This window comes from Ovis canadensis, chromosome 25, assembly GCF_042477335.2.
Source record: "Ovis canadensis isolate MfBH-ARS-UI-01 breed Bighorn chromosome 25, ARS-UI_OviCan_v2, whole genome shotgun sequence".
NCBI lineage: Eukaryota > Metazoa > Chordata > Mammalia > Artiodactyla > Bovidae > Ovis > Ovis canadensis.
The window spans coordinates 52,764,755-52,907,920 of record NC_091269.1 but is presented as its reverse complement, the minus strand read 5'-3'; the positions used below and the strand labels follow the sequence as shown (position 1 = coordinate 52,907,920).

Below are 143,166 nucleotides of genomic sequence, written 5' to 3'. Positions count from 1 at the left end.
CAGCAGAGCCACTGTCTCCTTTCGGCCCAGCGGGACCAGCTGGTCCAGGCCTCCCTGCTCGTCCTGCAGGTCCTGGTGAACCTGTGGCAGCAGAAGAGATGGACATAAAGCTGATCCCGGCCCAGGAGGAGCCACCTGCCTGCAGGGTCAGGGCCCTGGCATTCCTTCAGGGTTCTTAGGGTGTAGACACTCCCCCTCCAGGTGACTGGTCCAGTGGCAATCTAGGAAATGAGTGTTCACATCTCCATTTTATAAGGGAAGAAATAGACTTGCTGAATTGGAAGCAGATCCAAACAAGATTCAGATGGCTTTGCATACAATGCACCTGCCCCTGCCCCAAGGCCACCGTATTTATGGCAGGTAAGTCTGTCAGCTTTACCCTTGACCATGGACTCTCTACCGTCCCCCTTCCCAGAACCAAAGTTTATGTCAGAAATGACACCTGACACTTACCACCAGAGAAATAGAAATCAAAAGCACAAAGAGCTATCACTTCACACCTGTCAGAATGGCTGTTGTCAGACAGCAAATAGGAAGTGCTGGAGAAGTAGAGAAAAGGAAAACTGTGCAGTAGGGATGCAAACTGGAACAGCCACTATGGAGACAGTATGGAGGTTTCTCAGACAGTTAAAACTAGAGCTACCGTATAATTCATCAATTCCACTTCTGAGCATTCTACTAAAGAAAATGAAATGAAAACACTAACCTGGAAAGATAACACTAACCTGAAGCCCCAAATTGGGCTTCCCTGGCGGCTTAGATGGTAAAGCATCTGCCTGCAATGCAGGAGACCTGGGTTCAATCTTAGGGTTGGAAAGATCCCCTGGAGAAGGCAATGGCACCCCACTCCAGTACTCTTGCCTGGAAAATCCCATGGATGGAAGAGCCTGGTAGGCTACAGTCCGTGGGGTTTCAGAAAGTCGGACATGACTGAGCAGCTTCACTGTCACCACCAAGTTAATTGCAGCATCATTCATGGTAGCCCAGACATGGATGCAGCCTAGAGCCCAAGTATCTGTGGAAGGATGAACAGGTGTAGAAAGTGCAGGGTGCACATACAATGGAACATTATTCAGGCATAAAAGGGAACGAAATCCTGCTATTTACAGCAACATTGGTGAACCTTGAAGGCACTATGTTTGGTGGAATAAGTCACAGAGAAGGGCACTACTATAGGATCTCACTTATATGTGAAATCAAAGAAAACAAATGAACAAAAATGACATACTCACAGATACAGAGAACAGATTTGTGTTTGCTAGAGGTGGGGTTGAGAAGTGGGCAGAATGGATAGAAATCTTCAAAAGGTACAAGGGTCCAGTTAAAAAACAATTGAGTCCCAGGAATACAATGTACAGTGAAGTTACTATAGTTAGTAATCCTGGGTTGCATGCTTGAACATTGCTGAGCAAGCAGATCTTAAAAGTTCTCATCACACACAAATCGTAACTATATGTGTTGATGATTTATTGTGACAATCATTTCACAATATATGCAAATATGAATTCATTATGATGTACTGCTGCTACTGCTAAGTCGCTTCAGTCATGTCCGACTCTGTGCGACCTCATAGACGGCAGCCCACCAGGCTCCCCGATCCCTGGGATTCTCCAGGCAAGAACACTGGAGTGGGTTGCCATTTCCCTCTCCAATGCATGAAAGTGAAAAGTGAAAGTGAAGTCGCTCAGTCATGTCCGACTCCTAGAGACCCCATGGACTGCAGCCTACCAGGCTCCTCCGCCCATGGGATTTGCCAGGCAAGAGTACTGGAGTGGGGTGCCATTGCCTTCTCCATCTGAATCTAATATATTATAGATCAATTCTATTTTAATATAAAGAAGAGAAAAAACCAACATGCTTTTAAAATTATGGAAGATAAAAATAAAAAAATAAAATAAAATTATGGAAGATAGATGAAATTATTGTGCATTATTTAAGTGATAAAAGTAAGTTATAAATACTCTGTTTAATATGATTCGGTTTCTTCAACATGTCCACATCTGTGTCAGGAGTGTGCACATGTAACACACATTGAAAAAGCCACAAGAAGAGCACACACACGTGTTAACAGTTGTTCTTTCTAAGGGGCACAATTCAGGCAATTTTAATTTTCTTCTTTTTGTATTTAGTGACCACATACTAATTTGCTTTGGAAAAATGACCAAACATTTTAAAAAATCACATTACCTTAAGAATCGCCAGTATATGTCTGACGCAGGATGCAGCATGCTTGGGGCTGGTGCATGGGGATGACCCAGAAAGATGTTATGGGGAGGGAGGTGGGAGGGGGGTTCATGTTTGGGAATGCATGTAATAATTAAATATTTTAAAATTTAAAAAAAAAAAAAAAAAAAAAAAAAAAAAAAAAAAAAGAAGGCTGCCTAAGTCTGAAATTATAAGAGATTTGCATTCAAAGACTAAAGGGAGAAATGCCTGTTGATTCAAGAATTATACACTCAATTCTGTGAGTTTGGTTATACTTTTTTTCATTGAGATGAAATTCACATAATATAAAAATAACCTTTTTTTTTTTTTTACTGTGATGTGTAGCTTACAGGATCTAAGTACCCCAATCAGGGATTGAACCTGAGGCCTGACAGTGAGAACACCGAATCTTAACCACTGGACCTCCAGGAATTACCTGTAATTAATCATTTAAAGTATACAATTCAGTGGCATTTAGATTATTGACATAATTGTACAACTACTGCTACTCTTTAGTTCAAGACTATTTCATTAATCCCAAAGTAAACCTCATACCCATTTATCATTCCATCCCTGCTTCCTCCCAGGCCCTGGCTACCTCTAGGCAGCTGCCTGTCTCTGTTACCTATTCTGGATATTTTATATAAATACATACAATGTATGACCCTTTGTGTCTGCCTTTTTAAACTAGGAGTGACATTCTTGAGGCTCATCCAATTTGCAAAACATCTCAGTACTTCATTCCTCTCTATGGCTGAGAAATGTTCTATAGTATGAATGCAATACATTTTCTTTATTCATTCACCATGGATAAATCTTGATAGACACTTGGGTTGTTTCCATCTTTTGACTGTTGTGAGCAAAGCATTCACGTGCAAAAAGACAACAAAAGAAATCTGTCAGTTACTACTAACTTGTTCAATCACTTATTTGTTCATTTCCTCATTTCATCTCTCTGTGCACTGAGAATCTCTCTGTGGAACATGGCTTTCTGCCTAGCACTGAGCAGGAAGTAAATGTCAGCACCAGGTCTTGGTCTGCAAGGAAGTTGTCACTGAGTTTTAAACTGTGAGGTACAGGTAATAAGTGAAGAAAACAGCTTATGAGATGTCCCTCATCCCATCCCAGCACCCCCAACCCTTGGACACACATGTACTCATAAGAAACAGGACTTCATTGCTGAAGAGGATTCAGAGACCTGGAGAGGAGAGATGACATTTCAGATCTGGAAACCATTCCCCCAGGGTAAGAAGGGCCAGGCTTGCCTGGGCCAAGACTGTGCAGGTGGTGGGAGACTGGGGTATTTGATGGGTGGTGAGTGCCTCTGTGCTGGACATTGTGTCTTGCTCTTAGTTCCAATTCTCACTAGGCAATCAATGGGAGCGGGAGGATGGATCCCACATCCCAGACCCTCTGGTGCACTGTACTCTGGCAGAGACACCTGGCCCCTGCCTGAGCCCCTCCAGGGCTTCTCCCTGGCTGGGGAGGGCAGCAGGAACCTTGGAAGCAAGTCACTCCTTAGAAGGGAGCATGAGAGGTTGCCCATCCTTTGCACAACCATGGAGGCCGTGAGAGCAGGGAGGGAGAAGAAGGGATACTTTTCATTTCAGGGCCTCTCAGGAAGCTAGAGAGAGCTGGCACCCTGAATATCACCCCTCCTCTGAGATCACTTCTAGAGGCCTTCTCTAGCCCCAGCCCATTCATGTTGGGAGCTAATTTCTTTCTGAAAGACAGACAGATACTTGCCTCTTACCCTACAAAACCTGGGGACGTTATGTATTCTTTTCAGCTTTAATGCTGTTCATTTCTTTCCTCTCCAATCAAAACACAAACTCCAGAAAGATAAAAGACCTCATTGATCCCCCATAGCCCTGGCCTAGGGCCATGGTGGTCCCCTCGTCCTTGTCACTGGTTCATCAAATTCTCACTTCTTGCCAGTAAAAACCAGGTCTTGTCCTGTGAGGCAGCGTTTCAGAAAATGCCCTTAATAATCAATACATTTGGAAACCTCAGGAGAACTCAGCTGGTTGGGACAGCAGAAGGATAAAACTTTATCTGGAAGACCCACCAAAAAATGAAGCCTTGGCTCAATTCTTTGTCACTGTGTGGTCGATATTATTCTCATCTACAGATGATTAAACTGAAACTTACAACACTGTCATCAGTTTAAAAATATTTAACATTCTCCAGAGGCAACATTTAATACGAATGAAGAATAGTTAACTTTTGGGGTGTGTGTACTCAGTCGCATCTGACTGTTTGTGCGTTGTAACCTGACAGATTGTGGCCTGTGGATTGTAGCTGTCCATGATATTCTCCAGGCAATAACAGAGTGAGTTGCCATTTTCTATCCAGGGGATTGTCCCAACTGTGGGATCAAACCCATATCTCCTAAGTCTCCTACATGAGTGTACTAAGTCACTTCAGACGTGTGCAACCCAGTGGCCCAAAGCCTGCCAGGTTCCTCTGTCTGTGGGATTCTCCAAGCAAGAATACAGGAGAGGGTTGCTATGCCCTCCTCCAGGGGACCTTTCTGACCCAGGGATCGAACCTGCATCTCTTACATCTCCTTCACTGGCAGTCAGGATTTTTTTACCACTAGCACCACTTGGTAAGCCCAATGAGTTCTGGAGCAGGGGACTCCAAATACTAGTCATTCGCTCATTGTTTGTACATTCTTGGGGTGGTTGGGGTCAGAAAATCCTAGGGAAGGAATCAGCACAGGTGGTTATGGAGCTGGGGACTTGGGCAAGCCAGTCTTTGCCAATCAGTAAAGCCATGTTTTAGGTGGACTGAAGATCTGGGGGAAACCTCCCCTCTTGGGAAGACCATCTTCAAGGTTTCCACAAAAGATTCAGAGTTTGGGGGTTGGTTACAATTCCAGTGCCCACCCCTTCCCACCAGGACAAGTCCATGGTCCCAGCTCTACCTGGATCCCCCTTCTCTCCCCGGGGGCCTTCTCTCCCATCTTTTCCATCACGACCAGGCAAGCCATTCTCCAGAGGGCTACACACAACCAGGGTACAGCCGTTGGCCAGTGTTTTCTGGGAATGGATCGTCATTTCTGCTCCCAGGGATCTCCAGGGCTGTGTGAGCAGGAGCAGCACGGAGAGAGGGAGGAGAAGCATGTCCTAGGCAGAGGAACAGAGAGGGGCTGCTCTTGGTCTAAGGACAAGGATTAGGGCTGGCCCAGCTCCTGGAGGGCAGGAAAAGCCCTTCCCCAATCTCCTCTCCCATCCTTTGGGGCCAAGAGTAGTAGGGCTCCGAAAGCAGTTTAGGGAAAGTTAGGATAAGGTCTGGCCAGGGAGGACATGAGCGGACCAGCCGGGCCTCTGACCTGGTCTGCCAGCACATGAATCTACTCTCAGACACTCTGTGTCATCCCTCTTTGGGCTTGTCATCCCTGCCAGGGGCACTGTGACCAGGATGTAGAATTTCTCACTGAGGCCGTTGTCACCCCAGGAGGGACTCACTGAGGGCCCTCGGGTGGGACCCTTCCCTCTCTGGACCTCTTATCCCTTTTTATACCAGTAAGTCCATTGCTTTACCTCTTACAATGCTGGCTTGTTTCCTCTCACTTGCTGCTCTGGACACGCTAGGCCTGAGTCTGCAGTGCGATCTGAAAAAAAAGCCAGAGTGCTAATGCTTGGTAAGGTCTGTCCCGAGCACAGAATGGGGCATGACTGCTTATTTTCCAGGATTTGTCATTCCTGGGCTCCACCAGGAAAGTTCCTGGCACACCTCGAGTCCTGCCCAGACCTCCTGAGAGGACTTGGGACAGGGGCCTCTTGGTAGAGAGGACGTGTAAGATGAGCGCCATCATGGGGAAGCTGGCTTCAGAGGAGGATAGCCCATGTCCAATAGAGCTTCTGGTTACCATCAGAAGGGGACTCAGGAGCTAAGTGAGATCAGGGTGCAGGACGTGGGTCACTGCCAGCATTGGGCTTCTTCCCTCTCTCAGAGAGAAAGTGTAATGTTTAGAGCATGGAAAAGAATCGTGGGAGTTGCAGAGACCTGGAAGAAAGCCCAAGGGACCTGTGCAAAGGACCGAGGGTTGCCAAGCAGGCTGAGGTAGTGGGAGGGAAGGGGTTTCCTGGCCAGAGAAGTGCCTCCTTTCAAGAGGATGATGAATTGCATTTGCCCTGGGAACTTCCAGACAATGGCATCAGAGATCTGGTTGTATGTCACATCCAACTCTCCCCCTCTCCCTGTCCTAGAAACATCTCCCAACAAACAGAGGGAGCAGAGTGAAGAGCACCCCTTATTGCCTCATTTGCTCCCACCACCAGCACTGAACCACCTAGAGTGGAAGATCTACACACACCCTGCCTTCTTCAACCACCCACATAGGCAGGGAGATACTCACTGGATATCGGAAAACAAAGACGCAAGGACAGAGATACTCACAATTGCTTCCTGTAAGGGTCCAGAATGTCCAGGCAAGTTAAGAGGTCCTGGGTAAGCACTGGCTTTTTATATCTGCCTTGTAACTTGACCCTCAGCCCCAGTTTCCTGAGAATTCACTTCAGGAAGTAGGGTGATTTCCTTATTATTGACTCACTCAATTTCATCCCCACCTGAACCCAGGTGTCCACCTGGCTTCTGGACATCTGCCACTAATGTTGATAGGACTACACACACCTTAGAGTTCAAAGAGCACCCTCAGCCCAGGACCTCACCGGGGCCTCACTGCAGCCCTGTGAGTAAAGTGGCAGCACCAGTGTCCGTGTTTCACGGATGTCCAGGAATCCAAGGTTCAGAGAAGACCAGCAAGCTGCACAATGACCCAGAGCTCTTGCGAAAGCAGCCTGCCTCTGCCGAGTCCAAGATACAGCACCTGCTGCGCCCACTTCTCTTCCACCTTCATCTCAACATTACTGCTCAGACGCTAGGAAAGAGCTGGGAGATGCTTGGCCAACCTGAGCAAAGTGGGGCAGGTGAAGGGCTGCTGAGGCAACAGCCTGTGGGAGACAGCGTCTGGGGGAGCTGCCATCTGGCAGGGGTCACTCTTTTGCTTTCTGCTGTAGATGTAGGACAACACTCCACTTGCCTCAAGATGGCTTTCCATGCTCTCTGTTCATCCCCTGCCCAGCCCTCCTTCACTCACATGACTATCCAATTCTCTTAATTACAGGGTTTAACGGTAATCGCCTACATACTTGCTGCCCCAGACACTGGTTTCCCTGGTACCTGATAAACAAACTGATGTCAACTCTCTGTTAGACTGGGGGGTTCCTCCCTCAAGCAGTGAAGATTGCCTCCATGTCCTTCCTGCTCTCTGCTGAACATGGTATGCTGTTGCGCTAGGATCCTTCTTTTCACGACACATAAGATTCCTTATCTAATAAGCCATGGACGTCTTTGTCCCTGTCTCCCAGCTCTTGCTTCGGTCTCAAGGCTGGGCATCAACAAGCATGCATACCTGCAGGGTGAAGCCCAACAATTGGTGAGTCAGCCAGAAAGTTACAGAAAACCGCATGAGTGCCGAGATGTTGGAGAATGAGGACAGGGAAGGGAAAGTTGTGGGGATAATCCCAGGGTGTCATTCCCCTAGCACGTGGGTTCCTGGGAGAGATGTCTTTCTCTTCCATTAAACTGATGACATCCTATTAACCTCAGTTTATTTCCAGTTTAAAAGTAGCAGCCTGGGCTTGTGCTTCACCTGACTGCCTGGGAGGGCTTGTGATACTGGAAAAACACAAGAGCCTTTCTGGTTTTATTGTTTTCTACAAAGTACAAACGTACTGCTGACTCACCACCCCTAAACAATTACAGGCTTTAGGGACACTAACTGGGGCAGGCTTGTCAATTGGCCATGGTCGGTTACCCTGAAGGGTTTGGTTGGGACCTGTGGCAATGGTGAAATAAAGAGAGTACCCTCTGGGCTTCTGGTCCCAGGTGTAGGAGGGGGCAGAGTAGGGATATGGTGTCAAGGAACAAAGCTCTATGCAGCTTACATGCTTTACTGGAAGCTGTTACAGTGGGCCTACTCAAGTTGCTGAGCAATGCAGAAAAACACCACTTAGTGGCCATGAGATTCAGGAATGGGCTGATTAAAATGCCGTAACCTGGCATTTCCGCCTGTCCTACAGCCCTACTGCTGCCGGGCTAATAGAAGGATGAGTGGATTGAGTAAGCAACAACTGATACAGGAAACCCAATGTCTCAACCTGTCAACCAAGAGGCTAGCTTAAGTCACAGAGCTTGTCGTTAAATATTCCAGGAGCAGTCACCAATGGGTGTACCTACATCGTGTTAACCCAGAGCAAACTATTCAACATCATTGGAGTTCAACTGTTGACCACCCAAGTATCATTGCCAGCTAATGATCAGGAGAATAACTAACTTTTGCCCTTGCCACAGGTTTTACCTCCAAGGGAACATATTGTAAGTGGCCCTGGGACTGAAACTGGTATGGATGTCCCAGGTGTTTTGGGTTTGCAGCCCTGTGGGGATTAGGAATAAGGGACTTAAAGATTTCATCTGGGCCCACATAAAATAACTAAGAGATTAATCTCGGGCCCCTACTAGAGAAAGGCACCATTATATTAACCTGGTGTTCTGTTATGCCCCGTCCAGTGTTTGTTGACATTGGCTGAAGTGGACTGAGGTTGGACAGAGTAATGGTACTGCAGCCAGGACAAAAAACGTAGTCAAGGGTGTTATTATGTTGGAATGCTGTGACTGCTTGTACTTTGCTTAATGGTCATGATCTTCCCTGCATTGAGTCTGTTAGACATCTTACATTTCATGTCTAGTCTGAGCGGTAAGGAATCTATTTGCAGACAGGGCAACAATGGTGACCTCACTCCAGAATGAATCTGATGGTGGGTCTACAGTGATGCTGTTGTTGCCCTCAGGAATTCCATGAAAAATTGACCTGATAAATGCCTGTCCCCAAAGACTGCCTGCTCTTTGCACTCTCAATATTCACAGCTGTGGTTGTCTGTATTGCATTTGTGGTATCTGACTGCAGTGCATCTTTATATACCTGAAGCTGGGAATACTGTGGAAGAGGGGTGGACCTAGATAGTAAGGGTCATAGGTCATACAGGTTATGTAGGGATGAAGTGTATGGTCAGCCCATTTGAGATGGCTGTTCTCTTGCTTTTTCTACACCTCCTTGCTCGACCAGTCCCTGCTCCACTCACAGGACTACTCAATCCTATTTTATGCATTGCTTAGTTAGTAACCACCTACATGCTGGCTGCTGCCCTAGCTGCTGGTTTCCCTGGTAACAGATAAGCTCTACTCACATCAATTCCCCCTGTAAACGGTAGGGGGACACTTTGACACTTCTCCCCAGTGCCAAAAATTGCTGCCATTTCCTAGCTGCTATAAACATTGGCACATCACTCTAGGATAATGTGTTCTGAACATGTAAGATGCCCTGTCCAATAACCATTGATGTCTTTGATGCTGTCTCTCCCTCTTGCTTCAGTCTTAAGGCAGGGCATCTGCAAGGCACGAAGGCCTGTGAGGTCCAGCCCAACAGCAGTGGGCAGGTTGGTTTGGTTTTGGTCTCTGGGAACTGTCAGGGGAGGTCTGGCAGTGGTGCCTTCCACCAGAGCATTTACAGACCCAGCATTCTGTCCTGGGTGCTGAGCTCTTTGCTTCTGAAACCATAACCAGGGCAGGAAAAAGGAGACATGGCCATCAGAAGTAAGATTCCAGCTCTGTTTCCCCCCTGACCCATCAGGCAGAGGGCAACGTCTTTGAGGTCAAATCTTGGGGGTTCGATTTATACCTTTCATCTGATCATTGTATACTAGGTGCAAATTCAGAGCAACTGTCCACACCTGGCTAGGAGTGGCTTCTCCATTGGTTGGCTGGAATGGAGGGCTCTTCATGCACTATTGGCTTTATTGTCCTTTCATTTCCTTAAAGTTGACGTCTTAGTAGTTGCCATTTGTTGATTCTTAGGTCAAATAGTGATCTGCCTTCCATGCACTTCCCAGAGTGCTCAAGTCCTCAGGTATACAGGCATTCCTTAAAACATTTACCCCTCTGCTAAGAGCTGGGACCCAAATGAAAAATCAGCTTCTATGGCTCAGATGCCTTTCTTGGTTTAGGCATGGATTGAAATTCATGCCTTCAGTGCATGTGCCCACTTATATGACTATAAGCTCATCTCTTACGGACAGATGTTCAGACATAAGCAGCCACCAAGTCCAGATGAAAAGCACCTGAGTTAGACTCAACACTCTTCCTGCAGGCTATATCAGGAGAAACACTTTTCTGGTGAGACTGAATTTCCTTTCCCTCCATGCAGAGCAGAAGGGTCTTGCAAGCCAGCTGAAGCAGGATCATAGGTTTCTGGATACAAAATGACTCTCATTTGTATCCAAAGAGACTAACTGCTAAGTCTGCTAAGTCGCTTCAGTCGTGTCTGACTCTGCAACCCCATAGATGGCAGCCCTGGAGAATCCCTGGGATTCTCCAGGCAAGAAAACAGGAGTGGGTTGCCATTTCCTTCTCCAATGAATAAAAGAGAAAAGTGAAAGTGAAGTTGCTCAGTAATGTCTGACTCTTAGTGACTCCATGGACTAGCCTATCAGGCTCCTCCATCCATGGGATTTTCCAGGCACGACTACTGGAGTGGGTTGCCATTGCCTTCTCCAAAAGAGACTAAGATATATCCCCAAATCACTATCTTCCTACCTTTTGGAGAAGAGTTCTCATCTAGGTATAATTGTGACTCAATCCCCACCAAGGATAAGGTCAAACACCTGAGATGATTAGGTTATCCCAAGGGGTAGGAGAGGGTGGATTTGGGGCCCTAGGGCCCTCAAGCACAAGATCCTGGTTACCTCTGTTTCATAATCACTTACTTCAGAACTTACGAGAGAGGTGGTTCGGCATAGGTGTATCTTGGAGATAAGGAATAAAGGAATAAATCACATGCCCACCCAGCCCAATCCCTAATTATTTTACGGACTTTCCTTCTTGACCATCCATTCAAACGAGCCTGTACCATTCAACCACTTAAGGCCACATGTATTCCCAAGGGATGATAATTAACTACTAGGATGTGAGTAAATGCTGTCTCGTACATCCCAAAGGGAAGCAGGAGAATCATGTCTTCTTGAGAGTTTAAGAAGGGGTTGGTATAAAGGTACAAAGAACCCCCAACAACTGGTGGCCCAGTGGTTAGGATTCCTAGGTTTCACAGTTGTGGCCTGGGTTCAATTCCTGGTCAGGGAACTGAGATCCCATAAGCAACATGGTAAAGCCAAAAGAAGAAAAACAAGTTTTCTCCCCAGTGTACCCTCAGTTTGAAGTCCCTGTAACCCATGGCTTATTGGTTTCTTTCTTTTGTTTTTGGCCATGGAGCAAGGTATGGGGGATCCTAGATCCTGACCAGCAATGGAACTCATATCTCCTGCATTGCAAGCAGGAAGTCTTAACCACTGGACCACCAGGGAAGCTCCCCCAAAGCTTATTGGGTACTATCTGTTCAGTTCAGTTGTCACTCAGTTGTGTCTGACTCTTCGAGACCCCTTGGACTGCAGCACTCCAGGCTGCCCTGTCCCTCACCAACTCCCAGAGTCTACTCAACCTCATGCCCATTGATTTTGTGATGCCATCCAACCATCTCATCTCTGTCATTCCCTTCTCAACCAGCCTTCAGTCTTTCCCAACATCAGGGTCTTTTCTAATGAGTCAGTTCTTCACATCAGGTGGCCTAAGTATTAGAGTTTCAGCTTCAGCATCAGTCCTTCCAAAGAACACCCAGGACTGATCTCCTTTAGGATGGACTGGTTGGATCTCCTTGCAGTCCAAGGGACTCTCAAGAATCTTCTCCAACACCACAGTTCAAAAGCATCAATTCTTCAGCGCTCAGATTTCTTTATAGTCCAAATCTTGCATCCATCATGACTACTGGAAAAACCACAGCTTTGACTAGATGGACATTTGTTGGCAAAGCTATGTCTCTGCTTTTTAATATGCTGTCTAGGTGGATAATAACTTTTCTTCCAAGCAGCAAGCATCTTTTAATTTCATAGCTGCAGTCACCATCTGCAGTGGTTTTGGAGCCCATAAATATAAAGTCATCTATTTGCCATGAAGTGATGGGGCCACATCTTAGTTTTCTGAATGTTGAGTTTTAAGCCAACTTTTTCACTCTCTTCTTTCACTTTCATCAAGAGGCTTTTAAGTTCTTTGCTTTCAGCCATAAGGGTGGTGTCATCTGCATACCTGAGGTTATTGATATTTCTCCTGGCAGTCTTGATCCAGCTTGTGCTTCTTCCAGCCTAGTGTTTCTCATGAGGTACTCTGCATATAATTTAAGTAAGCAGGGTAACAATATACAGCCTTGACAAAATCCCTTCCCAATCTGGAACCAGTCTGTTTTTCCATGTCCAGTTCTAACTGTTGTTTCTTGACTTACATACCGATTTCTCAGGAGGCAGGTCAGGTGGTCTGGGATTCCCATCTCTTTTAGAATTGGGTACTATAACATTTGTTAAAAACCTGATCTCTAATATGTTGCTTTACTTTATTTGTTAGTAGTCTGAATATGGCTTCCTCTAGATTAACTATTTTCTTTCTAGCTGTCTCTTTGATCACTAGATACATTATTTTTTCCCTTTTTTATATGAAGCATTCCATTCAAAATTATTCTTCTAGTCTGTAAGCTGTCCTGTGTCAAAGCCACCTGAAACAATAGTGCAGAAAAGGAATCCTGGTCTGAAACTGGCAATTTGGATATTACTTTATCCAGAGTCCACATAGTATATACTGTTCATTATTCTCTAGTGTTGACTATAATCATCAAGGACAACACCCATAATCAAATTGACCCTGTTGCTTACATTCTCTGCAATGTCCTCATGTGACTTCATTTTCTACTCTGAGATGAATATACAGTACACGTCCTTTTCCCATCAGTGAATGCACCAAATCAAGTTTCCCTCCATTGGTAGAAGATATAAACATATTTATTTTTATTTAATCTTTCACATTGTATTAACATGCAAAAATTGTTTAGCAAAATATTTGATATAAAATATTGATTCAAAATTGCTAGCCCAGATTATCTCTTCACCTTGATCCTCAGAGATAATGAAAGAGAAATTGAAGCATACTTGGATTCTAGTTTCTGGAATGCAAAAATTTCTTTTTTTGTTTTCTAAACTGAAATATACTTGACATATAGTATCCTGTATATTTCAAATGTACAACATATTAGTTTGACATATTTATATATTGTAATATGATTGCCATTGTAGTGATAATTAGCACCTCTGTCCTAAAACAGTTCTAATTTCTTTTTAGTGGATGGAATATTAGGTTCTAGTCTCTCAGTTTCATTACAATAGGATATTGTCTATACTCACTAGGTATTTGATCTCTAGGACACATTTACTACCTGTTGCAAGTTTTTACACTTAAAAACCATATTCTAACCCTTCTCCCTGTCATCCCCTAGTAACCATTTACTCTGTTTTTTGAGTTTGTTCTTGTCTAGTTTCCATGTATAAGTGATATCTTAGAGTATTTGTCTTTCTAGGTCTGACTTATTTCAGGTAGCCTAATGTCCTCAAGATCCATCCATGTTATTGCAAATGGCAGGATATACTTCTTTTGCATGGCTGAATAACATTCCGTTGAGCATATGTGTATACCTCATCTTTTTATTGATTCATTTGTTGATGGGTTCCTAGTTTGTTTCTATATCTGAGCTATCAAGAAAAATGCGGTTAAACAAATGAGATTGCATATATCTCTTTGAAAATCTGTTTTTATTTCCTTTCGGTGTATACCCAGAAATGGGATTGCTAGATCATAGGGTAGATCTCTTTATTTATTTATGTTTAGGATCCTCCATATTGATTTCCATAGTAGCTGAACCAACTTGCATTCTCACAAATAGTGTACACAACAAGTTAACTTTTCTTTTGATCCTTGCCAAAACCTATCATACCTTGTCTTCTTGGTGATAGCCATTCTTAAAAGTATGAGGTGATAGCTTATTGTGGTTTTGATCTATATTTCTCTGGTTAAGTATCTTGAACATCTTTTCATATATCTGTATCCATTTCTGTGTTTCCTTTGGGAAAATGTCTGTTTCTTCCTTTTGCCTATTTTAAAATCAGATTATTAATGACTTGTATGAGTTCTTCATATGTTTTGTAACTGCTATTCATGGTTTGCAAATTTTCTCCCAATTTATAGTCTGTCTTTTCATTTAACTGTTTCCTTTGCTGTGCAGAAACTTTTGAATTTGGTGGAGAAGGAAATGGCAACCCACTCCAGTACTCTTGCCTGGAAAATCCCATGGACGGAGGAGCTTGGTGCAGGCTACTGTCCATGGGGTCGTAAAGAGTCGGACACGACTGAGCGACTTCACTTCATAGTCACCTCAGTTGTTGGGGTTTTTTTTTTTTTTTTGCCTTTGTTGTTTGTGCTTTTAGTGTCATATCTAAAATATGATTACCAAGACTTGATGTTGAGGATCTGCTACCCTATGCTTTCTTCCAGAAGTTTTATGGTATCAGGTCTAATGTCTATGATTGATGTCAGTTAATGCATTGTGTGTGTGTTATAAGATAGTGGTCCAAGTTCATTGTCCTGCTTGTGCTGATCCAGTTTTCTCAACACCACTTGTTGAATAGACCATCCTTTTCCCACTGGGTGGTCTTGGCTTCCTTGTCAAGTATTTTGACCATATTTTGACAATTTCTTTCTAGGCTCTCTATTCTGCTCTATTGGTCTGTGTCTATTTTTATTCTAGAACTATACCATTTTTATTTCTATGGCTTTGGGTAGTGTATTTTGTATTGAGGAGGTGTGATACCTCCAACTTGTTTCTTCTTTATCAGTCTTCTTTATCAGGATTGCTTTGGCTATTCAAGATCCTTTGTGGTTCCATACAAATATTGGGATTTTTCTTTATATCTGTGAAGAATTTCATTAGAATTTTGATAGGGATAGAATTGAATCTATAGATGATGACCTATGTCTATAAATGTCTTATCTATCTCTAACTGTATGACCATTTTAACAATACTAATTCTTTCAATCCATGAACATCATAATCTTTCCTTTTGTTTGTGCTTTTGATTTCTTTCAACAAAGTTGTAAACTTTTCATTGTACAGCTATTTCACTTAAGGGGTTAAATTTTTGTCTAGGCATTTTATTGTTTTAAACTATTCAACATAGTTCTGGAAGTTTTGGCCACAGCAATCAGAGCAGAAAAAGAAATAAAAGGAATCCAAAGTGGAAAAGAAGAAGGAAAACTCTCACTGTTTGCAGATGACATGATCCTCTACATAGAAAACCCTAAAGACCCCACCAGAAAATTACTAGAGCTAATCAATGAATATAGTAAAGTTGTAGGATATAAAATCAACACACAGAAATCCCTTGCATTACTATACACTAATAATGAGAAAGTAGAAAAAGAAATTAAGGAAACAATTCCATTCACCATTGCAACGAAAAGAATAAAATACTTAGGAATATATCTACCTAAAGAAACTAAAGACCTATATATAGAAAACTATAAAACGCTGGTGAAAGGAATAAAATAGGACAATAATGGATGGAGAAATATACCATGTTCATGGATCAGAGAATCAATACAGTGAAAATGAGTATACTACCCAAAGCAATCTACAGATTCAATGCAATCCCTATCAAGCTACCAGCGGTAATTTTCACAGAGCTAGAACAAATAATTTCACAATTTGTATGGAAATACAAGAAACCTCGAATAGCCAAAGCAATCTTGAGAAAGAAGAATGGAAATGGAGGAATCAACTTGCCTGACTTCAGGCTCTAGTACAAAGCCACAGTCATCAAGACAGTATGGTACTGGCACAAAGACAGATATATAGATCAATGAAACAAAATAGAAAGCCCAGAGATAAATCCACACACCTATGGACACCTTATCTTTGACAAAGGAGGCAAAAACATACAATGGAGAAAAGACAACCTCTTTAACAAGTGGTGCTGGGAAAACTGGTCAACCACTTGTAAAAGAATGAAACTAGAACACTTTCTAACACCATACATAAGAATAAACTCAAAATGGATTAAAGATCTAAACATAATATCAGAAACTATAAAACTCCTAGAGGAGAAGATAGGCAAAACACTCTCCAACATAAATCACAGCAGGATCCTCTATGACCCACCTCCCAGAATACTGGAAATAAAAGCAAAAATAAACAAATAGGATCTAATTAAAATTAAAAGCTTCTGCACAACAAAGGAAACTATAAGCAAGGTGAAAAGACAGCCATAGGAATGGGAGAAAATAATAGCAAATGAAGCAACTGACAAACAACTAATCTCAAAAATATACAAGCAACTCCTGCAGCTCAATTCCAGAAAAATAAACGACCCAATCAAAAACTGGGCCAAAGAACTAAATAGACATTTCTCCAAAGAAGACATACAGATGGCTAACAAACACATGAAAAGATACTCAACATCACTCATTATCAGAGAAATACAAATCAAAACCACCATGAGGTACCATTTCATGCCAGTCAGAATGGCTGCTATCCAAAAGTCTACAAGCAATAAATGCTGGAGAGGGTGTGGAGAAAAGGGAACCCTCTTACACTGTTGGTGGGAATGCAAACTAGTACAGACACTATGGAGAACAGTGTGGAGATTCCTTAAAAAACTGGCAATAGAACTGACTTATGCCCCAGCAATCCCACTGCTGGTCATACACACTGAGGAAACCAGAATCGAAAGAGACACGTGTACCCCAATGTTCATCACAGCACTGTTTATAATAGCCAGGACATGAAAGCAACCTAGATGTCCATCAGCAGATGAATGGATAAGAAAGCTGTGGTACCTATATACAATGGAGTATTACTCAGCCATTAAAAAGAATACATTTGAATCAGTTCTAATGTGGTGGATGAAACTGGAGCCGATTATACAGAGTGAAGCCAGAAAGAAAACACCAATACAGTGTACTAACACATATATATGGAAGAAAGATGGTAACAATAACCCTGTATGCGAGACAGCAAAAGAGACACAGATGTATAGAACAGTCTTTTGGACTCTGTGGGAGAGGGAGAGGGTGGGATGATTTGGGAGAATGGCATTGAAACATGTATAATATCATGTAAGAAATGAATCGCCAGTCTAGGTTCGATGCAGGATACAGGATGCTCAGGGCTGGTGCACTGGGATGACCCAGAGAGATGGTACAGGTAGGGAGGTGGGAGAGGGTTTCAGGATGGGGAACACGTGTACACCCGTGCTGGATTCATGCTGATGTATGTCAAAACCAATACAGTATTGTAAAGTAAAATAAAAATAAATAAATAAATAAAAATTTAAAAAATAAAATGGGTTAATTTTCTTTATTTTTTCAGATATTTCATTATCTTAGAAATGCTTATTTCGGTATCTTGATGGTGTTGGGAAGAGGGGTGGGGCTTGGGGGTCCTATTCAGAAAAGGCCAGAGAGGGCAGTCCCTCTGATTCCTGGGATCAAAGGAAAGAGTGGCTGGTTTCCTGTCTGGAGGAGGGGTATTCACCACCCTCTCCCATGAGCTTGTGTTTCATTCAGGCCTCATTCCAATTTCTGCACTACAGATGTCGTTTTAAATTTTTCTTTGCAGTACATTGTCAGTATAATCAGCTAAGTATACAGAAGCATTGATCTAAAAATTTACAAGCGAAAAGTGTAAGTTTTGGGGTCAGATGGCCTTTTTCATGACTGAGTTGCAGCACCAGTCCTCCTGATCTTGGAGGGAGAGCAGTGAGCGCTCTTGAAGGGATATCTTAGTTCCCTGCCCATGGATGGAACCTGGGTACCCAAGATGAAACCCCAGGAATCCTAGCCAACACACCACCAGGGACTAAAGGCTAGAAGCAAAGTGACTCTGGCTCTTTCCCCCATTTGAAAGCAAGAATGTTTCAAGGAGGCAAAAACTGTAAATAGGTAAAAAGTTTACTATTAGAGACACAGCACAATGTATGGCAGAGCACACAGAGAAACAGGTTGTTTATTTAAGACAGAAGCAAGGCAGAAGTACGCCCCCAGAAAGAAAGGGTATGAGCATCCTCTCTAATGAGGAGGAGTGTGGTAAGCCAGAGCTAAGCAGAGACACACACCCGTGGTGGAGTGTGGGAGTCCCGGATGAGGGGGAGAGCAGTAAAGATGTGACATAAATTAACTTATACGGGACGGTCCTTCAGGGTCTTTGCTTACCTTTGGATAATTATCCTGTTAATTTCTTCACAACTGACTGGTCCATGGACCCTCCCCCAGGTGCGTGTGAAACTGTTTTCTAAGATACATCCCTTCTCAGGGGCTTATGGGTGCATGTCCACACTTATTATGGGGTGGGGCCCCTCTCTTTTCCACCCCCAAGAAGCCTTCATGAGCATGTGTAGACAGGGAAGTCTTTGTTGAACTCAGGAGTGGGCACCTTATCTCTTTGCTTTAGCAGAGCTCAGCTTTTGCCGCTAGCTTTGTTCTTGGATATCTAGGTGAGAATAAAGCTTGAATTTTACTCGACTTGACAAACACCATGGGTCTGGTCCAGAGGCACATTATCTCCTACCTTACTAAGTGCAGATTCCCTTCCTCTCTGTGTCTTGGTTTCCAGACACAGAGAAGGTTTTGACTAGGTTATCCCTGAGGCAGAGTGAAGATGAACATCCCTTGTACTTCAAGGCAGGAAGAGGTTGGGGGAAGAATCTGAACATGGTTGGACAGCCACTCTGCCTGAAATGTCAGAAGGGATTAGAATTGTGCACGGTACATTCTCTGATGAGCCATCCACAGTCACATTGTCGTGGGAAGAAAGAGATCCTGGGCGGTCAAGGTCAAGGGTGAGGAGAGACTACTGGGTGTAAGGCCACTCAATCTGGCCAGAGAAGCTGGTGCTTCCTTCCACTGTGACCTCCAAGGTTGCCTTGGTGAGAGGAGTCTTGGGTTTGGAAAGAGGTCCAAACAGGGCTCTACCTGGAGGAGGCATCAATAGAAGGAATTTGAAACCATGGGAGAGAATGAGCCCAAGCCTAGAGTGAATGCAAGGAGAGAAAGGAGCCAGAACTGAGGCACCTGCTCCCCTCTGTGGATGTCCAGGAGAGGAAAGGGAAGGAGGAGGCAGTGACCAGTGGGGTCATATGCGGCCGATGGTTGGTGGATATGGAGGGCTAGACATCTATTTTGGTGAGTCAGGGGCACTGAAGTTTTCAACAGGGGAGACTTGGAGACCTCCTTTTAGCCCCTGCCCCTGGAAAAGTAGGCTGTCCCCTCTCTTTTCTGTGTCAAGACTTCCAATGTGAAGACAGTTCAGAACTTTATTCTGAGGAAGGAGTTCCATAAGTGGCCTGCCTTGTGGCCTCATTCCGTGGCTCAGTAGGGAAGCTGTGAGCAGCAGAGGGTCACCTTTTTACATCCCATTCATCTGGGTGATAGGTGTGCATATGTGTGCCTGTGTGTTCATGTATGTAGATGGTGTGGCCTAAGTGGTGTTTAAGTACACAGGTGTGGCCAGCGCATATGCCCAAGTTCTCCTTTGTTTGTATCAGTCTCCATATGAGGGAGTAAATAGGTGTGCAGATATGCTTGTGCAAGGAGGAAGACATGAACTGCTGGAAATGCTCATCCCACTACTTCAGTACTTAGTTGGCTTGAGTCCATAGGAGCCAACCCTATGTCTCACCAGATCAGGCCTCTATACACTCTGCACCTTCTCTTTTTTCAATCCCTGAGGTTTGATGAATAATGTGGATTCAAAGCTGACTTCAGAGAAAGCAGAGAAGGAGAAGGTGCAGTTGGTGGAGAGTCCCAGGGCACAGAGCACTCAGGTGTGTGCTCCAGGAGGACTCAGCCTGATTAGGATCCAGGCTTAGGGAAGAATCTCTGCTTTAAATACCTAAGCAGATGCAGGGAGAGTGCAGAACTGGCCAGACACTGGAGGCAGCCTGCCCCTGCCAGACTCAGAACATCTTTAGGGTGAGATTCTCGGTGGCCACACACCAAGGTCAGGTCCCCAGCAGCCTTGAACCAACAGGCAGCATCCCACCGCCTCTCTCAGGGTCAGTCCTGGATTCTCTGCTGCTCTGGGCTGTGCAGCTGCTTCTCTGTGCACTTGTACACCTGGCCTCACAGAGGGAAGAAATGCATCATGGGTTGGGTGACCCCTTGTCTGTCATAGGAATCTGCCCAGAGTAGGCTGGAGTGAAGTTCTGCTGAACTGGTGACATGGACCGCATCCTCCTCCTTGTCTAGTGCATCTACTTGAGCTCCTGGAGCACGTGGGGGCCGCTCTGTCCCAGCCCTGTCCTTAGCCCCGCTCCTGCCCCAGGTCTAGGTCTAGTCCCAGTCATGGTCCCAGCAAGTCCAATTTAGACCCAAGCCCAGAGAACTCCAAGCCCAGCCCAGCCTCAGTCTGAGGTCCGCCTTTGGTGGCAGCTCAGGGTCGGGTCCAGGAGCTCACCTTTCCTGTACTGAGACACTGTATTCGGGAGGCGTTGTACTACTCCCTCTAAGTTTGTCATCCGCTGCCTCAGAGTAGCAACTTCTGCAGGAGAGAGAGGCCAAGTAAACACAGATCCAGCCTGGGGTCACTCAGAGCCCAGGGCTCAGGGAAGGGTGACGCATCCTGGGGATGGGATAAGGACATGGGAGGCATGAGATGAGGTGCTGAACTGAAGAGGGCCTGCTGGCCCCTCTGCACCCACTAGAGCCCTCAGAACTTTCTTACCTGGGACTGAAGTCTCCCCCTTTGCTCCTTTTTCTCCAGGAGTACCTCTGTCTCCCTTCAGTCCTGGGGGGCCCCTGGCTCCTGAAGGCCCCTGTGGACCGATGGCCCCAGCAGGTCCTGGGATCAGAGAAGTAGAAATGGATGAGTGCTGAACATACATTTCAGCATTTTCATACCCACTCCCCACCCTCAAACATGGACTTCCTATCCCCCAGCCATACACCCTCCACCTTTACAAATATCCCTCAGTGCCTGGATCCTCTGCTTGCATCCTCTCTGCACACTGACTGTCCCTTAACCCAACAACCAGCCTTCCCTGAATACACAGTCCCTGCTGCTCATAGCACCCTCTCCCTGGAGACAGACATTTCCCAGAGCCCAACACTGGCTCTCTCCCTGGAATGCCAGCTCTGACCTTGAGGGTGGTGGGGTGGGCACAGGAGAACATGAGCCCAGCCCCACGTCCATTGCTCACCTGCTGCCCCAGCACTTCCAGGGGCTCCGGGCTCACCAGGGGCACCTCTCTCTTCTTTGAGGCCTGTGGGGCCTGGGGAGCCCTGCATGCCTGGGGCACCCACTCCTCCTGAAGAAGGAACACATTAGAGAAACATGGCTGAGAGTGTGCTCAGCAGGTACCATTTCCTCAGCAGTGCAGCTTGTCACCAACAGGTCCAGGTGAGAGCATGACCCGGGAGACTGTTCCTGACCACTTGGTCTCCTCTAGGATATCCAGTCAGTGTGGGAATGTTGGGGGAGAGGCCCAGGCCAGGCCTACCAGGCAGGGAGGTCCCAGGCTTTCCAGGCAGTGTGCACATACCCTGGTCCCCACCAGGGCGGCCAACATCACCCCTCCCTTCTCCCTCCCTCACCCGCCACATATCACCCTCCTACCTTTGGGCCCAGGTTCTCCTTTGGGGCCTGGTGTGCCTGGAGGTCCCATGCTCCCCTGCCTCCCTGAGGGGCCCTCTCTTCCAGCTGGACCAGGCATACCTGGAGGCCCTGGGAAAAAAGACCAGCCTGGTTAGTGGCACTGAATCTCCTTGGGAGTGGGAGTGCATAAAAGATGAGGCTACAAGATCTTTAGCCTCCTCCTAAAGATGTTGCCCCCCGAGAAGCTCCAGTCTTCCCTGAAATAACCCAGTGCAAATTGAAGGCAGGAGGAGAAGGTGATGACAGAGAAGGGGATGGTTTGATGGCATCACCACCTCAAGGGACATGAGTTTGAGCAAACTCCAGGAAATAATGTAGAACAGGGAATCCTGGCATGCTGCAGTCCATGGGGTTACAAAGAGTCAGACGGGGACCTAGTGACTGAAATACAAAACAAGTGTGCTTCAGTGCCTTATCTCTTGGCCGTTTCCATTCATTTATTCTACAAGTATTCACTGAGATTCTACTACATACAAGGTGCTGTCCTAAATGCTGGGATTACTAGTGAAAAAAAAAACTGATAAAACAAAACCCCTTCCTCATGGAGCTTAAACTCAACTATGTAGAAATACTTAACCAAAAGGAAAAAGTTTAACACATGATAATCAGATCAGAATAAGTGCTACAGAGGTAAATTAAAGCATAGAGAATTGGTGGAGGTGTCTTCTAAATAGGATGGCCAGAGAGGGAGTCTATGAGTGAAGCTGTGAAGGGGGTGAGGAGTGAGCCATGGGGATGTGCATGCTCAGAGCAAGGACAGGGCCCTGGGGAGGCAGGGGGATGTGCGTGCTCAGGGACCAACAAGGAGCCAGTATGGTCAGAGTCCAGGGAGTGTGGGAGGGGGGAAGGAAATGAGCTCAGAGAGATCAGCAGAGCTGGGTGGTGGGGATGCTGTGGCCTGTGAGGTTTTACTCCCAGGGGAGAATTGCCGCCCTGGACGGACTCTCACTGAATCCCTCTGGGCAGGAATCTCAGAGGCACTGAGGAAAGAAGGAATTGTCCCTGGAAATACAGCCCCCCAAGCAGGGTCCAGGTGTTACTGGCCCTGCACGACATGTCTGGAGCATCACCAAGTGACCCAGCACCCCCCTCTACCTCTGCTCAAGGGTCTCTCCTCTCAGGCTCATCTTGTCCTTTACATCAGGTTCTTGGGAACATGTGTGTCAGAATTTGTGGGGGAGGTTGTCCCCAGTGCAGACTCTGGCCCCACCCAGCCCTGCTGGTCAGGATCTGAGGATGCTCGGATCTCCAGGAAATTCCCAACCCGTCACCATTGAAGGAACCGGTGCCTGGATCTGGGGAGCCAGTGTGGAGCCTGGTCTTGGCCCGACTGTGCACTGTTCTCTCTCCAAGCACCAACCCAAGGCCAGGCTTGGAAAGCACAAGAAAGAGAAGTCTGGGGTACATCATGCAGCTGAGGGCCACTGTAGGGAAAGTCCCTACCCCTCCCCTGCCCTGGGATTCAATTCAGGACCCTCTGGGAGGTAGAGAATGCTAGTACCTTGAATCAGTTCAGTTCGTTCAGTTGCTCAGTCATTTCCGACACTTTGCAACCCCGTGAATCGCAGCACGCCAGGCCTCCCTGTCCATCACCAACTCCCAGAGTTCACTCAAACTCGCGTCCATCGAGTCAGTGATGCCATCCAGCCATCTCATCCTCTGTCGTCCCCTTCTCTTCCTGCCCCCAGTCCCTCCCAGCATCAAAGTTTTTTCCAATGAGTCAACTCCTCGCATGGGGTGGCCAAAGTACTGGAGTTTCAGCTTCAGCATCATTCCCTCCAAAGAAATCCCAGGGCTGATCTCCTTCATAATGGACTGGTTGGATCTCCTTGCAGTCCAAGGGACTCTCAAGAGTCTTCTCCAACACCACAGTTCAAAAGCATCAATTCTTGGGCACTCAGCTTTCTTCACAGTCCAACTCTCACATCCATACATGACCACTGGAAAAACCATAGCCTTGACTAGACGGATCTTAGTCAGCAAAGTAATGTCTCTGCTTTTGAATATACTATCTAGGTTGGTCATAACTTTTCCTCCAAGGAGTAAGTGGCTTTTAATTTCATGGCTGCAATCACATCTGCAGTGATTTTGGAGACCCCCAAAATAAAGTCTGACACTGTTTCCACTGCTTCCCCATGTATTTCCATGAAGTGATGGGACCAGATGACATGATCTTCGTTTTCTGAATGTTGAGCTTTAAGCCAAATTTCTCTCTCCACTTCCACTTTCATCAAGACGCTTTTAGTTCCTCTTCACTTTCTGCCATAAGGGTGGTGTCATCTGCATATCTGAGGTTCTTGATATTTCTCCCGGCAATCTTGATTCCAGCTTGTGCTTCTTCCAGCCCAGCGTTTCTCATGATGTACTCTGCATAGAAGTTAAATAAGCAGGGTGACAATATACAGCCTTGACGTACTCCTTTTCCTATTGGGAACCAGTCTGTTGTTCCATGTCCAGTTCTAACTGTTGCTTCCTTACCTGCATATAGGTTTCTCAAGAGGCAGGTCAGGTGGTCTGGTATTCCAATCTCTTCCAGAATTTCCCACAGTTTATTGTAATCCTTGAATACCACCCAACTATTGAATATACTTCTAGGCAGCCTTATTAAGGTCCAGTTCTTTCATGCTGGAAGCTACTTTCTGTCTGTAAAGGACAGTCAGATACTTACAAAGACTGGGGTGTGTAGGAACCAGCAAGAAGGATCCTGCAAATGTTACTCATTTCCTTCTTCCCCAACCAAAATACAAACTAGAGAAAGTTCAAAGATCTCAATTGATTCCTCCCACAGCCCTGGTTCAGTGCCATGGTGATGCCCTTGTCCTGTTGCTGGTTCATTGAACTCTCACTTCTTGCCAGTAACACCCAGATCTTCTCCTGTGGGGCAGTGTTTCTCAGACACTTCCCTTAATAAGCAGTATCTTGGGAAACCTCAGGAGAATCCACCTGATTGCTGATTGCCGATTACAGCAAGAGGATGCAACATTATCCTAAAGCCTCACCAAAGAGGAAAAAAAGGGTGGTCGGGGGCGGGGGGGGGGGGAAGCTTGGCTCAACTATTTGTCACTGTGTGGTCATATTATTCCCATCCAAAGATGAGCAAATTAAGGCTCAGAAACACTGAGTGACTTTTCCCTAGGGGACTCTGTTGTTGAAACAGAGCTAGTAGACAAGCACAGCTGTGCCTGAAAAAGAAACTCATGTCCTTTTCAACTTCCATGTTGGGTTTCACTTAGTATCTTTGTGTCACACTTGTCTTCCCTATCAAATGAGATTCATGCGTCACTTGTTAGACTTTTGGTGGGATTAAATAAACTACTCAAGAGAACTCCTAAGCACAGGGCTGGACAAAGAAATATAAGCTTCCTTTCTTTCCCTCTGTAATGTATTGAGGGAAAATCCTTTCATTCAGGCTTGAGTTTGGGGCCACACTGCCTCATCCTTTCTCACTCATCATGGAGTAGAACTCAATTAAATATTAAAAATCTTTAACTTGGAGAGGAACCATTTAATTCAAATGGACAGTAGTTAAGTTCTAGAGCAGATGACTCCAAATACCAGTCATTTATTCTTTGTGCATTTTGGGTTGGTGGGAGTCAGAAGATTCTAGGGGAGGAATCAGGACAGCTGGTGATGAAGCTGGAGGCTCAGGGCAGTCAGTCTTAGCGAACCAGTAAAGCTGTGTTTTAGGTGGGCTCAAAATCTGGGTGAAACCCACCCATTTAGGAAGAAGATCATCTATAAGGCTTCCCCAGCAGAAGACCCAGTTTCTGGCTTGGTTACAATCCCAGTGCCCACCCCTTCCCACCAGGACAGGCCCATGGTCCCAGCTCTACCTTGATCCCCCTTCTCCCCCCGGGGGCCTTCTCTCCCATCTCGTCCGTCATGACCACGAAGGCTATCCGCTGGTGGGGCACACACAACCAGGGTGCAGGGATCGGTGAGTGTTTTCTCAGAATAGACATCCATTTCTTCGCCCAAGGAACTCTGGGACTGTGTGAGCAGGAGCAACATGGAGAGAGGGAGGAGAAGCATGTCCTAGGCAGAGGAACAGAGAGGGGGCTGCTCTTGGTCCAAGGACGAGGATTAGGGCTGGCCCAGCTCCTGGAGGGCAGGAGAAGCCCTTCCCCAATCTCCTCTCCCATCCTCTGGGGCCCAGAGCAGTGGGCTCTGAAAGCAGTTTAGGGAAAGCTAGGATAAGGTCTGGCCAGGGAGGACAGGAGCGGACCAGCCGGGCCTCCGTCCTGCTCTGCCAGCACATGGATCTATTCTCAGATGCTCTGTGTCATCCCTCTTTGGGCTTGTCATCCCTGCCAGGGGCACTGTGACCAGGATGTAGAATTCCTCACTGAGGCCATTGTCACCCCAGGAGGGACTCACTGAGGGCCCTCGGGTGGGACCCTTCCCTCTCTGGACCTGCTTATTCTTTTCTGTATCAGTAAGGTGGCTGACTTAGCTGTGACAATACAGACTCATTTCCTCTCACTTGCTGTTCTGGAGAGACTAGTATTGGAGGTCTGCAGTGCTGTCTGAAGAAACCCAGAGTCCTAAACTGGGTGAAATCTGTCCTGAGCACAGGATGGGTGCATGACTGTGTGTTTACCAGGGTTTGTCATTCCTGAGCTCCACGAGAAAAGTCCCTGGCATACCTAGAGTCTGTCCAGACTTCCAAGAGGAAGTGGGCCAGCGGCCTCATGGAGGAAGGGACATGTGAAACGCACAGTTAGGGGAAGGCTGGCTTCAGGGGAGGAAAGAGCAGATGTCCAATAGAGCTTCCAGTTACCATCAGAAAGGGACTGAGGAGCTAAGTGAGATCAGGGGTGGGTACAGGACATGGGTCAGTCCCACTGTTGGGCTTCTTTCTTCTCTGAGGCAGAAACTGTAAAGCTTTGACCATGGAAAGGGCTCAAGGGCATTGGAAAGACTTGAATGAAAGCCTGAGTGACCTGTGCAAACAAAGGACAGAGGGTCGCTGGAAGGCTGAGGTAGTGGGAGGGAAGGGGGTTTCTGGCCAGAGAAGGGCCTCCTTCCAAGAGGACGATGAATTGCATTTTCCACGGGGACAATGGCATCAGAGATCTGGTTGGATGTCACATCCAACTCTCCCCTTCTCCCAGCCCAGGAAACACATCTGTCACCAAACAAAAGGAACACAGTGCTGAGCATCCATTATTACCTTGTGCCCCTCCTCCAACACTCACCCTCCTAGACTGGAACAGCTATATAGACCCTGCCTTCCTCAGCACCAGTAGGATAAAGCACCCATTCAGGCAGGAAGATACTCACTGGACCCAGGAAAGCAAATTGAGAGGCTAGGACAGAAACACAGTTGCTTCCTCTAGGGTTTCAGAACCTCCACACAAATTGATGTTCCTCAACCACTATTGACTATTTATACCTGCGCAGTAACCTGAGGTTCCAGTGCCAGTTTCCAGAGAAAAGAACAAATTATGGCTTGTTGACTCAGTCAATTTCGCCCCCACCTGGGTTCTGGACACATTGCTGTTCATGGCACTAAACACACACGAGAGTTCAAAGAGCACCCTCAGCCCAGGATCGCATCGGTTCCTCACTGCAGCTGAGAGTTTGGTGGCAGCGTCCGTGTCTGTGTTTCGCGGATGTCCAGGAATCCAAGCTCCAGGGAAGACCAGCAAGCTGCACAATGACCCAGAGCTCTTGCAAAAGCAGCCTGCCTCTGCAGAGACCAAGAAACAGCACCCGCTCTGCCCATTTCTCTTCCTTCTCATCTCAACGTTACTGCTCAGACACTAGGAAAGAGCTGGGAGCTGCCTGGCAGATCTGAGCAGGAGTGGGGCAGGTAGAGGGGCTGCTGAGGCAACAGCCTGTAGGGGGCAGTGTCTGGGGGAGCTGCCACCCAACAGGGGCCACTCTTTTGCTTTCTGCTGTAACTAGGACAGCCCTCCACTTGCCTTTTATAGGATTGTTGTTGTTCAGTGGTTAAGTTGTGTCTGACTCTTTGTGACCCCATGGACTTCAGCATGCCAGGTGTCCCTCAGTTCAGTTCAGTTGCTCAAATTGTGTCCAACTCTTGGACCCCGTGGACTGCAGCAAGCCAGGCTTCCTTGTCCATCACCAATTCCCAGAGCTTACTCAAACTCATTTTCATTGAGTCGGTGATGCATTCAACCATCTCATCCTCTGTCGTCCCATTTTCCTCCCACCTTCAATCTTTTCCAGCATCAGGGTCTTTTCAAATGAGTTAGTTTTTCCCATCAGGTGGCCAAAGTATTGGAGCCATCCTCCCTTAACTTGACTGCCCTAATCTCTCCACTGTTTTAGCTGGTGTTGCTCCATTATGTGGCCCTAGTGGCCAGTTTGGATCCCCAAGCTGCTGATACACTGTTGTAACCATCAGAGGGAAACTCCCATTCCCAGTGACTGTGGGCTAGTGGTTAGCGTCTCTGCTTGTCTGTAGTTCCCTGTGACATTTCTTCCATCAACCCTTCCCTTAGGTCTCCACATCAGCAACCCGAGGTCTCCAGCCTCCCTTTTGGCCACCTCATTGGATGTGCTGACCTGCTCCTGGGCTTTGATGCTCCTTGTATGTTATGGAATCTATGATGTCAGCTTTCCTCAAAGGTAGAGAAAGGTCTTCTCTTTTCTATATTGCAGATTTTGGAAGCAAGATCCTGTAGCTCAGGACCTGGGCCCCTAAAGCTTGAGCTCTTCTCTATTCTATAAATAACACCCAGCCCCCTCTATTCTAGGATGTTCACACACCACCAAGAGATCTAATCAGCATGGAGGTTTAACTGAACCTTTGCTCTCCTCTCCCCACAAAGCCTAATTGTCAAATCTTATCCTGGTGACTAGACAAACTCTCCTTATATATGGTGGATTTCATTTCAGCAGTCCTGTACTTCATCTCCAGAGAAGGCAATGGCAACCCACTCCAGTGCTCTTGCCTGGAAAATCCCATGGATGGAGAAGCTTGGTAGGCTGCAGTCCATGGGGTTGCTAGGAGTCGGACATGACTGAAGTAACTTAGCAGCAGCAGCAGCAGCATACTTCATCTCTTCCTGCAAGTTGGCTTCTATTAACTCCTGCCTCTTAGACTGTCAAATACATCCTTCATGCCCTTGGACCCCATTATAGCACAGAATATGGTGTTTCCTTTGTGTGACTTCACATTCCAAGGGAGGCCAGTTCTATTTATGATCAAACCCAGACACTGCTGTGTCAGTGATACCCTTTGCTTTTCTCAATCCCACTGACACAGGTGAGAAGAATCAGATTTTAAATGGTGATCACAATGGCTTTCACATAGAGGATCCCTGGACCACCCTCTCTTCCCAGACAGAATCCTGAATGACTGCACAGTTTCTCTAGGGGCTGATCACTGGTGCCGTACTGCAGTCCTAGCAACATCCGCTGTCCCTGGTGGACTTCATTAGCTGCACTTTCCTGAGAGCTAAGCTGTGTAGCCTCCGGTATTTTTCCAGATGCTTGTGCACATTACTGGTGAAGCTCCCAGGTCAGTGGGCCCATGCAGGGTCAGGCCACTCAAGATGGCTTCCTCTTGTTCTCTGTTCATCCCCCTGCTAGACCAGTCCCTGCTTCACTCGCATGACCATCCAATCCTTTTAATTACAGGGCTTAATAGTAACTGCCTCCATGCTTGCTGCCCCGGCTGCTGGTTTTCCGGGTAACTGATGAGCCAACCTGATGTCAATACCCCTATAAATGGTAGGCTCCTCCCTCAAAGAGTGGAGATTGCCTCAGCGTGCTTCCTGCTGCCTGCTGAGCATGGCATGTTGTTGCTCGAGGACCCTTCCTCTTGGATGTTTGTCCGATGAGCTGTGGACTTCTTCCCCGCTGTCTCTCAGCTCTTTCTTCAGTCTCAAGGCTGGACACCTACAAGTGTGCAGGCCTGTGTGTTGCAGCCCAACAATTGGTGAGTCAGCCAGGAGACTGCTGAAACCCCCTATAAGGGCCAAAATTTTGATGAATACGGATGGGACAGGAAAAATTATGGGGTTAATCTGGGGTGGCCGTCCACTAGCATGTGGGTTCCTGTGGAATCTGACTACTGTAAGAGATATGTTCCTCTTCCATTATACTGATGACATCCTGCTAACCTCAGTCTCTTTCCCGTTTAAAAGTAGCAGCCTGGTGCTTTGGGTTTGACCTGACTGCATGGGGAGGGCTTGTGATACAGGCAAAACACAAGAGTCTGATTTTATTGCTTTTTACAAAGTACAAACATACCTCTGACCCACCACCTCTAAAAATTGACAGACACATGCTCTAGGGACATAAACTTAGGGACAGGATTGGGAATTGGATGGGGCCAGTCACCCTGAACCATTCATTTGGAACCTGTGGAAATGGTGAAATAATAAGAGTAGCTTTGGGCTACACACACACACACACAACACCCCCCACTTAAGCAGCCATGAAGTTCAGAAATGGACTGATAAATATGTCATACCCTGGAGATTTCACCTGCCCTACAGCCATACTACTGCCAGGCTAATTGAAGGATGAGTGGTCTACTTAAAAAACAACTTATACAGGAAACCCACTGTCTCAACCTGTGAACCAGCAGCCTAACTTCAGTCCCACAAACTTGTAACTAAATATTTCAGGAGCAATCACTCCAGGGCCTACGTCATGTTAACCAAAGGCAACAAGTCATCACCATCTGAGTTGAATGATTAACCACCCAAGGTCATTGCCAGCTAATGGTCAGGAAAAAAACTCACTTTTGTCCTTGCCACAGGATCTACCCTGCAGGGAACATATTGTAAATGGCCCTGGGACTGGTAGGGAAGTCCCCCATGTTTTAGGTTTGCAGCCCCGTGGGGGTTAGTATTAGTACCAGAAGGGGACTTACAGATTTCAGCTGGCCCCACCTAAGATAATGAAGCCAGGCCTCTTAATGGAGAAAGGCACCATTATATTAACACTGTGGTCTGTCACACCCTCTCCACTATTTGATACCGGCTATGGGAAATAGATGGGGAAGCAGTGGAAACAGTGTCAGATTTCTTGCGGGGGGAGGGGGGGAGGCTCCAAAATCACTGCAGATGGTGACTGCAGCCATGAAATTAAAAGACGCTTACTCCTTGGAAGAAAAGTTATGACCAACCTAGATAGCATATTCAAAAGCACAGACATTACTTTGCCAACAAAGTCCGTCTAGTCAAGGTTATGGTTTTCCCAGTGGTCATGTATGGATGTGAGAATTGGACTGTGAAGAAAGCTGAGCACCGAAGAATTGATGCTTTTGAACTGTGGTGTTGCAGAAGACTCTTGAGAGTCCCTTGGACTGCAAGGAGATCCAACCACTCCATTCTAAAGGAGATCATCCCTGGGATTTCTTTGGAGGGAATGATGCTGAGGCTGAAACTCCAATATTTTGGCCACCTCATGCAGAGTTGACTCATTGGAAAAGATTCTGATGCTGGGAGGGATTGGGGGCAGGAGGAAAAGGAGATGACAGAGGATTTGATGGCTGGATGGCATCACCGACTCAATGGATGTGAGATTGAGTGAACCTCGGGAGTTGGTGATGGACAAGGAGACCTGGCGTGCTGAGATTCATGGGGTCGCAAAGAGTCGGACACAACTGAGTGGCTGAACTGAACTGATGCGGACTGAGGTTGCATAATGGTACTGCAGCCCAAGACCAAAACTGTAGACAGGGGTGGGATTATGTCAGAATGGTGCTGCTGCTTGGATTTTCTTAATGGTCATGATTTTCCCTGCAGTGAGCCTGTTAAACATCTTATATTTCACCTCTAGTCCAAGCAGAGGGAATCTGTTTGCAGACAGGGCAACAACAGTAGCCTCACTACTGAATGAGTCTGATTGTTGGGTCCACAGCGAGATGCCTTTGTTGTCTTCCTCTGGAATTCCATGAAAAATTGACCCAATTAGTGCCTGACTCCAAAGTTAGCCCATCTTTTGGACTCTCAGCACTAGCTGCTGTGGTGTGTATTGTATCTATGGGATCTGTTTGCAGTGCACCTTGATATACCTGACCCCAGGGATATTAAGGAAGGAAGGGGTCCAGATATTGTGGGGGTCGGGCAGGTTACGTAGGGGATTAGCAGGCCATTCAAGATAGCTTTTCCCTTGTTCTCTCTACATCCCCTGCTCGACCAGTCCCTGCTTCACATGACTATCCAATCCTCTTAACTATAGGGCTTAACTAGAAACTGCCTACATGCTTGCTCCTACCTTAGCTTCTGGTTTCCGTGGTAACTGATAAGCCAACCTGATGTCAATTCCCCCTGTAGATGGCAGCCTCTCTTCCTCCAGTGTCACAGATTGCTGGCCTCTCCTGCCTGCCATCCATGGTGGCATGTTGCTCCAGGACCCTCCACTTCAGACATGCGGGATCCCCTGTCGAATGATCACTGATATCTTTTTCACTCTGTCTTCAGTCTCAAGGTAGGTCATCTACAAGGCTCGCAGGCCTGTGAGGTACACACAACAGCAGTGAACACGGGGCTTGAGTCCCAGGGAAGAGGCAGGGAGGGAGCACTGGGGCCTTCTGCCAGGGCATTCACAGACTACTTCTGCTCTGTTCTGTGTGCTGAGTTCTTTGATTCTAAAGCCATGTCTAGGGCAGAAAAAAACGGTGACACGGACATCAGAAGAAGTAAGAATCCAGTTCGGTTTCCCACCAATCTGTCAGGAAGAGGGCAATATCTCTTGGGCCTAATCTTGGGGTTGTATTTATACCCTTCATCTCGTCCTTGCAAACTAGGTGTAAATTCAGGGCAAGCGTCTAACCTGGCTAGCTGTGGCTCCTCCATTGGTTGGTTAAAATGGTGGACTTCTCATACACTATTACCTCTCTTTCGCTTCTGTTTCCTGAAAGTTGATGTCTTAATATCTCCCATTTTTTGAGTCCTAGGGTAAATAGTGATCTGCCTCTCAGAGGCCCATTTGAATGGATGGTCAAGAAAGAAAGTCCATGAAACGATGAAGGATTATCCTTGGTCTGTGTGTGCGTGGCAGGGGGAGCTGAAGCGGGTGGGGGGGTGGGGGAGGTGGATTATCCTTGTTTCCACCCCAATTGCCTCTGGTTGAAAAAGGTTATCTAAGTTATGAAGATAGTGGTTTGTGGTATATCAGAGTCTAAGGCCTTAGGTATATAGGTGTCCCTTAAAGCCTTTCCCCTATCTGCTAAGAGCTGTGATCCAAATGAAAAGCCACCTTCTGTGGCTCAGATGCCTCCATGATACAGACATGGATTGAAATTCATGCCTTCAGTGCCTGTGCCAACTTGATGTGACTACAAGTGGACATATGTTCAGACACAGGCTCCCACTAAGTCCAGATTAAAAACACCTGAGACTTTAATCAACACACTTCTTACAAGGCTGTACCAGGAGAGGCACTCTCCTGATGAGGCTGAATCTCCTTTCCTTCCATAAGGAACAGAAAAACACAAGGTCTGGCAAGCCAGTTGAAGGAGGATCATAAGTTCTTGGATACAAATGAATCTTTCAGAGACTCTGATATACCGCAAGCCACTATCTTCATAACTTAGATAACATTTTTCAACCAGAGGCAATTGTGTTTCCACCCCAACCAAGGATAAAGGGACTGACCCTAGATGATGAGGTTATCCTGAGGGGTAGAGGAGGGTGGATTTGGGGGCAGGGTCTGTATGGGCTCCCAGGGTTCTCTGGCCCAAGATTCTGATAAACAAATATTACCTTTGTTTCCATATTTACTTCAACTTACCAAACAGGCACTCCTCAGCACAGGTGTACCTTCCAGATAATGGATAAAGTAATAAAGAATGTGCCCAACAATCCTTCATTGTTTCATGGACTTTCTTTCTTGACCATCCATTCAAATGCGCCTGGAACCACTCAGCCACCTATGGCCACATGTGTTCCCAAGGAATGCACTTTAACTCCTAGGATTTGAGTTAATGCTGTCTTGGGCACCCAAAAGGTATCAAGATAAATATGGCTTCCTGGGAGTTCCCTGGTAGCCTTGTGCTTAGGATTCGCAGCTTTCACTTCTGTGACCCAGGTGCAGTTGCTGGTCAGGGAACTGAAATCCCATAAGCTACATGGTGTGGCCAAAACAAAAACCAGAAAAAGAAAAAAGTCTTCTTCCCCACGTGCTCTCAGATTGGAGTCCCTGTAACCCATACCTTATTGGTTTTGCTTGCTTTTGGTTGCAGCATGGGAGACCCTAGTTCCCGGACTAGGTATGGAACCCATGCCTCCCACATTGGAAGCACAGAGTTTTAACCCCTGGACCTCCAGGGAATTCCCCCATAGCCTTTGGGAACTCTAACATTTGCAAAAATCTTACCTCTAAGTTGCTTTACTTTATTTGTTGGTAGTCCAAATATGGCTTCTCCTAGAATAGTTTTCTTTCTAGCTCTCTTTGATGGCTAGATACATTAAGTTTTCTTTCCTTTTTATGTGGACTATTCCATTCAAAATTATTCTACAAGTCTGGTCTTTAACTGTCCTGTGTCAAACCCATCTGAAACATTACCAAAAACAGATCCTGCTCTGAAAACTGGGAAAATGGATTTGATTTTAATCTGGAGATCTCATGCTATTAATTGATTATTCCGTAGTACTGATTCAGTGATCAAGGACAATGTACCATCAAGTTGACCCTGTTGCTTGCATTCTCGACAGTGTTCACATGTGACTTCATTTTCTACTATGAGGTGAATAAGCAGGACAGTTTCCTTCCCCATCAGTGAATGGACCAAACCAAGTTGTCCTCCATTGGTAGAAGATACAGAAAAATTCATATGTAATCCTTCATATTCTATGATATAACATGCAAAAATTTCTTAGCAAAATACTTTATATACACTATTGATTCATCATGCGAGCCCAGGTTGTCTCTACCTTGACCCTGAGAGATAATGAAAGAGAAATTCAAGCATACCTGGATTCTAGTTCCTGGAATGCCAATTTCTTTTTTGATTGAAATACACTTGACACACAGCACTGTATAAATTCAAAGTGTTGTTGTCCAGTCTCTCAGTCATGTCCGACTCTTTGTGACCCCATGGACTGCAGCATGCCAGGCTTCCCTGTCCTTCACCATCTCCCGGAGCCTGCACAAACTCATGTCTATTGTATCAGAGACGCCATCCAACCATCTCATCCTCTGCTGTCCCCATCTCCCACCAAACCTAAAGTGTACAACATATTAATTTGATGCATGTGTATATTGTAATATGATTTCCATTGTTGTGATAATTAGCACCTCTATCATAAAACTTAATTTCTTTTTGGTGAATGAAATATTACATTCTAGTATCTTAAAATACATAGAATATTGTTGTCTGTATTCACTATGTGATGTATTTGATCTCTGGGACATATTTATTACTTATTGCAAGTTTGTACACGACAAAATATGTTCTAACTCCTCCCACCCCCCGCTGATTCCCCTAGAAACCGTATACTCTGTTTTTATGAATTTGGCTGTTTTTCATTTCCGAGTGTAAGTGATATCTTAAGTATTTGTCTTTCTCTGCCCGACTTATGTCACTTAGTCTAATGTCCTCAAGATCCATCCATGTTGTTGCAAATGTCAGGATATACTTCTTTCTTATGGCTGAATAATATTCCATTGTGCAAATGTCTATATCTCATGTTCTTTATCCATTTATTTGTTGATGGGCACCTAGTTATTTTTATATCTGAGCTATTAAGAATAATGCTATAAAAAACATAGGAGTGCATATTATCCCTTTAAAAACCTGTTTTCATTTCCTTAGGTAGATCTGTTTAATTTTTTGAGGAATCTCTGTGCTGTTTTCCATAGTAGCTGAACCGACTTGCATTCCCACGGAGAGTGTACACAACAAGTTCACTTTTCTTTTCCTTCTTGTCAAAACTTGCCATCCCTTGTCCTCCTGGTGATAGGCATTCTGAAAGGTGTGAGGTGATAGTTTATTGTGGTTTTGAGGCATATTTCTCTGATTAGTTACCTTGAGCATCTTTTCATGTACCTGTTAACCATTTATGTGTTTTCTTTGGGAAAATGTTTGTTTCATCCCTTTGCCTATTTTAAAATCAGATTGCTGTTGAGTTCTATGAGTTCTTCACATGTTTTGGATATTAACCACTGTACTTGGTTTGCAAAAATTTTCTCCCGTTGCTTGTCATTTCAGTTAATTGTTTCTTTTGCTGTGCAGAGGCTTCTAAATTTGATGTGGTCACATTGGTTTTTTGTTTTTGTTGTGTGTGCCTTTGGTGTCATATCTAAAAACTCATTACCAAGACCAATGTTGAAGAACTTCCCCCCTGTTTTCTTCCTGGAGTATTATGGTATCATGTCCTATATCTATGATTGATCTCGAGTTAATATTTGTGACTGTTTTCTGATAGTGGTCCAGTTTGATTGTTCTGCAGCTTGATCCACTGACTGAAGAGACTGTCCTTTCCCCACTAGGTGTTCCTGGCTCTCTTCTCAAATATTTTAAAAATATTTATATGGTTCATTCTGGATTCTTTGTTCTGTTCTACGGGTCTGTGTGTTTATTTTTATTCTAGAACCATATTATTACTCTTGATTGTGGTATATTTTTAAATCAGGAGGTGTGAATCTCCAACTTTGTTCTTCCTCAGAATTACTTTGGCTAGTCAGGGTCTTTTGTGATCCTACAAATTTGGGACTTTTGTTTCTATTTCTAAGAAGAATTCCATTAGAATTTGAAAGGGATGGAATTGAAACTCTAAGTGTTGACCTATATCTATAAATCTATTTTCTATATTTAAATCTATGACCATTTTAACAATATTAATTCTTTCAATCCATAAACATTGAATGTCTTTGCTTTTGTTTTTGCCTCTGACTTCTTTCAACAAAACTGTGTACTTTTCATTGAACAGATATTTCACTTAAGTGATTAAAATTTTTCTAGGCATTTTGTTGTTTAAAGCTATTGAAATGTGCTAGTTTATTTCTTTTCCAGATATTTCATTTTTGTTATATACTAATACTGATTTCTGTATGTTGATTTTTTTTTTTCAGTTTTACTGACTTTGTTTCCAACAGTTTTGGTTTGTCTTTGGGATTTTCTGTATGTAAAGTTATATGCAAGGGATGACAATTTACTTCTTTTTTATTTAGATGCATTTCATTTCTTTGTGTTGCCTAAATATTCTGGCTGGGACTTCCAGTGCTATGTTGAATAAGAGTGATAAGAGAGTATCTTTCTGGCTCAGCTGGTAAAGAATCTGCCTGCAATTCAGGAGACCTGGGTTTGATTCCTGGGTTGGGAAGATCCCCTGGAGAAGGGAAAGGCTACCCAATCCAGTATTCTGGCCCGGAGAATTCCACGGACTGATTAGTCCATGGGGTCACAAAGAGTCAGACACGACTGAGAGACTTTCACTTTCACTTTCCTTGTCTTGACAATGATCTTGGAGAAAAATCTTTTAATTTTTTCACCATTGTGTAGAGTGTTAGCTGTGAGTTTGTCATAGATGGCCTTTATCATGTTGAACTGCATTTCTTCTATACACAATAGGTTGAGGATTTTTATCATGAAATGATGTATTGTGGCAAATAGTTGTCCTGCATCTATTGAGGTGATCACATAATTTTTATCTTTCATTCTATTAAAGTGATGTGTCACAGTTATTAAGTTGTATATGTTGAACCATCCCTGCATCCCAGGGATAAATCCCGATTGGTCATTTTATAAAATCCTTTTAATGTGTTCTTGAATTTGGTTTACTAATATTCTTTGCATCTATATTCATCAGGGATATTGGTCTATATAGTTTTCTTTCCTTATACTGTCCTTATTCGGCTTTGGTATAAATGTAATTCAGGCCTTGCAGAATACATTTGGAAGTACTCCCTTCACTTCAATTGTCTGCAAGAGTTTTAGAAGAAGAATTGGGATTAATTCTTTAAATTATTGGGAGAAGTTGCTAATAAAGCAATCTGGCCATGAATTTTCTGTATTGAAAGTGAAAGTCACTCAGTCGTGTCCGACTCTTTGTGACCCCTGTGGACTACAGTCCATGGAATTCTCCAAGCTAGAATACTTGCATGGGTAGCCTTTCCCTTCTCCAGTGAACCTTCCCAACCCAAGGATCAAACTCAAGTCTCTGGCTTTGCAGGCAAATTCTTTACCAGCTGAGCCAAAATTATTGTATCAAGTTTTTTGCTTGTTTTTGGTCTATTTAAATTTTCTATTCCTGATTCAGTCTTGGTAGGTCATGTGTTTCTAGGGGCTTACTCATTTCTTCTAGGTTATCTAATTCATTGGCATATAATTGTTCATATGCTCTTGTGATCCTAAGTATTTCTATAGTATCAATTGTAATACCTTCTCTTTCATTTATAATTTTAGTCATTTGCTCCTTTAGCTAAAGTCTTGTCAATTATTTAAAATGTTTCAGAAAAACAAGTTCTTTGTTTAATTAACCCTTTCTACTGTTTTTCTGGTTGCTATTTCATTTGCTTCTGCTCAGATCCTATTTCCCACCATCTGTTAACATTGTGTTTAATTTGTTCTCCTTTTTCTAGTTTCATGAAGTATAGATTTAGGTTGTTTATTTGTTATTAGCCATGTCTGACTCTTTGCGACCTTATGGGCTGCTGCACACCAGGCTTCCCTATCCTTCAATATCTCCTGGAGCTTGCTCAAACTCATGTCCATTGAGTTGATGATGCCATCCAACCATCTCATCCCCTTCTCTTCCTGCCTTCAGTCCTTCCCAGCATCAAGGTCGTTTCCAATGAGTTGGCTCTTAGAATCAGATGGCCAAAGTATTGGAGCTTCACATCAGTCCTTCCAATGAATATTCAGAGTTGATTTCCTTTAGGATTGACTGATTGGATGTCCTTGCAGTTCAAGGGACTCTCAAGAGTCTTCTCTAGCACCACAGTTCAAAAGCATGAATTCTTCAGCAATCAGCCTTCTTTATGGTCCAACTCTCACAACCAAATAAGACTATTAGAAAAACCATAGTGCCGGGAGCCAGCGTGAGGAATTCCACCCGTGACAAGGTCATGTGGCAAGAGCTCTGATGGCAAGGCTAATCAGACCTCAGGTTTTCCCCCTGGAATTTCCTGAGCATCCACCCTCCAAAAAATAAGAATCTGCCTGCTTTTCCACTCTTCTGATATTCTCTGGGAAAAAGTCAATTCAGGGTTTTAGCCTTCTGCATTTGAAAGGGATGTTTCAGTTAAACCCCCTCTGGTAGCTCTCTAGCTTGCCTAACAGGTTCCCCAGACTTCTTACAGCCTGTGGCACAAAGCTTGAAAGCATCTTAAAGATACAGAGCCTTTTCTAAAGAGTTAAAAATCATATTGGTGACGGGTTTTCACTGTTGACTCAAGGATTGCTGCCAGACCTCCATATTCTTTATCTTTTACGCACCTGGAAGGATGTTACTCAATGTAAGCAGGATGTAGAAAAAGATACATAGTAGTTTTGATGTTAGCAACACTAGAATTTTGAGTTAATTGCTTCTCTTTTGCTGTAAATCACTGTACTCCCTCTACTTGTTATAAGTTGTTATATCTTTGCTGTATAAGAATGTAACTTTATTTAGTGCTTTATGAGAGTGGCACCAGACCTTGGGAAGATCAACACAAATAAGTCTTCTGGTTGACAAACCCTTATCAGAAAAAAGGCTGTAAAATGTTAATTGGCCCTTTTGGATGGAAGATGATGTAAATTACCTAAGACTTGTGTATACAATTAGGTATGCAGAGAGAAAAGCCTGGTTTTAATAAGAGTCTGGACTGCTAACGCTGCATTACTTTGTGTTACCCATTGATCTCCATGTTTTATCAAAAGTATAAAAGGCCTTCTGAACAATAGAGGATGGAGCCAGTCACTGGACTGGATTCCCCCATGTCTCTCTCTCTTCTTCTTTACTTTAACTTCAGGCTGAATTTCCATCTGGGGCATGGAGGCTCGCCAAGTCTACTTACTTGCCCTGGCTGTTAAGACCCGCGCAAAAGGGAGCCTAAGGTGAGTCAACCTTAGATATTCAAGCGAGCGCCAGTGGCCCAACGTAGATGGTGCAAATTCCTTGTCTGGAATTTTATTGGTCTTCCGCGTAATCCAAGCTATTCAGCCCTCTTTCTCCACTTAATTTTCCTACTACACTATTGTTTCTTAATCTAATCTTATATCAATCAATAAATAAGTTTTTCTCACGCCAACGCCGTTCACCCTTCGAATTCCCTGGATCAACCGGGGCTGGACCCCAGCACCATAGCTTTGACTCTACAAACCTTTGCTTGCAAAGTTAAGTCTCTGATTTTTAATATACTGTCGAGGTTTGTCACTGCTTTTCTTCCAAGTAGCAAGAGTCTTTTAATTTCCACAGTGATTTTGGAGCCAAAGAAAATACAGTCTCTCACTGTTTCCATGTTACGTGCCATGAAGCCATGGGACTGGATGCCATGATCTTCATTTTTTGAATGTTGAGTTTTAAGCCAGCTTTTTCACTCTCCTCTTTCACTTTCATCAAGAGAATATGTAGTTCCTCTTTGCTTTCTCCCATAAGGGTGGTGTTATCTGCATTTCTGAGGTTATTGACACTTCTCCCAGCAATCTTGATTCTAGGCTGAGCTTCATCCAGCCTGGCATTTCACATGATGTACTCTGTGTGTAAGTTAAATAAGCAGGGTGACAATACACAGTCTTGACATACTCCTTTCCCAATTTGGAAGCAGTCTATTGTTCCATATCCAGTTCTGTTGCTCCTTGACCTCCATACAAGTTTCTCAGGAGGCAGGTAAGGTAGGCTGGTATACCTTTCTCTTTAAGAGCTTTCCACAGTTTGTTGTGATCCACAGTCAAAGGCTTTGGCATGGTCAATAAAGCAGAAGTAGATGTTTTCCTGGAACTCTTGTTTTTTCGATGATCCAGTGGATGTTGGCAATTTGATCTCTGGTTCCTCTGCCTTTTCTAAACCTAGCTTGAACATCTGGAAGTTTTTGGTTCATGTCCTGTTGAAGCCTTGCTTGAAAGATTTTGAGCATCGCCTTGCTAGTATGTGAAATTAGTGTGATTATGCAGTAGTTTGAACTATCTTTGGTGTTGCCCTTCTTTGAGATTGGAATGAAAACTGACCTTTTCCAGTCCTGTGGCCACTACTGAGTTTTCCAAATTTGCTGGCATATTGAGTGCGTCACTTTCACAGCATCATCTTTTAGGATTTGAAATAGCTCAGCTGGAATTCCATCACCTCCATTAGTCTTGTTCATTGTGATGTTTCCTAAGGCCCATTTGACTTCACACTCTGAGTCTCTGGCTCTAGATGAGTGATCACATCATTGTGGTTATCCGGGTCATTAAGACCTTTTTTATACAGTTCTCCTGTGTATTCTTGCCACCTCTTCTTAATATCTTCTGCTTCTGTTAGGTCCATACCATTTCTGTCGTTTATCATGCCCATCTTTGCGTGAAATGTTCCCTTAGTATCTCTAAATTTCTTGAAGAGATATCTAGTCTTTCCCATTCTATAGTTTTTCTCTATTTCTTTGCATTGTTTATTTAAGAAGGTTTTCTTATGTCTCCTTGCTATTCTTTGGAACTCTGCATTCAGATGGATATATCTTTCCTTTCCTCCTTTGCCTTTTGCTTCTCTTCTTTACTCAGATATTTGTAAGGCCTCCTCAGACAACCACTTTGCCTTTTGCATTTCTTTTTCTTGGGGATAGTTTTGATCACCAGCTCCTGTACAGTGTTACAAATCTCTGTCCATAATTCTGTTTATTTGAGTTTTCTAATTTCTTATTACTTGCAGTTATCTCTAAATCTTTCCTTTCAGAACTAATTTCACAACATCCCCTAGGATTCAATATGTGTATTTCCGTTTTCATTTAGTGATCATTTTTTACTTTTTTGGTTCCTTCTTTGGCCCAGTGATTGTTTAGAAAGGTGGTGTTTAGTTTCCACATATCTGTAGATTTTCCAGCTTTCCTCTTGTTGATTTCTAGTTTCAAAGCATTGTGATCAGAAAAGATAGCTGGTATGTTTTAGATCTTCTTAAATTTGCTAGGATTTGAGTTCTGTCATATGATCTACCTAAAAAAATGTTCCATGTACTATTGAAAAGACTATGAATTTTGCTATTGTTGGATGGAATGTTTTATATATATCTGTTACATGCACTTAGTCTAAAGTACGTTTCAACTCCAACATTTTTTTGTTAATTTTCTGTCTGGATTATCTATCCATTGCTAACAGTAGAGTACAGATGTTCCCTACTACAGTGGTTTGTTGTTATTTTTGTTCTTGCCACAGTATGCAACTTGTGGGACCTTGGTTCCCTGATCAGGGATCAAACCCATCCTCCCTGCAATGGAAGCACAGAGTCCGAACCACTGGACATCCAGGGAATTTCCTCCCTTGTTATATAGTGTTCTGTTTCTCCTGTTTTTATCCAGCCAGTCAATCTGTGTCTTTTGGTTGATGAATTGAGTCCATTTATCCTCAGAGTCCATTTATATTTATAACACCAACTCAATGGACATGAGTTTGACCAAGCTCCAGGAGTTGGTGATGGACAAGGAAGCCTGATGTGCCACAGTCCATGGGGTCACAAAGAGTCAGACATGACTGAGTGACTGGGTTGACTGATATTTAGAGTGATTTTTATATGTAAGTACTAGCTACTTCCATCTTATTGTTTGTCTTCTGGTTTTTCATATGCCTTAGTATCCCCTCTGTTTCTGCCTACATTTATACAGTGGTGGTTTCCCCTTGTTGTATGCTCATTTTTTGTGCTTCACGAATATATCCTAAATTTTTGCTTTTGGTTACCAGGAAAACTAAAAGTTTTAGTCGCTCAGTTGTGTGTGACTCTTTGCAATCCCAAGGGGTTATATAAATATAAAACAGCTCCTAGATAAAACAGTACATTTTATGCTGATAGCCTTTTATCATTAATTGCTTATGAAGTCACCATCCTTATACTCTTTTTTATTTATATATTTCATGTCAAAATTTGTTACTCTTTATGTTCTGTATTTGTTAACAAATTATAGTGACTATCAGTTCAGTTCAGTCGCTCAGTCATGTCCAACTCTTTACAACCCCATGAATTGCAGCACGCCAGGCCCCCCTGTCCATCACCAACACCTGGAGTTCACTCAAAATCACGTCCATCAAGTCAGTGATGCCATCCAGCCATCTCATCCTCTGTCGTCCCCTTCTCCTTCTGCCCCCAATCCCTCCCAGCATCAGAATCTTTTCCAATGAGTCAACTCTTCACATGAGGTGGCCAAAGTATTGGAGTTTCAGCTTCAGTATCATTTCTTCCAATGAACACCCAGGACTGATCTCCTTTAGGATGGACTGGCTGGATCTCCTTGCAGTCCAAGGGACTCTCAAGAGTCTTCTCCAACACCACAGTTCAAAAGTATCAATTCTTCAGCGCTCAGCTTTCTTCATGTCCAACTCTCACATCCATACATGTCTACTGGAAAAACCATAGCCTTGACTAGATGGACTTTTATTGGCAAAGTAATGTCTCTGCTTTTTAATATGCTATCTAGGTCTGTCATAGCCTTTCTTCCGAGGAGTAAGCGTCTTTTAATTTCATGGCTGCAATCACCATCTGCCGTGAATTTGGAGCCCCCAAAAATAAACTCTGACACTGTTTCCACTGTTTCCCCATCTATTTCCATGAAATGATGGGACCAGATGCCATGATCTTAGTTTTCTGAATGTTGAGCTTTAAACCAACTTTTTCACTCTCCTCTTTCACTTTCATCAAGAGACTTTTTAGTTCTCTTACTTTCTGCCGTAAGGATGGTGTCATCTGCATATATGAGGTTCTTGATATTTCTCCCAGCAATCTTGATTCCAGCTTGTGCTTCTTCCGGCCCAGCGTTTCTCATGATGTACACTGCACATAAGTTAAATAAGCAGGGTGACAATATACAGCCTTGACATACTCCTTTTCCTATTTGGAACCAGTCTGTTGTTCCATGTCCAGTTCTAATTGTTGCTTCCTGACCTGCATATAGGTTTCTCAAGAGGCAGGTCATGTGGTCTGGTATTTCCATCTCTCTCAGAATTTTCCACAGTTTACTGTGATCCACACAGTCAAAGGCTTTGGCATAGTCAATAAAGCAGAAATAGATGTTTTTCTGGAACTCTCTTGCTTTTTCCATGATCCAGCGGATGTTGGCAATTTGATCTCTGGTTCCTCTGCCTTTTCTAAAACCAGCTTGAACATCTGGAAGTTCACAGTTCACATATTGCTGAAGCCTGGCTTGGGAATTTTGAACATTACTTTACTAGCATGTGAAATGAGTGCAATTGTGTGGTAGTTTGAGCATTCTTTGGCATTGCCTTTCTTTGGGATTGGAATGAAAACTGACCTTTTCCAGTCCTGTGGCCACTGCTGAGTTTTCCAAATTAGCTGACATATTGAGTGCAGCACTTTCACAGCATCATCTTTCAGGATTTGAAACAGCTCCACTGGAATTCCATCACCTCCACTAGCTTTGTTCATAGTGATGCTTTCTAAGGCCCACTTGACTTCACATTCCAGGATGTCTGGCTCTAGATGATTGACCACACCATCATGATTATCTGTGTCCTGAAGTTCTTTTTTGTACAGTTCTCCTGTGTATTCTTGCCCCCTCTTCTTAATATCTTCTGCTTCTGTTAGGTCCATACCATTTCTGTGCTTTATCAAGCCCATCTTTGCATGAAATGTTCCCTTGGTATCTCTAATTTTCTTGAAGAGATCGCTAGTCTTTCCCATTCTGTTGTTTTCCTCTATTTCTTTGCTTTCACTATTGTGATTATGTGACTATTATTCAGTTAATATCATTTTATCATAATTGGTCAACAGAAAATAATATAATTCTATACCACCAAAACTATCATTTAATAGAAAAACCTGTAACCACTTTTTAAAATCTAGATACATATTAGAATTATCTTGGAATATTTTGAAAAAGAAAAAAAATAATACTACTGTCCTTTTTAGAAATATGTCCTGTTTTGTTGTATGGTCTGTAGTCTGTTTTCATAAATTTTCTATGTAGGCTAGACAAAACAAATGTATAACTTGCCATTTTGTGGTTCAGTGTTTTTTCAGTTCAGTCAGTTCAGTCACCTAGTCATGTCCAACTCTTTGCAACCCCATGAATCGCAGCATGTCAGGTCTCCCTGTCCATCACCAACTCCTGGAGTTCACCCAAACTCATGTGCATCGAGTCGGCGATGCCATCCAGCCATCTCATCCTCTGTTGTCCCCTTCTTCTTCTGCCCTCAATCTTTCCTAGCATCAGGGTCTTTTCCAATGAGCCAACTCTTCACATCAGGTGGCCAAAGTATTGGAGTTTCAGCCTCAGCATCAGTTGTTCCAATGAACATCCAGGACTGATCTCCTTTTGGATAGACTGGTTGGATCTCCTTGCAGTCCAAGGGATTCTCAAAGAGTCTTCTCCAACACCACAGTTCAAAAGCATCAATTCTTCGGCGCTCAGCCTTCTTCACAGTCCAACTCTCACATCCATACATGACCACTGGAAAAACCATAGCCTTGACTAGACGGACTTTCGTTGGCAAAGTAATCTCTCTGCTTTTTAATGTGCTATCTAGGTTGTTCATAACTTTTCTTCCAAGGAGTAAGCGTCTTTTAATTTCATGGCTGCGATCACCATCTGCAGTGATTTTGGAGCCCAAAAAAATGAAGTCTGACAGTGTTCCCAATGTTTCCCCATCTATGTGCTATGTGATTTTTAGGCACATATAAATTATATCCTCAATACATATAGAGCAAAAAACTCATAGATCAAGTGAAATTGTGTAAAATCCTGAAAAAAAAAAAAAAAAGAATACTGGAATGGGTAGCCATTTCCTTCCCCAAGGGCTCCTCCCAACCCAGGGATTGAACCTGTGTCTCCTGCATTGCAGGCAGATTCTTTACCATCTCAGCCACCAGAGAACTTTGCCCATAGTGTAAACCTGGTCTTGTTGACACAAGATTTGTCTGATCTCTAGGCATCCTGGAATCACATCTGTCTTCAGACCTAAAGAAGGCACATCTCATAAGTCTAATACATCTTCTAAGGAAATCAATATTTAGATGGTTATTTTGATGGGCAATACAACCCAGTTATCTTCTAATAATTTTAATACTCCTTGTTTTAGGTGTGATGTTGGCATTATATAAGAAACAAAATTTAAATCTTCATAATCTGTATACTCATAACTTCAATATTTGGTGTCCCACAGTCTTGACAGTAAGAGAAGGATTATTGATTTTGTCTATAATGTACAGAATTTGTAATGATGGTAGGGCAATTAGAATAATGGCTGGGAGAATTGTTCAGATGGTCTCCACTTCTTGCACATCTATTGTACTTGTATGTGTAAGCTTGGTTGTTAGTACTGGTGAGATAATAATGGCACTAAAGAGCTAATTCAAAAGACAGTTATTAATGTATGATCATGAAGATGTACGAATTCTATAATAGGTAATGTTACATCTTGAAAGCTTAGTTGGAGGGGATATGCCATGGAGATTTACAGGATTTTCACCTATAATTTAACTTTGACAAAGTTATGTAAAATTTTACCAATATCTTATTTATTGATTAATATATAATGGCTACGATGTTTGCTTGAAACCAGTAAATGAGGATTGGATTCCTTCCTCTCTTAGCTATCTTAATTTAACATTAAGTGGGCTCTTCTTCAAATGTGTGATATAGTGGAGACATCTGTTTAGTCACTTTAGATTTGTAGTAGTTAGATCTACTGTTAGGACGTCTCATTTTGATGCAAGTGCTTCTCAAATAATGAAAATTATTAATATAACTGCTGTTAATGAAATGAATGAATCTATTGATTAAATAGTATTTCACATCGCTTCTGCATCTGGGTTGTCAGAATATTGCCATGGTGTTCCAGATAAACACAAGAAGTGTTGTGGGAAGAAACATATTTATATCTACAATTATAATTATGAAATGAATTTTTGCTCTTGTAGAGTTGAGAATATAGCCTGAGAATAATGGAAACAAGTACACAAAGCTTCCTATAATGGCAAACATGGCTCCTACTGAAAGTATGTAGTGGAAATGTGCAACTACATAATATGTATCATGAAGGACAGTGTCTAATGATGAATTAGTCAGGACAATTCCTCTTAATCCTCCTACTTGTAAAAAGGAAGATGAAGAAGCTAGGCTCATATTAGGATGAGATTATTTGATACTACCTGCATGAAGTATTGCTAATCAGCTAAAAATTTTACCCCTGTTGGAATAGCAATAATTATAGTGGTTAATGTATTTGCATGTTTCAATATCTATGCCTACTGTAAACATGTGGTTTCCATTGTTTCCCCATTTATTTGCCATGAAATGATGGGACAGGATGCCATATCTTAGTTTTCTGAATGTTGAGTTTTAAGCCAACTTTTCAACTCTCCTCTTTCATTTTCATCAAGAGGCTCTTTAGTTCTTCGCTTTCTTCCATAAGGGTGATGTGAGCTGCATATCTGAGGTTATTGATATTTCTCCCAGCAATCTTGATTCCAGCTTGTGCTTCATCCAGCCTGGCATTTTGCATGATGTACTCTGCATATAAGTTAAATAAGCTTGTTCCTTGGAAGAAGCTATGACCAACCTAGACAGCATATAAAAAGCAGAGACATTACTGACAAAGGTCCATCTAGTCAAAGTTAGGATTTTTCCAGTGGTCACGTATGGATGTGAGAGTTGGACTATAAAGAAAGCTGAGAGCCAAAGAATTGATGCTTTTGAACTGAGGTGTTGGAGAAGACTCTTGAGAGTCTCCTGGACTGCAAGGAGATCCAACCAGTCAATCCTAAGGGAAATCAGTCCTGAATATTCATTGGAAGGACTGATGTTGAAGCTGAAATTCCAATACTTTGGCCACCTGATGCGAAGAACTGACTCTTTGGTAAAGACTTTGATGCTGGGAAAGATTGAGGGCAGGAGGAGAAGGGGATAACAGAGGATGAGATGGTTGGATGGCATCACTGATGCAATAGACATGAGTTTGAGTTCAGTTCAGCTCAGTTCAGTCACTCAGTCGTGTCCAACTCTTTGCAACCCCATGGACTGCAGCAAGCCAGGCGTCCCTGTCCATCCCCAACTCCCAGAGTTTACTCAAACTCATGTCCATTGAGTTGGTGATGCCATCCAACCATCTCATCCTCTGTCATCCCCTTTTCCTCCTGCCCTCAATCTCTCCCAGCATCAGAGTCTTTTCAAATGAGTCAGTTCTTCATATCAGGTGGCCAAAGTATTAGAGTTTCAGCTTCAACATCAGTCCTTCTAATGAACATTCAGGACTGATTCCTTTAGGAACTCATTTCCTTTAGGATGAATTTGAGTAGGCTCCAGGAATTGATGATGGACAGGGAAGCCTGGCATGCTGCAGTCCATGGGGTTGCAAAGAGTCAGACATGACTGAGCAACTGAACTGAAACATGTGGTGGGCTCATACAATGAAATCTAAAAATCTAACTGATATTATAGTTCATATTATACATATATACAAAAAAGGCTGTCTTTCCCCTAAATAATAGGTTACAATGCATGAAATTTCAAATTCAATTACAATTAAAATATGGACTTACGAATGTCTGACAAATCAAAACAGATATTGGTAGAGGATCGGATCTCCTCCTCCTGCGGGACAAAAAAAAAGGTTGTATTTAGGTTTCAGTCTGTTAACAGCATAGTAATGCCAGCTGCTAGTACAGGTAATGATAATAGTAATAGCACAACTGTAATTAAAACTAATCATACAAATAATGGTATTTGGTATTGGGATATAGCAGGTGGTTTTATATTAATAACTGTGATACTAAAGTTAATAGTACCTAAACACACCTGCAACGTGTAGAGAAAAAAATAATAAGACCTACTGATGCTCCAGCATGGGCCAAGTTTCTGGCTAGACATGAAGAGACAGTTCAACCTGTATCGTCACTGGCCTCAACTGTTGATAGTGCTAGTAGTAATAAGAAAGAGGGTGGAAGTAATCAGAAGCTTATTTATATGGGGAAAGGCTATGTCAGGGGCTCCAATCATCAGAGGAACTAAACAGTTCCCAAAGCCACCAATTGTAATGGGCATGACTAGAAAGAAAATTATCACAAATGTGTGAGCAGTTACAACTATGTTATAGATTTGGTTATCTCCAAGTAGTGTTCCAGGTCAATCTAATTCAGCATGAAACAGGAGACTTAGGGCTGTACCTACTATTTCAGCTCAGAACAACTGATATAAAGTATTGGCACTTTATATATTTATGATTAGTTGAGAATAATCAGCTATTTATGGACATAGGTAGAATGGCTGAGTAAACATTAGACTCTAAATGCAAAAACAGGAATCCGAACACCCTTTTTACAAAGTCTTGTGGTGAATTTTACATATTGAAAATTCAAAGAAGCATCTTCAATTCTGTCAAGACTTCTCCAACCTTTCTTTCCCACCCCCTGGTAACGAAAGAAGCAGATTGAAACCAGCTGACTAGGGCATTTAGCTGTTAACTAAAAATTTGTGAAAAGTGTATCTCGCCAATCTACTGAGGATTTAATTAGATTAACTGTTTGCTTTGCATTCAATTGATGTAGGATATAGTTTTGCAAACCTCATTGAACAGGAATTAAGTAAATTTTACTTGCTTAGGGTTTTGAAGACTCTTGGTCTGTCTAACCTAAATTCCTATTCCAGTACTGAGAGGACTGGTATAAAGGGTAAGAGTTTTGTAGATATTACAATTATTTTTGGCAGAAAAATTATTTGTTTTGTGGAATCAAATTATCATTTAATGTTATTTATGGAGGGAAATATGGTTAGTGCTGTGGAGTATGTGAGTTGTATATAGAAATATAGATTAAGTACTGCTGTGATAGCTATTTGGAGAAGGCAATGGCACCCCCACTTCAGTACGCTTGCCTGGAAAATCGCATGGATGGAGGAGCCTGGTGGGCTGCAGTCCATGGGGTCGCTAGGAGTCGGACCCGACTGAGCGACTTTCCTTTCACTTTTCACTTTCATGCATTGGAGGAGGAAATGGCAACCCACTCCAGTGTTCTTGCCTGGAGAATCCCAGGGATGGCGGAGCATGGTGGGCTTCCGTGTGTGGGGTCGCACAGAGTCAGACACGACTAGAGACTTAGCAGCAGCAGCAGTGATAGCTATTAGTGTGGATAGAATAATATTGTTATTTTTGTTATTTCTTGAATTATTATTCATTTGGATATGAACTCTGCTAGTGGTGAGAGACCCCCTATTGCTAATAAAGAGATGAGGATGAGGTTTGTAATGATGAGTATTTTGTTTCATGTAAGTGATAGTGATAGTGTAGTGGTGGTTGAATTATAAATAGATGTTATGACTTTAGTGAGTCATAAATTATGAATTTTAAGATTGTTATAGTTGGGTTTTATAGTAACTGTTATTCATTCCTTGTGAGCAATTGATAAATAGGCTATAATTTTTTATAGCTGTCTTTGGTTTAACCCCCCTCAGCTTCTGACTAAGATACATAATATGGATACAGTTAGTATAAGATTTTGGAGAAGGAAATGGCAACTCATTCCAGTATTCTTGCCTGGAAAATCACATGGACAGAGGAGCCTGGTGGGCAATACCCAATGGGGTCACAAAGAGTCGGACATGACTGAGCAACTAACACATACACACAGTATTAGATTTAGGTTAAGTGATAGTAGAGGTTTAATATAGTATGGATGTAAGTGCAAATTTTTGTCATGTTAATAAAATTAGGCCTGTTTTTAATGTGACTTTGGGTACTCAGAAATGGAATGGGGATAGTCCTAGTTTCATTACTAGGGCTATTGTTACTATTTTTGATGCTGTCAGGTTAAATATTTTTATAATAGTTCATTGGCCAGAGAATAATAACGACAGCTATTATAAGTAGTATTGATGTGGTAGTTTGCGTTAGAAAATATTTAGTAGATGCTTCTATGGCTCTGGATTGAAATTTTTTATTATAATAGGAATAATGACTAACATATTTATTTCAAAGCCAATTCAGACTTATAGTGAGAGCTGATCAGTACAATTATGGTTCCTGAAATGATGGTTGACAGGATAATAATAAAGTTGATGGGATCTATTAGTACAAGAAAGATACAAACCAACATTTTCAAGGTATGGGTGCAATAGCTTATTTAGCTGACCTTACTATGTAGAATGTGGTGTATTGTAATAGCATGAAGAATTTTGGCTTTTTAAGCGTGGGTTCAATAATTCTAGATGTAAAGAGGATTTAAACCTCTGCTATTTACTCTATCAAAGTAACTCTTTTATGAGATATATTTCTTTTGTGGGGGAATATTTGATATTATAATAGGTAATGAAACATATCATATGCATTAAACTAGTGTTAGCAATAGGAGGCTTTTCCAGAGTATATGTATTAATCAATTATATCAGAATCTGGGATGCATGCCTATGTGCGTGCATGCTTTGTTGCTCAGTCGTGTCTGACTATTTGTGACCCCCATGAACCATAGCCTGCCAGGCTCCTCTGTCCATTCTCCAGGCAAGAACACTGTAGTGAGTAGCCATTTCCATCCCCAGGGGATCTTCCTGGCCCAGGGATTGAACCCAGGTCTCAGGCATATTCTTTACCACCTGAGCCACCAGGGAAGCCCTCAGTTCAGTTCAGTCCAGTTCAGTCGTTCAGTCATGTCCGACTCTTTGCGACCCCATGAATTGCAGCACGCCAGGCCTCCCTGTCCATCACCAACTCCCGGAGTTCACTCAGACTCATGTCCATCGAGTCGGTGATGCCATCCAGCCATCTCATCCTCTGTCATCCCCTTCTCCTCCTGCCCCCAATCCCTCCCAGCATCAGAGGCTTTTCCAATGAGTCAACTCTTCGCATGAGGTGGCCAAAGTACTGGAGCTTCAGCTTTAGCATCATTCCTTCTAAAGACATCCCAGGGCTAATCTCCTTCAGAATGGACTAGTTGGATCTCCTTGCAGTCCAAGGGACTTTCAAGAGTCTTCTCCAACACCACAGTTCAAAAGCATCAGTTCTTCAGCGCTCAGCCTTCTTCACAGTCCAACTCTCACATCCATACATGACCACAGGAAAGACCATAGCCTTAGGAGGCTCAAATTCATAGGAAGGAGATTACTAGTAATAGTGTTTTAATAATAAAGTTGATTGTGTATAGCTCTGGTGTATGTGGGTTATAGAATGCTCCTAGGAATAAAGTGTTGTGAAAGTATTTATTATAATAATGTTGACACCTTCTGCTATGAAAAATAGGGAAAATGGAACTGCTCCATATTCTGCATTGAAGCCTGATAAAAGTTTGGATTCTCCTTCTGTTAAATCAAAAGGGGCTCTATTGTTTTCTGCTAGGGTGGAAATAAATCACATTATGCCTAGGAGTCAAGATGGGAAGAGTAATCATAATTGTTCCTGAAATGAGGATCAACAGAGTGAAAGATCTATTTATTAAGAGAACTGATAGAATAATTGCTAGTGTTACTTCATATGAAACTGTGTGTGCTACTGCTCATAGAGCTCCAGTCAGTGCTTATTTTGAATTGAAAGCCCATCCAGTTCATAGGAGCAAGTATATGGCTAGATTTAATAAAGTGAAAGTCGCTCAGTCATGTCCGACTCTTTGCAACCACATGGCTGATATAGTCCATGGAATTCTCCAGGCCAGATTACTGGAGTAGGTAGATGTTACCTTCTCCAGGGGATCTTCCCAACCCAGGTCTCCTGCACTGCAGGTGGATTCTTTACCAACTGAGCCATCAGGGAAGCCCAGACTTGATATGGCTAATATAAATAAACTCCTAGATTTACATTAATGAGGAAGTTGGGTATGGGTAGGGAAATTCACATAGTTAGGAATAAGGTTAGGGCTAGCATTGGTGTGATGATAAGTAGGGAGATGGAGGATGTAGCCAGTTGCAGTAGTTTTTTTTTTTTTAATGAATAATTTGACTGCAACAGCAATGGGTTGTAATAGGCCACATGGTCCTATGACATTTGGCCCTTTTCAGACTGTATATAACCTAAAATTTTTTGTTCAACTATTGTCGAGAACGCTATGGCTTGAAGAATAGGGATAATAAGTATTAGAACGTTAATTATGAACATTGTGTTAGGCAGAGGATTTGAACCTCTGTTTATAAAGGATTAAGTTCTAGACAGTTACCAGGTTCTGCCATCTTAACTAAACCCTGATCTTGGGTAGAACTTTGCACTTGTTAATTAAAGTACAAATTAATATCAGTGGTCATGTATGGATATGAGAGTTGGACTGTGAATAAAGCTGAGCACTGAAGAATTGATGCTTTTGAACTGTGGTGTCGGAGAAGACTCTTTTTAAAAATAATATAAATTTATTTATTTTAACTGGAAGTTAATTACTTTAGAATATTGTATTGGTTTTGCCATACATCAACATGAATCCACAACAGGTATACACGTGTTCCCCATCCTGAACACCCCTCCCTCCTCAATCGCCATACCATCCCTCTGGGTCATCCCAGTGCACCAGCCCCGAACATCCAGTATCATGCATCAAACCTGGACTGGCAATTTATTTCATATATGATATTATACATGTTTCAATGCCATTCTCCCAAATCATCCCACCCTCACCCTCTCCCACAGAGTCCAAAAGACTGTTCTATACATCTGTGACTCTTTCGCTATCTCGCATACAGGGTTACTGTTACCATCTTTCTAAATTCCATATATATGCGTTAGTATACTGAGTTGATATTTTTCTTTCTGGCTTACTTCACTCTGTATAATCGATTCCAGTTTCATCCACCTCATTAGAACTGATTCAAATGTATTCTTTTTAATGGCCGAGTAATACTCCATTGTGTATATGTACCACTGCTTTCTTGTCCATTCATCTGCTGATGGACATCTAGGTTGCTTCTATGTCCTGGCTATTATAAACAGTGCTGCAATGAACACTGGGGTACACGTGTCTCTTTCAATTCTGGTTTCCTCAGTGTGTATGCCCAGCAGTGGGATTGCTGGGTCATAAGGCTGTTCTATTTCCAGCTTTTTAAGGAATCTCCAGACTGTTCTCCATAGTGGCTGTACTAGTTTGCATTCCCACCAACAGTGTAAGAGGGTTCCCTTTTCTCGAAACACCCTCTCCAGCATTTATTGCTTGTAGACTTTTGGATCACAGCCATTCTGACTGGCATGAAATGGTACCTCATTGTGGTTTTGATTTGCATTTCGCTGATAATGAGTGATGTTGAGCATCTTTTCATGTGTTTGTTAGCCATCTGTATGTCTTCTTTGGAGAAATGTCTATTTAGTTCTTTGGCCCAGTTTTTGATTGGGTCGTTTATTTTTCTGGAATTGAGCTGCAGGAGTTGCTTGTATATTTTTGAGATTAGTTGTTTGTCAGTTGCTTCATTTGCTATTATTTTCTCCTATTCCGAAGGCTGCTTCCACCTGGCTTATAGTTTCCTTTGTTGTGCAGAAGCTTTTAAGTTTAATTAGGTCCCATTTGTTTATTTTTGCTTTTATTTCCAATATTCTGGGAGATGGGTCATAGAGGATCCTGCTGCAATTTATGTCAGAGAGTGTTTTGCCTATGTTCTCCTCTAGGAGTTTTATAGTTTCTGGTTTTATGTTTAGATCTTTAATCCATTTTGAGTTTATTTTTATGTATGGTGTTAGAAATCATTCTAGTTTCATTCTTTTACAAGTGGTTGACCAGTTTTCCCAGCACCACTTGTTAAAGAGATTGTCTTTAATCCATTGTATATTCTTGCCTCCTTTGTCAAAGATAAGTTGTCCATAGGTGCATGGATTTATCTCTGGGCTTTCTATTTTGTTCCATTGATCTCTCAAATGCACACGGAACCTTCTCCAGGATAGATCACATCCTGGGCCATAAATCTAGCATTGTTAAATTCAAAAAAATTGAAATCATTCCAAGCATCTTTTCTGACCACAATGCAGTAAGATTAGATCTCAATTACAGGAGAAAAACTATTAAAAATTCCAACATATGGAGGCTGAACAACACGCTTCTGAATAACCAACAAATCACAGAAGAAATCAAACAAGAAATCAAAATATGCATAGAAACAAATGAAAATGAAAACACAACAACCCAAAACCTGTCAGTTCAGTTCAGTTCAGTCGCTCAGTCATGTCCGACTCTTTGCAACCCCATGAATCACAGCATGCCAGGCCTCCTTGTTCATCACCATCTCCCGGAATTCACTCAGACTGTGGGACACTGTAAAAGCAGTGCTAAGGGGAAAGTTCATAGCAATACAGGCATACCTCAAGAAACAAGAAAAAAGTCAAATAAATAACCGAACTCTACACCTAAAGAAACTAGAAAAGGAAGAAATGAAGAACCCCAGGCTTAGTAGAAGGAAAGGAATCTTAAAAATTAGGGCAGAAATAAATGCAAAAGAAACAAAAGGGACCATAGCAAAAATCAACAAAGCCAAAAGCTGGTTCTTTGAAAGGATAAATAAAATTGACAAACCATTAGCCAGACTCATCAAGAAACAAAGGGAGAAAAATCAATAAAATTAGAAATGAAAATGGAGAGATCACAACAGACAACACAGAAATACAAAGGATCATAAGAGACTACTATCAGCAATTATATGCCAATAAAATGGACAAAGTGGAAGAAATGGACAAATTCTTAGAAAAGTACAACCTTCCAAAACTGAACCAGGAAGAAATAGAAAATCTTAAGAAACCCATCACAAGCACAGAAATTGAAACTGTAATCAGAAATCTTCCAGCAAACAAAAGCCCAGGTCCGGATGGCTTCACAGCTGAATTCTACCAAAACTTTAGAGAGGAGCTAACACCTATTCTACTCAAACTCTTCCAGAAACTTGCAGAGGAAGGTAAACTTCCAAACTCATTCTATGAGGCCACCATCACCCTAATACCAAAACATGACAAAGATGCCACAAAAAAAGAAAACTACAGGCCAATATCACTGAGGAACATAGATACAAAAATCCTTAACAAAATTCTAGCAATCAGAATCCAACAACACATTAAAAAAAGATCATACACCATGACCAAGTGGGCTTTATCCCAGGAATGCAAGGATTCTTCAATATCCACAAATCAATCAATGTAATTCAGCACATTAACAAATTAAAAAATAAAAGCCATATGATTATCTCAATAGCTGCAGAAAAAGCCTTTGACAAAATTCAACATCCATTTATGATAAAAGCCCTCCAGAAAGCAGGAATAGAAGGAACATACCTCAACATAATAAAAGCTATATATGACAAACTCACAGCAAACATTATCCTCAATGGTGAAAAATTGAAAGCATTTCCCCTAAAGTCAGGAACAAGACAGGGTGCCCACTTTCACTGCTACTATTCAACATAGTTCTGGAAGTTTTGGCCACAGCTATCAGAGCAGAAAAAGAAATAAAAGGATGTTTATTATAGGTTATGTATACAACTTAGGAGCAGGGTGTCTACCTAGACCCTCGGGGGATAAATTGTAAGTGCTATTTCACTGCATTCCTGATTGTACCATAATTATTGTGGATTTATTAAACGTTGCCTTGAGTCTTAAATAAATAAATAAAAGGAATCCAAATTGAAAAAGAAGAAATAAAACTCTCATTGTTTGCAGATGACATGATCCTCTACATAGAAAACCCTAAATACTCCACCAGAAGATTACTGGAGCTAATCAATGAATATAGTAAGTTGCAGGATATAAAATCAACACACAGAAATCCCTTGCATTCCTATACACTAATAATGAGAAAGTAGAAAAAGAAATTAAGGAAACAATTCCATTCACCATTGCAATGAAAAGAATAAAATACTCAGGAATCTATCTACCTAAATAAACTAAAGACCTATACATAGAAAATTATAAAACACTGGTGAAAGAAATCAAAGAGGACACTAATAGATGGAGAAATATACCATGTTCATGGATCGGAAGAATCAATATAGTGAAAATGAGTATACTACCCAAAGCAATCTACAGATTCAATGCAATTCCTAACAGTGTCTTTAATAAATAGTTTGATATTGAGTTAATTATCAGTATTTTAGGCTTCCCTGGTGGCTCAGATGGTAAAGAAATCTACCTTCAGTGCAGGAAACCTGGGTTCAACCCCTGGTTCTGGAAGATCCCCTGGGAGAAGAGAATGGCAATCCACTCCAGTATTCTTGCCTAGGAAATCCCATGGACAGAGGAGCCTGGCAGGCTATAGTCCACGGGTCACAAAGAGTTGGACACAACTTTCATTTTCATTAGTGTACTGTTAGTTACTGATGTAAACTTGTGCAAGGAGAAATATTTCTTGTAACTCATATTAACATTATTGCTTCTGTTATTTAATAGATTAGGTTGGGAAGATCCCCTGGAGAAGGAAACAGCAACCCACTCCAGTATCCTTGCTTGGAAAATCTCATGGATGAGGAACCTGGCGGACTGCACTCCATGGGGTCGTAAAGAGCCGGGCACAACTGAGCGACTAACACACACATACCGTCCAGTAATAAATCTAGGAGTTGATTTAATTATTGGTATTAAGGAAGGATTATTGTTGAGATTGAATGCTTTCTTAATTGATGGCTGCTTTTAAGCCAAGCATGGTGCTATTTATAGTTACTCTCTAGTCAATGTTGTGCTCATTTCTAAAAAGCTGCACCATCTTGCTGCTGCTGCTAAGTCACTTCAGTTGTGTCCGACTCTGTGTGACCCCATAGATGGCAGCCCACCAGCCTCCCCCATCCCTGGGATTCTCCCAGCAAGGACACTAGAGTGGGTTGCCATTTCCTTCTCCAGTGCATGAAAGTGACAAGTGAAAGTGAAGCTGCTTAGTTGTGCCAACTCTTAGCGACCCTATGGACTGCAGCCCACCAGGCTCCTCCATCCATGGGGTTTTCCAGGCAAGAGTACTGGAGTGGGTTGCCATTGCCTTCTCCTGTAGCATCTTAGGCTAACATTTAAAAATACAAAGATACTATGGACAGAGGAGCCTGGCAGGCTACAATTCATGGGGTCACAAAAGAGTTGGACACAACTAAGTGACTGAACACACACTATAAAGGGGTTTCTGGTATTTTTAAAGTTGAATTTAAATTCATTTTCTGGACAACCTGCTGTCACCAGGCTCATTAGGCTTGTCACCTCCACTTATAAATCTCATTTTGCTACATAGATGAGTTTGTTGTAAAACTGTTCATAAGTACCTCATTTGGATTTTGTACCTCATTTTATTTAACTAAAGTTCGCTTTGTTAAAGTTTTGCTAGTAAAATCATTATGTAAAAGGTACAAGGAGTAATCTTTGTTTTTTGTTACTTTTAATGCTTTTTTTCATTGTTACCTTGTGGTACTTTCTCTATAGCACCAAAGATATTTAAATTTTCTATCTCCTATGCTTTGAATATTTGAGTGAATATTTAATTTACTTATACTAGTACCATGAGGAAAGGAGTGGGCTAGATTTTGTTCAAGAAATTCTCCCTGGTGTAAAGATGATATCTCCCAGATATAAGGTAGGTGCTTTATTTAACCTATCTTTTAATTTATCCAAGCACATTTTCCAGTATGCTCCCCTTGTTACAACTTGTCTCCTCTAGTATGATTAGTATTTGCTAATAGATTGTAGATAATTTATTATATTATTTGAGAGAGACAGGCAGTGTGCATTTCATGGTTTTATTCAATTGAGCATGCTATTCTTAATTTACTACTAAATCCTCCTTTGGTCCTTAGGTTTCATGAATCTTTTGTGTATGGAAATATGTTCTTTTTAAAATAAAATGTAACATCTTGTTAACACATGTACCAAAATATTAACATACGTGGGCTTCTCTGATGGTAGAAATATATTCTTGAAATAGAAAACGTAGCCCATTTCTTTCTATCTTATAGGTTACACCTTGACCTAACTTTTTTTTTTTTAATGCACAGCCTTCAATTGCAGCGGCTTCTCTTTCTGTGGAGCACAGGCTCTAGACTGCGAGGCTTCAGTAGTTGCAGCACATGGGCTCGGTAGTTCCAGCTCACCATTTCTAGAGCAAGGGCTCAGTAGTTGTGGAGCACAGGCTTAGTTGCTCCACGGCATGTGGAATCTTCCAGGATGAGGGATCAAAGCAGTGTCCCCTGCATCAGCAAGTGCATTCTTATTCACTGTACCACCAAAGAAGTCTGACCTAGTGTTTTTATGTATAATAATTATACGTACTTTTCTCCTTTTTGGGGTTTACTGAAGACTGAATTAGCAAGGGCTGGTGAGGTTTATCAGGGTTTATCAATTGTAAATAGGCTCCTCTAGAGTGGTGTGAAGCACTGCCAAATCCTTTGAATTTTAAGCTGCTGCTGGTAGTACTCAGGCAACTAATCTTGTTCTAGTAATTATTTGGGTTTAGGGCTAATCCCAGTTTGAGTCTTAACTGTTGTGTAATCAGGGATACTAAAGTCACTTTCATGGTTGATTTTTAATTACGGCTTTTTATGGCTTGAAATTTAACTTTATTTTATATTCTTTAGCATGCTTTATACCATGTTTCTATTCATTTGGGTTAGTCATATCATATGGTGGCTGGCACAAAATTTACCAACCCTAATTAGATAACTTAGTCAAACTTCTCTCTGGGGTTAATTTTATCACTGTTGTTTCCCGTAGGGGTGTGGCAAAGCAAGGCATTATGAGCTACTATTTTTAGTGTGCTTGATGCCTGCTCCTTTTCATCGTAATGATTTAGAGAACATTCTCACCAGGGCACAGATGCTTGCATGTGTAATATTATTAAAAACTAATAGAAAGGCTGGGATCAAACATGTATGTTTATGGAGTTAATATACTCACATAGGCATTTTCAGTGCCTTGATTTAGGTTTTTAAGCTACATTAAGTTTATATGTGGAAATAATATTTGTATAGGAGATCCAACCAGTCCATCCTAAAGGAAATCAGTCCTGGGTGTTCATTGGAAGGACTGATGTTGGAGCTGAAACTCCAATATTTTGGCCACTTGATGTGAACAGCTGACTCATTTGAAAAGACCCTGGTGCTGGAAAAGATTGAGGGCAGGAGGAGAAGGGGACAACAGGATGAGATGGTTGGATGGCATCACCGACTCAATGGACCTGAGTTTGGGTAAACTCTGGGAGTTGGTGATGGACAGGGAGGCCTGGCGTGCTGTGATTCATGGGGTCACAAAGAGTCGGACACCATTGAGCGACTGAACTGATCTGATTAAACTTATTTATATTATATTTATTGTTAAAATTTTGATAAAATGATTGGTAAATCTGGGGAGATGTTTGTCTATGTAAATGGAGAATATCTAAGTAGTTTATTGGTGTAAGTAAGTAAGTAAGTAAAGTCACTTAGTCACTCAGTTGTGACCCCATGGACTGCAACCCACCAGGCTCCTCAGTCCATGGGATTCTCCAGGCAAGAATACTGGAGTGGGTTGCCATTTCCTTCTCCAGGGGATCTTCCCGACCCAGGGATGGAACCCGGGTCTCCCGTATTGGAGGCAGACGCTTTAACCTCTAAGCCACCAGGGAAGCAGTTAGAATTTATTTTCTAGGTCTGCTTGAAGCAGGGAAAAGTAGTAAATTTAGTTACTTGTTCAATATATGTACTTATAATTTCTCTATGTCCTGTAACCGTTGATTGAATAACATTTTATGATTAATGTCGGTAAACAATATTCAATTAAAGTCCAGCTACAATTTATTTGAATTAAATTTAATTAAATTTGAATTAATTGACTGGATTAATTAATTAAATTTAATTGAATTAAATTGAAGGGAAAAGGAGAAGAAGGTGGCAGAGGATAAGATGGTTAGATAGAATCACCAACTCAATGGACATGAATCTGCGCAAACTCCAGGAGACAGTGAAGGACAAGGAAGCCTGCTGTGCTGCAGTCCATGGGGTCACAAAGAGTCAGACACAATTTAGTGACTGAACAACAACTGTTTATGTGACTGTGTTAGACCTCCGTCACCATGGCTGAGTCCAAGCATCCCTTCAAAATTAAAAAATACCAAATGCATGAAATCAGTTACGTGTAAGCATGGGCTGATTAGTCATTAGTTCATCTAGATGTCTTACTTAAGAGGAAATAGTGGGTGGTTTTAGATGAGAAGGCCCTGAAGTAAGAACCAGATGCCTGAAAGTTCATCCAATAGAAACCCCCACAACCTGTGGGCCTGGAATGAGAAGAAGCACATTTGCCAAGAGAGTTGATGGTTTCATCCAGCCTGCTGATGATATTTATGATTTTTGGATATCATATGCATGTTGACTAGAATTGATTTCACTTAATGAACTATGTACAATCAATAATATTTATGTACTCTGCAATATTATTTAATGTACATGCTTATTTGCATGGGGTGGATAATGTACAAATATACATATTATGCATGCTATGATATATATGTACACATTAGTGCAGAGGTATAAATATCCATGAAGTACATAGGGATTTATGACAAATTGAGTTATTTTAATTTCTAACATAGTACTTAAAAATCTTATAAATGCCCCATAACAAAAATTTCAGGGAATAGTTTAAGTAGAATTTCAGCCTTGGGTGCTGATGGTGGAGCTGGAGCTTCTTCCTAGAGCTTTAGGGAGATGAATTGTTCTCCTTTTCTGGTTTACAAGACAGGGTAATGAGTATACTACAAACACTCTCCATTTTAGGAGACTATTTTCAACAATGCTAGTTATTGGAATAGAATTAATAAGAAATATAAAATAGATGTTCAGTTCAGTCACTCAGTCGTGTCCGACTCTTTGCGACCCCGTGAATCGCAGCATGCCAGGCCTCCCTGTAAATCACCATCTCCCGGAATTCACTCAGACTCACATCCTTCAAGTCCGTGATGCCATCCAGCCATCTCATCCTCTGTCGTCCCCTTCTTCTCCTGCCCCCAATCCCTCCCAGCATCAGAGGCTTTTCCAATGAGTCAACTCTTCACATGAGGTGGCCAAAGTACTGGAGTTTCAGCTTTAGCATCATTCCTTCCAAAGAAATCCCAGGGTTGATCTCTTTCAGAATGGACTGGTTGGATCTCCTTGCAGTCCAAGGGACTCTCAAGACTCTTCTCCAACACCACAGTTCAAAAGCATCAATTTTGGGGCGCTCAGCCTTCTTCACAGTCCAACTCTCACATCCATACATGACCACGGGAAAAACCATGGCTTTGACTAGATGGACCTTAGTCAGCAAAGTAATGTCTCTGCTTTTGAATATACTATCTAGGTTGGTCATAACTTTTCCTCCAAGGAGAAAGCGTCTTTTAATTTCATGGCTGCAGTCACCATCTGCAGTGATTTTGGAGCCCAAAAAAATAAAGTCTGACTCTGTTTCCACTGTTTCCCCATCTATTTCCATGAAGTGATGGGGCCGGATGCCACGATCTTCGTTTTCTGAGTGTTGAGCTTTAAGCCAACTTTTTGGCTCTCCTCCTTCACTTTCATCAAGAGGCTTTTTAGCTCCTCTTCATTTTCTGCCATAAGGGTAGTGTCATCTGCATATCTGAGGTTATTGATAATTTCTCCTGGCAATCTTGATTCAAGCTTGTGCTACTTCCAGCCCAGCGTTTCTCATGATGTACTCTGCATATAAGTTAAATAAGCAGGGTGACAATACACAGCCTTGATGTACTCCTCTTCCTATTTGGAACCAGTCTGTTGTTCCATGTCCAGTTCTAACTGTTGCTTCCTGACCTGCATACAGATTTCTCAAGAGGCAGTTCAGGTGGTCTGGTATTCCCATCTCTTTAAGAATTCTCCACAGTTTATTGTGATCCACACAGTCAAAGGTTTTGGCATGGTCAATAAAGCAGAAATAGATGTTTTTTCTGGAACTCTCTTGCTTTTTCTATGATCCAGCTGATGTTGGCAATTTGATCTCTGGTTCCTCTGCCTTTTCTAAAACCAGCTTGAACATCAGGAAGCTCACGGTTCACATATTGCTGAAGCCTGGCTTGGAGAATTTTGAGCATTACTTTATTAGCATGTGAGATGAGTGCAATTGTGCGGTAGTTTGAGCATTCTTTTGTATTGCCTTTCTTTGGAATTGGAATGAAAACTGACCTTTTCCAGTCCTGTAGCCACTGCTGAGTTTTCCAAATTAGCTGACATATTGAGTGCAGCACTTTCACAGCATCATCTTTCAGGATTTGAAACAGCTCCACTGGAATTCCATCACCTCCACTAGCTTTGTTTGTAGTGATGCTTTCTAAGGCCCATTTCACTTCACATTCCAAGATGTCTGGCTCTAGATTAGTGATCACATCATCATGATTATCTGGGTCATGAAGATCTTTTTTGTACAGTTCTTCTGTATATTCTTGCCACCTCTTCTTAACATCTTCTGCTTTTGTTAGGTCCATACCATTTCTGTCCTTTATCGAGCCCATCTTTGCATGAAATATTCCCTTGGTATCTCTAATATTCTTGAAGAGATCTCTAGTCTTTCCCATTCTGTTGTTTTCCTCTATTTCTTTGCATTGATCACTGAAGAAGGCTTTTTTATCTCTTCTTGCTATTCTCTGGAACTCTGCATTCAGATGCTTATATCTTTCCTTTTCTCCTTTGCTTTTCAATTCTCTTCTTTTCACAGCTATTTGTAAGGCCGCCCCAGACAGCCATTTTGCTTTTTTTGCATTTCTTTTCCATGGGGATGGTCTTGATCCCTGTCTCCTGTACAATGTCACGAACCTCATTCCATAGTTCATCAGGCACTCTATCAGATCGAGGCCCTTAAATCTATTTCTCACTTCCACTGTATAATCATAAGGGATATGATTTAGGTCATACCTGAACGGTCTAGCGGTTTTCCCTATTTTCTTCAATTTAAGTCTGAATTTGGTAATAAGGAGTTCATGATCTGAGCCACAGTCAGCTCCTGGTCTTGTTTTTGTTGACTGTATAGAGCTTCTCCATCTTTGGCTGTAAAGAATATAATCACTTTGATTTCGGTGTTGACCATCTGCTGATGTCCATGTGTAGAGTCTTCTCTTGTGTTGTTGGAAGAGGGTGTTTTCTATGACCAGTGCATTTTCTTGGCAAAACTCTATTAGTCTTTGCCCTGCTTCATTCCGCATTCCAAGGCCAAATTTGCCTGTTACTCCAGGTGTTTCCTGACTTCCTACTTGTTCAATAAAAATGAAGAGATCTTCTACATATTGTCTTCCAATTAACACTAACACAAATGTTAGCGTGAATAGATCTACCCAGAATAAACATTGGCTAGAGGTCAGAATGCAGATGACACCACCCTTAAATGGCAGAAAGTGAAGAGGAACTAAAAAGCCTCTTGCTGAAAGTGAAAGAGAGTGAAAAACTTGGCTTAAAGCTCAACATTTAGAAAACAAAGATCATGGCACCTGGTCCCATCACTTCATGGGAAATAGATGGGGAAACAGTGGAAACAGTGTCAGACTTCATTTTTTGGGCTCCCAAATCACTGCAGATGGTGATTGCAGCCATGAAATTAAAAGATGCTTACTCCTTGGAAGAAAAGTTATGACCAACCTAGATAGCATGTTGAAAAGCAGAAAGGTTACTTTGCCAACAAAGGTCCGTCTAGTCAAGGCTATGGTTTTTCCCATGGTCATGTATAGATGTGAGAGGTGGACTATGAAGAAAGCTGAGCACCGAAGGGATGCTTTTGAACTGTGGTGTTGGAGAAGAGTCTTGAGAGTCCCTTGGACTGCAAGGAGATCCAACCAGTCCATTCTGAAGGAGATCAGCCCTGGGATTTCTTTGGAAGGAATGATGCTAAAGCTGAAACTCCAGTACTTTGGCCACCTCATGTGAAGAGTTGACTCATTGAAAAAACCTCTGATGCTGGGAGGGATTGGGGGCAGGAGAAGAAGGGGACGACAGAGGATGAGATGGCTGGATGGCATCACTGACTCGATGGTTGTGAGTCTGAGTGAACTCTGGAGTTGGTGATGTACAGGGAGGCCTGGCATGCTGCGATTCACAGGGTCTCAAAGAGTCAGACACGACTGAGTGACTGAACTGAAACTGGAGAGGTCCGAATGTGAGTCACTGTGTTGTTGGATGTGTGAAGGAATGGTATTATTAATAGTACTAGGACTAGGATCAAAACAACTAAGGCTAGTACCCCTCCTATTTTATTGGGGATTGTACTATTGTACATGCAAATAAGTACCATTCTGGTTCAGTGTGAGGTGGTGTACTGAGAGGGTTTGCTGGGTGTAATTGTCAGGATCTCCTAATAAATCAGATGAAAATAGGACTAATATTATTAATGCTAGAACTGGTAATAAGGTACTTAAGATGTCTTTAATTATATACTAGTTGAAATGGAATTTTGTCTATATCAGATGAGATTCTTATGGGAATATTAGATTCTGTTTCATCAAGGAATAGTAAGTGGACAGCAGTTAGTGTTGTGATGATAAACGCAAGAATAAAGTGGAAAGCAAAGAATCATGAAAGAGTTGCTTTGTCTACCAAAAAACCACTTCAGATCCATTCAACAAGGTTTGTACCAAAGTATGACATTGCTGAGAGAAGATTGGTAATGACTGTTGCTCCTCAAAATGATATTTGTCCTCAGGGTAATACATAACCTATAAATGCTGTAGATGTAACTATGAATAATAGAATAACTCTGGTGTTTCATGTTTCTAGAAAAACATAGGATCTGTAACATAGTCTGCGTCCTACATAGATAAATAGACAAAGGATATAAAAGCTCTGTTTGCATGCATATAGCAAATAATTCATCCATAATTTACATCTTGGCAGATACGTGTATCTGATGAGAAGGCAGTTATTGTACCTAATGTGTAGTGCATTGCCAGGGACAAGCCTGTTAAGATTTGTAAAACTGAACAAATACCCAGTAAGGAGCCAAAATTTCATCCTAATGAAATGTTTGTGGGGCCTGGGAGATCAATGAATGTATTGTTAATAATTTTTATTAAGAGGTGTGATTTTCAGATGTTGGCCATTAGTGTTCTTGTAGCTGAATAACAACAATGATTTTTCATGCCATTAGATTTCATGTAAGAATAATGATAACATAAATTATATTTAGGTACTATTTTTATTGGGCTTCCCTGATAGCTCAGTTGGTAAAGAGTAAGTGAAGTCGCTCAGTCGTGTCCGACGCTTTGTGACCCCATGGACTGTAGCCTACCAGGATTCTCCATCCATGGGATTTTCCAGGCAAGAGTGTAGAGTGGGTTGCCATTTCCTTCTCCAGGGGGTCTTTCCGACCCAGGGATGGAACCTGGGTCTCCCACAGGTTGTAGGCAGACACTTTACCAACTGGGCTTCCCTTGTGGCTCAGATGGTAAAGAATTTACCTGCAATGCAGGAGATCCCAGTTCAATTCCTGAGTTGGGAAGATCTCCTGGACAAGGGACAGGCTACCCACTCCAGTATTTTGGCCTGGAGAGTATTTATGATTCGTTTTGTGGGTTTTTCTTTAAAAGTTTCACCTATTCATGGTGGACTTGGGTTGATTGTAGGTGGTGGTGTTGGCTGTGGAATTGTGTCAAATTTTGGTGGATCATTTTTAGGTTTAATCATGTTTTTTATTTATTTAGGGGGGATATCAGTGGTTTTGGTTATCTGATAGCTCTGGCTACTGAGCAGTTTCCTGAAGTTTGGATTTCCAATAAGACTGTATTAGGAGCCTTTCTTTCAGGTTTTAATAATAGAGTTTTTTTCAATGGTATTCTATGTTTTAAAAGGTGAGGAGGTGGTGATTGTGTTTAAGTTGAATGGTTTGGGAGTTTGGGTAATTTATGGTATCAGTGATTCTATTTTTTCTAGTGAAGAGACTATGGGGATCGCAGCACTATATACTTATGGTACTTGATTAGTAATTGCTACTGGTTGATCATTGCTTATTGGTGTTATGGTTACTATGGAGATTACTCATGGTAATTAAATAGAATTATGCTTAGGATCTGCTGGATCATCAAAAAAGCAAGAGAGCTCCAGAAACACATCTATTTCTGCTTTATTGACCATGCCAAAACCTTTGACTGTGTGGATCACAATAAACTGTGGAAAATTCTTCAAGAGATGGGAATACCAGACCACCTGACCTGCATCTTGAGAAACCTATATGCAGGTCAGGAAGCAACAATTAGAACTGGACATGGAACAACAGACTGGTTCCAAATAGGAAAAGGAGTACGTCAAGGCTGTATATTGTCACCCTGCTTATTTAACTTCTATGCAGAGTACATCATGAGAAACGCTAGGCTGGAAGAAGCACAAGCTTGAATCAAGACTGCCGGGAGAAATATCAATAACCTCAGATATGCAGATGACACCACCCTTATGGCAGAACGTGAAGAGGAACTAAAAAGCCTCTTGATGAAAGTGAAAGAGGAGGGTGAAAAAGTTGGCTTAAAGCTCAACACTCAGAAAACAAAGATCTTGGCATCTGGTCCCATCACTTCATGGCAAATAGATGGGGAAACAGTGGAAGCAGTGGCTGACTTTATTTGAGGGGCTCGAAAATCACTGCAGATGGTGATTGCAGCCATGAAATTAAAAGACGCTTACTCCTTGCAAGAAAAGTTATGACCAACCTAGATAGTATATTCAAAAGCAGAGACATTACTTTGCCAACAAAGGTCCGTCTAGTCAAGGCTATAGTTTTTCCAGTAGATATGTATGGATGTGAGAGTTGGACTGTGAAGAAAGCTGAGCGCTGAAGAATTGATGCGTTTGAACTGTGGTGTTGGAGAAGACTCTTGAGAGTCTCTTGGACTGCAAGGAGCTCCAACCAGTCCCTCTTAAAGGACATCAGCCCTGGGTGTTCATTGGAAGGACTGATGCTAAAGCTGAAACTCTGATACTTTGGCCAACTCATGCAAAGAGTTGACTCATTGGAAAAGACCCTGATGCTCGGAGGGATTGTGGGGAGGAGGCGAAGGGGACCACAGAGGATGAGATGGCTGGATGGCATCACTGACTCGATGGACATGAGTTTGAGTGAACTCTGGGAGTTGGTGATAGACAGGGAAGCCTGGCTTGCTGTGATTCATGGGGTCACAAAGAGTCGGACACGACTGAGCGACTGAACTGAACTGATGCTTAGGAAGAGAGTAATGAGGAATGAGAGGAAATATAATTCGATTAAACCTTTTTGGTCTGATACTAATGTAGAGGTTTTTATTTGAATGAGAGTAGTTTTTGACAGAATGTTTTCTAGTCAAGTTAAGTCTAAGAGGGAAGATAATGATATTTGGCTTTCGAATAGATTTCAGTAGGGTGATGAACACTGTATGATAATGGGGAAATACCCTAAGTGACTGCAAACTTTGAATGTATTTGAAGAGTAATTAAACTTTAAATTTTCTGTGGTAGCATTAATTTTGAACGCCAGAGTAAAACCTAGAACAGTTATGGCAAGGGCAGTTAGTTTTAAGTATTAATAATAATGTACAGTTATTTGGGGGGATTGCTGGTGGGGGAATACTATTGGAAATAATAATCCAGCAAAGATGTTTCCAATTAACAGATATTTATGGAACTGACTAAAAGAGGGTTATTTTCATTAAAGTTAAGGTGGAAAAGTCAGGTTGTTCCAGTAGTGCAAAGATGATGATATAAATGCTACAGATAGCTGTGAGGGATATGGCAATTAGAGTTATTAGAGGAACTTAGGCTTTGGCATAGGATGTGTTAGCATGTTCAACAATTAGATCTTAAGAGTAAAATCCAGTAAAGAAAGGCATTCCTGTTAGTGCTGAGCTGCCAATATAAGGGCTGTGGTAGTAAAGGATATTGCTTTAAATAGGTCTCCTGTTTATCAAATCTCTTGCTTAAAGTTTAGGGTATGAACAATAGACTCAGAGTATATAAATAATATGGCTTTAAATAAGGTTAAGTGTGAAGAAATGCTAGGTAGGGTTGTTTAATGCCATTTGTTACTGTTATAAGTTGGATTGAAGTGGAAAAAGCAACTATTTTTTTAATGTCATTTTTGGTAAGAGTGTATATTGCCGTAAACAATGTAGTAATGGCTCCTAAATACAGTGTTAGTGTTTTGATAAGTTTATTACTTTCTGCCAAGTGATAAAAGAAGATGAGCAAAAAAATACCTGCTACCACTACTGTGCTTGAGTGGAGTGGGGCTGAGACATGGGCAGGGTCTTCTAATGCTGAGGAAGGTCATGGGTGCAGGCCAAACTGGGAGGATTTTCCAGTGACAGCCAGTACGAGTGCTATTAGGGGTAGGTTCGAGGGATTTAGGTCAAATATCAAGACTTCTTGTACATCTCATGCATTAAATTAAACAGAAATCATGCTATTGCTACAAGTCAAGTATCTCCAATGCGGTTGTAAATAGAATTGCTTATAGAGCAGCTGTATTTGCATCTTCTTGTCTGTACCATTCAATAAGCAGGAAAGATATAATCTTTCGACTTGCTCTCACCCAATGAAAAGTTGGAAAGGGTTATTAGTAGTAACAAGAATCAGTCCTGTGATAAGAAAGAGGAGTAAATATTTGAAAAAGCAATTGATATTATTAGGATCTGAGTGTATGTATCATACTGAGAACCCTATAATGGATCTTGTGACAATGCTACTGGTACAAATATTACTAAAAATGGTCTATATTGAAGCTGAGTGATAATTTGAGGGTTTGGATGGTGATTCAGTGTCAGTGTGAGATAATTATTTTTTGGCCTACATGGATAAATATTATTATTGGGATTAAACTGATAACAAAAGCATGTGAGATAGTGGTTTTTACATATGTTGGGAACTTTTCACTCTTATGATGTTGATACCCATTATTATAATTGGTATTTTAATATAAATAGTGAACTATTGTGAAAGAGGAAAATAAGTTTATTTTTATTTGGAGTTGCACCAACTTTTTGGTTCCTACGACCAATGGATAACTGCTATCCTTAAAAGTTTGAAAAAACTATGTTGTTTAGGCATGGAGGCATGAGTCAGCAGTTCTCATATGCTTTTTCAGTAAATAAGAAGGCTAAGTCTTTTGTTACTAGATTCACAGTCTACTGTTTTTCTTAAACTACATTTACAGTACAATGACTTAGGGATTTAGTAACAGAGGTAGAAAAGGTAAAATATGAAGTATTATGAGGGCATTTTCTCATGTAAAAAGTGGCAAGATATTAACATGATGTGTGTGTGTGCCTTGTTGCGTTATGAATAGTATACGTAGAGAATATAGGGCTTTCCTTGTGGCTCAGTCAGTAAAGAAGCCACCTGCAATGTGGGACACCTGTGTTCTATCCCTGGGTTGGGAAGATCCCCTGGAGGAGGGCATGGCAACCCACTCCAGTATTCTTGCCTGGGGAATCCCCATGGACAGAGGAAAAGGTTGGGTTGCAGTCCATGGGGTCACAAAGAGTCAGACATGACTAAGTGCTAAGCCCAGCACAGAGAATATACAGCAATGATTGGGCTTTTCTGGTGACTCATTGGGAAAGAATCTGCCTGCCACTGCTGGGGACGCAGGTTCAATCCTTGGGTCAGGAAGATCTCCTGGAGAAAGATATGGCAACCCACTCCAGCATTTTTCCCTAGAAGTCCCATGGTCAGAGGAGCCTGGTGGGCTACAGTTCACCGACTAAAAAGGTGGGCATGACTTAGCTACTAAACAACAACAACAAGGCAGTGGTTACTATATTAATCCCTATTAGGATAATTGCAATAATTGATCATGAGAAGGATGATATGACTACAAATAGGTCAGTCAGACGGATGGTTGGGGGTAGAGCTAAATTCTTCAAACTTGCTAGTAACTATCAGGTTGCCGTTAGTGGGAGGAAGGCTTGTAGGCCTCAGGCTAAGATTATTGTTTGGCTATGAATTCACTCATAATTTGAATTTGCTAAACAGAAGGCTATGAGCAATTATTAGAGTGGAGGCTCCTATATAACCTCAAGGTGTTTGAATAAGAATAACTATGTGGCTATGTGACTGATACAGGAATATGTGATAAATAATTTTAGGTCTGTTTGACATACAAATTGAACTGGTTATAATTATACCTCATAGGGATAATATGAGAAAAGGATATGCTATAAAATCTACTAGGGGAATTAGTAGTATTGTAATTCGTAATATGCCGTAACTTTCTGGCTGCAAATGTTATGGAACCTGCAATGGGGGCCTCTACATGTGCTCTGGGTAATCAAAGATGCAGGCTGTCCAGTGGCATTTTTACCATAAAGGCTACTATGCATGCTAGTCATATGAAAACATTAGATCAGGAATCAGATATTGCTTGGATTCAACACTGAAGTATTAAGAAATTTAGAGAGCCTGTAATATTTTGAATATAAACTAGTGCTACTAAAAGTGGGAGAGATCCTACTAGGGTATAGAATAAAAATTAAAGAGCTGCGTTAAGGTGTTCTGTTTGATTACTTCATCAGGTGATGATGATGAGACGTGTTAGGACTAGTGCTGCTTCAAACAGTATATAGAATAAGATTAATTCTAGACAGAGGATGAGAAGGTTGGAAGGTATCATTGACTCAATGGATGTTGAGTTTGAGCAAACTCTGGGAGATAGTGAAGGACAGGGAAGCCTGGTGTGCTGCAGTTCATGGGGTTGCAAAGAGTTGGACACAACTCAGCAACTGAACAACAACAAAAATAGCAGTAAATGTTATGATTAGGAATATTTGTAATATAATTAGCAAGGTAACATCTAGCTTTTTTCAGGTTGATTTTTTGGGTAGGTGACATTGCCTAGTTATTAGTATTAGGGGCAAGAGTCATGCCGTTAAAATTAGTAATGGTGTTAAATATTAATGAGAAGTTAAGGCCATCATCATTCAACTGGCTGAGGAGCAGTAGACTTGTGAGGCTCACTAATAGGCTGTAGGTGGTAGTGTTGATTCCGATTGTTATTTTTGGATCAAGTTAGGGATATTAATATCATTGTGGGAAGTATTTTTAGCACTGGAGCAAGCTGAGATTTTATATGTAATCAGTACCATACATGCATATGTGCCACACCGCTTCAGTCGTGTCCAACTCTGCAACCCTATGGACTGCAGCCCGCCAGGCTCCTCTCTCCATGGGATTCTCTAGGCAAGAATACTGCAGTGGGTTGCTATGCCCTCCTCCAGGGGATCTGCCTGACCCAGGGATCAAACTGGTGGCTCCTTCGGCTCCTGCACTGAGGGTAGATTCTTTCCCACTGAGACACCAGGGGAGTCCCATACATATCTAATACTATTACTATAGGGATAATCTGAGTGCATCCTCACAGCCTGCAAATACTAATGGGGCAATTGATAGTATATTGGTTAGGTAAAATGTTTTTAAGATTATCAGGCTTGCTATAATGAATATTGATAACACCGTGCCCTCTAAGCATAATAGTGATGATATCATATGAGACTGACACATTCATAGTCCTATAAGAGATACTGTAAATGCTATGATTATGTTTATACTAGAAACACTTTGTAATTATGAATTTAATCATACTCTAATGAGTCAAAATAATTTATTTCACTTTAAATTACCATATTCCGGTTCATTCCAGTCCTTTTGGAATTCATTCATAAGCTAGGTTTATTGCTAATAAAAGGATTAGAAATAAGGCTACAGTGAGCATAGTTTTTAGACAGTTTGTGTGGGATGCTCCGGGGAGGGGTAAGAGGAGTGCAGTTTCTAAGTCAAAGAGGAATGTAATGGCTACCAGAAAAACTATACAGAAAAAGGAAGACATGTTGATTCTATAGGATCAAAACCACGTTCATAAGGACTTGGGTTTTTTTTGTATAAATATTTAGTTCGGGGACCAAAGCAATAATTATAAGCAATGAGGTTAATATTTGTTAATAATGTTATTATTAGATTTACTATGCTTTTTCAGGTTGCACCAAAACGAATTGATTGGAAGTCAATTGTACTATTTAATAATAAAAAAATATGAATCTCATCAATAAATAGATACATAAAAGAATAGTCATATTACATCAGCAAAGTGCCAGTTTCAGATAGCAGCTTTGAACTCGAAGTGGTGATTAAATGTAAAGTAATACTTTAACTGACTTATGAAGCACATAATAAGGAAACAGATCCAATGATTACATGAAGTCTGTGAAATCCTGTGACTCTAAAGAAATTGAGCCATATATCCCATCTGAATTGTAAAGGATGCTTCATAATATTCTGAGGCCTGTAAGAGAGTGATCTATACCCCTAAAGAAACTGAAGTATTTCATTCCACTCTCCCGTGGACTATAAAATTTCTGCTGAGAAATCCATTGATACCCTAGTAGAGGATCCCTTGCAGGGACTGGTCTAGCAGGGGGATGAACAGAGAACAAGAGGAAGCCATCTTGAGTGGTCTGACCCTGCATGGGCCCACTGACCTGGGAGCTTCACCAGTAATATGCACAAGCATCTGGAAAAGTACCGGAGGCTACACAGCTTAGCTCTCAGGAAAGTGCAGCTAATGATGTCCACCAGGGACAGCGGATGTTGCTAGGACTGTAGTATGGCACCAGTGATCAGCCCCTAGAGAAACTGTGCAGTCATTCAGGATTCTGTCTGGGAAGAGAGGGTGGTCCAGTGATCCTCTTTGTGAAAGCCATTGTGATCACCATTTAAAATCTGACCATTTTAAATCTGACCATTTAAATCCTTCTCACCTATGTCGGTGGGATTGTGAAAAGCAAAGGGTATCACTGACACAGGAGTGTCTAGGTTTGATCATAAATAGAACTGGTCTCCCTTGGAATGTGAAGTCACACAAAGGAAACATCATATTCTGTGCTACACTGGGGTCCAAGGGCATGAAGGATGTATTTGACAGTCTAGGAAGCAGGAGTTAATAGAAGCCAACTTGCAGGAAGAGATGAAGTATGCTGCTGCTAAGTCACTTCACTCGTGTCCGACTCTGTGCGACCCTAGAGACAGCAGCCCTCCAGGCTCCCCCACCCCTGGGATTCTCCAGGCAAGAACACTGGAGTGGGTTGCCATTTCCTTCTCCAGTGCAAGAAAGTGAAAAGTGACAGTGAAGTCGCTCAGTCATGTCCGACTCCTAGCAACCCCATGGACTGCAGCCCACCAGGCTCCTCCATCCATGGGATTTTCCAGGCAAGAGTACTGGAGTGGGTTGCCATTGCCTTCTCCTGAGATGAAGTATAGGACTCCTGAAATGAAAGCCACCATATATAAGGAGAGTTTGTCTAGTCACCAGGATAAGACTTGACAATTAGGCTTTGTGGGGAGAAGAGAGCAGGGTACAGTTCAACCTCCATGCTGATTAGATCTCTCGGTGGTATTTGAACATCCTAGAATAGAGGGGGCTGGTGTTATTTATAGAATAGAGAAGAGCTCAAGCTTTAGGGGCCCAGGTCCTGAGCTACAGGATCTTGCTTCAAAAAATTGCAATATAGAAAAGAGAAGACCTTTCCTTACCTTTGAGGAAAGCTGACATCATAGGTTCCATAACATACAAGTAACATCAAAGCCCAGGAGCAGGTCAGCACATCCAATGAGGTGGCCAAAGGGAGGCTGGAGACCTCGGGTTGCTGATGTGGAGACCTAAGGGAAGGGGTGATGGAAGAAATAAGTCACAGGGAACTACAAGCAGGCAGAGATGCTAACAACTAGCCCACAGTCCCTGGGAATGAGAGTTTCCCTCTGATGGTTACAACAGTGTATCAGCAGCTTGGGGATCCAAACTGGCCACTACGGCCACATAATGGAGCAACACCAGCTAAAACAGTGGAGAGATTAGGGCAGTCAAGTTAAGGGAGGATGGCTCCAATACTCTGGCCACCTGATGCAAAGAACTAACTCATTTGAAAAGACCCTGATGCTGGAAAAGATTGAAGGTGGGAGGAAAATGGGACGACAGAGGATGAGATGGTTGAATGCATCACCGACTCAATGAAAATGAGTTTGAGTAAGCTCTGGGAATTGGTGATGGACAAGGAAGCCTGGCTTGCTGCAGTCCATGGGGTCTAAGAGTTGGACATAACTTGAGCAACTGAACTGAACTGAGGGACACCTGGCATGCTGAAGTCCATGGGGTCACAAAGAGTCAGACACAACTTAACCACTGAACAACAACAATCCCATAAAAGGCAAGTGGAGGGCTGTCCTAGATACAGCAGAAAGCAAAAGAGTGACCCCTGATGGGTGGCAGCTCCCCCAGACACTGCCCCCTACAGGCTGTTGCCTCAGCAGCCCCTCTACCTGCCCCACTCCTGCTCAGATCTGCCAGGCAGCTCCCAGCTCTTTCCTAGTGTCTGAGCAGTAATGTCGAGTGAGAAGGAAGAGAAACGGGCACAGCGGGTGCTGTTTCTTGGTCTCTGCAGAGGCAGGCTGCTTTTGCAAGAGCTCCAGGTTATTGTGCAGCTTGCTGGTCTTCCCTGGAGCTTGGATTCCTGGACACCCGCGAAACACAGACACGGACGCTGCCACCAAACTCTCAGCTGCAGTGAGGAACCGATGCGATCCTGGGCTGAGGGTGCTCTTTGAACTCTCGTGTGTGTTTAGTGCCATGAACAGCAATGTGTCCAGAACCCAGGTGGGGGCGAAATTGACTGAGTCAACAAGCCAAAATTTGTTCTTCTTTTTTCTGGAAACTGGCACTGGAACCTCAGGTTACTGCGCAGGTATAAATAGTCAATAGTGGCTGAGGAACTTCACTTTGTGTGGAGGTTCTGAAACCCTAGAGGAAGCAACTGTGTTTCTGTCCTAGCCTCTCAATTTGCTTTCCTGGGTCCAGTGAGTATCTTCCTGCCTGAATGGGTGCTTTATCCTACTGGTGCTGAGGAAGGCAGGGTCTATATAGCTGTTCCAGTCTAGGAGGGTGAGTGTTGGAGGAGGGGCACAAGGTAATAATGGATGCTCAGCACTGTGTTCCTTTTGTTTGGTGGCAGATGTGTTTCCTGGGCTGGGAGAAGGGGAGAGTTGGATGTGACATCCAACCGGATCGCTGATGCCATTGTCCCCGTGGAAAATGCAATTCATCGTCCTCTTGGAAGGAGGCCCTTCTCTGGCCAGAAAGCCCCTTCCCTCCCACTACCTCAGCCTGCTTGGCAATGCTCGGTCCTTTGCACAGGTCCCTTGGGCTTTCTTCCAGGTCTCTGCAACTCCCACGATTCTTTTCCATGCTCTAAACATTACACTTTCTCTCTGAGAGAGGAAAGAAGCCCAACACTGGCAGTGACCCACGTCCTGCACCCTGATCTCACTTAGCCCCTGAATCCCCTTCTGATGGTAACCAGAAGCTCTACTGGACATGGGCTTTCCTCCTCTGAAGCCAGCTTCCCCATGATGGCGCCCATCTTACACGTCCTCTCTACCAAGAGGCCCCTGTCCCAAGTCCTCTCAGGAGGCCTGGGCAGGACTCTAGGTGTGCCAGGAACTTTCCTGGTGGAGCCCAGGAATGACGAATCCTGGAAAATAAGCAGTCACGCCCCATTCTGTGCTCGGGACAGACCTTACCAAGCATTATCACTCTGGCTTTTTTTTTCAGATAGCACTACAGACTCCAGTCCTAGCCTGTCCAGAGCAGCGAGAGGAAACAAGCCAGCATTGTAAGAGGTAAAGCATCGGACTTACTGATATAAAAAGGGATAAGAGGCCCAGAGAGGGAAGGGTCCCACCCGAGGGCCATCAGTGAGTCCCTGCTGGGGTGACAATGGCCTCAGTGAGGAATTCTATATCCTGATCACAGTGCCCCTGGCAGGGATGACAAGCCCAAAGAGGGATGACACAGAGCGTCTGAGAGTAGATTCATGTGCTGGCAGGCCAGGTCAGAGGCCTGGCTGGTCCGCTCATGTCCTCCCTGGCCAGACCTTATCCTAACTTTCCCTAAACTGCTTTCGGAGCCCTGCTTCTCCTGGCCCCAGAGGATGGGAGAGGAGATGAGGGAAGGGCTTCTCCTGCCCTCCAGGAGCTGGGCCAGCCCTAATCCTCGTCCTTGGACCAAGAGCAGCCCCTCTCTCTGTTCCTCTGCCTAGGACATGCTTCTCCTCCCTCTCTCCGCACTGCTCCTGCTCACACAACCCTGGAGATCCCTGGGAGCAGAAATGACTTTCTATTCCCAGAAAATACTGCCCAACGCCTGTACTCTGGTTATGTGTAGCCCCCCGGAGAATGGCTTGCCTGGTCGTGATGGACAAGATGGGAAAGAAGGTCCCCGGGGAGAGAAGGGGGATCCAGGTAGAGCTGGGACCATGGGCTTGCCCTGATGGGAAGGGGTGGGCACTGGAATTGTAACCAACCCCCAAACTCTGAATCTTCTGCTGTGGAAATCTTGAAGATGGTCTTTCCAGGAGGGTGGGTTTCCCCCAGATCATCAGTCCACCTGAGACATGGCTTTACTGGTTGGCAAAGACTGGCTTTCCCAAGTCCCCAGCTCCATAACCACCTGTGCTGATTCCTCCCCTAGGATCTTCTGACCCCAACCACCCCAAAATTGTACAAACAATGAGCAGATGACTGGTATTTGGAGTCCCCTGCTGCAGAACTCATTGGGCTTACCAAGTGGTGCTAGTGGTAAAAAAAAAAAAAAAAAAAAAAAACCTGACTGCCAGTGAAGGAGATGTAAGAGATGCAGGTTCAATCCCTGGGTCAGAAAGGTCCCCTGGAGGAGGGCATGGCAACCCTCTCCTGTATTCTTGCTTGGAGAATCCCACAGACAGAGGAGCCTGGTGGGCTTTGGGCCTCTGGGTTGCACACGTCTGAAGTGCCTTAGTACACTCATGTAGGAGACATAGGCGATATGGGTTTGATCCCACGGTTGGGACAATCCCCTGGATAGAAAATGGCAACTCACTCTGTTATTGCCTGGAGAATATCATGGACAGCTACAATCCACAGGCCACAATCTGTCAGGCTACAACCCACAAACAGTCAGATACGACTGAGTACACACACTCCAAAACTTAACTGTTCTTCATTCGTATTAAATGTTGCCTCTGAAGAATGTTAAATATTTTTGAACTGATGACAGTGTTGTAAGTTTCAGTTTAATCATCTGTAGATGAGAATAATATCGGCCACACAGTGACAAAGAATTGAGCCAAGGCTTCATTTTTTGGTGGGTCTTCCAGATAAAGTTTTATCCTTGTGCTGTCCCAACCAGCTGAATTCTCCTGAGGTTTCCAAATGTATTGATTATTAAGGGAATTTTCTGGAAACACTGCCCCACAGGAGAAGATCTGGTTTTTACTGGCAAGAAGTGAGAATTTGATGAACCAGCGACAAGGACAAGGGGACCACCATGGCCCTGGGCCAGGGTGATGGGGGATCAACTGAGGTCTTTTTTCTTTCTGGATTTTGTGTTTTGATTGGAGAGGAAAGAAATGAACAACATTAAAGCTGAAAAGAATACATAACATCCCCAGGATTTGTAGGGTAAGAGACAAGTATCTGTCTGTCTTTTAGAAAGAAAGCAGCTTCCAACATAAACGGGTTAGGGCTTGAGAAGGCCACCAAGAAGTGATCTCAGAGGAGGGGTGGTATTCAAAGTGCCAGCTCTCTCTAGCTCCCCGACAGGCCCTGAATTGAAAAGTATCCCTTCTTCTCCCTCCCTGCTCTCACGGCCTCCATGGTTGTGCAAAGGATAGTGAAGTCGCTCAGTCATGTCCGACTCTTTGCAACCCCGTGGACTGTAGCCCACCAGGCTCCTCTGTCCATGGGATTCTCCAGGCAAGAATACTGGAGTGGGTTGCCATTTCCTTCTCCAGAAGATCTTCCCAACCCAGGGATTGAACCCAGGTCTCCTGCATTGCAGGCAGATGCTTTAACCTCTGAGCCACCAGGGAAGCCTGTCCAAAGGATTCAGATCAGTTCAGTTCAGTCGCTCAGTCGTGTCCGACTCTTTGCAACCCCATGAATCGCAGCACGCCAGGCCTCCCTGTCCATCACCATCTCGCGGAGTTCACTCAGACTCATGTCCATCGAGTCCATGATTCCATCCAGCCATCTCATCCTCTGTTGTCCCCTTCTCCTCCTGCCCCCAATCCCTCCCAGCATCAGAGTCTTTTCCAATGAGTCAACTCTTTGCATGAGGTGGCCAAAGTACTGGAGCTTCAGCTTTAGCATCATTGCTTCCAAAGAAATCCCTGGGCTGATCTCCTTCAGAATGGACTGGTTGGATCTCCTTTCAGTCCAAGGGACTCTCAAGAGTCTTCTCCAACACCACAGTTCCAAAGGATGGGCAACCTCTAATGCTCTCTTCTAAGGAGTGACTTGCTTCCAAGATACCTGCTGCCCTCCCCAGCCAGGGAAAAGCCCAGGAGAGGCTCAGCCAGGGACCAGGTGTCTCTGCCTGAGCACACTGCACCAGGGGGTCTGGGATGTGGGGTCCATCCTCCAGGCTCCCATTGATTGCCTAGTGAGAATTGGAACTAAGAGCAAGACACAATGTCCAGCACAGAGGCACTCACCACCCATCAAATACCCCCGTCTCCCACCACCTGCACAGTCTCTCCCAGGCAAGCCTGGCCCTTCTTACCCTGGGGGAATGGTTTCCAGATCTGAAATGTCATCTCTCCTCTCCAGGTCTCTGAATCCTCTTCAGCAATGAAGTCCTGTTTCCTATGAGTACGTGTGTGTCCATGGGTTGCAGGTGCTCGGATGGGACGAGGGACATCTCATAAGCTGTTTTCTTCACTCATAACCTGTACCTCACAGTTTAAAATTCAGTGACAACTTCCTTGCAGACCGGGACCTGGTGCTGACATTTACTTCCTGCTCAGTGCTAGGCAGAAAGCCATGTTCCACAGAGAGATTCTCAATGCACAGAGAGATGAAATGAGGAAATGAACAAATAAGTGATTGAACAAGTTAGTAGTAACTGACAGATTTCTTTTGTTGTCTTTTTGCACGTGAATGCTTTGCTCACAACAGTCAAAAGATGGAAACAACCCAAGTGTCTATCAAGATTTATCCACAGTGAATGAATAAAGAAAATGTATTGTTCTCATACTATAGAACATTTCTCAGCCATAGAAAGGAATGAAGTACTGAGATGTTTTGCAAATTGGATGAGCCTCAAGAATGTCACTCCTAGTTTAAAAAGGCAGACACAAAGGGTCATACATTGCATGTATTTATATAAAATATCCAGAATAGGTAACAGAGACAGGCAGCTGCCTAGAGGTAGCCAGGGCCTGGGAGGAAGCAGGGATGGAGTGATAAATGGGGATGAGGTTTACTTTGGGATTAATGAAATAGTCTTGAACTAAACAGTAGTGGTAGTTGTACAATTATGTCAGTGTTCTAAATGCCACTGAATTGTATACTTTAAATGACTAATTACAGGTAATTCCTGGTGGTCCAGAGGTTAGGATTCGGTGTTCTCACAGCCAGGCCTCAGGTTCAATCCCTGATTGAGGAACTGAGATCCTGCAAGCTACACATCACAGTAAAAAAAAAAAAAAAAGGTTATTTTTATATTATGTGAATTTTATCTCAATGAAAAAAAGTATAACCAAACTCACAGAATTGAGTGTATAATTCTTGAATCAGCAGGCATTTCTCCCTTTAGTCTTTGAATGCAAATCTCTTATAATTTCTGACTTAGGCAGCCTTCTTAAGGTAATGTGATTTTTTAAAATGTTTGGTCATTTTTCCAAAGCAAATTAGTATGTGGTCACTAAATACAAAAAGAAGAAAATTAAAATTGCCTGAACTGTGCCCCTCAGAAAGAACAACTGTTAACACGTGTGTGTGCTCTTCTTGTGGCTTTTTCAATGTGTGTTACATGTGCACATGCCTGACACAGGCGTGGACATGTTGAAGAAACCGAATCATATTAAACAGTGTTTATAACTTACTTTTATCACTTAAATAATGCACAATAATGTCATCTATCTTCCATAATTCTAAAAGCATGTTTTTTCTCTTCTTTATATTAAAATAGAATTGATCTATAATATATTAGAATCATACATACATCATAATAATTCATATTTGCATATATTGTGAAATGATTGTCACAATAAGTCATCAACACACATAGTTACGATTTGTGTGTGATGAGAACTTTTAAGATCTGCTTGCTCAGCAATGTTCAAGCATGCAACCCAGGATTACTAACTATAGTAACTTCACTGTACATTGTATTCCTGGGAATCAACTGTTTTTTAACTGGACACTTGTAACTTTTGAAGATTTCTATCCATTCTGCCCACTTCTCAACCCCACCTCTAGCAACCACAAATCTGTTCTCTGTATCTGTGAGTATGTCGTTTTTGTTCATTTGTTTTCTTAGATTTCACATATGAGTGAGATCGTACAGTGCCGCCTTCTCTGTGACTTATTCCACTAAGCACAGTGCCTTCAGGGTTCACCAGTGTTGCTGCAAATAGCAGGATTTCATTCCCTTTATGCCTGAATGATGTTCCATTGTATGTGCACCCTGCATTTTCTACACCCGTTCATCCATCCACAGATACTTGGGCTCTAGGCTGCATCCATGTCTGGGCTACCATGAACGATGCTGTAATTAACTTGGGGGTGCATATATCTTTTCAGGTTAGTGTTTCCATTTTCTTTAGTTGAATGCTCAGAAGTGGAATTGATGGATTATACAGTAGCTCAAGTTTTAACTTTCTGAGAAACCTCCATACTGTCTCCATAGTGGCTGTTCCAGTTTGCATCCCTACTGCACAAAGCTTTCCTTTTCTCTACTTCTCCAGTACTTCCTATTTGCTGTCTGATAATAGCCATTCTGAGAGGTGTGAGGTGACAGCTCATTGTGCTTTTGATTTCTATCTCTCTGGTGTTAAGTGTCAGGTGTCATTTCTGACATAAACCTTTGGTTCCGGGAAGGGGGAGGGGAGGGAGTCCATGGTCCAGGGTATAAGCTGACAGACTTACCTGCCATAAATACCGTGGCCTTGGGGCAGGGGCAGGTGCATTGTATGCAAAGTCAGGTGGGTCTAGGTTTGGATCTGCCTCCAGTTCTGCAAGCCTGTTCCTTCTCCTGTAAAATGGAGATGTGAACACGCATTTCCTACATCGCCACTGGATCAGACACCTGGAGGGGGAGTGTCCACACCCTACGGAAACCTGAAAGAATGCAAGGGTCCTGACCCTGCAGGCAGCTGGCTCCTCCTGGGCCGGGATCAGCTTTATGTCCATCTCTTCTTGACACAGGTTCACCAGGACCTGCAGGACGAGCAGGAATGCCAGGACCAGCTGGCCCCACTGGGCCGAAAGGAGACAATGGCTCTGCTGGGGAACCTGGACCAAAGGGAGACGCTGGACCGCCTGGTGAGCAGCTGGGCATGGAATGCAGGTGTCTGCAGAGGGCGTGCTGCCGCTAGGCCACGGCAGTAGGCGCGCACAGATTCTGCCCCAGGAGGAGGAAGGTCATTCTCAAGGGGGCTCGGGGTTATTTCAGGGAAGGCTGGAGCTCCTGGGGAGGGCGGAGAGTGAGGGCAACATCTTTGGGAGGAGGCTGCCTGTCTGACTTCTATTATAGCCCCATCTTTTATGCATTCCCACTTCCAAGCAGATTCAGTGTCAATGACTGGGCTGGTCCTTTTTCCCCAGGGCCTCCAGGTAAGCCTGGTCCAGCTGGAAAAGAGGGCCCCTCAGGGAGGCAGGGGAGCATGGGACCTCCAGGCACACCAGGCCCCAAAGGAGAACCTGGGCCCAAAGGTAGGAGGGTGGTATGTGGTGGGTGAGGGAGGGAGAAGGGAGGGGTGACGTTGGCAGCCTTGGTGGGGACCTCCACGCCTGGTAGGCCTGGCCTGGGCCTCTCCCCCAACATTCCCACACTGACTGAATTTCCTAGAGAAGACCAAGCGGGCAGGAGCAGTCTCCCGGGTCACTCTCTCACCTGGACCTGTGGGTGACAAGCCACACTGCTGAGGAAATGGTACCTGCTGAGCACACTCTGAGCCATGTTCCTGCAATGTGTTCCTTCCTCAGGAGGACTGGGTACCCCAGGTATGCAGGGCTCCCCAGGCCCCACAGGCCTCAAAGGAGAGAGAGGTGCCCCTGGTGAGCCTGGAGGCCCTGGACCTGCTGGGGCGGCAGGTGAGCAATGACGTGGGGCTGGGCTCATAATCCCCTGTCCTCACCACCACCAGTTACCAGGTCAGAGCTGGAATTCTAGGGAGAGAGCCAGTGTTGGGTTTTGGGAACTGTCTGTCTCCAGGGAGAGGGTGGTGTGAACAGCAGGGACTGTCTGTATTCAGGGAAGGCTGGTTGTTAGGTTATGGGACAGTCAGTGTACAGAGAGGATGCAAGGAGAGGATCCAGGCACTGAGGGACATTTGTATGTGGGAAGGCGTACTGCTGGGGGATAGGAAGCCCATGTGTGGAGGTTGGGGCGGGGCGGGGGGGGGGGGGGGGGTAGGGCATGAAAATGCTGAAATATATGTTCAGCACTTACCCATTTCTACTTCTCTTATCCAGGGCCTGCTGGAGCCATAGGTCCACAGGGGCCTTCAGGTGCCAGGGGCCCCCCAGGACTGAAGGGGGACAGAGGTACTCCTGGACAAAGAGGCGAAAAGGGTGAGAGTGGGCTTGCAGGTAAGGAAACCTTGGGGACCCCATTAGGGTGTGGGGCAGGGAGGAGGCCTTATTCAGCTCAGCTCTCCTCTCAGGTAACCCATTTACAGGTGGGGGTCCAAGCAGGAAAAGTTGACAGGGTGTATGGCGAGGTGGACTCTGGGCTTAGCCTCTATGACTTGCTGGAGGACAACCTGAGCAGATTCTCTATCTGATCTTTATGACAAGACAACCTCCCTCTCCAATTCATCAGATAACCGTGAACATCAAATAACTCAATGGATGGGAAATACTCAAGCTATGTGTATCCTCTCCTACAACCATATCACCCCCTACAATGCAAAAGGAAGTGCTATCAGATTCCTAGAATTTGGAATTAAAATGACATCTGGTTGACTGTCAGTGAGGCACAGGGATCTGTTCAGGGGCTACTGTTCAGAAGAGAACCACAGGAAATCCCATGGATGGAGAGGCCAGCTAGGTCAGCAGAGGTGGGCTTCCGAAGACTCTGTTCCACCTCCTTACCCTACCCCTAACTTGCAGCTCCACCTGGATACTCTTCACTTGAGGCCTGGGCTCTGAGTGACCCCAGGCTGTTCTGGATCTGTCTTCACTTGGCCTCTCTCTCCTGCAGAGGTCAATGCTCTCAAGCAGCAGGTGACAATCTTAGAGGGACATCTGCGACGCTTCCAGAATGCCTTCTCTCAGTATAAGAACGGTGAGTTCCTGGACCTGACCCTGAGCCTGCCCCTGATCATGGGCCTCAGACTTAGTCTAGGCTTGGCTTGTTGTTCACTTGGCTGGGTCTAAATTGGACTTGCTGGGACCATGACTGGGACTGGACCTAGACCTGGGGCAGGAGTGGGGCTAAGGACAGGGCTGGGACAGAGCCGTGTCCCACGTGCTCCAGAAGCTCAAGTAGACGCACTAGACAAGGAGGAGGATGCGGTCCATGTCACCAGTTCAGCAGACCTTCACCACAGCCTACCCTGGGCAGGTTCCTATGACAGACAAAGGGACACCCAACCCAGGATGCATTTCTTCCCTCTGTGGGGCCAGGTGTGCAAATGCCAGAGAAGAAGCTGCACAGTCCATAGCAGCAGAGAATCCAGACATGATCCTGAGAGCGGGGGTGGGAAGATCCCTGTGTGGTTTAAGGCTGCTGAGGACCTATCCTTGGTGTGGGGCCACCAAGTATCTTGCCCTAAAGATGTCCCTGGGTCTGGAAGGAATAGGCTGCCTCCAGTCTCTGGCCCATGCTGGATTCCCCTGCACCTCTTGTGGAGTTTAAAGCAGAGATTCTTCCCTAAGCCTGGATCCTAAGCAGGCAGAGGCCTCTTGGAGCACACACCTCAGTGCCCTGTGCCTTTGGGACACTGCATCAACTGCCCCTCCTCCTTCTCTTCTCTCCCTGATGACAGTTTTGAATGCACATCACTTATCAAACCTCACTGATCCAAAAAAAGTAGGGTTTTCTGAAGGAGCAGAGCATAAAGGGGCCTGATTGGGTGAGACACAGGGTTGGCTCCTAGGAACTCAAGCCAACTAAGTACTGAAGTAGTTGGATGAGAATTCTCAGCAGTTTATGTCTTCCTTCTTGCACAATCATATTTACATATCTACTTACTATCTCATTCCCTGGTAGCTCAGCTGGTAAAGAATGTGCCTGCATTGCAGGAGACCTGGGTTTGATCTCTGGGTCAGGAAGATCCCCTGGAATGAAAATGGCAAACCACTCCAATATCCTAGCCTGGAAAATGTCATGGACAGAAGTCCCTGGTGGGCTTCAGTCCATGGGGTTAAAAAGAGTTGAGCACAACTTAAAAACTAACCCTTCACGCAGACTGCTATAAACACAGGTGAACTTGGGCATATGTGCTGGCCGCATGTGCGTACCTAAACACCATCACTCAGTCCACACCACCTACATACATGAACACACAGGCAGACACAGGCACACCCATCCTGATGGACCTTGAGTCAGCCCATGTACACCAGATGGACACATGGATGTATTCACGCATGCACACACATACCCACCCAGACGTGGGATGTAAACCAATCATGGCACACAAGCTTGCACTGACCTTGTCCAGGGCTGTCTGCGTGCCATCCTGACTACATGGAAAATCCAATTGCTTGTTGAAGCTAATCAGAGGAAAGGGCAGTGGGTCAGGGTGCAGCCTGGGTTCAGAACCAGTCCAGTGAGCCCTCTTAGGAGCCCTGAAGATTTCCATGCAGACCCTGGAGTCAGACTGGTGTGGATGGGATCGAATAAAAAGAGATACTTAACACGTCACATACGGGATACTGGTTTTCAGTGTACCTTTTCCTTAGAAATATGAGATTAGACTCTGAAAGGCGAAGTGACTTTCCGTTACACCTGGGCTGTCATTGCCAGGGTAGGGCTGAACACATGACTTTCTGAAGCCCAGACAGGGCTCTCTTCAAAGCTGATCCCACCCTGCCCTCCCGCCCCCACATAGAGCTCTCAGATGCCGTCATTCCCTGCTCAGTGGTCCAGGGAGGCTGACTGGCCATAGGATCACCTGTAAGCATACAGAAGCCAACACTGGACTGCCCTGGTGCAGAGGCCAGCACTTGGCTGCTCTCAGATGCACCCCTGTCCTCCCCTTTCTCCTCACCCCTTCACACAGCACAGAATGCTCTGAAAACTCCACATGCCCAGTCATCATGCAAGGGTGAGAGTGAGCCACCGGGTTGGTGTTTTCCACACTCTCAGGAATGGCCCTGGACTCTAAACTGTCATTTCCCTGCCAAAGTCCTTCCTATTTACACAGTAATTAAAATGCCGGATTCTCGTGAACAGCACGGGGAAGAACAGAAAGTGCGTGTGGGAGCTTTAGTGTCACCTCCAACAAGGTCTGATCCTCATCTACATTTGACAGTTGGGCGACTTTGGGCTTCTGCGTAAGCTCCTGAGTTCCAGGGTCCTCACCTCTTGCATGATGGATGCTTGGGGGCCAAGTGCCTTGCTTTTGTTATCTGGTGCCCTGGTGCCCTCGTGGGTGCTGGGGACTCCAGCTGAAGCACAGGTCTAGGTGCTGCCACATCCCCAGCCTGACTCTCCTCTTCCCCTAGCGGTGCTCTTCCCTGATGGCCAGGCTGTCGGGGAGAAGATCTTCAAGACGGCAGGTGTGGTCAGATCATATTCAGACGCCCAGCAGCTCTGCACAGAGGCTAAGGGACAGCTGGCCTCCCCACGCTCTGCAGCCGAGAACAAGGCCGTGACACAGTTGGTCAGAGCCCACAAAAGGAATGCTTACCTGAGCATGAATGACATCTCCACGGAGGGGAGGTTCACCTACCCCACTGGGGAAATACTGGTCTATTCCTACTGGGCCACTGGGGAGCCCAACAACAGCGATGATGGACAACCAGAGAACTGTGTGGAAATCTCTCCTGAGGGCCAGTGGAATGACATACCCTGCAGTAAGCAACTCCTCGTGATCTGCGAGTTTTGAGCTCCCCCACCCGCCCCAGGGAAGGTGGCAATGCCCAGAGCTGTGAGCTGCCAACATCCCAATAAAAAGGTGACCCTCTGCTGCTCACGGCTTCCCCACTAAGCCACGGGATAAGGCCACAAGGCAGGCCTCCTATGTAACTCCACCCGCAGAATAAAGATTGAAACTGGCTTCACATCTGGAAGATTTGTCACAAAAAAGGGGGGCAGCCTGCGACTCAGGGGCAAGGGCTAAAAGGAGGTCTCCAAGATGCCCCTGTGCAAAATCAAGGGTCTCCTTCTCAACAAGACAGGTGTCTAGCCCTCCACCTCTGCCAAACATGGACTGCATTTGACCCCACTGGTCACTGCTACCTCCTTCCCTTTGCTCTCCTGCCTTCAGTATTTTTATCCTTTAGCCTCTTTCACTCGTCTCTCCTCCTCTCCTGGACATCCACAAGGAGGAGAAGGCGCCTCAGCTCTGGCTCCCTTCTCCCCTTGCATTCACTCTAGGCTTGGGCTCATTTTCTCCCATGGTTTCAAATTCTTTCTACTGATGCCTCCCCCAGGTAGAGCCCTGTTCAGACCTCTCCTCAAACCCCAGACTCCTCTCATCAAGGCAAGCTGTAGCCTTGGGGCTTGGAGGTCATCGTCGCTGCCTCTGGCTGACTGTGAAGCACCAATTTCTCTGGCCAGGTTGAGTGGGCTTATACCCAGTAGACTCCCCTCACCCTTGACCATCCAGGATTTCTTTCTTCCCATGACAGTGTGACTATGGATGCCTCATCAGAGAATGTACCATCTGCACAGTCCTAATCCCTTCTAAAGTTTCAAGCAGAGAGGGTGTCCAGCCATGTTCAGATTCATCCCTCAACCTCTTCCTGCCTTGAAGTTCAAGGGATGTTTGTCTCCTCTCTGCTTCAGAGATAGTCTAAGCAACCCCTTCTCATTTTACAGACATGCAATCCAAGACACCGAGAGGAAGGGAACTTGCATGGGTAGTAAGGTAGGAGACAGGGTGCCTCTGGGTTGGACCCCTGGTGTTTGTCAAGTCGAGTAAAATCAAGCTTTGTTCACACCCAGACACTCCAAGGACAAAGCTAGTGGCAAAAGCTGCACAAGCAAAGAGATACGGAGCCGACTGCTGAGTTCAACAAAGACTTCCCTGTCTACATGTGTGCAGGAAGAGTTCTTGGGGGTCGAAAAGGGAGAGGCCCCACCCCATAATAAGTGGACATGCACCCATAGGTCTCTGTGGTGGCATCTATCTTAGAAAACAGTTTCACATGCACCTTTTGAGGGTCTATGGGCCAGTCAGGTGTGAAGAAATTAACAAGGTAATTGGCCAAAGGTAAACAATGATCTGGAAGGACTGTCCTATATCAGTTACTTTATGTCACATCTTTACCTGGCTTCCTCTCATCCAGGAGGCCTTCACTCCACCACGGGTGTGTGTCTCTGCTTAGCTCTACCTTACTGCACTCCTCCTCCTCCTCAGAGAGGATGCCCATACCCTTTCCCTCTGGGGGCGCATTTCTGCCTTCCTTCTGTCTTAAATAAACAACCTGCTTCTCTGTGTGCTCTGCCATGCATTGTGCTGTGTCTCTAACAATAAACTTTGTACCTAATTATAGTTTTTGCCTCCTTGAGACATTCTTGCTTTCAAATGGGGGATAGAGCCAGAATCACTTTGCTTCTAGCCTCTAGTTCCTGGTGGTGTGTTGACTAGGATTCCTGGGGTTTCATCCAGTCTACCCAGGTTCCATCCTTGGGCAGAGAACTAAGATATCTCTTCAGGAGCACTCACTGCTCTCCCTCTGAGATCACGAGCGTTGTTGCTACAACTCCTCATGTAAAAGGCCATCAGATCCCAGAACTTACACTTTCGGCTGATAAGTTTTTGACCATAGGCCTCTGTATATTTACTTGATTTTATTGACACATTACTGCAAACAAATCCAGTAGAGCTATTCAAAACCCTTAAGGATCATGCCTTCAAGGTGCTGCATTTAACATGTCAGCAAATCCAGAAGACCCAGCAATAGCCACAGAACTGGAAAAAGTCAATCCTCAGCCCAATTCCCAAGAAGACTAGTAGTAAAGAATGTACTAACTCTTGGACCATTGCACTCATCTCCCATGCTAGTGAGATCATGGTTAAAATTCTGCATGCCAGTCTTTAGCACTGTGTGAACCAAGAACTTCAGATGCCCAAGCAGGGTTTAGAAAAGGAAAAGGAACCAGAGATCATATTGCCAACTTCCGCTGGATCATAGAGAAAGCATGGGAATTCCAGAAAGACATCTACCTCTATTTCATCGACTACACTGAAGCCTTTGATTATGTGGATCATAACAAACTGTGCAAAGCTCTTAGGGAGACGAGCATACCAGAGCATCTTACCTGTCTTCTGAGAAACCTGTACGTTGGTCAAGAAGCAACAGTCAGAACCCTGTGTGGAACAACTGATTAGTTCAAGATTGAGAAAGGAGTACAACAGGGCGAACTGCTGTTCCCTTGTTTGTTTAACCTACACACTGACCACACCATGAGAAATACCAGGCTGGATGAGTTACTAGCTGGATTCAAGATAGGTGGGAGAATCATCACTACTTCAGATATGCGGATGATACCACTCTATTGGCAGAAAGCAAAGAGGAACTAAAGAGCTTCTTGATGAGAGTGAAGGAAGAGAGTTAAAGAGCCAGCTTAAAATTAAATATTTTTAAAAAAAAACAAAAACTAAAATCATGGCATCCAACCCCATTACTTCATGGCAAATAAGGGGAAAAGGTGGAAGTAGTGACAGCTTTCCTCTTCTGGGGCTCTAAGATCACTGCAGATGATGACTGCAGCCATGAAATCAGAAGACGATTTCTTCTTAGCAGGAAAGCTATGGCAAATCTAGACAGTGTGCTGAAAAGCAGAGACATTACTCTGCCAACAAGGTCCATATATAGTCAAGGCTATGGTTGTCCCAGTGGTCATGAACAGTTGTGAAAGCTGCACCAGAAAGAAGCACAATGCCAAAGAATTGATGTCTTCAAACTATGGTGCTAGAGAAGACTCCTGAAAGTCCCTTGGACAGCAAGGAAATCAAACCAGTCAATCTTAAGGGAAATCAACTCTAAATACTCATTGGAGGGACTGATGATGAAGCTCCAGGACTTTGGTCATCTGATGCAAATGGCCAACTCTATGGAAAAGTCCCTGATGCTGGCAAAGATTGAGGGAAGGAGACGAAGGCTTCAGAAGATGAGATGGCATCACCGATGCAATGGACTTGAACTTGGACAAATTTTGGGAGATGGTGAGGGACAGGGAGGCCTGGTGTGCTGCAGGTCATGGGGTTGCAAAGAGTCAGACCCAAGTGGGTGATTGAACACACTGCAAAGAAAAATTTAAATGATATCTGTACTTCAGAGATTGGAGTGAGGCCCGAAAGAACCACAGGTTCATGGAAAGGGGTGATGAATACCCCTCCTCCAGACAAGGAACCAGCCACTCTTTCCTTTGTTCCCAGGGACCAGGAGGACTGACCTCTCTGGTCCTTTCGGAATAGGACCCCCAAGCCCCACCCGTCCTTCCAACACACTTGCAGCCACAGTATGTATATGGACAGCACGTCTGAAAACAAAGCCACACCTCTCAACAGCATGCATGCAGCTCAGTCTTCTGCTAAGATCTTTCTCCTGTTACTGAAAACATCCTCAATTCCTGATGGTATTTGAAATACGAATAGTAATGAGCAAACAGCTCTTCAGTAACAGCTCTTCAGACCAAGGCCATACCTGTTTATTCTCATCAAGGGAGTTTAGAGCAGCCTGTGTTTATCGCATATTGACTTATATGCAGAATACATCATGAGAAACGCTGGGCTGGAAGAAGCACAAGCTGGAATCAAGATTGCCGGGAGAAATATCAATAACCTCTGATATGCAGATGACACCACCCTTATGTCAGAAAGTGAAGAGGAACTGAAGATCCTCTTGATGAAAGTGAAAGAGGAGAGTGAAAAAGTTGGCTTAAAGCTCAACATTCAGAAAACGAAGATCACGGCCTCTGGTCCCATCACTTCATGGCAAATAGATGGAGAAACAGTGGAAATAGTGTCAGATTTTTTTTTTTTTAGGCTCGAAAATCACTGCAGATGGTGATTGCAGCAATGAAATTAAAAGACGCTTACTGCTTGGAAGGAAAGTTATGACCAACTTGGATAGCATATTTAAAAGCATAGACATTACTTTGCCAACAAAGGCCCATCTAGTCAAGGCTAAGGTTTTTCCAGTGGTTATGTGTGGATGTTAGAGTTGGACTATAAAGAAAGCTGAGCACCAAAGAATTGATGCTTTTGAACTGTGGTGTTGGGGAAGATTGTTGAGAGTCCCTTGAACTGCAAGGAGATCCAACCAGTCCATCCTAAAGGAGATCAGTCCTGAGTGTTCATTGGAAAGACTGATGTTGAAGCCGAAACTCCAATACTTTGGCCACCTGATGTGAAGAGTTGACTCATTGGAAAAGACCCTGATGCTGGGAAAGAATGAGGGCAGGATGATAAGGGGATGACAGAGGATGAGATGGTTGGATGGCATCACCGATTTGATGGACATGGGTTTGTGTGAACGCCAGGAATTGCTGATGGACAGGGAGGCCTGGCATGCTGCGGTTCATGGGGTCGCTAAGAGTCGGACACGACTGAGCAACTGAACTGAACTGAAGACAAACAACTGGATCTAGTTGAGCCCAAGGGAGGCATTTTTTTTCTGAGAACAGAGGATTCTGAATTGCCTTTAGAAGGACTGGTGGGCACAGGCAACCCTGTGCTACCTCTCTGGCTTCTGCCTCTCTCTGCCCATCCTCTCCTCTTTCCCTTCTTTACTCACCAACTTCCTCTGTGTCTAGGTCTCAAGATCAGAGAGATCAGAAACTCTTGCTCCCTTGCTGACATCAATCCCTTAACTATGTGGAAATGCATCTCCCTATCTCAGATGCTCACCTCTCATCCAGTCAACTCACTCTGGAACAGCATAGTCCAACATGGTCATGGGATGCATGGGAGGTCACTCTGGTCTGGGAAGGTGCTCTGTGGGTGATCACTACTTATCTCAATATGTAGTTCAGTTCAGTTCAGTCGCTCAGTCGTGTCCGACTCTGCAACCCCATGAATCGCAGCACGCCAGGCATCCCTGTCCGTCACCAACTCCTGGAGTTCACTCAGATTCACGTCCATCGAGTCAGTGATGTCATCCAGCCATCTCATCCTCTGTCGTCCCCTTATCATCCTGCCCCCAATCCCTCCCAGCATCAGAGTCTTTTCCAATGAGTCAACTCTTCACATGAGGTGGCCAAAGTACTGGAGCTTCAGCTTTAGCATCATTCTGTCCAAAGAAATTCCAGGGTTCATCTCCTTCAGAATGGACTGGTTGGATCTCCTTGCAGTCCAAGGGACTCTCAAGACTCTTCTCCAACACCACAGTCCAAATGCATCAATTCTTTGGTGCTCAGCCTTCTTCACAGTCCAACTTTCACATCCATACATGACCACTGGAAAAACCATAGCCTTGACTAGGTGGACCTTTGTTGGTAAAGTAATGTCTCTGCTTTTGAATATGCTATCTAGGTTGGTCATAACTTTTCTTGCAAGGAGTAAGCATCTTTTAATTTCATGGCTGCAGTCACCATCTGCAGTGATTTGGGAGCCAAGAAAATAAAGTCTGACACTGTTTCCACTGTTTCCCCATCTATTTCCCATGAAGTGATGGGACTGGATGCCATGATCTTCGTTTTCTGAATGTTGAAATTTAAGCCAACTTTTTTACTCTCCTCTTTCACTTTCATCAAGCGGCTTTTTAGTTCCTCTTCACTTTCTGCCATAAGGATCATCTGCATATATGAGGTGATTGATATTTTTCCCGGCAATCTTGATTCCAGCTTGTGTTTCCTCCAGTCCAGCGTTTCTCATGATGTACTCTGCATAGAAGTTCAATAAGCAGGGTGACAATATACATCCTTGATGTACTCCTTTTCCTATTTGAAACCAGTCTGTAGGCTAGCATTATCCTGAAACCAAAACCAGACCCAGCCCCCACCCTAAAAAAATACCATTAAGAAAACTACAGAACATCCCTTATGAATATTAATGTAACATCCTTAACAAAATACTAGCAAACGAAATTCAATGGTATATTAAACAGTTTTACATCATGACCAAGTGGGATTTATAGTTGGAAGAAAAGACAGTTGTATACACCACCACCCCCCATCAATGTAATCACATTAATAGAAAGAACAAAAACCATACTATCATCTAAACTGATTAAGAAAAAGCATTTGACAAATTTCAACATCCATTCATCATAAAACCATTCAAACTATGAATAGAAGGAAACTACCTCCACATAAAGCAATATATGAGAAACCCCCAAGAAACATAATACTCAATAAAGACTGAAAGCTTTTCTTCTAAGATTAGGAACAAAGCAAGGATGACTGACTGCTTTCACCATTTCTATTCAGCATACTTCCAGCCAGAGCAATTAAGTTAGAAAAATATATTTAAAAGGCATCGACATCAGAAAGGAAGAAGTGAAATTTTCTCTGTTTACAGATGGCATGATCTTTCATGTAGAAAACATTAAGTCCTCAACATACAAATATATACCCACACACAGTGTTAGAACTAATTAATTCAAATTTATAAAAATGAACACAAAAAAATATCAATGCACAAAATTCAGTTGTATTTTTATACACTAACAATGAACAACCCAAAAAGGAAATCTTTTAAAATCTCATTTCCAATAGCATCAAAAGAATAAATTATGAATAGACCTAACTAAGGAGGTATACATTGAAAATGACAAAACATTGCTGAAAGAAATCAAAGAAGGCACAATTAGAAATATACATGTGTTTGTGGGTTGGAAGACTAAATACTGGTAGGATGTCCATACTACCCAAAGTGATCTACAGAGTTAATACAATCCCTACTAAAATCCCAATGGCATTTTTTTTACAGATAAAGAAAATTCACTTGGAATTTCAAGGAACCCTAAGTAGCCAAAACAATCTTGAAAAAGAAGAACTCGGATGTATCTTACACTTTCTGATTTCAAAATTACGAAGCTACAGTTTCAAACATTATGGTATTGGCATAAACACAGGTAGACACTGGAACAAAATAGACCCTCCATATATGTTCACATGATTTTGGGCAAGGGAACCAAGACCATTCAATGGGGAAAGATTAGTCTTCTCAGTAAATTGTGCTGGGAAAGCTGGATATCCCCATAAAAATGACAGAAGTTAGACACGTCATATACAAAAACCAACTCAGAAAACAAATCCAAGATGTAAATGTAAGAACTATAAAATTTCTAGCAGGATAAAATCCTCATGACATCAGATTTGGCAATGATTTCTTAGACATGACACCAAAAGCACCGGCAACAAGACAAAAAATAAGTTGAACTACAGCAAAATTTAAAACTGTGCATCAAAAAACAATCAGATTGAAAAGACAATCTAAGGAACAGGAGAAAATATCTGCATATCTGATAAGTAATCAATATTCAGAATATATAAAGCTCCTACAACTCAATATTAAAACAAACTGATTTTTTAAATGGGCAAAGGACTTAAATAAATATTTCTCCAAAGAAGACAGACAAATGTTTATTAAGCACAAGAAACAATGTTTAATATTACTAAGCATTAGGGAAATGCAACTCAAAATCATCTTGAGATGTCACCTTGCACTTTTAGGATGGCTACTATCAAAAAAAAAAAAGAAAATAACTGTAGTGTCGGGAAGGAGATGGATAAACCAGAAATTGTGTGAACTATCATTGGAACTCTAAAAAAGTTGCAGCCACTATGAAAAACAATACGGCAATTTCTGAAAAATTAAAAACAGAATTACCATACGACTTTGCAATCCCACTTTGGGCATATGAGCAGAAATTTGTACACCTATGTGCATAGCTGCATTATTCACAACAGCTGACAGAAGCAAACCAAAGATCCATTAACAGATGAATGGACAAACAATGTGGTATACACATAAAATGAAGTATTATCCAGCCTTAAAAAGAAAATATTCTAACATATGCTACAACATGGACAAACCTTGAGGACATTATGCTAAGTGAAATAAGCCAGTCACAAAAAGAAAATATGTTTTGATTCAACTTAAACGAGGTAGTGATCAGATTTTTAGAGGCAAAGTAGAATGCCGACTGCCAGGAACTGAGAAGAGAGGAGAATGTGGAATTACTGTTGACTGAATAATAAAAAGCTCAGTTTTTCAAGAGAAGAGTTCTGTAGGTGGATGGTGATGATGGTAACACATCAGTGTGAACATACTTAATGCCACTGAATGGCACATTTAATGGTTATGATGGTAAATTCTGTTATGTATTTTACCACGAGAAAGGAATCCAAGAAAACATTCCAGAAATAGAAGGCCTGAATCAAGACACTGAATGAATCCAGGGTACTGGAAAAAATTAACTCAGGATGATTGACACCAAGACATATCCTACTAAAACTATTAGACTGTAAAGATTAAAAGTCCTCAGTACCTCCAGGAAAAAAGAAATAATTTATAAGAACAAAGGAATTATACAGAATATTGGATTTGTCAAAAACATACAAATGAAGACAATGTTAGTACAGGATTCTCAAGCAACTTAAGAATATATGAACTATAAGATATTATATTGAGCTAAGGACTGGAAAAGGTCAGTTTTCATTCCAATCCCAAAGAAAGGCAATGCTAAAGAATGCTCAAACTACCGCACAATTGCACTCATCTCACATGCTAGTAAAGTAATGCTCAAAATTCTCCAAGCCAGGCTTCAGCAATATGTGAACCGTGAACTCCCTGATGTTCAAGCTGGTTTTAGGAAAGGCAGAGGAACCAGAGATCAAATTGCCAACATCTGCAGGAACATGGAAAAAGCAAGAGAGTTCCAGAAAAACATTTATTTCTGATTTATTCACTATGCCAAAGCCTTTGACTGTGTGGATCACAATAAACTGGGAAATTCTGAAAGAGATGGGAATACCAGACCACCTGACCTGCATCTTGAGAAATCTGTATGCAGGTCAGGAAGCAACAGTTAGAACTGGACATGGAACAACAGACTGGTTCCAAATAGGAAGAGGAGTACGTCAAGGCTGTATATTGTCACCCTGCTTATTGAACTTCTATGCAGAGTACATCATGAGAAACACTGGACTGGAAGAAGCACGAGCTGGAATCAAGATTGCTGGGAGAAATATCAATAAACTCAGATACGCAGATGACACCACCCTTAAGGCAGAAAGTGAAGAGGAACTAAAAAGCCTCTTGATGAAAGTGAAAGAGGAGAGTGAAAAAGTTGGCTTAAAGCTCAACATTCAGAAAACGAAGATCATGGCATCTGGTCCCATCACTCCATGGGAAATAGATGGGGAAGCAGTGGAAACAGTGGCAGACTTTATTTTTTTGGGCTCCAAAATCACTGCAGATGGTGACTCCAGCCATGAAATTAAAAGACGCTTACTCCTTGCAAGAAAAGTTATGACCAACCTAGATAGCACATTCAAAAGCAGAGACATTACTTTGCCGACTAACGTCCCTCTAGTAAAGGCTATGGTTTTTCCTGTAGTCATGTATGGATGTGAGAGTTGGACTGTGAAGAAGGCTGAGCGCCGAAGAACTGATGCTTTTGAACTATGGTGTTGGAGAAGACTCTTGAGAGTCCCTTGGACTGCAAGGAGATCCAAACAGTCCATTCTAAAGGAGATCAACCCAGGGATTTCTTTGGATGGAATGATGCTAAAGCTGAAACTCCAGTACTTTGACCACCTCATGCGAAGAGTTGAGTCATTGGAGAAGACTTTGATGCTGGGAGGGATTGGGGGCAGGAGGAGAAGGGGACGACCCAGGATGAGATGGCAGGATGGCATCACTGACTCGGTGGAAGCGACTCTGCGTGAACTCCAGGAGTTGGTGATGGACAGGGAGGCCTGGCGTGCTGTGATTCATGGGGTTGCAAAGAGTCGGACACGACTGAGCGACTGAACTGAACTGAACTGAACTGAAGGGGGAACTGGCCTCCTTCCTCAGCTCAGGCTCTGCGAGGTACAGCGCAGAGCACTGCCCATCTGGCCTGAAGCTTAGATTTGAACTCCAGGTTCTGTCTCTTTCTGCTCATGTCCTTGGGCAGGGCACTTACTGTCTTCCAACTTCTGTTACACGTCCCTGGATTAAAGAGGTAAATTATAACTACCACCCTACATAGGACTTATGACATTCGGAGCAAATAATTTATGGCACTCTGCCTCCTACGGGTGAAAGGACATGCTCATGGTCACAAGAAGACAGAAAAGTTTTGTCCCAGGGAGACCAATTTTAGAAAACTGGGGCTTCTTTTCATAATTATCTTCTCACCCTTTCTGTTGATTGTGGGATTGGGCTCAACCCAGATGAGATTTAAAACATTTCCTGCAACATCTCTGCACAAACCCGAGGGTTAATTAAACTCGGGTTTGTGCAGAGATCAGTCCACACTATCCTCATTTCCTAAGTCTTCATTGAGGAAACATTTATGGGGAATGGGAAGGAAATTACCATTATTTGTGTTCAATAAATTTGTTGACCACTGTCTGGATTTTTTTTTTTTCATATAGTAACTAATCTTCATACTGCAGCAAGTTGAAGTGTCTGAGTACAATTAGAGGCTATAAGCTATTCTCAGTCCTGAACATTCATTGGAAGGACTGACGCTGAAACTCCAACACTTTGGCTACCTGATGGGAAGAACTGACTCACTGGAAAAAACCCTAATTGAAGGGATTGAAGGGATCAAAAGATTGAAGGCAGGAGGAGAAGAGGTCGACAGAGGATGAGCTGGTTGGACGGCATCACCAACTTGATGGACATGAGTTTGAGCAAGCTCCAGAAGTTGGTGATGGACAGGGAAGCCTGGCATGATACAGTCCATGGGGTCGCAAAATTGGCTATGACTGAGCAACTGTACTGAAACTTTTCTCACTGGGCAATCCCCTCACTGCATACTGACAGACTCCAAATTTGAAAGACAGAGACTCCAAATCTCTGTTTACTCTTCATCAGGAAGTCTGAATTTGGGAATTCCAGGCTGATTTTTCCCATTAAGCAATCTTTTAGTCTTTGTCAGTTACTCCAGGATTGTTTCAGAGCAAGTCAGAGAGGCCTGGGTCTTTCTGCTTTACTAAGTTGATATGGAGAGATCCAGCAGGATCAAGTCTGCCATCTCCCAGGTTTGAAAAGCTCCAAAGTATTTCTAAACTTCACAGAATATAAAATCATTTGTGAACTGAGAAAAAAAAAAATTCCCAAAGTCACTTCAATTCTTCCATGATAGCTCTTTCAGTTCTGGGAAGTTTTAAACAAACAAACCAAAAAAAAAAAAAGCCACCTTTTTATTCTGTTAATTTTTAAACTACGTTAAAGAGACAAGATGAAAATAATTAGCCTGATGACCTAGCACTCAAACCTGATATACAGCAACACTTGGCAATTTCTCATCATCCACCCATTCCATTCCATTCATCTCAACAACTGCCCCACCCATTATTCTGAAGTGAATCTCAGACATATTTCACTCAAAAGTACTTCCATACATCTCTACAATATAGAAATATTTTTAACCAGTTCCATAGTTAAATATTTATTTTTATTCTATTTTCTCTTTTTTCCAGTTTTACTGAGCTATAGTCAACAAGGGACCCCTTTCAACTCTAACCACCAAAAGTTCATCATTAAATCCCCCAGCCTCGCAGGAAGTCCATGTGCCAAACTCCACTGAACAAAGCCACAGTTACTCCAGCGACAAGAGCTGTCTCCATCTTTTAAAAAATCTACATGTTTGAAAGATGGAAGCTCAGGCTGCTGCAAAACACTAGCACACGAGGCAGGCTGCCTCCTATCAAAGAAACGCCCCACTGGAACTCATATTGAATCTCCAATCCAGGGTCTTTTGGGGTGAAAAGTGTGAGCAGCACCAACGGACTCCTGAGGTGCACAACACTGGTGAACCTGAGACGCAGCCCCAGACGTGGCTCCACCACAGATACGCTCCTCAATCTCTTTAGGGAAAATTCCATTTCTATTCGTTAAGAACCGACTGAATCTAATTTTCTTACTTAAACCCCATAATACCTTTTAAAAGTAGGCAATATCTTATCCTCATTTAGATTTGAGAACACTGGAGGCAGAGACGTTTAAGCAAAGTGAGCCTCTGACCAAGTTAGTGTGACCTCTGACCTCACACTTGTCTCTAGCACCCTATTACGTTATAGACTACAGGCCATGTGAGAACAGAAGTTTTGTCAGGCTCACAGATGATCCATATTGCTTGATATATCACTGACTAAGCAATACTCAGATTGGAAGCCCAAAAAGGCCAGAAACCTATATTGAATAAGGTTTATAGACACTTCCCTAGTGGCTCAGCTGGTAAAGAATCTGCCTGCAATGTGGGAGACCTGGGTTCGATCCCTGGGTCAGGAAGAGCCCCTGGAGAAGGGAAAGGCTACCCACTCCAGTATTCTGGCCTGGTGAATCCCATATAGTCCATGGCGTCGCAAAGAGTCAGACACCACTCAGTAACCTTTGCTTTCATTTCACTATAGACACTACGTTATTTACTAATTCATCTTATTCTTAAAACAATGCTTTGAGATAACCAAACCCTTCATTTTACAGATGAGGAAACTGCAGACTTTTGGGGTTTTCTTTCCAAATGTGTGGGAGAAGGTTATTTTATACCCTAGGCATGTAAAACAAACATGCTCATAGCTATTTCAGATTAACTCATCTGAATTCAGGAGGATTTACATGTCTTCCTTTCTATTTAAATAAATGGCTACAAATTTATGTGGCAAACCCAAAGAATAGATCTTTCACACATTACCTTACTTAAATCTTGTAGTGGTCCTATGCAGATATATAGCATTTCTACCCATCAACTCTGAGAAGAGGAAAATTCCTAGAGGAACGCAAGGCTGATAAAAGTAAGGTTTTGTTTTGTTTTTAATTAAGCAAGTTAATGCCTAAGATGCAGGTGGAGGGAGAGCCTATGTTTCTGATTTGACTCCAAAATAATTCATGTCTCACCAACCGAAATGAAAAAGAAGCACAAGGAAAAGACTTGATGGGCAGATGAAATCCTCGGAGGTCAGATTAGTGACTTATGACTATAGTAGGGTCCTATGCTGTTTGCTGGGGGTCAGAGGCATTGATAGCCCACCCAACCAGCCCGTTTGGGTGGTACCAGGGGCTTTGAGGTAGTTGATGAGAAGATTTGGGGAACTGAAAGTACTAGAGAAGTTTGGAGACCCCAAGAGCAGAGCAAACCAAAATAAGGTTGGACCTAACCTGATTTATCTGGCTTTTTCCCCCCAATAATTTAAAGTTCAGATCAAATTTTTTATTTTTCTCAGTACCTAGAATTCACACTGAGTGGCAATGTTTCCTGTGCCTCCTTCATAAACCTGCTCCCAAAAACTAGTTTTCCCAGAAACTAGTTTTCCCAGAAACCTTCACGCCCTTAGTGGGCTTCCCTGGTGGCTCAGCGGTTAAAGCATCTGCCTGCAATGCGGGAGACCTGGCTTCAATCCCTGGGTTGGAAAGATCCCCTGGAGAAGGAAATGGCAACCCACTCCAGTATTCTTGCCTGGAGAACCCTGTGGTCGGAGGAGCTTGGTGGGCTACAGTCCACCGGGTCGCAAAGAGTCAGACACGACTGAGCGACTGAACTGAACTGAAGGAAGTGAAAGTGAAAGTGAAGTCGCTCAGTTGTGTCCGACTCTTTGCGACCCCATGAATCGCAGCACGCCAGGCATCCCTGTCCATCACCAACTCCCGGAGTTCACTCAGACTCACGTCCATCGAGTCAGTGATGCCATCCAGCCATCTCATCCTCTGTTGTCCCCTTCTCCTCCTGCCCCCAATCCCTCCCAGCATCAGGGGCTTTTCCAATGAGTCAACTCTTCGCATGAGGTGCCCAAAGTACTGGAGTTTCAGCTTTAGCATCATTATTCCTTCCAAAGAAATCCCAGGGCTGATCTCCTTCAGAATGGACTGGTTGGATCTTCTTGCAGTCCAAGGGACTCTCAAGAGTCTTCTCCAACACCATAGCTCAAAAGCATCAATTCTTCGGCGCTCAGCCTTCTTCATGGTCCAACTCTCACATCCATACATGACCACAGGAAAAACCATAGCCTTGACTACACGGACCTTAGTCGGCAAAGTAATGTCTCTGCTTTTCAATACGCTATCTAGGTTGGTCATAACTTTTCTTCCAAGGAGTAAGCGTCTTTTAATTTCATGGCTGCAGTCACCATCTGCAGTGATTTGCGAGCCAAGAAAATAAAGTCTGCCACTGTTTCCACTGTTTTCCCATCTATTTCCCATGAAGTGATGGGACTGGATGCCATGATCTTCGTTTTCTGAATGTTGATCTTTAAGCCAACTTTTTCACGCTCCTCTCTCACTTTCATCAAGAGGCTTTTTAGTTCCTCTTCACTTTCTGCCATAAGGGTGGCGTCATCTGCATATCTGAGGTTATTGATATTTCTCCCAGCAATCTTTGATTCCAGCTGTGTTTCTTCCAGTCCAGCGTTTCTCATGATGTACTCTGCATATAAGTTAAATAAGCAGGGTGACAATATACCTTGACATACTCCTTTTCCTATTTGGAACCAGTCTGTTGTTCCATGTCCAGTTCTAACTGTTGCTTCCTGACCTGCATATAGATTTCTCAAGAGGCAGATCAGGTGGTCTGGTATTAGCATAGTCAATGAAGCAGATGTTTTTATGGAATTCCCTTGTTTTTTCTATGATCCAACGGATGTTGACAATTTGACCTCTGGTTCCTCTGCCTTTTCTAAATCCAGCTTGTACATCTGGAAGTTCTTGGTTCACATACTGCTGAAGACTAGCTTGAAGGATTTTGAGTATTACTTTGCTAGCATGTAACACCTAATAGTAGTAGTAGGCCAATATAATGGGGGAATGGAAGGAAGTATCATATTTTTGGTTTACTTTGCACCTCCCAAATTGTCATTAAGATTGAAAACCTTTTAATATTCCCTGGACATTCAAGTTTCCTTTTGAAGAATTTCCATTTCTTATCTTTTATTCATTTGTCTATTATACATATTGAAGAATTCCTTCTTCCAGGTCTTTCAACTTTATTTATTGTGCCTTTCATAAGAACAAAGTTGTTTTTTTTTTAAGAATGAAACTTTAAATTGATATGCAGTTAAATTTTGTATCTCTCTATTGCGTGTAACTTTAATATCATACTACGAAGTCCTTTTCCCCATTCTCTAAGACTGTAAAACTCTTCTCCCACACTTTCTTTACTGTTTTCAAGCTTTAGGTCATTAATCCACCCAAAGGGGAGAGAAAAAGATAAAATGTAAAGGTTGAGAGATTTCTCTGTCAGCCCAGAGGGGATGATGATATAGGATACCTGGAGGATAAATTAGCTACTTCTATCACATGGGGAGTGGGTGAGTTATACAGAGGAAAATCTCCAGTTGACATCCTTCTGAATCTCCAGTTGACATCTTCAGTTGACTGTTAGTTTCTTATGGATTGACATAAACTACTCATGTGTGAGTAAAGATCTTCTTGGTAGTTTCCTCTGGATTCCTTATGTGTGCATAACGGGTTAATGGTAAGACCCTTTGGTCCTGTCTGTCCTACTCTTACCTTCTACAATAAGAGTCACAGGAATGCTAAGTAACCTGCTGGGCTCAAAGAAAAATGGTGGAAGATGAGAAACCTGGCTTCCAATAGTCCTTTGACCCAAGCCAATTTTCCTCTTCAATAACATCTACTCCAACATGAGTTGTTTTTCTGATAACTTCCTCACTGCAGATTTAACACCTGAAGAGAAGTACTGAAAAACAACAACAACAGTTTAAAATTAGGGAATTCTCAAAAAGTTTTGGTAAGGTAAAGTATTAGAACTGTACTTGTGGAAGATTATTCTGTCGTTTACAGTTCAAATTTGAGAAAGAGATCATTGAAGTGGTAGAACATACCTCACTTGGGATGACCTGGGGAGGCAGTAAAAATAAAACCATGGTTTTGTAACTAGCAAGGCTTCATATGCCTGTGGCATAGAAAGCCAAATTCTGGCAGCAGGTGTTTGCATCAAAGTCAGGATTTATTGCAGGGTGTCAAGCAACAGAATGGGGGACAAGACTCAGATCCACTCCAATTGGTCTTTGAGTGATTTTTTAAGTGGAAGAACAAAGATGGTGGGATTAATCATCATTTTTTGATAGTTCTGTGACATTTCTTAATCATAGTTTTGGGAGTCAGGATGTCTCTGGCTTATGATTCTCTGGCCAAGTGGTCCGTGACTCTGGGGTCTGTTATCTCATCCTGAAGAAAAAACCTGAGTTTGTATGTTAATGGTGAAATCTATAACAGCAATTTTAGTCATCTGACTCTGGTTGGTTAGTGTTCAATTACCTCAGCATTGAGGTCAGAAGAGACAAGAAAGGGAATAGAGTTTTGGATAGAGAAATTAATCATAAATTCAGTATCTTGTAATAACCTGTAATGGAAGGGAATCTAAGAAAGAATATATATGTAAATATATAATATATATGCAGGTAGATATATATATGAATCACTTTGCTGTACACTTGAAACTAATACAACACTGTACATTATCTCTATTTCAATAAACATTTAAAATTTTAAAAATCATAAACTCAGTAAAGCAACTTGGTTTTAGAAGGACTCAGCTTCAGTGTAATCTAGAAGGATTATGTTACTAAATCGACAGAACACTTGACAGATGACTAGATATGAAGGCAGCCAAATGGAAGAGTCTGGGTGTCTGCAGGAAGGATGATACTATTAATGTAAATAGGGGAGTCTTGGTGAGGATTGATTCTGTGGATAATAGTGGACTCCTTGTCTTTAAAATACAATGCCTGCATTGGCAGGCAGATTCTTTACCACTGAGTCACCAGGGAAGCCCCCACAAAAGCTTTCAAAGCCCAGGTGAAACCATCTTTCTCTCCTGAGTCTAAGCAGAACACTTCTTGGTTTGATCTGTCACTTCACACGGATGACACAGCACTTATTACAAGGGCCTGGCACACATGCAGAAGGGTCAGTAATACTAGTAACTCGCAAAACACTCTGCATGTGTCTGCTCAGCCATATCTGACTCTTTGCAACCCCATGGACTGTAGCCCACCAGGCTCCTCTGTCCTTGGAATTTTTCAGGCAAGGATTCTGGAGTGTTTTGCCATTTCGTGCTCCAGGGAATCCTGGATCCAGGTCCCAGGGATCAGACCCGCATCTCTTGCATCTCCTGCATTGGCAGGTGAATTCTTTACCACTGCACCACCTGGGAAGCCCATGAAGTACTATGGGCCAGACACTTTTGTGAGCTATTGACTGAAAGATGCACAATGTAAGAGCCATGAGTTGAGTTTATTCAGTGTTTTACTGAGGACTATAGCCCAAGAGACAGCCTTTCAGATAGCTCTGAGGAGGTTGGGGGAGAGGCCAGCACACATGATTTCAGCTAAAGAATACGTGCAATTAAGCATACATCCCAGTAGAAGGTTACTGATAGTCACAAGGAACAGATATCTCAGTTAATGATTGTAGTATTTTTTTAAGTATATGAAGATGCAAGAATTCAAATTCATATTTTTTCTCCCCGTTCAGTTCAGTTGCTGTCGTGTCCAACTCTTTGCGACCCTATGAACCGCAGCATGCCAGCCCTCCAGGCCTCCCTGTCCATCACCAACTCCTGAAGTCCACCCAAACCCATGTCCATTAAGTTGGTGATGCCATCCAACCATCTCCTCCTCTGTCATCCCCTTCTCCTCCTGCCCTCAATCTTTCCCAGCATCAGGGTCTTTTCTTTTCTTTTATAACAAAAGTTTTTTGGTTGTTTTATTTTTACTTTACAATATTGTATTGGTTTTGCCATACATCAACATGAATCCACCATGGGTGTACACGTGTTCCCCATCCTGAACTCCACTCCCACCTCCCTCCCCATACCATCCCTCTGGGTCACCCAGTGTGCCAGCCCCAAGCTTCCTGTATCTTGCATCAAACCTGGACTGGCGATTCATTTCTTATATGATATTATACATGTTTCAATGCCATTCTCCCAAATCATCCCACCCTCTCCCTCTCCCACAGAGTCCAAAAGACTGTTCTATACATCTGTGTCTCTTTTGCTGTCTTGCATACAGGGTTATCATTACCATCTTTCTGAATTCCATGTGTTAGTATACTGAGTTGATGTTTTTCTTTCTGGCTTACTTCACTCTGTATAATAGGCTCCAGTTTCATCCACCTCATTAGAACTGATTCAAATGTATTCTTTTTAATGGCTGAGTAATACTCCATTGTGTATATGTACCACTGCTTTCTTATCCATTCATCTGCTGATGGACATCTAGGGTCTTTTCAAATGAGTCAGCTCTTCACATCAGGTGGCCAAAGTATTGGAGTTTCAGCCTCAGCATCAGCCCTTCCAATGAACACCCAGGACTGATCTCCTTTAGGATGGACTGGTTGGATCTCCTTGCAGTCCAAGGGACTCTCAAGAGTTCTCCAACACCACAGTTCAAAAGCATCAGTTCTTCAGGGCTCAGCCTTCTTCACAGTCCAACTCTCACATCCATACATGACCACAGGAAAAATCATAGCCTTGACTAGACCGACCTTTGTTGGCAAAGTAATGTCTCTGCTTTTTAATATGCTGTCTAGGTTGGCATAACTTTCCTTCCAAGGGGTAAGCGTCTTTCAATTTCATGGCTGCAGTCACCATCTGCAGTGATTTTGGAGCCCCCCCCAAATAAAGTCTGCCACTGTTTCCACTGTTTCCCCATCTATTTGCCATGAAGTGATGGGACTGGATGCCATGATCTTCGTTTTCTGAATGTTGAGCTTTAAGCCAACTTTTTCACTCTTCTCTTTCACTTTCATCAAGAGGCTCTTTAATTCCTCTTCACTTTCTGCCATAAGGGTGGTGTCATCTGCATATCTGAGGTTATTGATATTTCTCCCAGTAATCTTGATTCCAGCTTGTACTTTATCCAGCCCAGCATTTCTCATGATGTACTCTGCATGTAAGTTAAATAAGCCAGGTGACAATATACAGCCTTGATGTACTCCTTTTCCTATTTGGAACCAGTCTGTTGTTCCATGTCCAGTTCTAACTGTTGCTCCCTGACCTGCATACAGGTTTCTCAAGAGGCAGGTCAGGTGGTCTGGTATTCCCATCTCTTTCAGAATTTTCCACAGTTTATTTTGATCCACACAGTCAAAGGTTTTCTCCTGGAAATATATCTAATTGTCTAATGGCCTGTTTTGCCTGTTTCCTCAAAGCACTAAGTGGATCATCATGTTCTTCATCCTCAATTCCTTTTAGGTCAGCAACTGCAGTGATCCTTGTACAGCTGGATGATGAGCAACATTTTGTTTTATAGTGCTTTTATTACAAGTTCTGATATTTAATTCATCCACATCTCTGAGGTAGGAACCAATATGTCCCTACTTTACAGATAAAGAAACTAAGGCATAAATGGGTTAGATAATACTCTCAGCTTGGAAAAGACCCTGATGCTGGCAATGACTGAAAGCAGGAGGAGAAGTGGGCAACAGAGAATGAAATGATTGGATGGCATCACCACCTCAATGGACATGAGTTTGAGCAAATTCCAGGAGACAGTGAATGACAGGGAAGCCTGGAGTGCTGCTGTTGTAGCCACACATTTCAGGAAACAAACTCACTCAGAAGGACAACGCAGATAGTGGAGTGCAGTTTATTACACCCGCAGGCCCAAGGCAGAGTCTCCTCTTAGCCAAGGACCTCGACCAGTTTTTATGAAAACCTTATATACCCTAACTGTGCGTGCCCAAACCCACCTCCCCACATTCCCTGAAACTAGCCTGAACAAAGGAAAAGAAAGATATAATCAAAGTTAACCCGTAATTCATATGCCTTAAGCCTAGGTAGGTAACAATGGACAATTATCAATAGGCCTGTGGTCATACTCCAATAAGAATAATAGAATTTATGATTCTATTCGGTTGCACAGATAATTAGGGTATTCTTTTAGGCGACGGAGAGTCTCGGTACGAGTCCTGGGGCTGTTCCATTGGCGGGGGGTGGGGGTGGGGGTCTGGTTTTCCAGTCTGTATGCCATTTCCATAGATCTGGGCATAGAGCTCAAAGTCCACAGTCCAGCACAAGATGGAGTCCTGCTTTCAAGATGGAGCCTGTTCTGTCTGTTTCCTCCTTCACTGAAGTCCATGGGGTCACAAAGAGTTGTCTTAGTGACTGAAAAACAAGCTTACACAAAATGTTAATGGCAGAACTAGGACTTAAACTGTTTCCCTGGTAGCTCAGCTAGTAAAGAATTTGCCTTTAATGCAGGAGACCCCAGTTTGATGCCAGGGTCAGGAAGATCTGCTGGAAAAGGGATACGCTACCCACTCCAATATTCTTGGGCTTCCCTGGTGACTCAAGTGGTAAAATATCTGCCTGCAATGCAGGAGACCTGGGTTCAATCCCTGGCTTGGGAAGATCCCCTGGAGAAGGAAACAGCTATCCACTCCAGGATTCTAGGGAACAGCTACTCACTCCAGGATTCCGGCCTAGAGAATTCCATGCACTGTATAGTCCATGGGGTTGCAAAGAGTTGGACACAACTAAGCTACCTTTTCACTTTTACTTTCTATCTGTCCACCAACATTGCTCATAAGTGCTGTGCCATATGGATCCATACATCTTTAGTAATGAAGAGGAAGGGCATTATTTCTGTTGACCCAAAACAAATTAGACTGCCGTATATTTCTCCAGGAAAGAGATTTATTCAGGATCAGCAGGGGTCTGCAATTTGGGGTCTGCAATCACGTGAACAACAACACAAGCTGCTGCCGCCCCACCAAAGGAAAGAACACTTTTAAGAAGAAAAGGACATTGGGAAGGCTGTAGAAAACAGAATCCATGGGTTTTCTTGGGCTGAGTCCTTGCCAGGAAAGAAGATTGGTCTTCCTATCAGCCTCTGCTAGACTCACAAGGTGTACGAGTGCCCCCTGTCAGTATCCCAGGTCTATTTAATTGTGGTTTCTTTTTACATTCCCCACAGAGCACAGTAGAGCATAAGTTCAAAAATTAGCCCCATTATGAATAGGATACAGAGCCCAGAAATAAACCCATGCACCTATGGTAACAAAAGAGGCAAGACCACGCAACGTTGGAAAGACAGTCTCTTCAACAAATGGTGCTGAGAAAACTGGACAGTTACATTTAAAAATAAAAATAAAAAGATCATTCTTGAACACCATACACAAAAATAAGCTCAAAATGGATTGAAGACCTAAATGTGAGACCAGACACTATAATACTTCTAGAGGAAAACAAAGGCAGAACACTCTGACACAAACTGCAGCAATATCTTTCTCAATCCATCTTCTAGAATAATGGAAATAAAAACAAATGCGACCTACTGAAAAACTTCTGCATAACAAAGGAAACAATAAACAAAATGAAAAGACAACCTACAGATGGGGAGAAAATATTTGCAAATGATGTGACCAACAGGCGATTAGTCTCCAAAATTTACAAACAGCTCACTATGCTTAACAACAGACAGAAGACCTAAATAGACATTTCTCCAAATAAGAGATACAGTTGGCCAACAGGCACGTGAAAAAATGTTCAACATGGCTAATTATTCAGTTCAGTTCAGTTGCTCAGTCGTGTCCGACTCTTTGCAACCCCATGAATCGCAGCACACCAGGCCTCCCTGTCCATCACCATCTCCCGAAGTTCACTCAGACTCACGTCCATCGAGTCCGTGATGCCATAAAGCCATCTCATCCTCGGTCGTCCCCTTCTCCTCCTGCCCCCAAATCCCTCCCAGCATCAGAGTCTTTTCCAATGAGTCAACTCTTCACATGAGGTGGCCAAAGTACTGGAGCTTCAGCTTTAGCATCATTCCTTCTAAAGAAATCCCAGGGTTGATCTCATTCAGAATGGACTGGTTGGATCTTCTTGCAGTCCAAGGGACTCTCAAGAGTCTTCTCCAACACCACAGTTCAAAAACATCAATTCTTCGGCGCTCAGCCTTCTTCACAGTCCAACTCTCACATCCATACATGACCACAGGAAAAACCACAACCTTGACTAAACAGACCTTAGTCGGCAAAGTAATGTCTCTGCTTTTGAATATATTAGCGAAATAGAAATCAAAACTACAATGAGATATCACCTCACACCAGCCAGAATGGCAATCATCAAAAATCCACAAACAATAAATGTTGGTGAGGGTGTGGAGAGAAGGGAATCCTCCCACAATGTTGGGGAGGATGTAAATCCTCCCACAATGTTGGAGGGGATCTCCAGCCACTATGGAGAACAGTACAGAGGTTCCTTAAAAAAATCTACAACTAGAGTTAACATATGATACAATCCCACTCTGGCATGTATCTGGAGAAAAACATGATCCAAAAGGATACACACAGCACTGCAGCACCATTTGCAAGAGCCAAGACATGGAAGCAATCTAAATGTCCATCGACAGAGGAAGGATGAAGTTGTACATAAATACAGTGGAATGTAAGTCATTAAAAATGAAATAATGCCATTTGCAGCAACGTGGATGGACTTACAGATTGTCATACTGAGTGAAGTAAGTCAGAGAAGGAGAAATATCACTGAACATCACTTATATGTGGAATCTAAAAAGAAATGATACAAATGAACTTACTTACAAAACAGATTGAGACTCACAGACTTAGAGAACACCTGAAAGCATCACAACATTGTTACTCAGCTATATACACCCCAATACAAAACAAAAAGTTAAAAAAAAAAACCTAGACCCACAGTTATCAGAAGCAGAACGCACCATCTATTCCAACACCATTATCTTAAGTTCCGGAAACTCAGAGAAGTGGGGGGGTGGGGGTGGGGGTGTCTCCCCTGCAAAATGATGACCAGCCCTCCAGGCCAGAGTGGGTGGGAACTGTTTCCAAGTTTCAAGCCCACAGACCCTCCTCCCTTAGGGGAGAGAAGGGAGGAGCTTTGGCCGTGGCCCCGCCCCTGCCTTGCCTTTATCTCCCCGCGCACCGCCAGTGGCCTGCCAGGCATCCCATAATGTGCGCTGCAGCGATGGGGAAGGCGACAGGAGATGAGGCCTACTTCCAGAGGAGCAGTCTGTTCTGCGTTACTGTCATCATCCTCTCTTTTGGCTATTACACGGTAAGGGCAGCGGGCCCCGAGGAAGGCTAGGCGAGGGCCTGGAGTGCTGCCTGGAGGTGCAAGATCCCACCTGGAGCCGTGGAGAGGTCGCAGGCGCAATCGCGGCTCTCGCGCGCTCTGAGCCAGGGGACTAGACTCGGGAAGAAAACACAGGCGCACTCGTCTGTCCGCGCCTTTGGCCTGTGTTGAGATCTTGAGAAACCAGCTGCCCACGCTTTCTCTCCCCACCCTATGACTAGGTGACTAGATCTTTCAAAATGGCGGCGAAGTCGGAGGCTGGTGGGGCTGCTGCCTCCTACTTCCGTGTAGCCAGACCCCTGCCCTCGCTGGTCACGGTCCTGGTGCTGGGATATTTCGGGGTAAGGTGTAGTACGGCGCGGCGTTTTGTTTTGGCCCGCCAGGCTCCCGTAGAGCCAGGGGCGCTGGGGAGGGGGGAGGAGGGAGGTCTTGCGCTTGCGCGGCTGGCGGTTGCCTAGGTAATTAGCGTAAGCGAAAGTTCGGTGGGCTTGTTAGGTTTTCGCTTGGAAATGTTCCTGCCTTTGCGTCTCCAAGGTTCGTAGGACTTATTCAGGTCTGAGTAGAACTGAGGAGAGAAGAAAGAGGCCAAGTTGACAATTCTAGGCCTGCCAAGTCAAGATAGGGCTTCCAAAGCAGAATGTCTGAGGCAGTTGGAATTGCTTGGAAAATGGGGATAAACCTAAAGGTTGGGTAGAATTTAAGTGGTAAGAAGGGATAGAGAGGATGTGCATATTATGCCATAGATGTAAAATCAAGAAGACAATCTCTACTGAGATAAGCAGCAACTTTTTTTTGAGAGACAGAATTCATTTAAAGAATACAGTGAAAGTCGTCGTGTCCGAGTCTTTGCGACTCCATGGACTGTATAGAATTCTTCAGGCCAGAATACTGGAGTGGGTAGCCTTTTCCTTCTCCAGGGGATCTTCCCAACCCAGGGACTGAACCCAGGTCTCCCGCATTGCAGGCAGATTCTTTACCAGCTGAGCCACAAGAAGATACCCAAAACAGTGGGTTGCAGACTACTAAATTATGGAATTCAGTAATCAGAAGTCAGCTAATCTGGGCACTAAGTCTGATAACCACATAGTTTCCTTAGCAGAAATCTTCCACTGAAATGGCTTTTAGAAAATAGAATTCGAGAATTGAAGCCTGTATGGCTTGGTTCAGAGTTGCTTTGGTCTGTTATTTGTTCTTGCAGAATCAGGATTATTTCATAGCCTTGGTTAAAAATACATTGAAGTGATCTAAAAGTACTCTGGTTCTCTTTCAGTGGGTGCTCTTCTGGCCTGAGAGTGTTCCTTATCAGAGCCTGGGACCCCTGGGCCCCTTCACTCAGTACCTGCTGAAGCATTATCACACCCTCATGCATGGTTGGTAAGTAGAGCTCCAGAAATGGGATGTGGACCCCACAGCTTCAGTCTCCCTGGAAGGCCCATGGTTGCCTTCCAAAAATGGTGCTCGTTCATAGTAAAGCACTCTTCTTTTGGAGGTTTTTCTGTTAGATCTCATCAGCAAAGGACCATCACCTTAAACTAGGCTGACTTTTGTTTCAGTTATTGGCTTGCCTGGATGATTCACGTGGGAGAGTCGTTGTATGCCATTGTATTGTGCAAGTAAGTGTTTTTAATCGATCTTTGTTGCTTTTCTCTTGGTATCTCACATAAGTTAAGAGTAGCCATATTTGAATAATTCATGTGCTTGTAGGCTGAGAACACTCTCAGGATAGAGTTGAAGTCCCACACCTAACACTGAGCCTCAACTCAGTACTCAGAGGGAGTACTCAGTAAATAGTTAATGAATGAATTCATTTCATTTGTATTAATGAGTCAATTAGTCATTTAATTTAGATAATTCATTTTCTTTTTTTCAAAAATATCCCTGTAGTCCCATCTAGAAGGAAAGATTAGCAGGCTACCTTCTAGTTTGAAAAAGAGCTGTACTGACCTAGCCCAATGATTCTCAACCCCCTAGTTTTGCAACTGAATCACTTGAGGAGCTTTCTTAAAATTCACTTGTTTGGTTTCCAGACCCAGAGATCCTAATCTGGTAGGCCTTGCTTCAGGCACAGGAATGTGGTTTGTTTTTTTTTTCAAGTTCTGTAGATGATTCTGGGGTGCAATGAAAGCTAAAGATCCTATGACTAGGCCGTACTCAGCAAATGCCAGTGTAAATAATAAATGTGAGAAAACTAGAAAAAGCTTCTCTTCACATTTAGACTTTATGTAAGCATACACAGAAAGTAAATGGTTATAGTAATGCCAGACTGCTTTACAACTGAGTGTTTTTTCTTTGGCTCAAGATTAGTTACCACCTCTGTTTTTGTGGTATTACTTCTAAAAGTGGAAAATAAGATACTTTATTATGTTTTAATAATAAAAATAATTAATATTTCTTGGGTGCACACTATGCCAGACAACTGCTAACTGACTTAAATATATTATGTTACTCCACCTTCTGTTTTATTAAACAAGCTGGACTTTCTAGGAGAGGAGCATAAAGCAGCTTTATGTTTTTACCTCTCTCCAATTCCCCGTGGATTATTGTCTGCCACTCACCCTAGACCTGGGTAAAATCTAAAGCAGGTCCACAGGTCGTTCAGTCACTATCTGATATTGTCAAGTCCAGTCAAGTTATAAAGTTATTAAAACTATGAACTTTTATCAAATTCAGTACATCTGTTCTTCAGCCAAGGCTCAGCAGGCCGCCATGGGGAAGGGTGGAATTGACGTCTTCACTCTCCTTCTGACTTTGTTTCCTGCTCACTAGCAGTAGTTGCTTGTAGCCCCTTGGGGTGCCGGAAGTACATGTAAAGAAAGCAGAGCATGATCTGCCTTGTGATCAGGCAACTGGGTGATGCTGTCGTTACATACCCATTGTTGCTTCTTTCTCTCCAGAGGGTCTCTGGTGGGTTTTTGAGAAACCGCTCATCAGCAGGGATCTGCCTTCCACAGTTGCCTTGATGGTTCCTTCAGCCTTAGTCAGCATGTCACTTGCAGTTTCCCCTTCGGGTTGATAATGTTTTCCTCTTATTTAGGTTTCTTCTGCCCTTTAGTTAGGCCTCTGGGGCGGGGTTGCTTTTAAGCCCATGCGCACCAGTGCCCTTCCGCAAGACCTGTAAGGCTCACAAGGACAGCTTCCTTATCCCTTCATTGGGATAAATCTGCAGGTGTGTGCCATTTCCTGCACAGCCATGGATCCTATCAGGCAGCTCTACTGGTATTTAAACTCGTGAGTCAGTTGTTAACCCTCCCCAAAATCACAGGGGACTCTTGTCAGGCTCTCTGAATGGTTCTTTTGAAGCTGTTTTTCAGGCTGACTTGCGATAGGAGGTGCCACAGCAGCAGCACCTCTTTCTGAAAGCCTCTTCACTTCTCAATGACAGCTCAGCTTGGAGGTGTGCAGTGCAGCCCTCCAAATTACAGTGTTGGAGTACATGACACCTATTGTGCAGTTGGCATATGAAGCCTCTAATGAAAACAAAAAGACTCGAATGGAACATCCAGCTCTCCAGTTCTTTGAGAGGAAGTGGGAGAACAGACATAGGTTAGGGCACTCTTCTCATGTTCCTGAAATCATTTATTTATGGACTAACATGTTGCAGTGTATCATTCAGTTCAGTTCAGTTCAGTTGCTCAGTTGTATCCGACTCTTTGCGACCCGATGAATCGCAGCACACCAGGCCTCCCTGTCCATCACCATCTCCTGGAGTTCACTCAGACTCACGTCCATCGAGTCAGTGATGCCATCCAGCCATCTCATCCTCTGCCGTCCCCTTCTCCTCCTGCCCCCAATCCCTCCCAGCATCAGAGTCTTTTCCACTGAGTCAACTCTTTGCATGAGGTGGCCAAAGTACTGGAGCTTCAGCTTCAGCATCATTCCTTCCAAAGAAATCTCCACTGTAAATCAGAGTGAATATTCCTTTCATGAATGAATAAATACATTTAAATGAAAGAATCACTAAATGTGTTGTTAGGCAGAATAAAGCAGTTTTCCTCCAATTAAATAAAAAATCATGAAGACATGCAGAACATTTGTAGCCCTCAACCCCAAATTCCACTGTCCAGCAATAGAAAGGAATTGATGAATTCTGTTTAACTAGACATAAGATTGGACTGGATGTTTGACTTTATAGCCACCATATATATATATATATATATATATATATATATATATATATATATATATATACACACTTACATATAGATACAAACTCTTCTATAATTTTTTTATTGTCATATATGCCTATTTTCCCATGTCTATCCATGTAAACTCATTCATTGGACTCATTCATTAGTGCATAATATTATATAGATGTGCCCTAATGTATTTAACAAATCTTCCTTCTGATGGACTTTTAAACTTCTAGCTTTTCTAAACTATTATAAATAATTCTGTGTGAATGAATTTCTTGTATGTCCTGGCTGGGATTCTTGGCTTCTGGAGGAGAGGAATTCAATCTGGGGCCAGTGATAAGGCTTGTTCACTCAGAGGCTTTATTTTTGTGTAATAAAGTTTTGTTAAAGTATAAAAGAGATAGAGAAAGCTTCTGATATAGACATCAGAAGGAGGCAGAAAAAGTGCCCCCCTGCTAGCCTTTAGCAGTAAGTTATATATCTATTAGCAAGCTGTTAATTAGAGAAAGGAGGTGTCTCAAAATTCAGAGTGGCACCAGGCCCTCACCCACAACACGCATTTTGGCATAACATTGGCACCAGGTGAGTCATCCCAGGCCATAAAACAATTGACATGAATCTTGAAGAAAGGCAGGTTTCCAAGTAAATATATAGTTTCATTAGTATAGATTAGGAGGACAATGTATGAGTAAAACATACAGGTTTGTTGAGCCCTTGTCAGTTATGGAACCAGATGCCATGATCTTAGTTTTATGAATGTTTCTGAATGTTGAGTTTTAAGCCAACTTTTTTATCTGGTCCCATCACTTCATGGCAGATAGGTGGGGAACCAGTGGAAACAGTGACAGACTTTATTTTGAGGGGCTCCAAAAATCACTGCAGATGGTGATTGCAGCCATGAAATTAAAAGATGCTTGCTCCTTGGAAGAAAAGCTATGACCAACCTAGACAGCATATTAAAAAGCAGAGACACTACTTTGCCAACAAAGGTCCATCTAGTCAAAACTATGGTTTTTCCAGTAGTCATGTATAGATGTGAGAGTTGGACTGTAAAGAAAGCTGAGCGCCAAAAAATTGATGCTTTTGAACTGTGGTTTTAGAGAAGACTCTTGAGAGTCCCTTGGACAGCCAGGAGATCTAGCCAGTCTATCTAAAGGAAATCAGTCCTGAATATTGGAAGGACTGATGTTGAAGCTGAAACTCCAATACTTTGACCACATGATGTGAAGAACTGACTCATTTGAAAAGACCCTGATGCTGGGAAAGATTGAAGGCAGGAGAAGGGACGACTGAGGATGAGATAGTTGGATGGCATCACCGACTCAATGGACATGAGTTTGAATAAACTCTGAGAGTTGGTGATGGACAAGGAGGCCTGGGGTGCAGCAGTCCATGGGGTCGCAAAGAGTTGGACATGACTGAGTGCACTATCAGTTCTGAGTCTTAAGCAGAACCTACTTGAAGACAGAGTCTAGGGTAAATACATCAGAGAAGGCGATGGCACCCCACTCCAGTACTCTTGCCTGGAAAATCCCATGGATGGAGGCGCCTGGTGGGCTGCAGTCCATGGGGTCGCCAAGAGTCGGACACGACTGAGCAACTTCACTTTCACTTTTCACTTTCACGCATTGGAGAAGGAAATGGCAACCCACTCCAGTGTTCTTGCCTGGAGAATCCCAGGGATGGGGGAGCCTGGTGGGCTGCCGTCTATGGGGTCGCACAGAGTTGGACACGACTGAAGCGACTTAGCAGCAGCAGAAGCAACAGGGTAAATACATAGTTCATTGACATAGCTTAAGACAAACATTTCCATCAGAAAAGCACATTGGTTAGCTCAAAAGTTTGAGAAAAGTTAAATTTAGGTGGAACCAGGTGTCATCATGGCAACACAAAATTTTAAGAGAAACCTCTTTTTAAATTTGTATAGAGAAGGGGAAAATATATAATACTAGTAGTTTGTTTCCTGGCCGTATAAGAGAGAGAAAAAATGCCTAACACTTGTAGCCTCTTTCCTCTGTTTGGAGACCCCTGGCCTTCCTGCCTGTTACCCTCTCAGTAACTCAGTTCATTGTCAACTTGAAGTGATAATAGTAGGCATCCTGGCCTTGTAAACTTTCAACACTCTGCCTCATCTTTTTTCTAGAGTTGTATGTTGTGTAGATCTTCTCTATCAGATTAAAGTTCTGTTCTCTAAGTTTTCTAAGAACTTGTATTAAGAGTGGATGTTGAAATTTATCAAATTCTTTTTCTGCATTTTTTTATGATCATACAATTTTTTTCCTTAAATCTGTTAGTATAGAAAATTATATTGTTTTTACATTTAAAAAAATATGAGACTTATTTATATAAAGATGAAACTGTAGCAAGTCAGTCACTTGCACTGGGCCATTTTCTTTTGACCTTGGTGTTAAGCAGTTTAGTTTGAATGGGTGTATAAACAGTATTTATTATTTCCATGTGCCAGACCCTTTACTAACCACTTTGTGTAACTTATCTCAAGGTGAGATAAATACTATTATTCCTGTTTTTTTAGATGAGAAAACTGAGAGTGAGTGAGTGACTGGCCCAAGGTCATGCTGGTAGTTGGCCAAGCTAGGATTTGTCTTTTGTAGCCTAGTTGCTAAATCATGTCCGACTCTGTGACTCCACAGACGGTAGCCTGCTAGGCTCCTCTGTCCAGGGGATTTTCCAGGCAAGAGTACTGGAGTGGGTTTCCATTTCCTTCTCCAGGGGATCTTCGCAACCCAGGACAGAACCTGGGTCTCCTGCACTGGCAGCACTGAGCCACCAGGAAAGCCCAGGCTAGGATTTACCTCTAATCTGTCTTCAAAACACTTGCTTTGAAGCCATCCCAGTGATTTCTAACCCTATATGCTCATCAAATCATGTGAGAAATAGTTTCATAATATCATCCCCTAGGCAGTAGCCAGACTTTCTCAGAGAGGAGTGTATCCTCCTAAATGCATAAGGAAAACTAAAGTAAATGAACTAACAATTCAAGTTAAGAAGTGGGAGGAAAGTGCAAAATAAACCCAATGAAAGTAGGTAGAAGTAATGCATTTTTAAAAAATGACTCCTGTGAAACCATAACACTAAGATTCTGGTGAATAGATTTTTCTCTTTTCTCTTTTTAGGTCTAAAGGCATCACGAATACTTGGACCCAACTGCTCTGGTTCCTACAGACGTTCCTTTTTGGGATGGCATCTCTCTATTATTTGATTGCTTTTAGACCAAAACGCCAAAAACAAACTTAAAGAAGATATCCAAAAAAACTGAATCACTTTATTGTACACTTGAAACTAATATAATATTTTTATAACCAACTGTACTTCAGTTTAAAAAAATTTTTTTAATAAATTAATTAATTAATTAAAAGAGAGAGAAAATATAGTATATAAAGTTCCTAGGGGGAGAAAAGAAGATATTCAAAAGCTTTCCCTATACTTTGATATTCAGCGTCATCTTTTCTGAGGGGTACTCTAGTTATTCATGATTCCCTCATCAGCTCTAGTTAAAGTTAAGTAGATAGTAGAAAAAGATTTTAGCTTTCTAATTACGCAGACTGATGTGTTTGGCAAAGCGCTCCCAGCTACCTTCCTGTGGTCCTTGGCTGCACTGACATTCTCCCTGTCACCTGCTTTAAGCCACATACTAAGTTTGAGATACCCTTGCTCACCCTTCTGATTAAAACACCTTACCCTTACCACCCTTACCCTTACCCTTACCATCTTATCAGCTCTCCTTTCCTCTAATTTTTTTCTACCCACTTGGGCCAAAATAGAGTGAGGCCTCCACAGCACATAATTCCACCCAGTTATTGGACACCTGTGAGGCAGGATCTTCTCTCAGGCTCCCATTTCACATTACAGAGAAAGATAAGGAAGACAGGCAAGTGCCTGGAATGGGGTGGGCTGAGCAGGGACACAGAGGACATGCCGGGAATCCAGAAGAGAGGATTGGAGAATGCCTGTTCTGCCCTCCCAGCCAGAAGCGGTATCCCCTTTCACTCGGGCCCTCCGACACAGTGCTCTGGAGTGTGCAGCTCTGACGGCCACTTTCAGGTCAGGACCGCAGTTTAGACAGCTTCGTTTTTAACCCTAACCCCTGTCCCATCACCTCACACAGTGTTTACTCTGATTTCACTTTGCACTAGTTCAGCAGCATTCCAATTTTTCTCTGAAAACTGCAGGACCTGTATAGTGTACACCTGTCTCAGAGAAAAGCACAGGACTGCCCTTGACTCCCGTCTTTCTGTGGGGCTCCTACAGTGTGGGAAACCTGTATCTTTCCACCCTTTCCTATTATTTATTAGTTTTCTCCAGACTCTGTAGATGTGCCCCTCCTGTTCTGACTCACTCAGCCATTCCTGTTCTAGAGAGTCTAGCTCATGGTTCTCCAGCTAATGACTACCCCTCTCATTCACCTGGCTATCTCTTATGACTGTTAACTGGTTGGGGCAGAAGGGTTATTGACTGTCGCTTCTAGGAGATTGTAGGGTTCCTTTCCTGAAGGTCCCCCTGCTTGCAGGTTCACTAGGAACTAGACCTTGTTTTTTTTCCATGACACAGTATGTCATGTTATTTTTTTTAAACTAATATTGGTGAGAAACAGATCCCTCTCCCTGCTCCCCCCAAAAAAGAGGCTCCAGGTAAAACCACAGCCATGAAAGATGGTAGACTATGAATTGGTTTTGGTGGAGAGTGACTTCTGCACAAAATTCTGGGTCTTTCCCACTGCTTCTTTTGTGATTGAGGGGTTATTAATGGTTTCAAGGATAATATGGCAGATTACTGAATAAAATGTGAATTATATCTCCAATTAAATGCTTTTCTGTTATGTCAGTTTTTTATTCACTGCCATACATTGGATACTTCTTTCTCCAACTGACTCTATTCTGGAACTATTTGTAACAGGGTTTTGTTTGTTTTTCCACTGAAAACAAAATGCAGGGGATTTCCCTGGCCATCCAGTGGCTAAGACTCTACACTCTCAATGGGCCTCCTCTATGCAGGGGGCCCAGGTTCGATCCCTGGTCAGGGAACTAGATCCTACATGCCACAACTAACATCCTTGCTTATGTTTCAAGAGCTGCGTATAGTCCACATAACTCCTCCACATATACCAAGTCGTGGGTGGATATGAGCATTTCCTTTCACTGCAGGATTGGCCTCCTTTTGTTTCTATTACATTTCACTCCGTTTGATCCAGTCTATGCAGCAAGTAAACAGAGTACTGTTTTTAAAGGCAGAAAGTATAAAACATGTAATCTTATTTGGGGTATTATCGTGGCTTAGAGCAAAACACATAGCAAACGGTGTGGGTAGTTGATTTTTTGGACCCATAAGCCGCATCCTATGGGGTGAAGTAACACAGAAGCCAGACTAACTGGACTTCATGTTCCTTCCCTCTCCCACAGCCCAGGAGTTTAGGAGTAAGTCTGTGAAGCAAACAATAAACATAGAGACATCTTGGACTTGTGTTGCAGTCACAGTGGTCATATGGGAGAAACGCCTATGTGGGTTTGGATGAGAAAAGGCCAAGCACGTTGGAAACAAACGTGGAGGGCAAATAGACTAAAACCCCAGAAATACCCACAGCAAGTAGAGTTTGGAAGAACAAAACAGAAAGGGCCAATAGAAGGAACAAAAACAACTTGTTACCAAAATCGTGGCTCCGTATCCACCAATGCCAAAAAGAAATACGGAGAAAGAGTTTGGAGGAAATAGGAAAGAGCAGCTTTATTATTTTTGCCAGGACAAAGGGAAGCACAGCAGGCTAGCACCTCAAGAACTGTGCCCTATCCTTCTCAGGAAGAGGGAGAGGTTTTATATCCTCTGAATGAATAAATGAAGTTGCTCAGTCATGTCCGACTCTTTGCAGCCCCATGGACTGTAGCCTACCAGGCTCTGTCCATGGGATTTTCCAGGCAAGAATACTGGAGTGGGTTGCCATGTCCTTCTCCAGGGGATCTTCCCAACCCAGGGATCGAACCTGGGTCTCCTGCATTGCAGGCAGATGCTTTACCCTCTAAGCCACCAGAAAAGTCCTTTATATCTTTTAGAAGGTCTGTTTTTTTCTCTCGCGAAGTTTCAGAATGGCCACAGCTGGCATCAGACAATTCAGCAACCAGGACTGGTCTCCATGAATTTATCAGCTTTTTTTCTTAAATGCAGAATGCTAGAAGAGAGTGTTGGAGAAGGAAATGACAACCCATTCCAGTATTCTTGCCTGGAGAATCTCAGGGAGAGAGGAGCCTGGTGGGCTGCCATCTATGGGGTCGCACAGAGTCGGACACGACTGAAGCGACTTAGCAGCAGCTGGTTTACAATGGGAGAAGGGAATGGCAATCCACTCCAGTATTCTTGCCTGGAGAATTCCACGGACAAAGAAGCCTGGGGGGTGGGGGTGGGGAGTGGGCTACAGTCCGTGGGGTCGCAAAGAGTCGGACACAACTGAATGACTAACACACACACAGGAGTATGGCGGGGGTGGGGGGGGGGTGGTGGGAGTATGCTAGGTGCAGAGTGTAATCTGTATGGAGTCAGAGAGAGTAATAAGCTCTGTGAAGAACAAGTCCAGTTACAATCGTTTGTTACTAGTAACAGCTAAAGGATAATGAAGATTGTTTAACTCTTGTAGGCTTGTTTGGCTGGTATGTGCCAAGGGCTGTTTACTCATTTCTGGTTTTGCTGCAACAACCTCACAACTTAAAAGCAGGCCACATTTATAAACTAACACTGTTACCTACATTCAACGTGTTTATGACTCCATGCAATCCAAGTCCAAACATATTTTATAAGCCATGGTTTTAAAACAAATCTTGAGGTTATATTCCAGATGTGTAAAGAAGTTCTTTAGCAAAACAACTTACCATCTGCGGGCCTGTATGTATTTACATGAAGGGCATGAAAGCACCAAAGAGACACTGGAGAACTTGCCTTTGAGGTTAGAGTACAGAACGCAATCACACCATGAGAATTAGCCAGGGCCCTTGCTGGGACCTTGTTAATTAAAGCTCTTAGTTAAACAATTTGGCTTATAAAAAATATATAGATATTTTTCCTTCCCTTCTTTACAAACAAAAAAATCTAGTGCAGTCAATATATGAATCTATGAGACCCTTCTCTCTGCAAGGCTCCTGGTCCACACTGAATTGGAAATAATAGTTCCTTTTTCTGTCAGGGTTAGACAACGAGAGTGTGTACTTATCATTTCACGTTTCTCTTTATTTATGATTTACACAGTGGACACTTAAAAATCTTATCCAAAATATTGCATTTGTAATTCTATCAACAAACATTTTAAGATGGCTCTTAAGCTTTCTGAATAGGTTTGAGTTATACTGGTTACGCCTCCTCCCAGGTGGCTCAGATAGTAAAGTGTCTGCCTAAAAGGCAGGAGACCGGAATTCAATCCCATGGTCAGGAAGATCCCCTGGAGAAGGAAATGGCAACCCACTCCAGTATTCTTCCCTGGAGAATCCCATGGACAGAGGAGCCTGGTGGGCTACAGTCCATGGGGTCGCAAAGAACCGGACACGACTGAGTGACTTCATTCATTCATTCATACTGGTTACCTCATTTCTGTTTATAGTAAGGCATAAGGTTGGATTAGGGAAAATACTTTGGCATGCTAAAACTATTCAGAGAAATATTCATGAAGAATTTTTACTTTTTCCTTTTACCAACACAATGCACTAGATGTCTGTAGTAAATAAAAATTACTCAATATAAATTGTCGCTAAAATCAAAGTTTTGACATTGCTGTAAATGAAAGAGAGGAATGACATTTATAATATAAAGTAGGAAAGTGTTCCCTGAACCTGGAGCATGGAGGGACCACGCTCAAAACTTTAGTCATCCGAATTCACTTAAAAAAACTTCTCAAACAAGAATAACTGAAATGCCACGCCTGGTTAGTGTGTTTATGTCAGTATAAAATACTGTATATTTCTTGTGCTGTGCAGTATATCTGTGTAGCTTATCTGCTGCTGCTGCTGCTGCTGCTGCTGCTGCTGCTAAATCACTTCAGTCATGTCCAACTCTGTGTGACCCCATAGATGGCAGCCCACCAGGCTCCGCCGTCCCTGGGATTCTCCAGGCAAGAACACTGGAGTGGGTTGCCATTTCCTTCTCCAATGCACGAAAGTGAAAAGTGAGAGGGAAGTTGCTCAGTCGTACCTTCTTAAACCCCTATACCATCTTGCCCCTCCCCTTTTCCCTCTCCCCACTGGTGACCACTGGTGGTTTGTTACATTCATAGCATTTTTAGCTCTGCAGTGGTGTTCTTTGACCATTGTCAGGACTCCAAGTACTGTTTACACTGAGTGCTGGGCTCCCAGTGAAGGTATTTAGCTATGTTTATTATTGACACATGGAGAAGGAAATGGCAACCCACTCCAGTACTCTTGCCTGGAGAATCCCATGGAGGGAGGAACCTGGTAGGCTACAGTCCATGGGGTCTAAGCATTTAGATATATTTTTATATCTAAAATCACCATGCATACTAATGCTACATTCAGCACACTATTAATTGTTAGGGACCAAACGACGGTCTCTAGGACCCGAGTCATGTTTACCAGAAAGAGACAGGATATGCGCTCATCCTGCCTGGCCAATCATAACTCCAGCTACTCCTGTAACTGAGACAAAGAACTGCCTGTATATAAGCCGCCATACTCTGTTCAGGGCTCTTGTCGGATTCCCTTGTGTGGGACGAGACTTGGGCCCTAGCGCGCTAGGAATAAACAAACTCCCTTCTTGCGTTTGCATTACTGTGGTGGACTTGCTCTCTCGGTCGGTTCGGAGATACGGGCTCGGAGCATAACATTTGGGGGCTCGTCAGGGATCTCTGTCCCGCTGGGGAGGACAACTCTCCTGGTAGAAAGGAGTAACCTCATTAGGAGATAAGAGCTCTGAGCACCGGTGCTAACGTTGCAGAAGCCCAGATTAAGTCCGGGGCCCAGTATTGTACTGGGGAGGCATCTGGGTGTAAAGTGCAGAGGCAAGTCCAGCGTAAGGCCGGGGCCTGGTTTCGTGCTAGGGAGGTGGCTGGCTCTGTGAACATCCTGCAGGTAAGATTGAGTGCATTGTCGGTGGCCACCTTGCGTTTGTTATCTGTTTGTCTATTTGTGGTGTCTGCGTTGCTCTTTGTGTGCTCTGTTGGCTCCCAGTGTACTTTTCTGTGATCATGGGACAAACAACTTCTACTCCTTTATCTCTTATGATTAACCACTTCTCTGATTTCAAGTCTAGAGCTCAGAATCTTTTGTTACTGGTAAAGAAGAGCAAACTGGTGACTTTCTGTTCCTCCGAGTGGCCCACCTTCGACGTCGGATGGCCACAAGAGGGAACCTTCAATCCCCAAATTATCCAGGCAGTTAAAGAGAGGGTGCTTACTCCTAGTCCTGCCAGGCACCCAGATCAGACTCCCTACATTCTGGTCTGGCAGGATCTGGTGAGAAACCCGCCGGAATGGCTTAAACCCTTTGTTCTCGCTCCTACTAAACCTCCCCGTCCCTCTTCCCCAACTCCAACCTCACCAAGCCCACAGGTGCTAGTCATGAAGGCTTCCGAAGAAAAAGAAGGAAAAAAAGGACGAGAATCGACCAAAGCCAGCCTTCCAGGAATCTTCTCTATATCCTAATCTGATAGATCTGGAGACCGAATTGTTCCCACCCCCGTATGCGGATCCACATCCGCCCTTGCTTCCACAGGTTCCACAGGTTTCATCGGGAGAAGCCAGGAGGAGAACCGAGCCTTCAGCTCATCCCAGAGAAGGGGGCCCCGCCCAGGGAACTCGGGGAAGAACAAGAGAAATGGCCAGCCTAGCGGAAGAAGACCCAGAAGTCCCCTCCTCCACCCTTCACGCATTTCCGGTCTGGGCGGGGCCAGCCAGAGAGGGTGGAGAGCGGACATATCAGTATTGGCCCTTCTCCACTAGTGATTTGTACAATTGGAAAACCCAGACTCCCTCCTTCTCTGAAAAACCGCAGGGTCTTATTGATCTTTTAGAGTCTATCCTTTTTACTCACAATCCCACTTGGGATGATTGTCAGCAACTGTTACAGGTGCTTTTCACTACAGAGGAGCACAAGCGGAACCTGTCAGAAGCTCGGAAGAATGTGCCAGGGGTGGATGGGAGGCCTACAATACAGCCTAACCTCATTGAGGAGGGATTCCCCTTGGTGCAACCCAACTGGGACTTCGAACGTGCTGAAGGTAGGGAGCGTCTCCGAGTGTACTGTCAGACTCTTATGGCCGGCCTTAGAGCGGCTGCCAGGAAGCCAACTAATTTGGCCAAAATAAATTCAGTGAGGCAGGAACCAAATGAGAGCCCAGCAGCCTTCCTTGAAAGGATAATGGAAGCTTTTAGACAGTATACCTATGGACCCACAGGCAGATGAGTCATGAGCGGCAGTTATGTTAGCATTTGTAAATCAAGCAGGCCCTGATATTAGAAAAAAGTTACAAAAGATAGAGAGGTTAAATAAACAATCCTTGCAAGATCTAGTGAGGGCAGCCGAGAGAGTTTTTAATCATAGAGAGACCCCAGAAGAGAGAGAGGACCACATTAGAAGAGAAGAAAGAAAATTTAGAGCTGAAGAAAACCGTAAAAATCAAAAAGAGCTGGCCCAGATATTTTTTGCTGGGGTTGAAAATAAAAACAGGTTCCAGAAAGAAAAAAAATTGGACTCAAAAACTGAAGAAAAAACGACAAGGCGTAAGCTTGAGAAAAACCAATGTGCGTTTTGTAAAGAGTTTGGACATTGGAAAGATAAATGCCCCAAGAAAAATCTAAAAGAGGGGCCCAAGAACCCCAAGAATGAGACTCCCTCTCCAGACAGTCGTATCCTCTACGCGGGTGAAGATAGCGACTAGGGGGGTCAGGGCTCGAAGCCCCTCCCCGAGTCCTGGGTAACTATAAATGTGGAGGGGAAACCGGTTGGCTTCATGGTGGACACGGGAGCCCAATACTCAGTCTTAAACCAAAAAGATGGACCCATGTCTAAGAAAAGTAGCTGGGTGCAGGGAGCAACCGGGACTAAACGATATGGATGGACTACAAAACGGCATGTGAACTTGGGGGCCCACCAGGTGACCCATTCTTTTCTGGTGATACCTGAGTGTCCAGCGCCCTTGTTGGGAAGGGATTTACTGTCTAAAGTAAATGCCCAAATTCATTTCGACCACGGACAAGTGTTGGTTTTAGATGGGACCGGGCATCCTCTTCAGGTCTTGTCTCTGGCATTAAAAGATGAATACAGACTCTACTTGCCAGAGGCCCCAGCGACAATAAGCCCCGAAGTACAACCATGGGTTCAAAGATACCCTCAGGCCTGGGCTGAAACAGCAGGAATGGGACTGGCCAAACAGAGGCCCCCTATCATTGTGGAACTGAAAGCCAGTGCTTCCCCGGTGAGGGTACGACAGTATCCTATGAGTCAAGAGGCTCGACAAGGAATTCCTCCTCATGTACAACGCCTCATAGACGCTGGGGTCCTAAAAAGGTGCCGGTCCCCATGGAACACTCCCCTGTTGCCTGTGAAAAAGCCTGGGGGAACTGATTTTAGACCGGTTCAAGATCTACGAGAAGTCAACAAACAGGTGAATGATATTCATCCTATGGTTCCTAACCCTTATACATGGCTAAGCAACTTGCCTCCAAACTACATTTGGTACACTGTTTTAGATTTAAAAGATGCCTTTTTCAGTTTGCCTCTTGCCCCCGCAAGCCAAGAGATCTTTGCCTTCGAATGGCAGGAAGACGGTGGTCAGACCCCTGTGCAGCTGACATGGACTCGCTTACCACAGGGTTTCAAAAACTCGCCCACGTTATTTAATGAGGCCCTGGATGAAGACCTCCATGAGTATCGGGTTGAACACCCTACCATTGTTTTATTACAATATGTTGATGACCTTATGCTGGCAGCGGCTACAGAGAAAGAGTGCCAAGAGGCAACAGGTGACCTTCTCCAAACCTTGGGGACTTTAGGTTACAGGGCCAGTGCCAAAAAGGCCCAGATTGCCAAGCAAGAGGTTACATACCTCGGTTATAAGATAAAACAGGGCCAGAGGTGGCTAACACGGGCTATAAAAGGAACCATCCTCCAGATCCCTGAGCCGGCTAACCCTAGACAAGTGAGAGAATTTCTGGGAACTGTGGGATATTGTCGGTTATGGATCTTTGGGTTTGCAGAAAAGACCAGGCCCCTATATGAAGGGACCAAAGAAAACAAGGACTGGAAATGGACTGAGCCAATGAAAGAGGCCTTCCAAGAGCTCAGGCGAGCCTTGCTAGAAGCTCCTGCCCTTGCCCTCCCTGATCCATCTAAGCCTTTCCAATTATTTGTAGATGAAAAGCAGGGGATAGGAAAAGGGGTACTAACACAGAGATGGGGACCATGGAAGTGACCTGTAGCTTACCTCTCCAAGAGACTGGTCCCAGTGGCAGCCGGATGGCCACCTTGCCTCCGTATCATTGCGGCCACCGCGCTCTTAGTCCACGATGCTGATAAACTGACTTATGGACAGAGACTCTTGGTCTACACTCCTCATGCCATAGAGAGAGTTTTAAAGCAATCCCCAGGTAAATGGATTTCTAATGCCCGCTTGACGCACTACCAGGCCTTGCTACTTTACACCCCACGGATTCATTTCCAAACGCCCTGCACTCTAAATCTGGCCACTCTTTTGCCCTATCCGGAGGAAAATAGCCCCCACAATGATTGTGATGAGATACTGGCCGGGGAAAGGGCTTAACCGATACTCCATTGGATAACAGTGAGCTAAAATGCTTCACAGATGGCAGCAGTTATGTAAAAGATGGACAGAGACGGGCGGGAGCCACAGTAGTAAATGACTCTGGACAGACGATATGGGCAGGGGCCCTTCCCCCGGATACCTCAGCACAAAAGGCAGTTAATTGCCCTGATTCAAGCATTAGAGAGAGCCAAAGGAAAAAGAATAACTATTTTCACTGACAGTCGCTATGCTTTTGGCACGGTACACATCCAGGGCCCGATATATCAGGAACGGGGGTTTTTGACAGCTGAAGGGAAAGAAATTAAAAACTTGCCTGAAATCCGTAGACTTTTAGAAGCTGTACAGATGCCTTGGGCTGTGTCAATAGTACACGTACCTGGACATCAGAAGGGTGACAGCCCCACGGCAGGAGGGAATCGTGCCGCAGACCTGGCAGCTCGAAAAGTAGCTGATGAAGATTTCATCACCCCTGTGTTGGCGATCAGACTTCCACCTCCAGGTATGGGAACTCTGCCCCCAACCCCTGAGTATTCATCCACAGACCTTGCTTGGATCCAAAAACACACCAACCTTCAAAAAGGTGAAGATGGATGGTACCGAGACTCAGACGGCTACTTGATACTCCCTGCTCAGTTGGGACAGCAACTATGTGAGCATTTATACTTGTCTACTCATCTGGGAGAAAAGAAGACTCTGATGCTCTTTCAAACTGCGTGCCTGCGATTTCCCCAGCACCAGACAACTGTAAAGAACATAGTGCATGCTTGTAAGGCGTGTTAACAGATGAGGCCAGGAAAAGGACAACATGCAGGACTGAGGTATCGGGGAGAAGGACCAGGGCAACACTGGGAAATAGATTTCACCAAGGTAAGGCCAGGCAAGTATGGTTACTGGTACTTGTTAGTGTTGGTGGATACCTTCTCAGGGTGGGTGGAGGCTTTTCCTACAAAGGGAGAAACCACGATGATAGTGGCAAAAAAGATTTTAGAAGAAATAGTTCCCAGGTTTGGCCTGCCAGTGACCATCGGCTCTGATAATGGACCTGCTTTTGTGAGTCAAATAGTTCAGAGCCTTGCCCTAGCCCTGGGGACTAAATGGAAGTTACATTGTGAATACAGTCCACAGAGCTCAGGGCAAGTAAAAAGAATTAATCGGACTCTAAAAGAAACTTTAACTAAATTGGCTATAGAGACTGGCGGGGACTGGGTGACCCTCCTTCCCTTTGCCCTCTTCCGTGCGCGTAATACTCCTTATCAACTTAATCTGACCCCATTTGAAATTCTGTATGGGAGACCTCCCCCTGTATGTCCAATATTTGAAGGGAAGAAACTACCGCCTCCCACACTGGGACAATTCCAAGAGGCCTTGATGGCCTTAAACAAGGTGCACTCTCGTGTCTGGAAACTGCTCTGGGAAATACATGTGGGTCAAAATAAGGGAACTATTCCCTCACATGACATTGGCCCAGGAGATTGGGTATGGGTCAAAAGGCACCAAACCAAGGCACTAGAACCCAAATGGAAGGGTCCTTATGTTGTTCTTCTTACCACCCCAACTGCCCTAAAGGTCGACAGTATCAGGCCTTGGGTGCATTGCAACCACGTACGCCCAGCTGCTTCAGCAGAGCAGGAAGACACTAAGAAAGAATGGGAAGCATCTCTGCACCCGTCCAACCCCCTGAGGCTAAAGCTTCGAAGGCGCCAACAGGACCAGGACAGCTCGGCTGGGCCGTCTTGTGGATGACCCAGTTACTCTGCTCTGGAGCTGCCAGCGTGAACCCGCATCAACCCGTCAAAATCACCTGGAAGCTGCAAAATGGACTAACACGAGAGGTGCTAAACTCCACTACCGCAATACATCCACCAAACACACGATGGCCAGACTTCTACTTTGACCTTAAGCTGATGGTAAATGTGCCTTGGGCTAGGGGTTATCTCCGAGAACAAGGGTTCTGGGCATGCCCAGGTGCACCCAGACATGACTGGAAGACCTGTGGGGGGCACAAGACTCTTATTGTAAAACTTGGGATTGTGTTACTTCTAATGATGGACCTCGGCGCTGGGAAATAGGAAATTGAGATTTACTTAATTTTTCACTCGCCAAGCCCCTCCCTAGGGTCCTCGGAGATCCAACTTTTAGCTGTGAAAGTTGCAATTATGCACAAGTCAGAATAAGTTCAATCCAGAAAAAAAGCAAAAAAGAGGGGACCTGGATCTCTGGCCTATCTTGGGGGCTACAGACAAGGGAATCAGGAGGGTTTGGGTTGATGGGAAAGGGATTATAGTAGTGAGCCAGGTCTTAGAGCCAATTCTTGTACACAGTATCAGGCCCAACAAAGTAGAAAAGCTGGCTGTAACCCCCCGCCTAACGACTTCCATGCCAACATCTTTGGCAGTGAGCCCCGAAGCAGAAGCACTCGCTGAAATAGATCCCCTATGGAAGCTGATTAGGGCAGCTTATGCCACCCTGAATCAGACCCATCCTGAGACAACTAAATCTTATTGGTTATGTTACAACTTAATTCCCCCTTATTACGAAGCAGTAGGCCTCAATGCCTCTTATGACTTGGCCAACAGCACCGATCCTCCTCAGTGTCATTGGGGGGACCGAAAGGTGGGTCTGACGATGAAAGAGGTATGGGGAAAGGGCTTATGCATGGGCACGGTGTTACCAGCAAAGTCTCCACTTTGTGTGCATGTCATCGAGCCTGATGATTTGCCTGTAGCTAAATGGTTAATACCTCAAATGGGGGGATAGTGGGTCTGTTCACACACGGGGCCAACTCCATGCCTGCATAGCTCAATCTTTGACCCCAAAGAAAAATTCTGTGTTATGGTGGCTGTCATGCCCAAGATTCTGTACCGACCAGAGAAAGCATTATATGATTATTGGGCCCAAAAATTAACTCTAAATCCTCCAAAAAGAACTTATAAAGTTAAGAGGGAACCTCTTACCGCCATAACCATAGCAACTATGTTCGGTCTTGAAATAGCCGGGGCTGGAACCGGAATAACAGCTCTGTCCCTGCAAAGCCAAGGATTTAACTCCCTGAGAGCAGCCATAGATGAAGACATTACCCTTATAGAGCAATCTATTCGTCATTTAGAATCGTCTCTAACTTCTCTATCTGAAGTAGTTCTGCAAAACAGAAGGGGATTAGATCTGCTCTTTCTGCAACAAGGGGGACTCTGTGCTGCCCTAGGAAAAGAGTGCTGTTTCTATGCTGATCATACAGGAATAGTTAGAAAATCTATGGCCAAAGTGAGAGAAGGACTAGCCCAACGTAAACGAGAACGTGAGGCTCAACAGAGATGGTTTGAATCTTGGTTTCAACAATCCCCTTGGCTGACTACCTTAATCTCCACCTTGCTAGGACCCCTGCTAGTACTTTTACTAATGCTTACCTTCGGCCCATGTATTATCAATAGACTTGTAGCCTTTGTAAAGGAATGCATAAATACAGTACAGCTGTTTGTGCTTCGACAACAATATCAAACTGTGTCTCAGGACCGAGAGGAAGATTCCTCTATATGATCTAAGGACAGGGGGGAATGTTAGGGACCAAACGACGGTCTCTAGGACCTGAGTCATGTTTACCAGAAAGAAACAGGATATGCGCTCATCCCGCCTGGCCAATCATGTAACGCCAGCTACTCCTGTAACTGAGACAAAGAACTGCCTGTATATAAGCCGCCATACTCCTTTGTTCGGGGCTCTTGTCGGATTCCCTTGTGTGGGATGAGACTTGGGCCCTAGCGTGCTAGGGATAAACAAACTCCCTTCTTGCATTTGCATTACTGTGGTGGACTTGCTCTCTCGGTCGGTTCGGAGATACGGGCTCAGAGCATAACATTAATAATCAAAAAGTATTCTCCCATCCACTGAGACTGAAGTTGGGGTTCACCTGGCTCTAGACATGATTTTAGGCAAGTTTGTTACCTGCCTGGACTTCAGTTTCATCATTGAATATGAATAATTTTATATTGTGGCTGGGATGAAAATAAAATAATAAATGTAAATGAAATCATCTATGTAAAGCAACTTTGTAAAGTGTAACATTAAATAAGAGTATAGTTTTTGCTTGAAGATTGGTCATGGCTGATGAAATATGCTACGTTTCTCAAATTTGACTGTGCAGATGGATTCCATGAGGTCTTGTGAAAATGCAGGCTCTGATCTAGTGAGTATGGAGTGGGTCCAAGATTCCACATGTCTAGCAAGCTCCCTGGTGATCTGTAGACCACTTTGAGTAGTAAAAGTTTTAGAATAAGAACCCACGTGGTTTGACCCTGATTTCTTGATATCTGGGGATGATTTCTGTACATGACAACGTTTGTGTCAATAATGAGTGAGTGAGTGAAGTCGCTCAGTCGTGTCTGACTCTTTGCGACCCCATGGACTGTAGCCTACCAGGCTCCTCCCTCCATGGGATTCTCCAGGCAAGAGTACTGGAGTGGGTTGCCATTTCTTTCTCCATGTGTCAATAATAAACATAGCTAAATACCTTCACTGGGAGCCCAGCACTCAGTGTAAACAGTACTTGGAGTCCGGACAATGGTCAAAGAACACCGTTGCAGAGCTAAAAATGCTATGAATGTAACAGAACACAAACAGACTGAAGATAGAACAAACCACCAGTGGTCACCACTGGGGAGAGGGAAAAGGGGAGGGGCAAGATGGTATAGGGGTTTAAGAAGGTATAGATAAGCTACACGGATATACTGTACAGCACAAGAAATATAGAGTATTTTATACTAACATTAAATGGAATATAAAATTTTGTTGTACTTGAAACTAATTTATATCATAAATCAACCACAATTTTTAAAAAGCTGATGAAATTAGTCATAACTGCATACTCCCCACTGTTTGAGAATAAAAGTTTGGGATTGAGGTCTTTTGAAAGTGTTAGGTAGGAAGTTAGACATGAGCAATGATGGGTGGCCTAGCCTAAAAGGATGCAAGCTTATCTCGAAACACCCCATCCCAGACACGCCCAGGAGAGCTTACAGATATGCTACAAAAATAACCACAGAGACTTTATCAACTCCTGCACATGTGCCCTAGGCACACAGAAGATACAAACTTCTCCAAGTCCAGCACATGCCCCCTCGATGCACAGCTGTGTCCTCAAGTAACCAAGGGTTCATAAATATTCTATACATACACACGTCTGACTATAACAGACTTAATTATGGGAACAACATGAGCAATATAGAGCCTGTTGTTATGTAACTTGCAACTGTCAATTGGCCTTGAGCATACATTTGCATTCCCTTTCCTGATTGGTGGCGGGTACAATCCTTATTTTTGGACAGGGCAGAACCAAGAAGAGGAGACAGAGTATAAAAGGGAAAGTCAGGAGGGATCGTGGCCACTCCTTTGCAGCCAGCCCACTCCTACATCTTGGGGTGAACTATCCACTGTCTATTTAACTGAGCTGTAACCGGTCTGTTGTTTCAAGAAATCCTGCCTGCTTGGGCTGTAATTAATCCATCATTCTGTCAGGCAAGTGTATTCTCCTCGGTTCTGTCTTATCACAACAAAGATTTCGAGTGACGGACATTAAAGCCCTTGGCACGTCACAGCTCTCGGGTCTTGGACAGACCATGTTATAGCTCTCAGGTCTTGAACAGATTGTGTTATAGCTCTTAGACAAATCAGTGTTACAGCTCTATTTTATTTAGAAGATAGCAGGAGAATCCATCCTCGAAGCGTGAGGGCATATCAACCCAAAGACACAAAGAGAAGAGATTGGAGGAGAGAGAGGGAGAGAAAGAGCACATGCACGTGGGGGCTGGGGAAAGAGAGAGAGCCCTTTGGCTCCTCTTTTTATATGTTTTTTTTCTTCCCCCTGGGCCTGCCCTATGCAAATTGGGCTTAGTCAGGAGTGCTGTTCTACCTGAAGTCCTCCCTCCAGTCCTCGGACCTTCCTCTGTTCTATTTTCGCGGGCTTTTCTCTTGTCCTTTAGCCACCACCATTTTGGACTCCTTTTCCCTATTCTAACTACCTAACATTCCCCCTTCAAGAGATGGGAGGCCCAATTCTTTGGGAATGGGACATAGAGGTCTTTCTGGCTACTTTCTGCTGAACTGGGACGGCGAGGGGTATTGGGCCTCCCGCTCTTGCTAGTCTCAAGCCTCTGAGTCCTTATAGCGGTGTCCATCTAAAGGTGAGTGATATTTTCCATGGTTGGCTTTTATATCTTTGTTGAACTGGCACTGCATGTTGTAGCTTATTGATCTGGTCAGAGACAAAACAGGTTAGAGAATTGATAATACATGGAGCAATCATAAGCAGCATCAATATGGCATAACGAGTAGGGACATTAGTCAATTCTAAATTCACATCGCCAGGATGGCTCAAGTCCCTCCTTGTTCAGGGATCAGAAGATTTATCTCCTGTCCGTTTTGGAGTACAATCTCTGTCAAGCTGTGTTGGCTCTTTAGAGCTACCCTGAGAAATCTTATCCCCAGAAACCAGATTTTGGGGGTGTTCACTAGAATGGCACTCATTGGTGGTCCTGAATAGGTGTCTGAGATCTCCCAGGAGCTCACAGGTGTATCACGTGTCCTCTTCTGCTTTCTTCCACGGCTTGATTCGTGAGTAGTGAATCCAGGAGTCATGTCCTGGCCCCTTGACTGCTGTGGTGGTAGAAAGTATTACAGGGTGGGGCCCTTCCATGTGGGCTGGAGTTGAGCCTTTGGGGACCCATCTTTCCAGACTTTAATTAGGACTTGAGTCCCTGGAGCATATGGTGGTGACTCCTTAGAATCTTTTCAATCTTGGTTCATACCCCACAAGCGTATATCCTGTTGGAATTGCCCAATGGCCATGGTATAAGACTGGAGGGTCTGAACCTCTGGATCTAGGAAGAGGTCATTGACATTAGCAAAAGGTCTCCCATATAGCATCTCATAAGGGCAAAGACCAACCTGTTCCTTAGAGGCCATATAGGTGCAGAGGAGGGCTATTGGTTAAGCTTCCTTCCATCCCAGGGAGGTTTCCTGGGTTATCGTTTTTATCGAATTGGTTGGCTCTTTCTACTTTTCCTGAAGACTGAGCTTCCAGGCACAATGGAGATAATAAGTAATGCCCAATGCTTTAGCGACCCCTTGGGTGACCTTAGAAGTAAATGATGTCCCATTGTCACTTTGTAATGACCTGGGCAGACCAAATCTTGGAATGATTTCATGGAGCAGTTTTTTTTTTACCACCTTTATGGGGTCGCACAGAGTCGGACACTACTGAAGCAACTTAGCAGCAGCAGCCTTCTCAGTCCGGGTGGGAAAGCCTTCAATCCATTCTGTGAATGTATCTGTCATGACGAATAGGTATTTATACCCTTGAGAAACTGGCATCTGGGTGAAGTCCATCTGCCAGTCCTCTCCTGAATAGGTCCCACATCACTGGACAGGCTGGGCCAGCTGAGATCTTCGAGCTTCTTCAGTTCAGTTCAGTCACTCAGTCATGTCCGACTCTTTGCGACCCCATGATTCGCAGCACGCAGGCCTCCCTGTCCATCACCAACTCCCGTTCACTCAGACTCACATCCATTGAGTCAGTGATGCCATCCAGCCATCTCATCCTCTGTTGTCCCCTTCTCCTCCTGCCCCCAAATCCCTCCCAGCATCAGAGTCTTTTCCAGTGTGTCAACTCTTCGCATGAGGTGGCCAAAGAACTGGAGTTTCAGCTTTAGCATCATTCCTTCCAAAGAAATCCCAGGGGTGATCTCCTTCAGAATGGACTGGTTAGATCTCCTTGCAGTCCAAGGGACTCTCAAAGAGTCTTCTCCAACCTTGGGGGCTGTTTAATTGGCAAGTGGGAAAGGGGAGACCACTTGCCTTATAGTTGTTTGGAGGCCTGTTCCTCTGAAAGATCTTTCTAGTAATTTTTGGAGGGCCTTTTCCCCTAAATGAGTGCTGGCATGTAAGGAGTTGACCAACTTCCATTGGAGGTTCCCAGGCAGAAAAAGGAGTCCTTCCTTTTGGAACCAACCCATATGATCTTCTTGAAAGCCCTCACTCTTAGCTGTAAGAGTCTCACCTTCAGTATAGGAAGGAGTTTCTGGCAAATTAGTCGGTGGAACTAAGGTGGCAACCCCTATTAGGTCATAGTTCTGTAATGCTGCTCTCTTAGGTGGCTGATTGGCTGCTTGGTTCCCTCATGCCTCTCGGATGTGCTCCCTTTTGGTGTCCTTTACAGTGGGAGACTGAAACCTCAGCGGGCAGATGGACTGCCACAAGAGTCTAAGAATTTGATCACCATATTTGATTGGGGACCCTCGGGTGGTCAAATGGCCCCTTTCTTTCCAAATAGCAGCATGTGTGCCTGCATCATCAGAAAGGCATACTTGGAGTCAGTGTAAATGGCTATTCTTTTTCCTTTTCCCAGCTCTAAAGCTCGAGTCAGGGGTATGAGCTCAGCTAATTGGGCTGAAGTACCTGGTGGCAGAGGCTTAGCCTCTATGATCTCAAAATTGGAGACTACTGCATACCCAGCTCTTCTTTTTCCATCTATGACAAAGCTGCTTCCATCAGTGTGCCAGATTTCCTCAGGATTGGTCAGAGGATCCTCCGACAATCCTTCTTGGGGTTTTGTCCAGTGGTCCAAGGTTTCCAGACAAGAGTGAAAGGGGAAAGAGCCCTCGGGGGTAGGCACGAGGGTGGCTGGGTTAAGAACCTCACAAGAGGCCTGGATTTTCCATCATCATTACTTGATGGATTTTTTGATCAGACATCCATAAATGTCTTTCCCATTTAGGAGTTGTTTTATTTGGTGGCTGGTAAAAATAGTTAGTTTGTCCCAAAAGGAGAGTTTTAAAGCATCTTCAGTCATGATTGCAATAGCTGCAAGATTTTTGAAGGCAGAGGGGCCAGGCTTGGGTGCTTGGATCGAGTCTCTTGGATGGGTAAGCTACAGGCTGGGGCTCAGATCCCAACCTTTGAGTTAACACTCCCAAGGCTATTCCCTCTCTTTCATGGATACAAAGTTGGAATGCTTTTTCTGGGTCTGGCAACCTCAAGGCAGATGCCTGAGTTAAGGCCTGTTTTAGTATAGCCTCTGCCTTCTTTTGAGGAGTTCCCCACATCAGTGGGATTGAATTATCTCGTCCCTTTAAGCTTTCATATAAGGGCTGGGCAATTAGACCATAGTTGGGTATCCAGATTCTACAATACCCAGTTAGCCCCAGGAAAGCTCGCAATTGTTTTTGAGTCGTGGGGGAGGGCAACTGGAGGATTCCTTGTACTCATCAGAGGACAGCCTCCTAGACCCGTGTGTAATCTGAACTCCCAGGTAAGTGACCTTTGTCTCCACCATCTGTGCCTTAGCACGGGAGACTTTATATCCCCTTTCTGCCAAAAAGTTTAGAACCTGAACTGCGTGTTGTTGGGCATTTTCCTCATCTGGAGAGCAGATTAGTAGGTTATCTACGTATTGTAATATTTTCCCATTAGGTCCCAGGTCCAGATCTAGGAGATCCCAGCTAAGGGCCTGTCCAAACAGGTGGGGGCTATCTCTGAACCCCTGAGGTAATACTGTCCAAGTCATCTGTTGGCGTTTTTCTCCTGGGGCCTCCCACTCAAAGGCAAAAAGATATTGGGATTCTTTAGCCAGTGGTATGCAAAAAAATGCATCTTTGAGATCCAAGACTGTAAACCATTTGGCACTGGGTAGGATTTCTCCCAAGATTACATAGGGATTGGGTACTGTGGGATGGAGGGGGACTACAGCTTCATTTATGATCCAGAGATCTCAAACCATTCTCCAGTCTCCATCCTTTCTCTTTACTGAGAGGATTGAGGTGTTACATGGTGAACTGGTGGGGACCAATAGCCCACAAGCAAGGAATTTATTTATTAAAGGCTGTAGTCCCTCCTGAGCCTCTCTTTTAAGGGGACATTGTTTCTGGCTAGGAAAACGAGTGGGATCTCGGAGGACAATGATGACGGGTTCAGCTTGGTGGGCTCGTCCAGGAATTCCGTAGTCCCACACCTGGGGGTTAATTTTGTCTTCCCATAGTTTTCGGTCCCTCTCTGTTGAAGAAGGTGTAATGGGTTCTCCAGTAGTAACCAGGAGCTGTAGAGCTCTAGGGGCTGAGAAACTTCCCATCACAAGGGTGGTCCCCAATTTAGTGAGTATATCTCTTCCCAATAAGGGAGTAGGACACTCGGGGACCACAAGAAACTGGTGGGGAAAAAAAATTTGTCCATTCCAGCAACAAAGAAGTGCTCGGGTGAATCTTTTAGTAGTTGCTTTTCCTGTAGCACCCAAAATGGTACAGGTTTGGGAGGAGAAGGCTCCAGAGCAGGAGATCAAGACAGAGTAGGTAGCCCATGTATCAACCAAGAAATTCTCAGACCTACCTGCCATATCCAGTTGCACCCTTGGCTCCAGCCCCGTGATGGTTATCTGTGACATTCGGGCTGGCTGGAGTAAGCCGCTTCAGTCCTCTTGAACCATCATGAGGGAAGGCTTGGCACTTGACCTTGAGGCTCTTGGGTCCCGAGGGCAGAGTGCTGCCCAATGTCCATTCTAGGAGACTTGTCACGGTTTGGACACTCTTTGGCCCAATGCCCTGCCTGTCTACAGATTAGGCATTTGTCTCGTGCCTTGTCCTTCAAGGAATCAGGGTGTGCCATAGGGCTTCTCTGGAGGGCGGCCAGCATCTGGGCATGCCTTGTCTCTTTCCTTCTCTCCCTCTTCTGGGCCTTGGTCTCCTCCTGTTCTCTGTTCTCCTGTTCTCTGGTGGCTGCCTGGATCATCTCATCTGAAGAGGCAGCAAGGTCCTGCTGCTGTAGCTGTTGTAACTTAATTCTGATATATGATGCACATTGGGACAGGAATTTGTCCTTTAAAATCACCTGTCCCTCGTAAGAGTCTAAGTCCAGATTGGTAAATTTTGGAGGGCCTCTTTTAGCCTTTCCAGAAAGGCAATGGGGTTCTCGTTGGGCTCCTGAGTTATTGCTGAGACCCGGGCATAACTGATTACTTTTTGTTGGGCTGCCTTTAGTCCTGCCTTCACACAGATTAGAAAATGATCTCTTTCCCAGATGTGCTCAGGGTCATTATAATTCCAGTTAGGATTGGAGAAGGGGAATGCAGTTTCTCCTGCTGCTGCTGCTGCTGCTGCTGCTAAGTTGCTTCAGTCGTGACCGACTCTGTGCGACCCCATAGATGGCAGCCCACCAGGCTTCCCCATCCCTGGGATTCTCCAGGCAAGAACACTGGAGTGGGTTGCCATTTCCTTCTCCAATGCAGGAAAGTGAAAAGTGAAAGTGAAGTCGCTCAGTCGTATCCGACTCAGCGACCCCACGGACTGTAGCCTGCCAGGCTCCTCCATCCATGGGATTTTCCAGGCAGGAGTATTGGAGTGGGGTGCCATTGCCTTCTCCAGCAGTTTCTCCTGCTGGGTATCTATCACTTGACATGTGAAGCCCCGTTGCATACCTTCGGGCTTCCTTTAAGACCCTAGTATGTTCAGGGTCAGATAAAGTTTGACTAAATATGATCATGATGTCTTTCCACGTCAAGTCAAAAGCCAAGGTAATATGTTGAAATGTATCTATATATTTGCCTGGGTCATGTGTATAGCTTCCCAGGTCTTGTTTGATCTGTCTTAGTTCTAAAAGGGAGAAAGGCTTATGGACCTGGGTCGGTCCAAATTCTCCTCCAGTTTCAACTATAGACATACTTGAGCTGGCTTTTGTGGAGGGGGTGCTAACGGATATGGGGGCACATTTGGATACAAGGAAGCACCACCAGACAATTCGGGAGCTATGGGAGGCTCCAGCCTCTTTGGGGGCATGGGAGGTGAGCCTTTACGGGGGAGTTCCTCCTCTTGGTTGCCTGTGCCTAACACCATTTGCCTAGTAGGCTCACTTTTAGGGCATACAACAATCCCATACTTAAAACATAGTTCCTTCATATCTCTTTGTCGAAAGAAAATTTGGATATAGGGGATCTCTGTCCATTTTCCTTGTGTTTTGCAGAATAATTCTAGCTGCAGGAGGGTACTGTAATTTAAACTCCCATCCTCAGGCCAGTGTTCCTCATGCCCCAGTGGATATTGTGGCCTTGCAGTGGCACAAAAGAATTTTAAGCGACTCCTCCTCAGAGTTAGAGGATCGAACAGCTTCCAGTTATCAAGGATGCATCTCAAGGGTGTCTGCCGGGAAGTAGATTGGTTATTTCCCATCTGAAAGACAGTCGTCACAGGGAGGAAAAGAAAAAAAAAAACTAATAGGCCTCCTTCAATTTCCATGGGTGGACTTCCTTAGGGGTGAGTCTTTCTGAAGCTTATCCTACCCAGTACTGTTGCAACCTGAGAGCCAGGCATCCCCAGGTCAGGGTGCAGATCCCCAGGCAGGCTGAGGCATAACAGCCTCCTAGAGACCGAATCCCCTGGCAGGTCAAGGCATGATGGCCTCCCGAGAATTGGGTCCCTGGGCAGGTCCAGGTGTGACGACCTCCTGGGACCCCTGGGACTGGTGGATCCCTGAGCAGGTTGAGGTGTAACAACCTTTTGAGGACCAGATCCCAAGGCAGGTCAAGGCAGGTTGACCTCCTGGGACCCCCTGACTGGAGTTTGGGCATCCCCAAGGTCTGCAGCATGACCAGTGCTGGGTAGGATTAGGGGGTTGGGTATTACACAGTATTTCCCTCCCAAGGCCAGCTATTTTCTCGTTGTCACTCCAGAAGCTTGTAGAGGCAACCTTCTGGGCCCGGATGGGGCTGAGGAAAGGAGCATGAAACAGGCAGGAAGGAGGCAGAGCACAACCTTTGAAATGACATAGCACAAGGGCATAACGTAAACCGATTAAAATCAATTGGGTCCTAGATGACAAGTCAAATTCAGTCAGTCAGTCCAGTCACTCAGTCGTGTCCGACTCTTTGCGACCCCATGAATCACAGCACGCCAGGCCTCCCTGTCCATCACCAGCTCCTGTAGTTCATTCAAACTCACATCCATCGAGCTGCTGATGCCATCCAGCCATCTCATCCTCTGTCGTCCCCTTCTTCTCCTCCCCTCAATCCTTCCCAGCATCAGAGGCTTTTCCAATGAGTCAACTCTTCGTATGAGGTGGCCAAAGTACTGGAGTTTCAGCTTTAGCATCATTCCTTCCAAAGAACACCCAGGGATGATCTCCTTTAGAATGGACTGGTTGGATCTCCTTGCAGTCCAAGGGACTCTCAAGACTCTTCTCCCACACCACAGTTCAAAAGCATCAGTTCTTTGGTGCTCAGCTTTCTTCACAGTCCAACTCTCACATCCATACATGACCACTGGAAAAACCATAGCCTTGATTAGACAGACCTTTGTTGGCAAGGTAACGTCTCTGCTTTTCAATATGCTATCAAGCTTGGTCATAACTTTCCTTCCAAGGAGTAAGCATGTTTTAATTTCATGGCTGCAACCACCATCTGCAGTGATTTTAGAGCCCCCCAAAATAAAGTCTGACACTGTTTCCACTGTTTCCTCATCTATTTCCCATGAAGTGATGGGACCGGATGCCATGATCTTAGTTTCCTGAATGTTGAACTATAAGCCAGCTTTTTCACTCTCCTCTTTCACTCTCATCAGGAAGCTTTTTAGTTCCTCTTCACTTTCTGCCATAAGGGTGGTGTCATCTGCATATCTGAGGTTATTGATATTTCTCCCGGAAATCTTGATTCAAGCTTGTGCTTCTTCCAGCCTAGCGTTTCTCATGATGTACTCTGCATAGAAGTTAAATAAGCAAGGTGACAATATACAGCCTTGACGTACTCCTTTTCCTATTTGGAACCAGTCTGTTGTTCCATGTCTAGTTCTAACTGTTGCTTCCTGGCCTGCATATAGGTTTCTCAAGAGGCAGGTCAGGTGGTCTGGTAGTCCCATCTCTTTCAGAATTTTCCACAGTTTATTGTGATCCACACAGTCAAAGGCTTTGGCATAGTCAATAAAGCAGAAATAGATGTGTTTCTGGAACTCTCTTGCTTTTTCGATGATCCAGCAGATGTTGGCCATTTGATCTCTTGTTCCTCTGCCTTTTCTAAAACCAGCTTGAACATCTGGAAGTTCATGGTTCAAGTATTACTGAAGCTTGGCTTGGAGAATTTTGAGCATTACTTTACTAGCATGTGAGATGAGTGCAATTGTGCGGTAGTTTGAGCATTCTTTGGCATTGCCTTTCTTTGGAATTGGAATGAAAACTGACCTTTTCCAGTCCTGTGGCCACTGCTGAGTTTTCCAAATTTGCTGGCAAATTGAGTGCAGCACTTTCACAGCATCATCTTTCAGGATTTGAAACAGCTCAACTGGAATTCCATCACCTCTACTAGCTTTATTTGTAGTGATGCTTTCTAAGGCCCACTTGACTTCACATTCCAGGGTGTCTGGCTCTAGATGAGTGATCACATCATCATGATTATCTGGGTCGTGAAGATCTTTTTTGTACAGTTCTTCTGTGTATTCTTGCCACCTCTTCTTAACATCTTCTGCTTCTGTTAGATCCATACCATTTCTGTCCTTTATAGAGCCCATCTTTTCATGAAATGTTCCCTTGGTATCTCTAATTTTCTTGAAGAGATCTCTAGTCTTTCCCATTTTGTTGTTTTCCTCTGTTTCTTTGCATTGATATCACAGTAATCCAAGTCTATGCCCCAACCAGTAACGCTGAAGAAGCTGAAGTTGAACGGTTCTATGAAGACCTACAAGACCTTTTAGAACTAACACACCCAAAAAAGATGTCCTTTTTAGGGGACTGGAATGCGAAAGTAGGAAGTCAAGAAACACCTAGAGTAACAGGCAAATTTGGCCTTGGAATACGGAATGAAGCAGTGCAAAGGCTAATAGAATTTTGCCAAGAGAACGCACTGGTCATAGCAAACACCCTCTTCCAACAACACAAGTGAAGACTCTACACGTGGACATCACCAGATTGTCAACACCGAAATCAGATTGATCATATTTTTTGTAGCCAAAGATGGAGAAGCTCTATACATTCAGCAAAAACAAGACCGGGAGCTGACTGTGGCTCAGATCATGAATTCCTTATTCCCAAATTCAGACTTAAACTGAAGAAAGTGGGGAAAACCACCAGACCTTTCAGGTATGACCTAAATCAAATCCCTTATGGCTATACAGTGGAAGTTAGAAATAGATTTAAGGGCCTAGATCTGATAGATAGAGTGCCTGATGAACTATGGACTGAGGTTTGTGACATTGTACAGGAGACAGGGATCAAGACAATCCCCATGGAAAAGAAATGCAAAAAAGCAAAATGGCTGTCTGGGGAGGCCTTACAAATAGCTGTGAAAAGAAGAGAACCGAAAAGTCAAAATCAAATAAAGCTTAATCCCCAATCTATAAGCCAGCAGACACACACAGTGGTGGCAGGACAGCTCTAAGGCACTGTCAAAAGATGGAGGAGTGGGTGGTTCCCCAATGGTTGGGATGATCCTCCCACTCATTAGCATAGGAATTCACCCCACTAGCAAAATCTAGCCAGGCCTAATTCCACGGCCCCAGCCCTTGCCCTCGGCAATGGTTCACACCCTGAAGAGTGGCTTCTCTCTGAATCCTAACAAATCCACCTCTTACTTATCGCTTTGTCTCTCAGTGAATTTTTGCAATGAAACATCAGAGCCTGAGCTCATTAGTTTTGGCTGGGCTTTAGTCCCAGGAGAGAGCTGAAGGACAGGAGGAAAAAGCAGTGGGAAAAACATGCCAAGCGATCCCCTTCATAGCCTGCTGGAAAATCTGCTAAATGCCTGACCGGTGCTCACAGTTTTCATTGGCCTGATTCTTGGCACAGAGAAGAGTAAGGGCAGAAGAACCCCCACCAGCTTGGGTAACAGCTACTGGGGCCCAGCAGATAGTGTCTTTGGGACATACTGAAGAGTAGCCTCTCCAGAGTCCCTCAGTTGCACCCACTGCCACCCGCCTGTTGGAGGGGGTTCAAGGAACCAAGAAACAAGAGATGGTAAAGGAATTAAGATTTTGTTAGGCATGTCCTTCCAGCCATAGGAGTGAGGACCTCCTACCTTAACCAGAGGTCTTCTGGAATCTGAGGCTGAGTCGCATGAGCTTTCTGCTGAGTTCGTTTTTTGCTGTCCTGGTCTCCAGCACGATGGGCCTCTTGTCAGTTCCCTTG

At 43.8% G+C, this 143,166-nt stretch overlaps 4 protein-coding genes and 2 long non-coding RNA genes across 18 annotated transcripts in view; 2 read left to right on the top strand and 4 right to left on the bottom strand.

Annotated features, from left to right (window-relative positions):
• Positions 1-6,973, bottom strand: part of LOC138430319 (collectin-46) — an 11,909-nt gene extending 4,936 nt beyond the window's left edge. The window contains exons 1-4 of the mRNA XM_069572460.1: positions 6,613-6,973; positions 5,754-5,824; positions 5,135-5,336; positions 1-81 (exon numbers count right to left, since the gene is read on the bottom strand). The exon at positions 1-81 is cut by the window's left edge and continues 36 nt beyond it. Coding sequence (XP_069428561.1) covers positions 1-81; positions 5,135-5,333 — 280 coding nt within the window. The 5' untranslated portion in view covers positions 5,334-5,336; positions 5,754-5,824; positions 6,613-6,973. The remainder of the gene's footprint in view (positions 82-5,134; positions 5,337-5,753; positions 5,825-6,612) is intronic.
• Positions 6,974-17,537: 10,564 nt separating this feature from the next.
• Positions 17,538-27,245, bottom strand: LOC138430320 (collectin-43-like). 8 transcript variants are annotated; one of them, XM_069572461.1, is made up of 8 exons: positions 27,128-27,233; positions 25,678-25,879; positions 21,806-21,913; positions 21,390-21,497; positions 20,915-21,031; positions 20,648-20,731; positions 20,188-20,307; positions 17,538-19,164 (listed from the first exon to the last, which is right to left on the bottom strand). In XM_069572461.1, the coding sequence occupies exons 2-8, from the start codon at positions 25,874-25,876 to the stop codon at positions 19,043-19,045; spliced, it is 858 nt and encodes a 285-aa protein (XP_069428562.1). In that variant the 5' UTR covers positions 25,877-25,879; positions 27,128-27,233; the 3' UTR covers positions 17,538-19,042. The 8 variants fall into 8 exon arrangements, with proteins under 8 accessions (XP_069428562.1, XP_069428563.1, XP_069428566.1 ...); XM_069572462.1 differs by lacking the exon at positions 20,188-20,307 and having other exon boundaries at positions 27,128-27,245; XM_069572465.1 differs by lacking the exon at positions 25,678-25,879 and having other exon boundaries at positions 27,128-27,227.
• Positions 27,246-45,933: 18,688 nt separating this feature from the next.
• Positions 45,934-75,347, bottom strand: LOC138430316 (uncharacterized). The gene is made up of 4 exons (XR_011253101.1): positions 75,059-75,347; positions 74,276-74,401; positions 48,430-48,481; positions 45,934-47,450 (listed from the first exon to the last, which is right to left on the bottom strand). It is a non-coding gene; the product is annotated as an uncharacterized lncRNA (long non-coding RNA).
• LOC138430315 (conglutinin-like) lies at positions 58,115-87,007 on the top strand. Of its 4 annotated transcripts, none has more exons than XM_069572456.1 (9): positions 58,115-58,365; positions 76,347-76,414; positions 76,834-77,035; positions 81,983-82,099; positions 82,382-82,489; positions 82,763-82,870; positions 83,252-83,368; positions 83,982-84,065; positions 86,450-87,007. In XM_069572456.1, exons 3-9 carry the CDS (start codon positions 76,837-76,839, stop codon positions 86,830-86,832), a joined length of 1,116 nt encoding a protein of 371 aa, XP_069428557.1. In that variant the 5' UTR covers positions 58,115-58,365; positions 76,347-76,414; positions 76,834-76,836; the 3' UTR covers positions 86,833-87,007. The 4 variants fall into 4 exon arrangements, with proteins under 4 accessions (XP_069428557.1, XP_069428558.1, XP_069428559.1 ...); XM_069572457.1 differs by lacking the exon at positions 58,115-58,365 and adding an exon at positions 75,431-75,592; XM_069572458.1 differs by lacking the exon at positions 58,115-58,365 and adding an exon at positions 75,453-75,677.
• LOC138430318 (uncharacterized) lies at positions 81,073-83,958 on the bottom strand. The gene is made up of 2 exons (XR_011253102.1): positions 83,229-83,958; positions 81,073-81,809 (listed from the first exon to the last, which is right to left on the bottom strand). It is a non-coding gene; the product is annotated as an uncharacterized lncRNA (long non-coding RNA).
• Positions 87,008-109,952: 22,945 nt separating the features above from the next.
• TMEM254 (transmembrane protein 254) lies at positions 109,953-119,088 on the top strand. Of its 3 annotated transcripts, none has more exons than XM_069572453.1 (4): positions 109,953-110,113; positions 111,402-111,505; positions 111,685-111,744; positions 117,399-119,088. In XM_069572453.1, the coding sequence occupies exons 1-4, from the start codon at positions 110,009-110,011 to the stop codon at positions 117,517-117,519; spliced, it is 390 nt and encodes a 129-aa protein (XP_069428554.1). In that variant the 5' UTR covers positions 109,953-110,008; the 3' UTR covers positions 117,520-119,088. The 3 variants fall into 3 exon arrangements, with proteins under 3 accessions (XP_069428554.1, XP_069428556.1, XP_069428555.1); XM_069572454.1 differs by lacking the exon at positions 109,953-110,113 and adding an exon at positions 110,356-110,472; XM_069572455.1 differs by lacking the exon at positions 111,685-111,744 and having other exon boundaries at positions 109,954-110,113.
• The last annotated feature ends 24,078 nt before the right edge of the window (positions 119,089-143,166 follow it).

Excerpts from the sequence above, each read along its gene's own strand:
- LOC138430320 (XM_069572461.1), bottom strand. The coding sequence starts at position 25,876 with ATGCTTCTCCTCCCTCTCTCCATGTTGCTCCTGCTCACACAGTCCCAG. Across the intron at positions 21,498-21,805 it reads AGGAGAACCTGGGCCCAAAG|GAGGAGTGGGTGCCCCAGGC; the intron begins GTAGGAGGGTGA and ends TTCCTTCTTCAG. Across the intron at positions 20,308-20,647 it reads AGTGTCTCAGTACAGGAAAG|GTGTACAAGTGCACAGAGAA; the intron begins GTGAGCTCCTGG and ends CTGTGAGGCCAG.
- LOC138430315 (XM_069572456.1), top strand. The coding sequence starts at position 76,837 with ATGCTTCTCCTCCCTCTCTCCGCACTGCTCCTGCTCACACAACCCTGG. Across the intron at positions 82,871-83,251 it reads TGGACCTGCTGGGGCGGCAG|GGCCTGCTGGAGCCATAGGT; the intron begins GTGAGCAATGAC and ends TCTCTTATCCAG. Across the intron at positions 83,369-83,981 it reads GGGTGAGAGTGGGCTTGCAG|AGGTCAATGCTCTCAAGCAG; the intron begins GTAAGGAAACCT and ends TCTCTCCTGCAG.
- TMEM254 (XM_069572453.1), top strand. The coding sequence starts at position 110,009 with ATGTGCGCTGCAGCGATGGGGAAGGCGACAGGAGATGAGGCCTACTTC. Across the intron at positions 111,506-111,684 it reads CACACCCTCATGCATGGTTG|TTATTGGCTTGCCTGGATGA; the intron begins GTAAGTAGAGCT and ends CTTTTGTTTCAG. Across the intron at positions 111,745-117,398 it reads TATGCCATTGTATTGTGCAA|GTCTAAAGGCATCACGAATA; the intron begins GTAAGTGTTTTT and ends TTCTCTTTTTAG.